This window comes from Gobius niger (assembly GCF_951799975.1).
Source record: "Gobius niger genome assembly, chromosome: 14".
NCBI classification, from domain to species: Eukaryota; Metazoa; Chordata; class Actinopteri; order Gobiiformes; family Gobiidae; genus Gobius; species Gobius niger.
This window is the reverse complement of record NC_136865.1, coordinates 7196234-7326317: the sequence shown is the minus strand read 5'-3', so window position 1 is coordinate 7326317 and position 130084 is coordinate 7196234. Positions and strand designations below refer to the sequence as shown.

Sequence of the window (130084 nt, the reverse complement as noted above, 5' to 3'; positions counted from 1 at the left end):
GATTTTGTTTACCCTATCCAGGTCCCGTGTTCAATCTACGGTGGCCCGGGAGGGGAAGTCACAACAGCAACGGGCGTAAAGCAAGTGGTGAAACAGAACAAAGGATGAAAATAATAATAATAATGATGATGAAGAAATAGGGATAAACAGGAGGCAATTGTGCAGAAACTTACTTTTTTTTTCTCGTCAAAACCCATTTTCAGCAGTATTTCACGTTGGTCGTTTTTGAAAGAAACCTCCAAAAATAAAATTGACACCTTGATCATTATTTGGTGGGGATTGGATTCTCAAAGCTGCCATTATTATCTTTCTACTGACCAACATCACACTGTTTTTGAATATTGTCACTAACTTTGGATAAAATTATGATAAAATAATATGACCTTAGTTTTTTACGTGCTGACAGGGGAGGCACTGAACATTTTGACATTTTTTGTTTCACGTGGATTGTCCCAGATAATCCCATAATCCATAATCCATCACTGGACCCGTTCATCACGACGCTGTGGATTCGCTAGCATGCTGTTGGCTGAAAGTGAAAGCTTGTTTTCAATTTTACAACACGCCATTCTCATCACTGCCTGCAGAGGGCGCTCCATGTCAATTCGAAATCCTGACCAGCTCTCAAGCCTTACTATCTTTTCTTTAGAAACATTACATTATTTCAATTCAATCATTTTTGAGCATAAACATCAACGCTACGGATGTTTTTAAGTCTCAATTATGCACCGTGTGTCCACTTTAAATATATATCTCATTTTAAAACAATATCTTAAGTGGATAATTTTCACAAATTATAATGAGAAATTTTGTTCCACTACTTGCTTTTTGTTCAGTTTTCGTTTATTTAATCTATTTTCATTTAATTTACTTGTTTTTTTCTCATTTTTGTTGTTGGGACTTCCTCCTCACGGCCACTTTTCAAACCCTGTCTTGAGAAATGTAACCACATTCGGGACGAAAACCTTAAGAAAAGTAAAAAAAAAATCCCCGACATGGCGGCGCGTGGTCGCCCAGTGTCCGCGCCAAGGCCGTGCTTCAGGTATTTCAATCACGAGTCAAATCTACTCAGGTAATTCAGGAGAGTCCATGAGCAGATGTTTAAAGCGGTAAACCAGTTCCTTTGTCCATCTCCATTCCAGGCCAAACGTTGTTCTACTGAGGCGGAGAGTCGGGCTTTGAGGCCTGCGCAGAGGAGTTTGTATAGAAAGAAATGTATGGACCAACTTTCACTGTGATGAGGAGGAGGGTAAAGAGTCTGTGTGGGGCTGCACAATATGACTAACAAGATCTAGATTATTTTACTCAATGTGAGCTCGTACTGCAGTGACTCGGCCAGGAGTAGGGCTGGGTACGTACAATATTTTCCGATACAAGTACTTTAATGATACTTGGTTTTCGATACCGATACCAAACGATACTCAAATCAAATGTTTGTCATCAAGAACCAGATTTACAATATCGGGTTCATCTCCAAAGTCAAAAATGGGGGAAAAATGGGTGGTAAATTGGAAGAAAATGGGGAATAAATTTGGAAAAAAAATTGGGAAAACTGGAAAAAATGCGGGGTAATAGGCTGGATAATGGTAATAAAAAATTGGGGAAAAATGAGAGAAAAAATTAGAAAAAAATGGGGCAAAAATAAGAAAATCATGAAAAGAAATGGAGCAAACATTGAGTAAAAAAAATTATTGGGAACATTTGAAAAAGTGGGGAAACATGTAAAATTATAGTAATAAAAATAAGGGGAAAACATTGGCGCAAAAATAAGCAAAAACTGTTGGGGCACATTTAAAAAAAAAGAAGAAATTGGGGAGGGGGGAATTGGGCAAAAATGTGTGAAAAAAAAAAAAAAACCAAGTCACTTCCTTTAATGCTGTCAACCATTTTGATACATATCTGTATATCAAAACTTGGATATACAGATGTATATTTTTGCGGTTCCTGCTTTCGACCAGTTACAAACTCGCACTAATGTAAACAATACAGAGACCCAAGGCCACGGAGGAGCTGTCCGAATTTACAAATTTATGTGGGCAGCAGCAGTGAGTGGGTTAGCTGGACTTCTGGGAGTTGAGCGGTGAGTTTGAGCCGGCTCTTTTGTATAAACACAACGTTTACTAGCATTCCTCAATGTTCACCCTTTGAACTTGTGGCCTTGTGAGAGAGAGAGAAAAAAAAAACACACAAAATTTCAGTCAATCAATAAGAAATGTGACAGCTTTCATTTACAAAAACCAAGGCGGGGGGAAAGACGAGGCTCAATGCGTCATATTGTGCAGCCCTTTTTAAAAACTGTACGGCGAGTATACACATAAACGGTAAAGTCTGATTGTTCTGTGGGTAAGAGTTGTTAACCGAGGACCAGAGGTGGACGAGTCTGCACTACTTTCGAAAAACAATCAACCAAACCCTGGAGTCAAACCTGCTGCAGAGTGGACGTGTTACGGACGAAGAATTTGACTTTGTTTGTTAATTTTTTATCGCTTCTTGTATCAGCAGTCTGATTTCGAAACACAAATCTGTTTTTTTCAGTGTGCTTTCAACTTTACTTCGTGACTTTTCTTGGTGTATTTTCATCTAAAGTCTGGCATAGGCTTCCAATCTCCTGCAACCACATAAAAAAAGGGCCAGTTTTTGTTGACTGCTGTCAACACTATTGCAAATAATACAGATTGTTTTAAGCTTTCACTATTTTGCCCAACGTGTGTGTGGTGAAACTGTCTGTCGAATCGCACGTCCACTCTGCATCCAGAGAGAGATGACTTTCGGACTGTTGGAAAAACCCCCAGTATAATTCCACTGAAAGCATTCCACTAGATTCCTCCACCGCTTACTTAAGATTCTTAACTCATTCCCGAGATATCCGTGAGTTCTTGTCCTTGTTTTAGGCTTGTACAAAGTTGGCAACACCATAGCACTGATGCGTTCTGTACTTTCCGGCCCGCTTCTCTCACTATCACTGTAAAAGGCTCGACCACTTAAACTATAAAAAAAAAAACTATTATTTGATATTTGCGACGCATTACCCAGGCTTTGTTGAACATCCCCTCGCCCCGATGTAAATGAAACCCATATTTTGTAAGAACATAATCGGCATTTCCTTCGCGCTTTTTGTCGGACCCCGCCCGCCCCCTCCTTCCACTCCTGTTTTGTACATAACGTGGCTTTCTGAACGCGATGTCGTGGTTTTCTTAATTCAAAAGAAGTATTTTCAGCACCTTACCGAAAGCTATAGCTTTTACCCAATGTTCACCGACTATTACTCAGCATTGGTAAACCTAGATGTGTGCAATAATAATAAGAGTTAAAAAAACAAGTTAAAGGTGTTGTTCTACCCCGGATGTAGTTGTCTCTTCTTCTTGCATTCCGTACGGTTTTTCTATGAGCATGGCGGTCGGAGCAAACGTTAAGCAACGGTTCTGGGCCTGTTGTTGCTAAAGCCATCACTCAAAAACCAAACCAGCAGTGTCTAAGAGTGACCGGAGCACACCACTGGCGGGTCCGAGTTGTTCATCTATGCTCACCACGTTTTTGGAAAAAAAAAAAACTCCCTGTGTAACCTGCAGTGTCAAACCTTCATGCACAATGGCAATAAAAAAAAAAGACTATGGGTCGATTGGGGTGTCCTGTCTCGCATGCTTTTTTTTTTTTTTTACCAGCACAGATGGTATCGCACTAAATAAACACTATAAACACGATATGAAAAGACACATGAAACCAGAATTAATTGTTCCCTTCTTTAGGTCAATTCTAATTTTCTAAATTATTTCTATTTGCTAAATGCCAGAAGAATGAGAGTTTAAATGAGAATGAGAATTTTATTCAAATTTTGTGTCTTATGTTTACATACACTAAGATTACTATATATTTGGGAAAGCCCTGATGACGATGTCTTGGAAGCACAAGTCTGGTTCATCCTTGAGTGCAATTTCAAGACACTTGAAGGTTCATTAGTTCAAACAATGATGGAAATGACCTGTCATCAAACAGATCAGACAGAAGGCGGGTTCTGTCCCAGAGATGAATGTGCAGTGTCTGAAATGTGAATCTCAACCCAAGAACAAATGCAAAATACCTGGTGAAGATGCTGAACCTGGTGAGAGTTTGTCATTATCCAGAGTGAAACAAGTCCTGTACCGACATGGGCTGAGAGGGAACTCTGCAGGAAGAAGCTCTTACTCCAAAAGAAACATCAAAAAGACAGATTGGAGTTTGCAAATAAAAAAAGGATAAAGACTTTAATTGTAGGGGGCACATCCTGTGATCTGACAAAAAATGTTTTGAATTGTTTGACCTTAATGACCATTGTCATGTTTGGAGGAAAAAAGGGTGAATCTTGCAAGCCTGAAAACATCTTTGCAACTTCGGGGGCGGCAGCATCATGCTGTGGGGTGGTTTTGCTGTGGGAGGGACTGGTGCACTTTACAAAATAGATGACATCATGAAGAAAGAACACTATGTGGAAATATTGGAGCAACAACAGTTAAAGCTTGGGCGCAGATGGGTCGTCCAAATGAACATTGACCCCTAGCAAACTGCCAATGCTTGTTACAAAGTGATTTAAGGATAACAAAGTCAATGTATTTAAGTGGTTATCACTAAGTCCTGGTCTCAGTCCAGTTGAAAATGTATGGGCAGAGCTGAAAAGGCCTGTGCACCTTGCGTGCTTCCTAAATCATCAACTCTCTATGGTGTACTTGCTAGTCTCTGTCTCACCATGACATCGTCCATCTGGCCGGCAGTGCGATTGACTCCACATCCTGTGACGCTGTAGCTTGTATCCACATGAGGGCCATCGGGAGTGTAAAAGCCATGTGGTTGGACAGTGAGCGCACGCACAAGTAGGCAGCTGCTTCTTTGTAGGGCGGCGCTGAACAGCCCCGCTACATCCGAGAGGCATCCAGGGACACGATACAAGCGCCAACAGTGACGGGGCCCGTGTGAATGGACAAGGAGGCTGACACACTGCCCATGCCAGGAAGGAAGAAGCGAGGATGCTAACATGAAAGGGGGCACAGTTCTCACATTTAACTGCCTTTTCTCTCTCACAAGTCACATTCTATTTTAGTGCTCAAATTGTCTCCACTAGGAATCACAGCTGGCAGATGTTTTTCATTTTGCTGTTAAACGCTTCACTCTCTTCAGTCAGTGCTAGTACTAGATGTACTAGGTGCCAGTACACGGAAATTAGGGAAAAACAGTCTTGAAACGTTGAGTCGTTATATAAATAAGTGGTCAAAATTCATGACAAGAAATAATTAAATGAAACTCGAGTCACATGCTCTTCCCCCAGAGAACTGTGCAGTATTCCCAAATGTTGGAGCACACCGTTTATTATGATAGATCCATGGAGCACACTCACCAAATCGGCCTTTTCCTCTGTGGCCATAAGTCATTGAAATACCTCCACAGAGCTTCCTGTATTTGCACGTCTGACAAAGAAATGACAAGACTGTACACTTTTAGGATGAAAGTGGCATTGAATGACATGGATTAAAGTTGTTGATTTTAAAGTGTTTGCTCTATATCCATGACTGGGAGGGAGAGAGAGAGAGGATAAAGGAGGGAATAGAATGTAAAGTGAAAGAATGAGTGAGAAAGGTATGCAGTGTAGTGAGTGATTTTAGAGTGAATCTTGATCGCTGTGATACATACAGTATATAACATGCAAACTAAGTGGTCAGTTAATTCACATCTTGTTCTTTCTGTAATTTACACGCTTTCTTTTCTATATATCAACCAGCACAAGGACTATGTAATGTGCTCAAATGTGAATAGAGAGGTGGATTTCCCAAATGCAATAGGATGTGCTCTTCAAATAGTACTTTTAGTGGCGGGCAAAAAAAAAAAAAGTGTTCTGAAAATTACATGAACAAACATGTAGAAAAAAAAATCTAATAATGTAATGTCCTGAAATAATTTGGAGTAGAGCTTCACATCTGATCGCTACAATAAAAAATAAATAAAAAGCTTATAAGTGAAACTAGAGCTCTCGGGGTAAATTCCACAATAAAACAATATTTTTTTGAATTAGTTATATAAGAACATTTCTATAAAGGAGAAAATAACAAAGTACCTTGTGGCCCCTCTTCTTATCACTTATAGGCCTATATAATGTCTCTTATGGATATTTTTTTATGTTATTGTAGCAAATATGCAGCTAATTTGTCATATATATATACCTGCAATAGCATAGTTTTCCAGTAGATGGCAGTATAGGACCACAGACACTGCCTTTATCTCGGTATGGAGTTGACTCGGCTTCACTCTGAAAGATGAACATTTTGAATTATGAGATGATAAACTACTACTGTGACACTTTTTATTCATTTTTATTATGTCGTTCGATATATTTTATTACAAATCCAGATCTAACGCACAAAACGTAAACTTTTTTTTACCTCACAGAGAAAGATTGCCAGAAGGAAAGCAACATTTTTGGGCCTTGCTCCAAACACTAATCGGCTTTATTTGCGAACTCCTTTCTGCGCTAATCTCCACCTCCCAGTGCTTTGCTAACTGGTCCCATAGAACAAAGGTAGGAGTCTTTTAAAATCAAATTACGCTACGCACAAAGCCTCTTGTAATCCTCTGTTTCCTAGCCACCACGTTTTAGCCGCGCAATGTTAGCTTTTTTTCCCCCTCCCCTACACCCTCCGCGCGGCCAAGCTAAATGCTAATCTAACGCTAATCCTCATTTATCACAACACAAAGCCAGCCCGTGCCCGCGGAGTACACGCGTGTGGCATGTATGAAGATGTCCTCCGCGCTTTGTCCTTCACTCTTCATTTGCGCCAATCACGGGGCGTATTAGCGACTATAGTTAGCTAGCGCGGTCCCCAATCAGAGCGGCTAAGTGAAGACAATCAGGCGCGCGGATGTGACGGGGTCAGGGGCCACTCCGGCAGAGACAAGTATGACAAGTGATTACAGGTTTTACACGGCAGACATCGAACAAGCCGTGTGTCAAACTATTATTATTTATTTTTCAAAATGATAGGAAATAAATAATTCAGCCGCTGATCATTTTGAAGCTTTTAGGTGACTTTAGGCCTATAAACCTGGATAAACATTTATTTCACGTTTTATAATTGAAATATATGTGTGCACATGGATAGATAAAGATTTTAGTGATCCTGCCCTCCACTGGCAGAAGAGGGAATTACGCATGATTAAAAAAAAAACAAGATAAAAGCTACCATTTTAAAGCTACAAGTATGTTAACAAATCAATGGTGCCATGATACAGTAGTTTGACAAAAGAGGCATGCAGAATGCTTCCGGGAATGGATTTATGCGCTGATAATTCATTTTTTTACTTTTTAAAGCAGTACTAAGTAACTCTTGCCCCTAGAAGCCATAAGCGCAACTGCAGGCGTTGTAGTAAGTTGCGATTTTTTTGTACTTATTAATTGTCCGTGAGAGTAAATCTGTGCGCTGACAGAAAAGGCGAAGGGAGAGAGGGATATTGTACATCCAATTACACAATGGACATTTTTTTCACTTAAACTTGGCTGTCAAAACTGTTTAAAGTGGCGCTAACCCGCAGTTAGCTTTGCCCGTTAGCCTGTTAGCTTCTTCTTCGTGATTCTATTACTGTGTATTGGTGCTCAGGTCCGGGTGCAGCGAAATTGCAAGTGTGGAGGGACTACGGAAAGGATTTATTAAGGTAAACAAGTTACTGCTTTAAGGCTTAGTGTCTAAATATGTATGTCTAACTCCAGGAAATACATAGTGGAGAGAAGAAGAAATTCTTAAATTCAACAGAAATGTGTGAATTATGCAAAAATATGACTCCTGGTATGTCTTAAGGAGGAAACTATGTTATAACATGGGAGCTCAAAAAGCTTGCACTTTTATTAAGAATTAGATGATGCGTAAACTTAAAAAAAAAAAAACATGTTCTGAAAGAAAAACGGGCTACGGTTTAATTTTATACAACAAGCTGTTGGCTACATTTGAATTGGTTCACTGTAGCAAATGCTTCAAAATAGTTTGTCCCTTCAGGGCCACCATAAATGTTCATAGTTACTTCACAGGAGAGGCACAAAATAAACACGTGCGGCAAAAATCCAGCATAAATGGGCTGTATATTTGCTGACCATGAGAACTTGAATGACAGGACCACTTTGCCATGTGATAGCTGTAACTCAAGAAGAATTAAAACATTACTCGAAGCTGCAGCCCTGACCTGTGTGACAAGAGGCCACAGACTGAACGTGTCAATTCCACACTGTCACTGGAACAGGTAAGAAGATCTCACTGATAAACAACATCAAAGTTATGAGTCAGGTCTGAGGAGAGGATGCACCTTTTATGCATGTTTTCCACAGCTCATTCACATTGACCTCACATCTGCAAAGGTGGCCCAGAGAGACATTATCTCTCCTGGTACATGGATCCCATTCAAATTGAGGTACAAAGGTATAGGTGTCGACAAATGGAAAAGCTGGATCTAGGCCTGTTACATCAGTGAAGTCTTAGTTGGTATATGGATGCAGGAGTGCACTATGATTATCCACTAAAACTAACTAAATCACAGCCATCTCATGTTTGATTAAGTGCGTACGAACAAATCTTCAGAAACACGATTTGCAGTGTGCAAGAGGCAGTAAAGGTGATTGTGATTCAGTGATTCAGTGATCGTGAGCCCTAGGATGTATTGTTGTCCATCATTAATCCATGTGTTGACTGTGACAGGCCTAGTGGGTTGTTTTGCTGATGGACCACACAAAGATGTATTACTTGAATTTACTTTAAAGTGGACATGTCCTGCATATGAAGCCTTAAAATGACTTCTTTTGGGAGCCTCAGCTTTGATATTTTAAGTTTTATCATTTGAAAATATATCTCTGTAAGAATACGAGCGGTCACGATGTCGTCACATCTGTTGGCCGTGGTAGGCATTTTACGTTTTCATACTTGATAAACATTTTATTAAAGGTCCTGTATCATGCAAAATCGACTTTTTAGAGCTTTTAGCCATGTTGTTTTGCTATTTCCTTATCAAAAACACCCCCAGAGTGGTTTGTGGCTTCATTCACGCAGCTCTCAGTAATCCTCCTGAATCCTGCTCTCTGAGGCTCCTCCCTCTCCTGGTGAACGACTGACCTGCTCCGTCACAGCGGAACGGAAGTGCTCGAAGTCTGTTGCTTACGGCCGGATTTTAATTTGTAAAACAGCTTTTTCATTATTTCTGTCGTAAGAGAGATGCAAAGAGGAAAAAAAAAAAGGATGTGCCCGAGGTGCTTCCAGGTCAGCTGAGGCCAAAACAAACATCCCCTGAGCGTCTGAACAGATCAGTCATGTTTGCGCTGCAGCTGTGAAGATGGAGCTCGTTATAACTGGACACACCTGTTCTTCATCCTACCTAACGTTAATGTCACGGACGGAGAAAAAGAAGCGCGTTTGGCTACGAGGACGGGAGTTTATTCAACCTTTTTCAAGAAGAGGCCACTTGAAGTTGTTTTTTTCTCCGGGATTCGGCGACTATCACCAAAATATTGTTTTTCTGTGACTGTCTCTGATGGATGTTTGGGGAACCTTCGCCAGAACCAAAGTGGATTAACTTTTATAACCAACGCAAGTCCCATAATGTAAACAGCGATGGAGCAGAGCGGTGAGTCAATCCAAACGCGGGTTAGCTTGTGTGTTAGCATATTAGCATGTGTGTTAGCCATTTATGAAGCTGTGTTGCAGATGTCAACTCCGTATAACTGCATTGTGAAGTATCTTCACTTATTGCTGTTTATTTATATTACAGTAAAGTATGTGCGGAGAGAGGGGGCGGAGTTAACTGAATCGAAGCGTTGTGTCTTCCGGGTTCGAAAAATACCTCCAGAAAACACTTATATTTATCACAAAAATGAGTGCTCCATAATGGTAGAGGTACAATCATTCATATAAATGCCTATACTTAACTTTGGAATGGCTAAAATAGCATGATACAGATCCTTTAAAATCCTATGATTGTCAAAAACAATGTCCATAAACAGGTCATTGCTTCTCTTGCGCTGTAACAGATCTATCATCGAGTTAGAGACCGAGATGCATCAGCTGTTGCCTATTCACCAAAACATCCGGCGAAAATTGCGGAAGTAAACAATAACGTATTGGTAACAATGAAAATCTTGACTGGGGCTCCTCCTGCTGGCAGATATAGGTATAATTTTCTTTAAAAAAAAATTACTTCCAGGTTAGATACGGCATGTGAGCAGCTCCTGTAGTGCATGACAAACACACAGTCGGTAATGTTGGATTATGGGTTTTTGGGTTTTAACAACGACACAGATGTAATCAGGAAGTACAGAATGAGGCGCTGACACCGTAGAAGAAGAAACTGCTTTTTTCAACGGCTTTGTCCGAGGCTTACTCATTACTCTATGCCATGAAATAGTACTCCAGGTATGTCTTCGACGAGGGAATGACGTCAAAACATGGTTTACATATCAAGAAAGTCAGATGGGCTCCTATTCATAAACCTCGACCTACCTACATACAGCAGACATAGCTACTGATTGGGGCCCTTTTAGTTGGGCAAAACCGCTACATTCTTCACACGATATTTCCACATTATTACTAGCTTCCCTCACTAATATCACCATTGCTTCTTGCTAATGCCTCGTGTACTCTGCTGTCATTACCGCACTGCGTCATTGTCTCCGCATGCCACCTATGGCACCGCTATTAGAGAACCACCATGCCGTAAATGGACTATTTCTGCAAAAAGAATAAAATGATAAATCACCCAAAAGCACATAAAGAAGACAAATGGATTAAGCATTTAGTAGTAACTGGTTTGACAGCTTTTCAACACTTAACTAAGTCAGTTTAAACCCTGCTAACACTGTAGGTTAGTCTTAGACTTACTGCACACATGCTGTTAAATGCATAGTTTAGCAGTTTACACTAAAGTCTTCTCTTAAATATGCTTCATTTTCGCTTCTTGCAGCCCGTGTAACGTGTCCAAAGTGTCGGGAAGCGCTTCCGAAGACGAGGCCTTTTTGTTGTCGCCCGGCGCTCGGGGGACACCGCTGGACACACGTCACATTCACTCCCATTGTGTGCCCGTCTCCTCCGCAGGGGCCCATTGTGGAGGCAGGACAGGCCCCCGCCTTCCTCGTAGAGCTGCCGTCCTGGGACTCCATTGTCACTCTCCTCCTCCCGCCTCGCGCGAAATCCTCCAATGCTACACCGATCAAGGAGAAAATAATCAAGTGGCCTTTTGTTTTTTAGACGCGACGTCGACGGGAGGAAAATAAACTTATGGAAATGAAGCTTATCGGGCAGGATTCAGACGCTTTGTGTGTATTGGGGGGGAGGAGGAGGAGGGAGTGGGGGGCAGTGAGGGTACAGCCAGCTGACCGCGGGCCAACACCGGCACGCACCAAGTCCACGGCCTCCTTCAAAGGCTGCTGCCCAAATCTGTCCTCGCGCAATAAGTCCTTTTTTGTCTCGTCTTTTGAAGCTCCAGTGACGACACGTCTCTATCGGAAACGGTTTTACGTGGTGATCTTGAGGTTCATGAGAGAAAACGACACCTTAGAAGTCTCTTACTGCGACAAGGTAAACCATTACCCAAATCTGGTGAAAATGCAACAAAAGAGCGACAAAGAAGTGACCAATGAAGGGACAAAAAAATGATGAAAAAACGAAAAAATAAATAAATAAATACATTTCAAAACGTGTACTCTCATATGTTTACTACAGTTTTAGTAGCGACTCACGATAAATAAGTAACAAGTAAGAAAAAGTTTACTGTGAGCAGCTAATTGTGGCTCGTAGTTTTGTTTCAGCCCGTTATTCCACATAGTTTACATCTACAAAGTTAATCAAAAGTAGATTTACATGCAAACAAGTGGTGATTCCAGGTCATATTGGAAATCGCACCCGTAATTCACGTAAGAGATCATGAGGTGTAGGAATAAAAATGACGGTAGTGCAATTTGATAAGATTGAAAAAACACTACCATAAAACCACCATCTGTGTCTGAAAGAAATCAGGAATCAAACCCATGACCTTTGGATTACAGACGGCATGGTGTAAATGTCAATTTAATGCAGTATGTCATTGTGCTGTTGGTCTGTCTGTGAGAGAGTTCTGTTGGCAACAGTATTGCAATTTAGTAATTATGAAAAGCTCTGCTTTAAAACTGGATTCTGAGCCGTCTCTGTGACAGAGTGGGAATTGAATTCAAAACCTCTGAATGACAGATGACACACATTTACCCAAACACTTTACTCGCTGAGCGACAGCCATCGACAAACAGCATCTTCTAAATGTCATTGATCTGAGCAAAATAAACTATCCATCCACAGAGTTAAAGAGGGGGTATTATGCTTTTTTCAGCCACATAGCACCAGTCTATAGGACACTACAATGATGACGAAACCTTCTGTTGGTCTGTCAATGCAGTAAATTAGAATAACTGCCTTGTATAAAATTGCTCTTTCAAAATGGCGTTAGCAAATGACTTGAAATAGGCCTCTGTCTCTTTAAGAACCTCTGACCCTTTCCGACACGCCCCCTCCACACGCTGTCTGTGGCATCACAACAACACTCCGCTCGTTGTCTCAAGTATTGAAACTACGATCGGTGCATTTTAATTTTTATTGTTGGAAAGGACCTACTGTTTATCACTTTGTGAACAATGGCCACACAGGATATTATTTGGAAACAAACCTTCCACACCGGACGCTTGGAAGGGGCTCTTGCCTGAAAAATAACTGCTGTTTGGAGGCTATCTCTTTGCATCTGCCATGCCCTATGGATCTCTAACTATACCCCCATGGACGACACCAGGATCTGCAGGAGCCCATACGATTCAAAGACGGACATTATCTGTGCAAGTGGACAATGGTTTTTCGAGGTTACCCGTTAGCTTGTTATAATCGACTACAGCTCATTGTTGATGAAAAGTCTGTAATAAACCACAAATGTGTAAAGCCAGGCTCATTGTGTGATCATCGTAAAGGCTGCTTCGAGTAGTTGCCGGCTTTATTGACGTTATTTGTGCATAATATGCTGCCTGTTTTCAATGAATGTTGTGAAGGTGAAGGTTGTTAGCTTGTCGCGGCTAATAGTGCCTTAGCTCCGGGAGAAACCACTCGGCTACGACTCACTGTAGATGAAATGAGAGCAATAAACTACACAATCAACAAGCCAGGCTCCGTGTGTGATCATCATAAAGGCTGCTTCAAGCAGTTGCCTGTTTTAGTGACGTTTTCAATGTGCTTGTATTCAGTGAATTTTCCCGTTAGCTTGTCGCGGCTAGCTTGTTAGCTCCGGGAGAAAACCACTCGGCTATGACCCATTGTAGATGAAATGTGAGCAATAAACTTCCAAATCAACAAGCCTGGCTCCGTGTGTGATCATTGTTAAACGGTTCTTTATGTGTGTGGTGGTTTTATTGACTTTATTTGTGCATATTTCTCGTTTTCACGTGATGACTCGAGGTTTAGCTTAGCATTAGCTTTCTCCGGAGGCTCTGTGCATCATCAAGGCCCAGCGCAGAACCAGACACTGAAATAAGTGTTCTTGTCACCGGTTTTAATCCTGGGTGTTTCGGTAACAGAAACACTGATGTGTGTCTTTGTAAAAGTCTGCTGTGGCTCCGGTTCACAACACATGAAGCTAATCCTCCATGATGACTCTGTTTACATCTTAGGGCTAGACACTGCGGGGAGGGGGTTCTGCTGAGGAGCAGTGGTTGGTTACTCGGCTGGTGACGAAAGGTCGGAGGCGTATCCTGGAGGTCGAGGGCGTTTCCTGAAGGAATCAGGCGTTTTATCCCTAAAATGGCTGCCATCAGAGTTTCTACAGATTACTCGAAAATACGTGAATGTGCCAAGGCAACACTTCAGGCATGGTTTTAATGAGGGAATGACTTAATAACATGATGTAAAGCTTGAAAAAGTCGATTTTGCATAATAGGCCCCCTTTAAGTAAAAATAGATAGATAGTAACAGTCAGTGTGCTGATGTGGTTGAGAGGTTAAGAAACAGGATGATAAAATGTAGTTTCAGTTTGTAGAGCGTGGGTTCAAGTCCTGTCTGAGTTGTCCTGTCAGTTCCTCTTCAGCCTGAGTGACTGTTCTGTGGCCAACAGGAGCTTTTGCTCTTAAGTAATAATGACAAAACACTTTGCAATAACAACATAATGACAACACAGCGTTGGACCTGGATGTGAAGCACACAGGTCCATGAGTTTCTGTCTGCTCGCACTTCTCTGGCCTTCGCCAGCGCACTGGAGTCCGACTGAGATTTGAACTCAGAAACCTCAGATTATGTGTGATTTACCGACTCCTCTACTCCCTGAGCTAATCCCACCTTCAACCAGAACCTTCAAGGACGAATTTAACCCCGAAAGCAACCTCACGCACAGTATTGAAAAAATAGGACTTTAAACTACTTTCTGTTGAGTGTCTGTAAGAGAGTGGGAAGTGAACCCAGTACTTTGAAACAAAGATGACAAGCTTTAACCAAACGCTCTACTCACTGAGATGCTGATACTTAAGACTACAGACTTTTAGTCTGTCGTGCAATGTTGTAGTTGGTGGCAGTGTTCTGTATTCCAGCAAGGTTAAGGATATGCTGTTACATTGCAACAGAAAAATCCACTGGGCCCAGTGAGAAAAGGGCAGTACTGGTTGATTTGAATATTAGATATAGCAGATATAATTCCACATACTCCTTGCAAAGTGCTTACCCCTAATTGAGAAATGTTCTCCTCAGACTTTGAATAGAGATAGATGAGGACACGGCAGAGTAGTAGACTGATAGTGTCCAGGGGTACGCATGGATCAGAGGTGTTCATAAATCTCCAGAGGCGTCTCCAATTTAAATATTATCACTCCATGTTCATCATTTATAAGACAGGAGCTCAGTCTCTGTCAGATCTTATCTCAGCCAAAATGACTTCAGGCTTTTCTGCATACGCTCCATCAGGGAGAGACGAGGGAAGGAGGAAAGGAACCATAGAACTCTGATACAAACTTCTTTTAATAAATATCCACAGCTCTTGAGAAGAGCCTGCTCAAGTTATAGTTGATATTGAAGCATTTGGACACTGCAGTGTGAAGTTTGTGATCTGGGAGCAAACACAGCAGATCTGTGATGCACTCTTATTGTTCTCTTATTTTCTTCATTACTGTTGTTTTAGACTCCAAATAAGCTTCAATGACAAAGCCAGACAATAGACAATAGAAAAAAGAAACACTGCGAAAGAATATTCTAAATGGAGGATGTGAAATGCAGAGGTGTAGCTTCGAGCTGAGATACTACATCCTGACCTGCAACGAATTTATTCACAATTATCAACCAAACTAATATAATCGGAGAAACCGCACAAATGTGAGAATGATCTGTTGAATAAACAACTCTTTATAAACTGCACTTTTTCATTAACACTGACTCTGAAAGTTTCAAACATGAACCACTGAGATATGAAAGTACACAGACTGATGAAAATAATGTTTGCCAGTTCCCAACAAAATGGTGGATTTTTATGGATTTCAAACGTTCTAACATGTGATACAAACTCTTGACTAATTTAGGATCTTATTGAATATAATCTGCCAGTAGTGGGTCATCTAGGCCAATTCCGTGACCTTGTCTTACACCTTACAGTGTTACTGGGGGGAGCGGGTATGGCTTACTACACACTGCCCAAAAGTTTAGAGGCCAATTTCTCTGCTTAGAAATATTCAGAGAGGTTAGCTTCAAATGTTCACAGGTTTTCCAACTATTACCAGATTTCCATGTGTTACACATCCTTGTATCCCACAGAGGAGCACGCTGTATAGATCGTCATTAAAAGTTTTTAGAGCCACGATGAGAACAAATGTGGACAAATGCTGCCTTCAGATGGGAGTTCTGAAATCATACAGAGGTGCCAAGCTCTATTAAAACAGAAAAGAAACCGCTGAATACAACTATGAAGGTAAGCTACATGCAAATGTTATGCTAACATCAGCTAAAGCTATGCTAACAGTGGCTAAATGCTAATATCAGCAAAATCCCCTTTTAGTACAGCCGTTTGATGTTGTAAAATATTAATCCGTATGACCTGCGTGGCAATTGTGAGGGCTGCTTATTTCCCTCCTGGCAGTAATATAAGGTGTGTTTAAGATGAGCCAGGCGGGCGTCCTTACTTGCTCTGACCCAACCTGTGCGATGGTTGAGAAAGGCGGCTGTGGTGCCTGCGTCAGGCAGGCCAAGCCTGGTGCAGTCAACATGTGCGCTGACAGCTGCCTCACAGATGATTGTGTCTGAATTCTGTCTTCATTCTCTGTGTGCAGAGAGACTCCTGTCAGCCCTGGGTCTATCTGCCTGTCCGTCCATGGGAGTGGATCTCTCCACTGTGGTTCTCCCCGAGGTCTTTCCTACTGGGGTTTTGAGTTTTTCTGCATAGGAGGGTCAAAGGATGGGTGACGTTTCCATCTGCTGCTGACAGCTTATTTAGACATTACATTTGCCTGGACACTACTTTGCTTTTATTTTTTTTTCCTGTGAGACAACTCCTGTTGTTATATTGGGCTGGACAAAACAACTTGATTTTTGAAGAGGAGGCAGCCGACACTTATCTTTTCTCATCACAGCAATCTACTATAGATTGGCAGAAAGGCTTCATATTTGACAAAGCGTGTGCTCTAACACTGAGCCACGGGAAGATATTTGGGTTAGGAGGTGCTGAGGGGCAAGATTTACCCCCCAAAAAACACTTTTTTTTTAAATACACTTCTGTGCATATTTCTATCTATTATAAAAAACGCTATCTCAATGGCCGCCGCCTGGGCGCCGCCATGTTTATTTCCCATACCGACTTTGAAGCTAAGCAGGGACGGGCCTGGTTAGGACTGGGATGGGAGACCGTTTGGAAACAACAGGAAGCCTGGCGACAGTACTGAGTGTGTGCGTGGTTGGTGCTGCCGTGCGTGTGCGCGCATCCAAACAGGGCGGTGTGTGCGTATGTGTGTGTGTGCGCGCGCGTGTGTGTGTGCGTGCGCGCGTGTATGTGTGCGCGCGCATCCAACCAGGGCGATGTGTGTCATTGTCACTCACCGCTAACCTGCAGACGCTCCGCACAGGTACAGTTACATCCTCCACAACACATCTGCGTGTCTTTGTTTAAGTCTCTCCTGCACTGACCGAGGCTGTGGTTCATTTTACATCCAGGGCTGCGTAATGTTAGAGACACAGACAAATGCCTAACATCCAATCCTGCCCATATACGTCTCCAAAGCTTCGTCTCCGAAAAACCAGTACACGCTAAACATTGCCCAAACCCTGCTCAAACACGAGCCTCTAATCAAACGCGCTGCTCCGACTGATTTATCCTCCGTGTGAGTAAAAGCGAAAATGAAACTACTACTTAACGAGCGCATGGCCTGCACTGCGTAGTTTTTTTTCTTTTTTTTTAGTTTGCTGCTGTACCATTTGTTTTCTATTTTGCTTTCACGTATTGTGAGCCCAGAGGTACATTTGATTCTAAAGCAGCTTTGAACGCATTGCCACTTTTATTGTAAGGTTATAAATACTGTCTAACAACGATCATTAGGCTATTTCAGTTCAAAACCTACTCATTATTTTTTTGATTGTACACTACCGTCATGCACCAAACCACGGGTCCTGCACCGTGAACCAAACCGTTAGAGCTGAACCCCTAATATTTATCCATAATTCTTCCACTGTCTCTTGAATTCTATTCCCTGAGTTTAGCGACAATATTGTCGATGTAGTTTATAAGAAAGGAGCACGGGTGCATCAAACACTCCAATTGCAGTTTGTTTGACATTACTTTTAGCATTCATTATTTTACACATTTGTAGTGGCCACAGTTTTTGGAATGGGTTGGGAACCACTGGTCTACAGCTGAACTGTGTGACCGGTTGGACATTTCTTTGTAATCACTCATAATCTCAGAATATCAAATGTGGAGACTAGCGAGGCCTAGCTAGTATTAATATAACATACTGTATTCTATATTTATATTGCCAGCAGTGTGAAATCTATCCACCAGGGGATGCTGCTGCAGCACCCTCAGCACCCTGGGTTCTCCCTGCCTTGGTCTAAAATATACAGTTAAATAAGTCATTTGAGCAGAGTTTTTTTTTTTTAATTCATTTTAATCCTAAACTGTAAACTGGAAAAGGAGCAGTCAGTATTCTTTGCTCTGATGATGGGGCGTATGTCTGTGGTGTGTAGGAGAAACAGAGATGCATTCACAAACACGAGGCTCAGACTTTTAGTGAGACGCTGCGTGATCTGAGGCAGCCTCTCTCCGTTCTCGGGGCTTTGATGTGGACTTGATTCACAGGCAGCTTTCCTCACCCTCCCACACGCCTGCTCTCGCCGATAATCCAGGCGAGGCGCTCTTCATCTGAAACACACATAAAGTATTTTTTTGGTGACTGCGAACTCGGAACAGGCATCGTAATGTCAGGAACGTGTTTGGTAAGTAAGGCAACTCTTCTTTTTACGTTTAAAAATACATTGATTCAATAAAAAACATTTTGATGAGGGAACACCACTGTTGTGTAGTTAAAAGCTAAAAAAAAAGAAAAAAAAAGGAGAACCATTAAAAACTTTGCTTGGAAGTTAAGATGTCGGTGCAATACAGCTGGAAATGACAATGTTTATCCTTGAAATAACCTTATTGTTTTGTTCATGTCCTGGGTCAGTGAGGACAGAGGAATCCATCAGTGCCTCCTCAGAGGGGAACAAGGACACCAGGTTAGGGCTGTGAGTGTCCTTAAGGAGACGGAGCTTGGGAACATCACCAGCACCTTCACTCACTGAAAGACACACGGTTCAAAGAGCTTTCAGGCCTCAGACTAACTGCATTTTCTACAAAGACTGAATTTGCAGTTGAGCGCTGTAGTCAAATTCCTCCAACCTCCATTCGAGATTATTAAGTAAAGCAAGTGTATTGGACAGAAGGGGGCAACTTCTCTGAATAAAAGAATAATAAAGGAAGAAACGACAAATTTAAGAGATTCATTCTAAAGTTTGAGTAGTTTGAGCGTAGTCTTAATGGTGTGTTTACTGGTAACTGGCATCTTTGAAGAGCGTCACAGGTGAATAAAGTTGTCCATCCATCTTGTCCGTTGCCGGGTCGTGGGGGCAGCTGTTGGAGTTGTCCAAATCACATTGCACCAGCCCATTATGGCTCCTCCTGCATGTGGTGGGTCCACAGAAGGACGGCCTCATGGTTCTGACCGGGCCTGTTGGTCTCTCATAAGGAGCTTCTGAACCGTTCTTTGTCTGACCCGTCACCGAGGACCTGTTTGCCCTGGGAGACCCTACCAGGGGCACGAAACCCCCGACAACAGAGCTCCTAGGATCATTCAGGTGCTCAAACCCCTCCACCACGTTAAGGTGGCTGTTCCATCAGTGTGAATAAAGTCGTATGTAAACAAAACGGCTAATGCTACAACAGTTAGCTCATACGATGCTAACGTTATATGAACGTTTCTTCAAAGTGAATTTCTCCTTTGTGAGATCAATAAAGGTTTATCTCATCTTATCTTATATTTTGTATAACCACCTGGGTGTGCAACTTTGTCATGAGTAATATGAAATAAACACATTTTCCCCACCCTTTGCCGATTTCAGCAACCAATCAGAATCCCCGGGCTATCAGTTTGACCAATGAGATGCTTTTCCTGTGAGCCGGCCTGTCAGGTCCGATCAGGAGTGAAGCTGGAGGGACCTCGATCGTTTGCTTTTGAAGGTTTGTTCTTGCTCTCCTCAGTTTGCAAATTTCACTCTCACTCTCTACTCACTTTGCGATCTTACAGGCTATCACTTTAAGCACAAAAAGTCATAGTTAAGAGACACATAATCAATAAAACAAAGAAAAGAATGACGTTTCTACAAGCAGAGCAGCTTCATTCATCTAAAACATCCAATGGACTCATCATTCAGTAATTGAAAACAAAAATGTCAACACTCACAGTATCTCACTGCGTGTTGAAGGAGATGATGTTTCTGCTGCTGCGGTGAAGGGTTGTGCGTTTATATGAATAGAAAGAGGTGACGAGATGAGAGCTAAAGGCTGTAGGTTTGCTATTGGCAGACCAAGTTTACACAAAAGCCTTTTTCTTCTTTTTTTTTTATCAGAATGGATAAAATGTAGAAAATAATTCAACTAAAATCTCTGTAATCAGTTTAAACAATAAGGGAAGCTACGCACACTGATTTCTTTTCCTTTTCACACTTTTATGATGCCAATAACTTTTGTAATGTTTCTCCCAACACTAAAACCTGACGTCTGTATTGTAAACTCTGCATTCCTTTTACTTCCAAATAACACTGTGTACCAGGCAGAACGCCGCCTTTCTCCGCTCTCCCCTCTCCGCTCTCCCCTCTCTGATAAGGCGCTCCTTACTCTGCTTTATGGCCCCATCTCCGCCCGGCACAGCGCCGCCAGAGCCCTCTGCACCGGGGCCGGCCGCCGCTCCTGTCCCCGTGAGTTACTCCTTCCATAAAGCCGTAATAGAAGGACAATCAGCAGCTTGTATCTGTGCAGCCGGCTCACGATTTACCTTTTTATGCGCGTGTAAATTTGACGGCCCCCAAGGACAGTCGCTGGGGTCCTGCGATATCTCTCCCTCCTCTAACCCCCCACCCCCCCTCTGCTCTCTGAGGCGGAGCAGCCGAGTGCGGCGTCGCCACCGCAGCGCAGCCTTTAAAAGACATTAAACACAGCGGTTAGATAAGAGCGAGGGAGAGGGGTTCCCGGCCTTTCCTTCATGGCAGCGGCGCGGCAGGTGCTGTAGATTTACAGTGTTGGGTGAGCTGAAACACAAAGGGAAATGCTCAGTGTGACTTTCAAGGCTTCTTCTAACCATGGCATTATGTTTTCAAGTCCCGAAGAGAACTGGAGGGGCGTTGTACTCCACTGATGCACGGCAGCGGGTGGATAGTAGGGCTGGATGGTATCGGGGGGAAAAGTTTAGGTATTATCGGTATCGAAAAAATGAAAGTATCAAAAGAAGGCAAAAAAAAAAATTGTACTGTATAACTTAGATCTAGAGTTTTGGTGCTGTTTTTAAATTCTGTTTAACGTTACAAGGAGTAGTAGTCAGTGCTGGATTTGTAAATGAGGAGTTTCAGGAACACGTTTGGACAGATGCGATGGATTTGGGGGAACAGGACAAAAGGACTTTAAACGCCATTATATCATCTCAAATCTTGTCAGATCCTCCAAATTAGTTCCTGGATCCTTAAGTGTCAGTCAGTGGGGTCAAATTAAGCACGGATTGAAGTGCAGTAGAATAGAAAGATGGACCAGTCAAAGCCACTGTGGCTGGTTTGAGAGACGACATTATGTTCATGTCAAGCCCTGAAAACAAAGTCAATTTACTTCTATGCAGTAGATATGGTGCACTTTTCACCATAGGCCATCATAGGCCTTGTTGACAGCAAAAATGTGCACAATACCTACTGTGAAATATGGAGGTGGTTCACTGATGCCGCTGGCATCAGCAGAATAAAGTGAAGGTCCCGTTAGTGCCATCTCAGTCTCCTGACCTCAATATCACTGAACCACCGTGGGGAGAGCTCAAACAGGCAGTTCATGCAAGACAGCCCTGGAACTTACAGGAACTGGAGGCTTTTTACCAAGAAGAACGGGCCGCTTTACCATCTGAAAAAATAAAGAACCTCATCCACAACTGCCAGTATTAAAACTGGGGTATGTAAACTTTTGATCAGGGTCATTTTGGTACTTTCTTTTTCATTATGATTTCAAAATATCAATCTCAGTTGTTAAAAAAAAAAAAAATTCTGCCAGGGTATGTAAGCTTTTGATATAAAAGACAACTGTACCAGTGCTTCCACAGAGCTGACTGGTCACGTACGGCACTGACAGGAGGATTCAACAGCGAAAGTTTCCAGACTCATTTTAACGGTGTATAAATCCGTACATTAGATTTCACAATAGTGCAAACACGAGCCTGAAAACAACGCAGACTGGCATTTTTATTTACCTTGGCTTTTTCAATAAGACTCTGAAAGTATCATTACAAACCGCTTTGAGCTTTTGCAAAGAAGCCTTTTGTGTCCCCTCTGGTCCGGCAGATTAAAACATTATTTTTTGCATTATACAATATATCATATTTGATTCCATAATCCGGACATATATTCTACTCTGCTATATTTCCGTAAAGACTTAAAAGTAAAAAGGATAAAATTGGCTGCATGTTTTGTCCAAATTAACCTCTTAACTCCCGCCTGAACCGAGAGGATCTTTTTCCTCACGTCATCAGATTTTTTTTTCTATCATTTTTTTGTTGGGTATTCAACTAATTTTTGTAACTTTTTTGTCATTTTTTTGTCATTTTTGGTCACATTTTTGTCATTTTTTTGTCAAATCTTTATCACATTTTTGTCATTTTTTCGTCAATTTCTTCTGACATTTTTGTAACATTTTTGCCACTTTTTCATCAATTTTTAGTCACTTTTTTGTCACATTTCCATAACTTTTTTCGTCTCAGCTTTTTTCCAGAAGCTTTTGGACTGGGGTAAAGCCAAACTGGAGAAAATGTGCTCGGTTCAGGTGGTGAGGTAAGGGGTTAAAAGCCTTACAATGAACACTCCAGAACAGCAGGTGGCGCTATACTAGTACAGTACACTAGGTATATACTGTCAAATGCCACTGACTCACAACAAGAAAGTTTGTACCGATCGAATTCATGCATAAACGTTATTTAGAAGCCGCACTTTTCGAAACAACAACAATCTAGCACCAATGCAAGAAAGTTTTACTTGTGTTGGAGTAACATTTGGCCAGAAGTATTATGTACTTTTACTCAAGCGATGACATCAAGTAGTTTGGCCAGCACCGAGTTCGATGTGATCAAAAGTAGCTTACACGAGAACAAAATAATTATACATACAACTGATGGAGACAAGATTATTTTAGAGTTTTAAAGAATATGACTAATTGTAAAGAAGAACAGACTGAATAAATAATTAGTCCCATATAAAACTGTCCTTTAATAACAGTGATGTGATTAAAACGCAGCCGTGGTAATCAGCGGAGGGCGGCGCTGCCTGTACAGCCGCGTGAGCTGTGGGTTCAGTCTGTCACAACTCTGCTGCGTTCGAGGACTGCACGAATTCTGGGTTCCGCTGAGAGACAGGAAGACGCGGTGAGTGGGTGTTCCATGATAGATGAGGACGATGGAGTTTGGGAAATAATTATGTACGATACGAATGTTAATCTTAAGTTTATCTAATCAATGTACAGAATATCTCAAGATGATGCGCCATAGCTAACAGCACATTAGCTAACAGAGAGCTAGCAACTAAAAATGGCGTCCGTGATGTTTTCTAATTACCGAAAATACTTATTTCTACAACTACGAAAGAAGTTAACGGGAGAAATGGCATTTGTTCCTAACGTACCGTACGTGGACGGTTCGCACTCTGGGTATGTTTTCAGTCTGTTTGTCTGCCCAGGGTATTTTTCCTATAGCCGTTAGCATCTAGCTATCAAACATAGCAAATTATGAAAGATCTAGATGTTTTCAAACATTTAGGTGAGGTCAAAGCCTATAGTTTGTAAAATCTCTCTCTGTACAGCCATGAATGATTTCTAAAAAAAAAATAGCTACCTTTAAGCTAAATGCTAAATCATATTCTATTACATTTCTGCTTTTTGTGGAGTTAGATCAGAGGTGGGCAATTCATTTTCATAATTAATTGCAAAAATGCCCAGTAAAAAATATGTTTTGATTGGGAAAATACTATTATTATTATTCCTTTTTTTTTCAATAAATGAATAATAATGAGTCTGACTGGACTGTAGCCTCAAAAACGGCTTACACTTATTGCACTTTACAAGCCTGTGTCACAAGTCTCTGCTACACTGTAGTCAATATTCATTCACTCCACACTCCGTGGTAGTAAGCTACTATTGTAGCCACAGCTGCCCTGGGGCATACTTTAGAATAGAATATAAAAACTTTATTGTCCACCATGCACAATGATGGCAGAAATTTGTCTTTGGCTTGCTCATACATTCCACTCATACATTCCAATACATTTGCCCAGCAATGTAGTAAAATCAGTTAATTATAAAATCGGTTCACTGCAGACACAGCAGCAGCAGGTATACTACATTACGAAAAGGAACAGACTGACTCAACGACATTAGTACTTACAACTTATTTAGCTCCTTGATGGCAAAGGGAACAAAGGAATTCCTGTACACATTTTTCTTGGCACAAGGAAGTCTGTATCTCTGCCCTGATGGAAGGAGCTCAAAGTGATGGGACAATGGGTGGCTATCGTCATCTGTGATCTTAATACAGACACGACGCACTGCTTTACTATAATGCTGAGGTAAACTGGTTTGTTCTTGGCCTGTTTCATTTGTCAGTGCCCTCTGCTAGACACCTGTGGAATTCTTTCCTTTTATTTTTATTTAAGCTGCCCCCTAGTGGCTGGAGTGAACATTCTGGTAATTCTCAAAAAAAAATAATTGTAACTTCGCACAGGAATGGGCGAGAGACTGAATCTTCTCGGGCTGTATTTTGCCCAGGTCTGAGTTAGTATGTTTTTAAAGTGATATTCTGTAAGATTGCAAAGTGAGGAGAGGCAGAGTGAAATATCCTCCCCTCTTGATTGGACCTTCACAGAAAAGCTTGTTGATTCTGATTAGTTAGTTATTATTTACTATTACTGATGTTGGGTGGAATTGTAGGCCCAGGCGGTCAGTGATGAGCAATCTGACACAATTGTAAAACATTCAAACCTACAGACTATCACTTTAAAGGGACTATACGGACTTTATATTATTATAATTTTTTTATAATGTATTTTCCTCCCCCTACATGTTCTAGCAATGTCCTAATGTGTAGAATGAGCTCAGACCTGTTCACCACGACTGCCTCTAAAATCCTGCACTGTCACTCACAAAGGTGTTACTTCGGGTTCGAAGTGCCGTCATGCACGAGCTTAATATAGAAGCTGCAGTTACACGTATGACCTGAGGAGGCAGCAGTGAGTATAAAACAGCCAACTTGCATCTCGTCCCTTTAATGACAGAACAACCATATTAATTATGTTGTATATATAATATAATGCCATGAAATGGACACATCAAACCAAGTCATACTTTAATATCGGGACTGGCTTCCCCGATAGTTCTGGGAAGTCACTGGCAAACAGAAGACGCCTTTGTACAGTCGGAACCGGCTCAGACAGCTTCAGTTTCTGTGATTTCTCCGTTCACTGCCACACGATGATGACACAAACCCACCACAGTGTTATAAAACAGCTTGTCCACTCAGCTTTCACACCGCCCTTCCCTATTCTTCGCATATTTTAGGACCTCAAATGTCTTCTCCGCTGGATACTTCTGGTGCGGTCGTTTACAAGAAGAAAAAAAAATCCTCTTGATTATTACAATCTGCGACCGAATATTTTCTTTTGTTTGGGAGAGATCATCAGCTTCTGTTTAGTATGCGGCGCGTGTCTATGCGCTTAGATTGGCAACACTGCTATCAAACGCCTAATGACACCGCGCCTCTGCCCCACGCTGGGAGGCTTGTCCGCGGGGGGTCCGGTTTTTCGAAAGAGGGGGATAAGACGCCCGCGGCATCATCAATTCGCACCAAAAAAAAACGACCAAAAAGAAAAAAAAAGCTGGTGGTACATAACGTCTTTCACGGTTCACGGTTCCCCCTCCTGCCTGGGCCTGCAAATGGCTAAATTAATAAGTTCTCATGAAACAAATTGGAATTACACCCCTCAATGGCGCATAATGTGATAACGGGTGCGGGTTGGGAGGCGAACACATGCGAGATTTTGGGGGATAGCGTGAATGGTAACAGTATGGGGCCGGTACAGTACGCTGCCAGTGTTGAGGCATCAGTGAAGGGGGAACATGCCGCTGTGGGAACAAGGGGGCGGCTCTTAAAGGGCCAATATTATGCTTTATTCAGGGTTATGTGAAAAAGCCAATGGCCGCTGGCTGCTCTGCTTTACGCCCACGACACTGGAGGCCGCCATTGTTGTAGTACCTCCATATCGCCGCTAGGCCCCCATTGAAAAGCATTGGAGTTTAGACGCCTTAAAAACAACTTTTACGCCTGGTTTCAATTTTTTCAACACTAGACTAGGCTAGATATTCCTCCTGAGATAACGCTGGGTTAGTCACAATTTAAAGGAGCTATATCATGCTATTTTAGCCATTCCAAAGTTAAGTATAGGCATTTATATGATATATTGTACCTCTACCACTATTGAGCACTCATTTTTGTGATAAATATAAGTGTTTTCTGGAGGTATTTTTCAAACCCGGAAGACACAAGGCTTCGATTCAGTTAACTCCGCCCCCTCTCTCCGCACATACAACTTTACCGTTATATAAATAAACAGCAATAAGTGAAGATACTTCACAATGCAGTTATACGGAGTTGACATCTGCTACACAGCTTCATAAATGGCTAACACACATGCTAATATGCTAACACACAAGCTAACCCGCGTTTGGATTGACTCACAGCTCTGGTCCATCGCTGTTTACATTATGGGACTTGCGTTGGTTATAAAAGTTAATCCACTTTGGTTCAGGTGAAGGTTCACCAAACATCCATCAGTGACAGTCACAGAAAAACACTATTTTGGTGATAGTTGTAGAAAAACAACTTCTGACGGGAGTGGCCTCTTCTTTAGGAAGGTTGAATCATAGACTGTATATAGAGTCCTGTCCTCGTAGCCAAACGCGCTTCTTTTTCTCCGTGACATTATCGTTAGGTAGGATGAAGAACAGGTGTGTCCAGTTATAACGAGCTCCATCTTCACAGCTGCAGCGCAAACATGACTGATCTGTTCAGACGCTCAGGGGATGTGTTTGTTTTGGCCTCAGCTGACCTGGAAGCACCTCGGGCACATCCTTTCTTTTTCTTTTTTTTTTCCTTTATTTATTTATTTCTTACAACAGAAATAATGAAAAGGGTGTTTTACAAATTAAAATCAGGCCGTACGCATAGAATTAAGACATTGCATTACAGACGTCGAGCACTTCCGTTCCGCTGTTACGACACAACTGAACACTCAGTCGTTCACCAGGAGAGGGAGGAGCAGCTGCTCAGAGAGCAGGATTCAGGAGGATTACTGAGAGCTGCGTGAATGAAGCCACAAACCACTCTGGGGGTGTTTTTGATAAGGAAATAGCATAACAACATGGCTAAAAGCTCAAAAAAGTCGATTTTGCATGATATAGGACCTTTAAGAAACCAGGCTGGTTTTTGTAAGAAGAATTTTAGAAATCTCATACTTAATAAGGGCCGGACTGTTGGCATTGGAGCTGCGCGAGCTACACGTCACGCAAGGGCCGAGTCCACATTGAAGGTCCCGCCCTTATGCCCTTTTTAGGAACATGCTTTGTCAGAGCTGGGGAGGAGGAGTCTGTAAATGCGCCATGAATTCCCCCACGAGCGTGGTCATTGTAGTAAACGGGGAGGAGTGAGGAGAAGCTGTCCATTTATATATACAGTCTATGGAAAAAGCATTAGCATTAGCATTAGCATTAGCATTAGCATTAGCATTAGCGGGCACGCAACAACAAGGCCGTCTTTGCAGTGGGATGGTCAACATGAAGCAAAAGGCTACCTCGAGTCAAAACATGGACCACGAACCATGGAAATGAGCCGGTGATGTCCTGCTGCCAGAAAACCTCTCACCAGTCAGGACTGAGGAGATCCACTCACGTTAAAGGTGCATTATGTAACATTTTATGCGGGAAAAAGGTGATATTTGTGTGCGCTTGACATGTCCGTGGCCCCGTGCCTGTGTTAGCATAGCGCATTGTTGATGTTTTTTTTGGGTTTCTGGTAGGTTTTCTGTGTGGAATGTGAGTGTGACCATGGCAATAGTTACATTAGCAGTGAAAAGCAACCAAAAACCTGAAAAGAAAGAAAAAGAAGCTTGATCTGGAGTGTCAAAGAGGCCACCATGATGGAAAATAAAGGCGTTATGCTAACCATCAAATACACACTATCTTTTTTTTCCGGGTAAAAAGTTACATAATGCACCTTTAACAACAAAAACACATTGGATTGGAATAAACACTATTTATTATATAGACTGGTTGAAATGTTGTAACTTTAACATAATATTCCTCGTATAGGGAAAACACCTGCTACTAGCTCGTCCTCTGCTAGCAGTGAAGCAGTTTAAAGCTGTAGTAACATTTCAGTCAACAAGTAGAGTAAAGTACTAGCAGTAATTTATGTTGACACTCTATTAGTTGTTTCACTTAATTTTCTTTTAGCAATATCTGTCCAAACAGCAGAACTAACCGTCCTGGGTTCATTTTGTCAGTATTTGTTCAGTTAAAGTTTACAGTTGAATTACACATACAGATCCTTTCCAAAAAGGTAGAATATCATGGAAACGTTTATTTATTTTCATAATTTCATTCAAAATGCTAAACTTTCATAGATTATAGATTCAGGGCCCACAACTTCAACCATTTCAAGTACTTAGTTTTTATTTGTGCATAATTTGGGCTTCCAACTCACAAAACCCATGAAAACATTTCCAAAAATATTAATACTGTGAAGAAATCAGCCCAAATTTTACAGGGCATGAATGTTTTAAACTGAGTGTCACACACGACTCATTTAAACTCAAAGCACCTGCACAGGTTTTCCCTGGAGTCATTAAATTGCTTCATGTTGGTTTAATTGGATCAATATGGAGAAGACTGCAGACTTGACAACTGGCCAGAAGACCCTCACTGATACCCTCCATAGGATGAGCCACAAAGGTTCACAGCTAAGAAGGCTGGCAGTTCACAGAGTGCTGTGTCCAAGCATATCAATGGAAAGTCTAGTGGAAGAGCAAAATGTGGCAGGAGAAGATGCACCAGCAGATGAGCTGACCGTGGTCCAGAAAGAGTGGAATGAGGCGGGAGTCACAGCTTCAAAAACCACCACATTCAGACACATCCGGGAGATGAGCTACAACTGTCGGGTTCCTCGGGTCAAACCACTTCTGAGCCTGAGCCAACGTAGGAAGAGTCTCAACTGGGCCGAGGAGAAGACTAGACTGTTGGCCAAGGTCCAAGGGTTTGGAGGAAGACGGGTGAGGAACAGAACCCAAGCTGCTTGAGGTCCAGTGTTAAACATCCACAGTCAGTCATGATTTGGGGCAATGTCCAGTGCAGGTGTTGGTAAACTCTGCTTTCTTAAATCCACAGTCACCGTATCAGTCTACCAGAATGTTCTAGAGGACTTTATGATTCCTTCTGCTGAGGATCTGTATGGAGATGCAGATTTCATCTTCCAGCAGGACCTGGCCCCTGCCCACACCGCCAGAAGCACCAAAACCTGGTTTGATGCCCATGCCATCACAGTGCTTGACTGTTCTGCTAACTCGCCGGACCTAAACCCCATTGAGAATCTAGGTTGTATCAAGAGGAAAATGAGGGACACCAGACCCAAAAACAAAGAGCTGACAGCGAGCATCAAAGAAATCTGGGCTCCATAACTCCCTGGCAGTGCCACAGGCTGATGCCTCAATGCCATTTTGAAAGTCAGATTTTTTTTTTTTTTGTGCAAATCTGAGAAGTGAATGGTGATTTCTTCAGTTTTCAAATTTTTGGAAATCCTGTTTTCGTGGGTTTTGTGAGCTGGAAGCCCAAATTATGCACAAATAAACAACTAAATACTTGAACTCGTTAAAGTTCTGGGCCCTGAATCTATAATCTATGGAAGATTAACGTTTTGAATGGAATTATGGAAATAAATGAACTTTTCCATGATATTCAAATTTTTTGGAAAGAGTCTGTACACATTTCTTTCATCACAAGAAGCGTTGATGTTGTTAGTTTATTACCTTCTATGTTTCGACAGAGTGGCAAACGTCCGTCTTCGCCATCCAGCTGTTTGTTCCCGGGCGTGGCCGTTGGGACAGGTTTATTACTTCTGTCCTCGCTCTTCACTGGACAGCATACACAACCTCGCTCAACAGGTGTTTGGGAGGAGTGGGATCGACAGTATATCGATTTTGATGTATATTGCAATTTATTCGGCGTGTTCATTTCGTCTGAGCAGTGGAAGAATATTTTAGGTAAAGAAAAAAAACTGCTACATGTGGCGTCTTTGCCTGGGAAACATGACCACATGCCGGTTTGTTTACATGAAGAAAGCCTTTTTACAGTTATCTACTTGAGCAATTACTACGATAGATACAGACGGCGTCGCGTCAGTTTAGCTCGGCTCAGTCCCTCCCCTCTTTAATGGCTACTCTCACCTGTAGGTAAACATCTTTGTCTTAATTACAAGTCAATAACTATAAGTTCTTTGAAATGTCTCTTTTTTAAATTATGCTGTTTAGCCGTATTACAATAACTATTGGTCATGTACTGTCAAAAAGCACAAAAATACTGTTTTAAAGTAGGAAACAAATGTTAGAACTGAATTATTTGAACAGAGGCCAATCCATGAACAAATATAACTTAAGTCTATGCCTCCTATGAAGCTGGAATAACATAACAAACAAAACAAAAATGGCAAAATCTAGAGCTTTATTAAAGATCCATCTACAGTAAGGGCAATTCCAAAGATGCCACTGTCAATCAGTTGTTCTTCATATTTGTACTGAGTAGTGGTTCCCACGGCTTATTTAGGAGCGTTGTGTTATGGAAATCTGAACCATTAATTGTTTATTCCTCTCATCATGTCACATATGCTTTATGGACATTTGACCATTACATACAGTGACCTATATTCAGTGAGCATTACCTCATTTACTAGAGTTCAGGTGCATGTTTGTGTATGAGTCGGTGCGATAAGGCGGAGGATTTCTGTCCTCATTCACTCGTGCTCTCACATCCAGCTTATCTCCCACTCATGGTCATTGGCAGTTGTTTACTTGTCCATGGCGCCTTATGTATCTCAACACTGTACGACTCCTTTGACCATTACATAATTGGCACCTGCTTGGCCGGGGTCAGGACATCTTATCTAGAATTGGAGACAGGGTGTTTGTGTCCTTGCTTTGGCGACGTTTGTCTTATACATGTCGTCAGGGTCTCTGAATGTCTTAGGTCAATCTGACCCATTACACCATTGGGGCATTCCATAATCATATGATCATTGTGCTGTCTTTGTGTATAAATACTGTGAGCTGTGAACTGTTCTTCAGAGCATCTTGTATCCAGGTACTTGGTGTGTTTCCATATGCATATGTTAAATAAACCTGCACGCTTGATTCATGACAACTTCTCTCCGGTTTTCATTTAATATGGTCTCGATGTTTACTATAACAGTTGTCTTCAGGATAAACCAGCCAAACCAGTAAAAAGTTGTGCTATAATGGACTGTGGCACATTTACAGCGAACATACTCACGTTACTTAGATAGAGACGCTGCCCGACACAAACAGCGCTCCTTCTCACTAACCGATATTTCCCCCATTATGACGAGAGTAAGACTCCTCATCTGCAATCAAACACACCACAGTCCATTATGGCAGTCACGACGCCCGGCCGTTTGCAACACTCAAAAATTAAGCCTTGTTTGTTGTTACTTCGAAGGAACCGCCAGCGCTGTGAGCCTAATGCCCTGGCACGTTTAATGCCGCCGTTAAAGCAATTAAGCCCGAGCGATTCTCACTTAAGATGTGCTTTGGCTGCGTGCTGGAGATAGAGACGCCAAGAACTTGATTTTTATTTATTTTTGCATTTACAATTTATTGGCACTTCAAGGGGCTAGTTCCAGATTAACTCAGAGCCAAAGGGTGCCTGGGCCTGGCAGTGGTGCGCGCTCACGGGTCAAGCAAGCGCTCACAGAAAATAATATCCTGTTTTTTTTTCTTTTTTTTTTTTGCTTCAATGTTGTTTGCTGATTAGAAATAAACGACAGCTACTGCAGGCCACTGGCAGGTCGAAACACCATATGGTTAAAAAAATAAAAAATAGGCTAAATCCAAAACAAGGAGCGCTTTATTACAAATATACTGGCAATTAAAAAGAGAAAGCGCAGGTTTCATAGTAGCAAATAAATGTGAATATATATTTATATATATATACACGTACGATATAAAAATAAATTGTAGAAGGATTTCAGGGTGGAATGTGGGAGATGGCAGAAAAGCGGCAAGAGGCAGTGCTTTGGACGTCATGTAAACAGTGTTTCGATAGTTAGCGTAGGAAAATAGAGGGACGTCGTACACAAAGTGCCCTTCGTCGTATTTGGCACCCTTGAGAAATGTGAGGCGAGAAAGTCGAGACAAAAAAAAAAGGAACACAAATCTGTTCGGAGCATCGTTTTCATAATAAACAATGATCTCCGCTCTCTAACAATCCATCAAAGCACAGAAATCTCAAGATATGTTTTTAAACCAGTACATTTTTGCAGTTGTTACATAAATTTGCTCCATAAGTAATTCATGAATGAATCCTGATCCACCAAAATTATTAGTCAGTCCCTCCAGGATTTCGCAAACTCCACAAAATCGGTGCTGGATTGCAACTATCCCATAACTCTGCGACTTAAGAAACAGTTTCTGATCAGTTGTCCTCTTAAAGCAGTACTAAGTAACTCATGCCCCTAGAGGCCATAAGCACCACTGCAGGTGTCGTAGCAAGTTGCGATTTTTTAACTTATTAATTGTCCGCGAGAGTAAATACTACGCTGACAGAAAAGACAAAGGGACAGAGGGATATTGTACATCCAATTACACAATGGAAATAATATTTTTTCACTCAAACTTGGCTGTAAATACTGTTTAAAGTGGCGCTAGCCCGCAGTTAGCTTTGCACGTTAGCTTCTTCTATGTGATTCCATTAGTGTGTATGGGTGCTACGACCCGGTACAGTCAAGTTGCAAGTGTGGTTTTCTGGCCAGAGACACCAGAGGGAGATGAAAGGTAAAAGCTGTAAAATATAAGGAAAAGTTTGATTTTAGAAGTATATTGTTTTAAGCAGAAATAAAATGCAACTTTCCACTGTAACTTTTGAAAAAGTGTCACAACAATCACAAAAATTGCCCGCGGAATCCTGTTGGGACTGATTAAATTAATGCCTTTAATACCAAACAATTTTAAATTCATCTTCTCAAACTAATATCATTGTCTCACAACACTTAGCCGCTCTTATAACACTTCATTTATTATTAAAAATGTCTGTCAAAGAAAATGTAGTTACTAATTCACATGTCTGCTTATAAAAGACCCTGAACCCTGGTTTTAAGACCTTTCTCTCAAAAACAACCCCAAAACGACGCCATAAAGTCAGCTTTATCCGCAAAGATTTCATCAAGGGTGCCGGTAAAGATGGAGGGTCAAGCACATGTAACACTAATCTGTGGCAGAAACACAACCGGCGTCACTCCATGATTCCACAATCCCAGCCCTCACGGTACAAAGTGTTTTTTTTTTACTTCGTATATAAATGCCTAGTGTTTTCTAAAATACTTCGATCTGCTGGCGAGTAGAAAAGTCGAGTGTGCTATCTTTAAAACAGGCGAGTCAAAGTCGGTTGGTCCAGGTTTGAGTTCTAGATCTCCTGCTCGGTCGATTCCTCTTTCACGTCGTCGTCGTCGTCGCCATCATCGCCATCGCCATCGCCCTGCTCCTTCAGATCCTCCTCTTCCTCCTGAACGAAGACAAAGGAGAGACTTCATTGTCACAAACGAAAGCTTTTGAGTAAATAATTTCAACAATAAAGAAAAAAAAAAGAAAGAAAGAAAACCACAAAGCCAGCGTTTCTTCGAGGTTCTCTCTGGCTCCTGGACCCGGCCCCGGCTCCAGAGTTGAGTAAAAGCTGACTTTCGCAGCAGCAGAAGTGTTGAAGCGGCTGAATTAGCGGAGCGGGCTAAGTGGATGTGACAGCGGAGGGATCGGCGGCGGTGATTAAAGCGGTCTGACAGATACAATTACCCTCTGTCTCAGCTTCATACACACGTCCACTCAGGGTCAGCCACGCCTCACCTCCACGCCGCGCTCTAAGGGTGTTACCGATGGCGCCTTAGGGTGGCATCTCGTTTTGTTCGCGCACTTTTGAGAAACCGGGTATATTTAGTCCTCCTCTGCCCTCTCACTTTCTGATGTCAAACACTAAATAGTTTTGCATTGAGATCGAGAGCGGTGCTTTCTGATTGCACTTTGTCACTTCAAAACAATACATTTTAATTCATTCAAAAGGCTTGATTAAAGTAGCATTTACTTGTGTCCTTATATGGAAAATGGGGGCCGGCTCCGAAAGTTCCTTGCTGTAATGGACTTATCCATTCAAACTTTATTGAACACAGGCTTGTCATCGTTACCTCCACGTGTTCATCTTAGCCATCTTAGCCTCCATCTCTCTATCTTTTTTTATTGGCTCCAAAAACCAACCAAACTGCTAGCATGAACGAGCTTCAGTCAGCCTGCACTTAGTCGATTGCTATTTTACAGTCGATGAGTTGCAAAATTGAATAAAACGGCCTAAATCTTTGAGATATTTGCTTGAAATAAAATCATTCATAAATCTACTATACATAAGTGATGGAGAATGCCACACTGACTCAAAATAAAAAAAGGCGATTAAAAAATTGCAAAATACATTTGTGCCCCGTCACTAGAACCAGGGACACAAGTTGGCAGCCCAAGATTTTTTAATTGGTGATTTTCGCTCTTTTGCAGAATCGTTCAGTTGAAGTTTATTGTTTATTGTTAAGGAACCCCATTAGCTACAACCATAGTGGTTGCTAGTCTTCCTGGGGTCCAGGATTAAAAAGCATTTACAATAAAATAACATGCATTAAAAGAAAACAAGGCACAACAGTAATACATGACAAGATATAATTACTGAAACCATGCCAAAGATTTTAGTGTATTTTTGAAAACATGTAAAGTGGATGAATCACTCAAATTCACAGGCAGCTTTTTCCACAATTGCGACGATCTAAATTCAACAGTTTTTAGTAGCAGACTTGTTCTAGGTCGATTTATCGCCACGTTGTCACTGCAAGCACGGCGCGTAGGACAAGAGTGTGTCTGCTTCACATATTTAATGTTTTCAAATAGTGCGATCGGTTTAATAATAAATTATAATGGAATTTATTTTGGAGTATGGACACCTGATCACCAGGCGGGCGGCTCTGTTCTGAACCACCTGAAGCCTTGCTATGTCAGTTTTATTTGCAGCGGACCATATGACGGAGCAATATTCCAGATGTGAGAACACAAAAGCCTGAACTACTGTTTTTTTAATAGCTAGAGTTATGTAACATGAGCACCTTCTGACCACAGCTATAGCTTTATTTACCCGTTTTACTGATCACATGAAGCGACCATGAAAGATGGTTTAAAGAGGGGGTATTATGCTTTTTTCAGTCACATAGCACCAGTCTATATCACACTACAATGATGACCAAACCTTCTGTTGGTCTGTAAATGCATTAAATTAGAATAACTGCCTTGTATAAAATGTCTCTCTCAAAATGGCTGTAGTGAATGTCTTGAAATAGGCCTCTGTCTCTTTAAGAACCTCTGAGCCTTTCCGACACGCCCCCTCCACACGCTGTCTGTGGCATCAGTGGGGAGGGGGCTCTGCTGAGGAGCAGTGGTTGGTTACTCGGCTGGTGACGAAAGCTCGGAGGCGTCTCCGGGAGGTGGGGGCGTTCCTAGGAGGACTCAGGCAAACCTATCCCTAAAATGGCCGCCATCAGAGTGTTTACAGATTACTCAAAAATACGTGAATGTGCCAAGGCAACACTTCAGGCATGTTTTTAATGAGGGAGTGACATAATAACATGATGTAAAGCTTGAAAAAGTCCATTTTGCATAATACCCCCCTTTAACCTGGCAGTATTGGTATATTTATTGGTGATAAAGATGCTCTTTATTTTGATCAAATAATGACATTGACTGGAAAGCAGGTTGGACTGCGCTCTTCTCATTGGACCTTATAGATGGCTTGACAACACTGATCTGGACAGGTCCCATTTCCTTTCCTGCAGCAGAGAGGAGATACCAGACTGCAGTTTCAAAGACAGCTTTATTCACCTGACTGTCGGCATGCTGAACTCTCTCCCCTTCCCTCTCTCTCTGCTGCCCCTGAAGCAAAATCCACTCTCTGTATGTGCTTTACATGTGGCAGAATCGACAACAAGATGCTACAACAAGGAAACGTCAAATTTGCCACTAAAAAGTTAAAAACGCCTAAATACTCACGCACAATCCCTCGCACCATGATCCTGATTTGATTTGAGATGGCAGACCCGACTCCAAAACTTCCAGCCGAACAATTCACCGCGCGCTCATCCAACGAGAAACGCCATTAGGGCTGCGGCATTTCCTTACGGTTCACTCTTTAATTAGAAAAACTCTCCTGAAAAGACGAGCTCGGAGCACATTTGAAACAATAAACTGAGACGGGACAGGTCTTTAGAATTCTTATTACACTCCTGGGCTGGAATGGCACAGCGCTGCATACAATTTCAGCTTGGCAAAAACAAAAGTCTGTCTCATCTTTAAATAACAATGCAGCCCACCAGTCCCTAAACAACAGGCCCGCGATTCAGCAGCCTAATGCGGAAATTACTTCTGGCACTTTTACAAACAGCCGCTGAGAATACCGGGCTTTACAATTTAGAACGGAAATTTTCTTTATATACGATTATGGGAAGAATAAGGACGATTGCACACAAGGCAAGAGAGTAATGTGCATATGCTTGTTAGAGATGTTCAAATAGGGGACTGGTTTTGTTTCTTTTTTATCACTTGATTTGATGTTGTTCAAACCAAAAACCGTCCTCCATGTTTTTTTAAGCTCATAATCTAACATTTTTTCGGTTCTTAGATGTTCTGCGCTCAAAGTGAGTAAATCATAATGCACTTTCTTCTAAACCACGTTGTAAATCGAAACTGAAAGCTACAACAAGTCATTCCCACAGCTGCCAGCAGGGGGAGTCGGTCACAGTGTTCTCCAGCTCTAGCACCCCGCTGCTGCGATTTCATTCTTGTAATGTATTTTAAAGCCCTATATGCATCATATGTTTTCTTTATTCACAGGTTCATACGAATAAATATTTAAAAAAATACAAAATAAAACAAAATTTAAGACCTTAAAAAGGGTTAAAAAAGAAAAAACTATATTCGGCTGAACTATCTAAAATACACTGCCGCTCAAAAGGGCGGCATGGTGGCACAGCGGTTAGCCCTCGTGCTTCACAGCTAGAAGGTCCCTGGTTCGATTCCCACATTGGACATGCAAACTTGCAAACTTGCACATACAAACTCCTTTCTGTGTGGTGTTTGCGTGTTCTCCCCGTGTCTGCGTAGGTTTCCTCCGGGTACTCCGGTTTCCCCTAACACTAAGAACATGTACAATAGGTTTCCCTCTGGGGCCAGGACTCTCTTGAAAAAGAGATTCTTTATCTCAGTGGGACTTTCCAGGTAAAAAATAAAGGTAAAAAAAATAAAATAAAAAAAAGTTTAGGGTCACCAAGGTCAGCCTCTCTAATCGGCACAACAGTTTTCAGCAGTGCTAGCATAATTGCATGAGGGTTTTCTAATCCTCTAACACAATGTACCATTAGAACAATGGAGCCTCTGCACACCTATTCCATTAAAAATCACCCGTTTCACGCCAGAATAGGCATTCACAACATTAACAATGTCTATACTGTATTTATGATAAATCTTGAAAAAAGAAGTGCTTTTCTTTCAAAAATAAGGACATTGTAAATGAGCCCATACAATTTTGAACGGTAGTGGTCTTGTTTTGACCAGGAAACATAGCGTTGAATCACAAATTACAAAAGCAGGAATAAATGATCCCCATTTAAATTGAATAAAGTCTAAAACTGCCAGCTGGTCCCGAGTACCACAGTTTTAGAGCGAAAGCATTAAAGACGTAAAAAGAGATTCCATATATCATATTTCATTCATTCATTTATTTAAATGGGACAGTGCACATTAATGAACAGACAAGTAGTGCTGTAAATACGCTGGATTTAGCTCAAGGCTAAGTCCCATATCCTGTTCCGTGTTCTTTTAAGTGATAGTCTGTAAGTTTAAATGTATTACAGCTTCATCAGAACGCACATAATTAACCACCTGGGCCTGTAATTTGACAAAACATAAGTAATATTAAACAATTTGTATATTTTTCTAAAGTCCCGCCCTTTGCTGATCTCAACAACTAATCAGAATCCCCGGTGCCGTCACTTTGACCAATGAGACGAGCTTTCCTGTGAACCGGCCTGTCAGGTCCAATCAGGGGTGTGGGGACTTGACTGTAAGATTGCAAAGTGAGGAGAGGATGAAAGTAAGTAGTAAGTAAACAAACTATCACTTTAAGGAAATGAAATAAGAATGTCAGACTGGGGAATAATCGGCAACAGCTGGAGAAAAAGCCGGATACTTGTGTCAACACCGGTCACTTGCACTTTACATGACTTGAATACTTGACCCATTTGAACGCACAAAGTTTCCTTCTTTGACAACTCGCTATATTTAAACGTGTCCTTTGCAAGTTAGTTCCAAGTGGAGAGCTATTTATCCAGGTGCACACTGAAGTCGGACGCTGGTGGAGATAGAGATGAGACGTTGCAGTCTGAAAGTCCATCGATCACCGTGTGGAGGACACGCGGGGCTATTTGCCGCTCTCCCGAAAGCCTCGCGCCGCCGCCGTAAATTAGGGTTAGGGTTAATGCGCGGGACATGCCCATAGATCATAACCAAACTAACTGGAACCTTGTCGCCGTCTCCGGAGAGCCTTTTGATATGCGGCCGTCCGTAGAGAATGAATGGGACACTTCGTTTTTTTCTTTTTTTTTTTTTCTTCCACGGCGCCGGCTACTTTCGGGCGTAAACGGTGTAAATCTATAGCGGCGGGTGACATCTCATGAACCCGAGTGTCGTTCGGCCCCCGTGTCATCCACCAAATCTCCCCGACAAGCCTGCCAATTTTCCAATTACCTGTGGCGCCATCCGTTACGGGCCGGTCCAGTCAGCGCTTTAAATGGGACGGGGAGCGCGCGCGGGGGGGGGGGGGGGGGGGGGGGGGGAGGAAGGCGCGCTAACAATGTCATAAAACAGACGCGCTGTTGATTTAGAGCCGCGGTGTCCTGGTCCGTCTTTACTGGCTGATATTGACAAAAAGAACACTTTCAAAAGGGAATCTAATAATGCAGCGCTGCATCATCGCATTATCAACTATTGTGATATTATCGCGTGGATGAGATATTGTCCAACTCTCTTCTATCTGGGAAAATTTGACTAATCCCCCAAGCCTGCGTAAATAGGGGGATCAAGAGTAATGTGTCTTTGAAGAGCACAGTGGTCAGTTCATGTGGGAGCTGAGAGTGGAGCTCTAGTTTAAATGGGGGGGGGGGTATTATGCAAAATGGACTTTTTCAAGCTTTACATCATGTTATTATGTCATTCCCTCATTAAAAACATGCCTGAAGTGTTGCCTTGGCACATTCGTGTGTTTTTGAGTAATCTGTAAAAACTGATGGCGGCCATTTTAGGGATAGGTTTGCCTGAGTCCTCCTAGGAACGCCCCCACCTCCCGGAGACGCCTCCGAGCTTTCGTCACCAGCCGAGTAACCAACCACTGCTCCTCAGCAGAACCCCCTCCCCACTGATGCCACAGACAGCGTGTGGAGGGGGCGTGTCGGAAAGGGTCAGAGGTCAATTTTATACAAGGCAGTTTTTCTAATTTACTGCATTTACAGACCAACAGAAGGTTTGGTCATCATTGTAGTGTGCTTTAGACTGGTGCTATGTGATTGAAAAAAGCATAATACCCCCTCTTTAACTGATGCATAAACGACTTCTATTGGTTAGGGATGCACCGATCCAGCCTTTTAGGTTCCGATACCGATACTGGAGGTTTGAGTATCTGCCGATCGAGTATCTGTATTAACCGATGCCAAGAGACTTTCTTAAAAGTGGCTGCTGTGAGTGCAAAAGTGAATGGTCCTCTTTTCTCCAGTGTGAGATCAATAAAGTCTCGTCTTTTCTTGCAAACGAAATGTTACAGATCAATTATTAATTATACCCATTAATAAACGGTAATAGAAAAACATTGAACACGAATTACTGGACTTTTCCACACTATGTATCCTTGGCTATGACAGGCTATTACCATTAGGCTACATTAATACAAACAACTCACAAACTGATGTGACCGTTACTAATATGTCAGATGAGTTATTCTTTAACAGCATTTCTTAAACTAAACAAACATTTGGCCGCAGTGGCAGATTTCATAAGGCTACTTTAGGTGATCCAGTCATAGTTTCTGTTCCAGCCTTGATGAGATGCCGCTAGCATTAGCATGCTGCTGCTTGTGGTGTCATTTTGCACTGCATTCAACAATACGCGATTGAATTCTTCAGGTCTCATTGGTAAAAGTTGTGTTTCTAAAGTGGTGAGAGCAAAAACAGGTATTGGTTCAAGTATGAGATTTTTCCAGTTCCGGTTCTGATGTCCGATACCAGTATAGGACTGATGTAGGGCTGGGGAATTAAATGAATTTGAATCCAGTGTTAATTTTGACAACATATTTTATTTTAGTTTTAGTCTTTTGACTAAAATGTAATTTAATTTTAGTCAAGATTTAGTCAAAAAAAGCTTTTCAATTTTAGTCTAGTTTTCGTCGACTAAAATTGCATGTCAATTTAGTCGACTAAATTTAAGACTAATTTAGTCGACTTATATATTCATTATAATCATATTTAATCTTGTTCCTCTGCTTCATGGAGCTGCTCCACATGAACAAAGCTCAGAGCTGATCCTTTAGGAGTGAATTTACATGATCTGAGGCTCTTCAGACGGTCAATAGAAGTTTGGATGATTTCAGTCTCTCCTTTTCATTTTTATTTAGTCTTATTTTAGTCGACTAAAATATCTGGACATTTTAGTCATAGTTTTAGTCTCATGAAAAACTTTTAATTTAGTTTTAGTCCAATTTTAGTCGTCAAAAATATCACTTTGACTAAAATTAAGACTAAATATTTTAGTCGACAACATTAACACTGTTTGAATCTAATCCTGATTTTAATAAAGGTCGATCACAATTATCGTGTGGTGCGTTTTAATCGAGGAGAATTGGCCAGTCCTGTCGCATTCTGCAAAAGAATATGGACGGCGCAATGCTGCAGCGCCTGTCAGGTCAATCCCAGGGAAACGCTCGGAAGGATATATTTTCGCTAAACATGCAGGAACAGTAAAATTAGGGTGACCAGACGTCCTCAGTTTCCAGGATGTGTCTGCGCAAAAAAACATCCGTAAATTAACATATTTCCCTGCACAGAAATACAGGAAAATGTGTCTCCCGGGTGCAAACATTTCCTGCCTGCTATAATAATCACATCATTTCAAGCAGCTACTAAACTCATCACTTACAGACAACATATTTTCACTCTTTCCACCCACAAATCTGATGTCCTCATTTTTTGATCTTCCCAATCTGTTCACCCTGAGTAAAACGCGGTCCCGTTCGTGCCTCGGCTCTGTTGCTTGCGACTTCGGTGGTGCTGGCGTTGGATTTTGTGGATGGCACGTCTGACGGAGATCATAACTGTGGCGAGAGGACGGCTCACTCTGAATCCCCGAAATATCAGACACTCCCTGACATCTGCCGCAGCTCATCTTTAGTCGATGGCCCTGTGTTTCTGTGTTCATCAATATATGAGCGGTTGATTTCCACAAACATCTTTGCTCTTTGCCCAAGCAACTCTTTACAGCTACCACTTCAAAGCAGAGTAAAACATGCTCAAACAGGACAAGACAAGTCCAATGATAATTATCAAAGTTTCATTTTTCTCTGCTCAGGACCAGCGCCAGTGGGACTATCCCTCTCACCTCCCATGAATTCCAACGAAGTGTGAGCTAAATATGAGAATGTTTTTTTACAGTCTGGTGGCTAGAAGGGCCTCCTCGCCAGATCCGGGTGAGGAGGGCACAGTGTCTCCATCTGTCTGGACAGGCTCGCCGCAGCAAAGGGAAACACTGCAGCTGCTTTATGAAAGAAAACACCCGCTCTCCAAAATAGCCTCTGGAATCCGAACCATCAAGGTAAAACATGCCACAGGAAATGACTCTACAGCTTTACTACTAATAAAGCTGAAGCAAATCCACCTGCACCTCCCCGGTTCACCCATTCAATAACCCTTTCCGGAGTCGAGGCCGGCGCTCGCTGTTGCTAACCGACTTATTGAAACAAGGCCATAAAATCCAATTGTTTACTTGTATTTCGACTGTGATTGGATCAACATGCAGCCGTAATGTGTGTCTGGAGCCGTCTAACTGCTCATTCCGTGTTGCTCTCGTGGGTTTGATGCGCTGTTGGAATGGGCCATAATCCCGGGGAAATTTGTGGCTTGTGAAATGGAATCCGCGAAGTTAAAAGGCTCGGTTAAACATCGGCTGCGGAGATGGCAATATTTGTCGGAGCAAAACGCGCCCCAGCTTTTTTATTTTTCACTTAAGAGGATTTCCTCGCACCGTTTTATGGGTGACTTGCAAGGGTATGTATGAGTATGTGTCATGTATGTGGTATGTATTTAGGGTTAGTTGAGATGAGAGTGTGTGCTTTGCTTATTCGCGGATATAGTACACCGAATGGGTGACGTACAATTTAGGTCAGACGTCACGTTCCCAGATAAGTGACAGTCACCAAATCTATAGTCAAGTTAGCCCGTCGTGTCGTTAGGAATACTATTTATCCACTTTCTGTGTCTCTACTCTTCTTATTTCTTTTATTCCAGTAAGCCGCCATGTTTGCCGTGATGTGTACAGAAAGCTGGTTGTCTCGGAACTGTACCAGGATATCAAACACAACCAACAACACAACTGCTACGACAGCTATGTCCATTTCCAATGTTAAGATGAAAGCCATACAGCTAATTCGACACAGGTTTGTAAAGTGCAATACAAGTGTAAGCCGTTGCTATTAATGAAGCTACAGTCAAGGTGGGACTTTGACCAAATCACAGCGTATTATTATTCATTGATTTGAACATTTTCCTCTATTTTAGGCGCCCCGTGACCCGCTGTGGGAGCTGAATTTCGGCCCGTGACCCAAAATGAGTTTGACACCCCTGGTTTAGTTGGTCCCTTTGTCATAATATTGGTAAGATGCTCGAGGTAGGGGGTACTCAGAGTATACATGAAGGACTCACGGGGCACGCGAGACAAAAAGTTTGGGAACCACTGCCTCCAAGGTGAACTAATCTTGCCTACCTCAAAACTGATCAGGGCACAGACTTCAGTCATTTACATACCCTACACTGAAATAATACTAATTTAATAATAACCACAACTGTCCAGGATTCTGAACTATAAAACAGCCCTAACAATTAATAAACCCGATAGTTCACCATTTTTCCATGCTGAGATATGTTCTTACCTGAGCTTAGACGAATTGATGCGTAACTGTCTGGTCTTTGTGCCCTCATTCACATAAAAAGACCAAAGATGTTAGCATTTGGCCTCTCCCAGTGTATTCCTATAGGTCCAAAAGGGGTGAAGCTAGAAGCGACCAAGCTCTTCCACGGGCACAAAGACCCGACAGGTACGTATCAACTCGTCTAAGCTCAGGTAAGAACATATAGTAGAGGGAAGTCAAACAGAGATCGTTTTTGCTTGTTCGTTTGCTGGTAATGTGTGTTTTGTCACTTTATCAAAAGTGACTGGATCAGAGGTTGGCTGTCGTGCATGAGCAGAGATGTGACGGGCACTGGCATTATGGGATGTCTGTGAGCCGGTTCCCCTTGGAGACGAACCCTCGCCCCCCCTCCCCCCCGGCTCTCTTATATGCATACGTTATAATGAAATGCCACGCTCTCCAGTGTCACAAAGCTGGCGGAGGAGGACTGTTGTCGTTTAAGATTTTAAGACGGTAAGTCAGACCCTATAGACACTTTCTGTACTTCAGGACCACGGACAGTTCCACAAACGTTATGTGCAGCAGGGAGGGGAGAATATTCCTCCTTATGGGGACAAAAAAAAGTGTAGACTGGTCCTTTTTTGATCAGATTTGTATTTTTGGATTTGTATTCATTCTTTTTCATTTCTTTTCTGCTTAAGCCGCCATGTTTGTTTTGATATCTGACTGGTTAATTTGGCTGTCAACCAGTTGGCCAGTTGCCGGGAATTCCTTTTTTAAAATGCCGCTCTTTATTCTGGGCATTTTCTCAATGAGCTTGACAAGGTCGTCTACCTGAAATAGTTTTTCTGTGAAGTGAAAACCATTTCTGGAGGTGACTGCATCGTGAAGCAAAAGGGAACGATGATTTGGAACAATTTATTTAGCCTTCAGTTAGAATCCACAATGTAAATGGTCTTCACAATACATAAATAAAGCGCTTCCAAACTGCCGTGTACGGTATACTGTATATTTGGACATAATAAAAAGGTAAATTGGTTGTTTTTTCTATTAACAATTGCTCAAATCTTGCAAAAGGCCAGTCACTAAGGGAACCAAACCAAACTTCAGATGACAACACGTAAAGACGGGCGCTACATTACACTTTGACATAATGTAATTGTGCTGAATGTATGGAAGTGTCTGGCTGAAATAAGCTCCTTTTATCACAGGCCCCGCAGTCCTCGGTAGAATTAGCAGTTAATTAACCTCCCTCGTTTTCTTATCGCGCCTGGCCGCTTTGGCAGTGTTTATTTGTGAGTTATTACATGCGTGGCCTTTGACCTTTCCACGCGCAACCCCTAAACGGTACGCAGTCAGCTGTACTGGAGCGGCACAGATGCTTTACAATGTCAGGCGTGAAGAGCTTAAGACGGATTATGTATTGTTTGTTTAGCAACAGCAGCAGAAGACGGTATTGTTTATTAAGCGCGACTGAATTGTGCGGCCGTGGAAATTTTTTAATTACGAGAGACATGTTGCTTTTATTTGAAACCTCGAGGAGTCTTTTTCTGAATATAAATGCTCAGTTTCAGCTCTCCACATGAGCAACTTCTTTTGATGGATAGTTCTAATGCTGCCGCTAATTAGCCATGCTGCTAATTTTTCCGTGTATCGCTGTTGAGTCTCGATTTTATTTATAGTTTTTTCTGAATAGTGTCCACATAAATGTATTTGTTCAATAAAGTTACAAGGATCTATTGCGGTTGCAAGAGCTACATCCAGTAGCCACTGACGTTTCTTTTCCCATCCATCCATCCATCCATCCATCCATCCATCCATCCATCCATCCATCCATCCATCCATCCATCCATCCATCCATCCATCCATCCATCCATCCATCCATCCATCCATCCATCCATCCATCCATCCATCCATCCTAGTAACATTTCAAGGCTTTTCCTGGCAAAATGTCTTTAAAGTAATAGGCCACCGTTTTTACATACTGAGATATGTTCTTACCTTAGCTTTGACGAGTTCTTTAGGACCTGTCTGGTCTTCCCCCGTGCCTTCAGTCACGTAAACACAGCGCCGACGGCATTAGCATTTAGCCTCTCCCTCTCTCCTCTATAGCTCCAAAACAGGTCAAGATAGAAGCTACCAAGCTCTTCCACGTTTTCCCTATTTCAATATGGTTACGTGAAGTGTTCCACTACAAAGTATACGTGGAAGAGCTTGGTAGCTTCTATCTTGACCTGTTTTGGAGCTATAGTGGAGAGGGGGAGAGGCTAAATTCTAACGCCGTCTGCGCTGTGAAGACCAGACAGGTCCTAAAGAACTCGTCAAAGCTAAGGTAAGAACATATCTCAGTATGTAAAAACGGTGACCTATTCCTTTAAGGGTTCGGAGCTTCGGAGCAGTTTCATTCTGTTTGAACACTGATCTCTTGTGGACAAACATTATTTGCAACTTCACATAAACATGACCGAAGACCAACACAATCTAATCGATGTGGTTTCGAACAGGTCCAACGCCTGGCGCGACTTACCCTCGCTGCTCACAGCTGTCCAAAGAACCCTCGTCTAAGCTGATTTCAAATTGATTTTTAAATATTTTATTTGATGAAACAAAGGGTTCAGAACTAGTAGATCACTGGAGAGCGGGTTGGGTCACTTCTTTGACGTTGCGAGTATAGGGCTGTTCCAAACCAATATTGGATTGTTCTTTTTTTCTTTTTGCAGACACCACAGATTTTTCAGGTATATGTTTCAGTGAGAACATGAGCCTACAGTAAAGAACAGATTGTTTGGAAAAAATGGAATCGGAACAACACCGACCGCGGGATATGGCCAACATAATCGCCGTGCACCCGTTGTCTTCCTAAAGTTGTTTATCAAGTTTAAACCCAACAGCCAATTTCCGACTTTTCTTCAAACATGACGAACTGTAAAGCGGTGTACAAAGTTTGATAACAAGCTCTACTGGGTCCAATGACTGCGACAGTTCGAATACATAATTTATCCTGTTGCTTTTGGTCTATTTCACACAAGCAAATGTTAGTCCTTGTAATGTGTCCATTGTCTGGACAGAGCTTTAACAATAGAACACACAGTTCATGAGTGTGAACCTGCCGCTGTAAGCCCCACCGCTGCGCCCATTACGGTGATTTATAACACCGAGCCACAGTGCGCGCATTTACTGCAGCACCACTCTGCCGCGTTGCTAGCCCCCCAGTGCTTTTAGATTGAACGGACATAGGAACTGAAATATTTCTTCAAACAACCCTAGCAATTATTTTCCTTCTTTGGAGAACGGTTGGTGTAACTTTCCACAAACACGGCAACTTAAGGCTGATCATTTAGGTTTTGGGAAATGTGTCCCCTACTTTAAAACTGTGGTGACAACGCGGTTTCTTGTAGTGGGGTCCATTTCAGCCGGTCCTGCTGTGGCGCGGGTCGGCGCTCGCTCGGCCGTGATTGTGTTAATGCGACCCAAACAAAAGCACATGTTCACTGTTGTTCTACATAACATCGCCATGAGAGTCTGTCCTGCCCACTTTATACGCTAGGTCTAGGAGCTGCTAGATCTAAAAGTGCATGCCTGCTAAAAAGTTTATAGTCTGCAGTTAGAAAAAACAGATCGGGCCCACAGGCTGCTACGTGTGATCATCTGAATACAACAACAACAAGAGTCTGAACCGGCGCAATTCGTTTTTGTAATGCGTAGCTTCTTCAGTCCGCCCTGCTTCGAAATGAACATCATTCATGTGAGCAATCAGGAAGTGTGAGAGATTATGAGAGCTAATAAAGAGTTGTTGCTGCAGAAGGCATATGTGGACATGGAGGAAAGAGTGTGTGCTGTCTGACGAAGACGTTCACGTGCCCAATGCGAATTATTTCATGTGAACTATCGGAATGTGTGGGAAAGAGCTAGAAACGAGTTGTTGAGTTCCACGACCTTCTCCTTACATGGACTGACCAAGAGCAAGTTCTGCAGACGGGTGCTCGGTCGCTGGACTGTGGTGAAGGGTCATTTGTGGGGAACAAGTTTCTCAATGGGGGGAAAAAAAAAGTCAACAAATGCAAACTCACAGGGCAAGAAGGTCTTGAGTTCGATTCCCAGAATGTGCGGGGGCCTCCAGTGTGACGCATGTTCTCCATGTGTGTGTGCGTTACTTTTGGGAACTGAAGCGTTCTTGTGAACTTATTTCAAGCAATCAGCAAATATTTTAGGCTTCAAGTGGGAGAAAAGTAGCAACATACTTTCACGTAATAATTCTCTTTTTTTTACATAACTCTCATAGAGAGAAACTCCTACAGGCTACAGAGACCAATAACCACAGATAATCTCTTTCACATGCCTCTTTAGTTACTTTGTTTTGCCTTGCATGGGAAGATACAAAGACACTCCACACAAACTTTAGTCCCTGCGGAGCGTGTTAGGCCAGAGTCGCCCTGTCCGCACTGAAGCCTCCATTTGTCTCCATGCGAGCTCATTAGAATATCGCAAGTGCCCACGCAGCAGGGGGGGGTTTGGGACCGTCCCGTTAACGAACGGCCCTCACCGCGCTGCTGTCTCTGCCTCGCTGTGCATGTGACCCCGCGCTAAGAGGGTTATTAGAGCCGCCCAGGTTCAGAGGAATGGAGCGAGGGCCCGCTGGGGACCCCCGCTGCAATCACACACTGCTGTTTACGGCGCAAATTGGCCCCTGAGAGGACGGGGGTGTCTGCGGCGCCTAGTTAAAGTGATTGAGGTGACTCGCGGACATCGATTTCCCCTTCGTCTTTGAGCGTCCCGCCTGGCCACCCTTGACCATGTCCTGTGCTCCCTGCAGGCAGCCGGCGCGGCACCCACTCCCTCTAAATCACATTAAACTGTGCTTAAACTCCACCACGCACCAAATACAGGCATCAGTGGAGGTGTTATCGCCGATTAGGCACCTCTCAGCCTATTGATTGGACGCTTAAAGAGACAGGGTGCACATTTTAGCATTTTAGAACTGCTGCTTATGCATTTACTATGGCACAGTTTAGGAACAGACCGCGGACACTATTTTAAAGATTTGGGCTTCATTATAAAAGGCAATTTCAGCATGTGCTCTGGCTTTGTCCAATTACTAAGTTGAAAAACAGTGTTTTAGGAGTTTTACATAAAGCTCTTAATGGGCTCTTGGACTCTCAGGTATGTCGTCTTGACTGTCCAAAGAGTCCAAACTAAAAGTCATTGTGAGGCCTCATTATGCTGTGAGCTTTTGACCATGTTATGCTGTTCTCTTAGCAAAAACATCCCTGTAGTTGTACTTCAACCGTCTCGCGCATCTCTGAGTAATCGTTCATTCTTCCAGTGGCTACTTTTAGCACCGCCTCGATCTCTTGTTAAACTTAAAAGGGACTATAGGGAGTTTAAAAATGTTAAAATTATGTATTTTCCTCCCCCTACATGTTCCAGCAATGTCCTCATGTGTAGAATGAGCTCAGACCTGTTCACCACAACTGCCTCTAAAATCCTGCACTGTCACTTAAAAAAGGTGTCACTTCGGGTCCGAATTGCCGTGTGCAGTTACACAGATGGCCTGAGGTGGCAGTAGTGAGTATAAAATGGCCAACTTGCATCCAGCCCCTTTAAGTTTAAGTAACACTTGTATTAATCCCTGATGGGAAATTCGTCTACATTTGACCCATCCTCAATGGTGCTGGGGTGACTTGTAGGAGCAGTGAGCAACCAGCCGGGTACTCCGGGAAACCTACGCAGGCACGGGGAGAACATGCAAACTCCACAGAAAGGCCCGTCCAGGTGGGCGTCGAACCCCAAACCTTCTAGCTTTCAGTGGGAAGTACAAACATTCACCATAGCTTCACTACAGCCACACTTTTTTTCCCTTCTCATTATCGAAAGAGCTGCACAGCATAGGGGAGGAGGAAGGTGGGAGGAGCTTAGAGTTAGTTCGCTTGAATAACTGGGAAGTGACACTGTGGATTTTTAGTTGTTTTTTTTTTAGATCAATATTGCATTTTGTAACCAAGATAGTGATGTGTTTGAGATTATTACTCAATGCTTGTTCTTTAAAATTTGACTTTTTAGTATAGCTTTTCAGCTAAAACATTCAGAAAGTTTTATATATTTTAACCTGTATTCTTTTAATTAATGTAATGTAGGCTTTAAAGTCTGACTTTCTAATTAAGTTTTCGTGGATAGGTTTGCAATTTCCCAGCCTTATGCATTTCTATGTGCGAAAAGTGCTATACAAAAATTAAAACAAACTTATGGCAGACTTACAACTTTAAATAAAAATTTAAAAATGTGTTAAGAAAGCACAATGTTGTTCAGTAAGTAGTTTAGCCATGTGCCTCATATGATATGGAAGGAAAATTTAGAGACAGGAAAGTAGCAATACTCACTGTATCACCAAAATATTTCTATCACAAAATTAGCTGACATCCATGGTAACAAAACAAACAAACCAAAAAAAACAGAGTAAAAGTCAGGCAGCCCTACATAGAGATAAAGTAATGTGTTCTAATAGCAGTTGTCAACATTAGCATGGCGGCAACTTATATGATTCTTCAATTTAAGCACTAAAATGGTCAGAACAAGCCTTAAGGGGAATATGTACAAAAAACTGTTCTGAAAATCCTCATGCTACAGAATGACCAAAACAGGCTTTAAGTATGTTGCAGCCTATTGATCCCACGCTTTACGACTGAACGGACGCCGGCGTGTGAAGAGCACCCACCTCCGACCGCGCTCGCCATTCTGTACATGCGCCGCTGCTGCTGATTAAAACCATCACGGCCTAATGAAAAACGGCTCATTGAAGAGAATCGAACAGGCTAAAGGTGAGACTTCTCAGCTCGGGCGCTCTTTGGGAGACACGGGCGCGGCATCTGATGAGTAATGGCGGCTATTTTTCTTCCAATTTGCTTCATATAGTAAAGGCAGCCGAGTGTGGCGCTTCATTAAGCTAATTAGGCTAACTTAATTACGGTTCCTCACAGGTCAAGGCGTGAAGATCCTGATTGATGGCTGCGGCTCGCTAGGGTATTCGCTCCTGGAGGAGAAGTGACATGCAAACATACACAAGCGTCTGTATGTTCAAAGACTCCTTCATCGGAAACATCCAGGCCCTGCTCAGACCGAAACCCTCGCATCTGTTGCACTGTTGGTTTTTTGTGGCCGAGAAACGATGCTTTGTCTCGCCGCCTCTCCAAAAAGGTCAGGCTGAATGGGAGCGTCCTGTGAGGCCCTGAATCAGTCACAGTATATTTCTGATGATACACTCAGGCGCTTTGCCGGTATTGTCGGGTGTATTTGTCGAACAGCGGTGACCACAAAGGTCGCTGTTGGTTCGGTGTAAGCAGTTGCGCCGGCGGTGAAGGCTTTATTAGACGGGCCGGAGCGCGATGGGAGGCCCCGTTTCTGCTGGCAGCTGCTGGACTTTGATAAACCTCCCTGTGAGGAGGGGCCCGGACACAGTGGTTCCTCTGATACAGTGACAGTGGGAAGGGATGAAAGTGCTGGGGTGAAGTGCTGGGGTTTCACGGGGGTGGGTGTAGAACAGGGCTTAATGTTAACGTATGCTCGTCCTTTTCCAACAGCTCAAACAACACATTGATCTCCTACTCTTTATGGTGACACACTGTAAACATAGGGTGGCCAGATGTCCCAGTTTAACTTTACCCGGGACGGTCCTGGTTTAGAGCTAAGCGTACCGCGTCCCATCTGTTTTCACCAGGCAGTGCCATTGTCTTATCGCACTTTTAGGCCACTGTTTTTCCATACTGATGTTCTCACCTGAGCTTAAGTAAGAAAAAAGACCAAAGATGTTGTTAGTTTTTAGCCTCTCCTCCTCTCCTCTATGCGGCCAAACGGGGGTGAAGTTAAAAACGACCAAGCTCTTCCATGCGTTCCCTATTTTAATACGTGAGTAATTACACGATCCAAGTATATAGGCGTAATAACACCTTAGGAGCACTTCGGTAAAGTGAATATATTACTATAAACTCAACCCCGTTCTAATTTTCAGGCTGTGAAATCTGGTCACCCCATGTAAACATAATAGCTACACATAATTGCTAGTAGATATGGTCATGAGTTTTAAGGCTCTGTGGCTGCACCATTCAAGGCGGCAGCATGATTACTTTATGTCCAGAGTTAGCTTTTTTTTTTTTTACAGCCTAGTGCTAAAGCATCGAGCTAGGCTAAAAGCTACACTGCAAAAAGAAATTGACTTAAGAAATTTGAGTTGTTTTGACCAGTTAAAGGGACGAGATGGACGTTTACATTTTTAAACCCACTACTGCCACCTCAGGTCTTATGCGTAACTGCAGGTTCTATTTTAAGCTCGTGCATGACGGCACTTCGGACCCGAATTAACACCTTTGTGAGTGACAGTGCAGGATTTTAGAGCTAGTTGTGGTGAACAGGTCTGAGCTCCTTCTACACATTAGGACATGGCTGGAACATGTAGGGGGAGGAAAATACAACATTTTTACATTTAAACTAAACTAGTCCCTTTAAGATTTAGTTGGGAATTTGACCTAGATTAGTTCACTTGTTCTGAGATGTCTCTGACTCGTTTAATCCAATCCAAGATTACCTTAGAACTCGTTTGAAATGTCATCAAACTAGCATCTTGGTCACATCAGGAAAAAAACTGAGGTTTACAAGATTTTTTACCCAGAGAGCTACTTTATGCAACAATAATGTCAGAGAACTACTCACGCTTCAAATGCAACTTAGGCAGAGTTCATCCTGCAGAACTAGCAGCCAAGATGGCATTGCATCTAAAAAGTGTGTCAACAAGCGTGTGTAGAAATGTAGGGAGTGTTTGGCGAGCTGCCTAGAAAGATCCCTGAGTTAGCATGTTCACAAGTTTTTTAAAATACTGACACACACTTTTAATTGTACCGCTGATAGACTAGGGAGTTGTGAAGGAGAGATTACTTTTTCAAATGACAGTACACATTACAAGTACATTCATGTGTGGGTGATTGGATTCATGCTACGACATCGATGGTGCAGCCACGGACTCATGACAACTGAGTCATCCACTGACTTTGTGAGAACTCTCTCCCATACAGGGCTCTGTGTCCATTTCCTTTGTCTCCTTTCTTCAACACCACACTCAAGTACGTATAACCGAGTACAGATTACTCACTACCCACCTCTGGTCTCTGACGGGGGCAGCGCGGTGCCAAGGGCCAGCAGTTTAGCGGCTGGCATTCCTATCGCAACGCCACATATGCGTTAAAAGCTTGGAAATGCCAAAAGCTCTTAAAGTTGCCTGGGAAGTGCTTCGAGTGCTCAGCTGTGAACTTGTGTGGGCAGCAACACTTAGAGACTGAACCCGCTTCATCAAACGGGCCGTAACTGTACAAAGGAGCGGCCGTACGCGGGCCATTCTCCCCGCCTCCTGCACTGCCACAGGCCCACGCCCACAAACGCCTCTGTTCGGACCTCACATCCGGAGCCAGCCTTTCGCCTCGGCAGTTGGCTTCTTGGAGATAGGGCCTTTCGTTTGTCACACGCGGGAGCTGTACGCCCTCAGAGCAAATTTCTTGTTCAAGCTGCGTTATCAAACTCTTGTATGTACTGTACGCAAAGGTCAGTAAGATGGCCCTTTACAGAGCCACACGCGCAAGTATGTCGTCTATGGATCAGTTCATGAAGCACTTTTCTGTTTCTGTTTGAAAATATGATTTATTGAGATGGATAACATCTGTTATAAATCAGAATTATTTTATTTCAGGGAAGAAGCAATTGTAATGTAGAAGTTTTGGAGAGAAAAGTTATTTTTATTTCAATGTTTAAGCTACTGACAGGAAGTGACAGAGAGGTAAAGTTCTATAGCAGTTTAAAACTGTTTGCCTCCGTCTTTGTCACTTCCTGTCAGTGTCCAATAAGGAAGTGAAACTGTAAACATGACAGAAATGGTAAAACTAAAGAAAGCTGGGTATTTTTTTAGGGATGAAATCTTGAATATAATTGTTTTAACAAAAATTGTGTCTAATGTGTCAAATGCACTTTAAAGGGACTATACAGATTTTAAAAATGTCAAAACTATGTATTTTCCTCCCTCTACATGTTCCAACAATGTCCTAATGTGTAGAATGAGCTCAGACCTGTTCACCACAACTGCCTCTAAAATCCTGCACTGTCACTCAAAAAGTTGTTACTTCGGGTCCGAAGTGCAGTCATGCATGAGCTTAATATACAGTAGAAGGTGCAGTTACATTTATGACCTGAGGTGGCAGTAGTGAGTATAAAATGGCTAACTTGCATCTAGCCCCTTTAAAGCCGCATTGCAGAATATATATATGCCAGTTATAAAAGACATTGGAAAGAGGACTTGCGTTTCCACTTCCACCTCCAATCTTAATTTTTACCCAAATCTAAAAGCTTCTTCACTGGAGCTTACAGCCTAGGCCAGAGTAGATGCCTCATTTGAAAGCTTAGACCTACAAAACTGACCGCGACTTTTTTGTTGCAATGTCGCCATGTTTTTCTTTTATCGTGCTTTGTCTGGTTTTCTTGTTTTTTTTCTTGTTGTGCTTTTGTCATTTTTTTGTCACTTTCTAATTATGTTATTGTTGCTTTTCTGGCACGTTTTTGTCACTTTTTTTGTGGCTCTTTAGAGATTTTTTCATCACTTTTTAACAATGTTTCTGTTGCTTGTTTATTTTGTTTTTTTTGTCTTTTTTTGTTGCGTTTTCATCCTCGTTTTCGTTGCTATTTTGACGCCTTGATCAAGAAGCTTTTAGACAGAGAGATTAGAAAATGTGCTCAGTTCCGGTGGGGGTTAAGAGGTTAAAGCTGTTTATCTTTTTAAAAGAAAAATAAGATTGGACAATGCATACTAATTTGAATTGAGTATTTCAAAGTCCACACGAAGAGGTCAATTGCACATCCAGATATCTCCGTTTTCAATTTGATCTTATTCTCTCTATTTCCAGATGGTACCTCGTCTGATCAAGAGGAAACTGACAGCCTAGACACCGCCCAACCCCCCAAAAAATACACCTGCCACTTGGATTTAACTTATCGTTCAGACCTGGGGTTTGCTGCAGGTGGTCAGGTCTAGCTTCAGCGACACTATGTGTGAGAGAATGAGATCAGCTCACATCCTAAACGGCCATCAATGGTGAGTCCAGGTCTAAAGCCCATTGAAAATCTTTGGGATTTGTTATGGTAAATATTGAGACCATATTTAATAAAAACCGGAGAGAAGTTGTCATGAATCAAGCGTGCCGATTTATTGGACATGTGCACATGGAGACACATCAAGTACCTGGATACAAGATGCCCTGAAGAACAGTTCACAGCTCACAGTATTTATACACACAGACAGCACAATGATCATACGATTATGGAATGCCCCCAATGGTGTAATGGGTCAGATTGACCTAAGACATTCAGAGACACTGACGACATGTATAAGACAAACGTCGCCACAACAAGGACACAAACACCCTGTTTCCAATTCTAGATAAGATGTCCTGACCCCGACCGAGCAGGTGTCCGAGCAGGTGTCCTTTAGCTGTAAACAGGGTACAGTGCATACTTGTCAGTCGCCCATAAAACATAAGTAATGTGATTACAATAAAACATATAATAATATACAGTTGGATTTCCATTACACCATTGGGGCATTCCATAATCGTATGATCATTGTGCTGTCTTTGTGTATAAATACTGTGAGCTGTGAACTGTTCTTCAGGGCATCTTGTATCCAGGTACTTGATGTGTCTCCATGTGCACATGTCCAATAAATCGGCACGCTTGATTCATGACAACTTCTCTCCGGTTTTTATTTAATATGGTCTCAATATTTACCATAACAGATGTGCTGGAGAAGGCTGGATCTTCTGACATTGCAGGAGCTTATTGAAAAAATGCCATGGCGAATGTGTGCAGTAATCAAAGCTAAAGGCGTCCCACCAAATATTAAAGAGCTAGGTCAGGCAGTGTAAATCTGGCCATTAAAAACGTTGCAGAAAGAAAACAAGTCACTTTTCGCTTTCCAAAACACTCCAAAACCAACTTGTCCCGACTTCCACTGCTCCTTGAAACCTCTTGTGTATTTTTTTTTTTTCTCCTTCGTGTGAAGACATGGTCGCTAAGCGTAGGACAGCGCCTTCTTATGATTCACACATCTGCGTAAAGATAAGAGGCCCGCCGCGGGGAGCCGTCCACTAATCACTTCCTTTACCTGGGCACTCTATCAGGCAGAGACGAGGCCTGACCGCCCGCTATCTCCGCCTGCAGCAACACCCCCCGCACACACACACACACACCCCCGGTATCAGGTGAGACGCTGCACTTAAGCCTGGCATTTCGAAACATCCTCTCGCAACCCCCCACCACCGCCCTTCCCTCTCCTCGCGGGCCCCAAACGCTGGCATTTAAAACGCCGATGATAAAACTCTCCTTAAATACAGCTCTCATCTCAGGAGTGCTTTTTAGATGCCCTTAGTGGAGTCAATTATCTCCCCACACTTGCTATTACCGACGCACTCCGAACACCTCGCGCCTTAAAAGGTCCGCGCGCAAAAATGTCACTTTCTTTAACGGCGTCTTGAAAGGAACACGCGGTAATATTAGACGCGGGAAGAAGGGGGGGGGGGGGGGGGGGGAATGCGGCGTGTTTTCTTTGCAAAGGGGAGCGATTCAAATCAATTACGAAGTGTCTTAACAATCCAAATAAGCCTGACAATCTGAAAGAGGCTTACAGCAACGGAGCGCCATTGAAGTCCTTATAGTGTCAATTTGTCATGTCAAAACGGCAAGTGTCGTTCAGCGCTGTGGGGGGGGGGAGAGAGAGCTGGGCCTGAGGGTGCCCGCTGGATGTAAACAAGTGGGAGGCAGAGAGGAGGGTCTGGGGGAGAGATAGGGGAGTAGGGGTGCCCAGGGGGAAGAGGGGGTGGTCTCTGGGAATGAACTTTTAAAAAGTGTGGAAGGTTGTGGAATTGGAACCGGGCAAGAGCGGACGTCCAGTGAGGATAGTGTCAGTTTATAAAGGACGGAAGTGTTTTTTTTTTATGTTTACACTGTATTCTAGAAGCACAATATTTCCAAATACATGCTTCATGCATTAATAAAGTGTTTGTGCTGAGGTAATTAGTGTCAAACCTTTAAGAGGGAAATAGGAAGCAGCTGAGAGGACTATTTCATGTACAAGGAGGGATGGGTACATAAGGGCAGGGCGATATATATACAGTCAATTTATATCACAATATATAAAAGAGGAATATACTGATAATATATGTGGCGATATGCACAAAATATGGGGTACGTTTATTTAAAGCTTTTCCATTCTTTTTAAAAATGGCTCAAAGAAGAAGCCATCCCTCATTTCTCCTCCAAACAGAGAGGGGTAGATCATGAGCTAGTCTGAGACTTACGTGAGATCGGGATGAAGGCACCACAGCTCATTAGCTTTTAACCACTTTTATATGGTGGTTTTCTTTGCTGTGTTGTTGGTACTGCCATGGTAACGTAGGGCTGGGCGATATATCAAATTAATGTGATTAATTCATGCTTTTAAAAACAGACAATGTGGAAAATCGGCTAAATCGTTAAATCACTCCATGTCCACTCCACGTGCGCCCAATTTAGTCGTGTTTTTTACCGCTCCACGGAGACTGTGTTCAGGAATAACACCACACATCTCTGCTGCTTTACAAAGTGTTGTGTTTTCTGAGTGTGTGATAGCCCTTTCCCCATGAGTCTCCATAGAGACGGCCGTCAGTCACAGCAGAGCTCAAGGCATGAGGACGATAAAACTAGAACGCTTTTGACAACTCCATGAAGGCCTGTCACAATAGCAAATTTGAAGTTCGATATATTGTGGGAGGAAAATATCGCGATAAATTATATTATTGACTATTAATATACAAGATGCGTTCAACTGTAAAACGACCGTAAACCTTTGTTCTAAAAGTGCATAATAACAATATCCTAAAATACCACACAAGCTGCATTAAGCATGAAATTTAATGCAACCCAATTTGTTTCAGTCAAAAATGAAAGTTTTATAAAGAATGAATAGGGGAATTGCCAATAAATATAGTGACGATAAACATCAAGTCCAAAAATGTATCATTAATCTGTTTTTTATTGAACTATAAGTCGATATTGTAATTACCGTGACAGCCCTAACTCAATGGCTTATTATGAAGTTTGTCAGAGCAGACAATTTAAAACAGAAATAACAATTTTAAATAATAGTTGGCTATATTATGAAACTAAATAACTAAACTTATTGGACTTCATTGGACTTCTTCATATGAAAGAGCAGCAGACCCTTTTAAGTTTATTTCCAATAAAATCGATTAAAAGTGGAATCGTCAACACTGACTAAAAAAATCTAGATTTTAGGTTTTGGCCAAATCGCCCAGCCCTATGCTAAGGCTATGCTACAACTTGTTGAGAGTTCATCATAAATAGTCTTTAAATCTTAAAAAATCATCTTAAAAAGTCTTAAATGCTTCCAATTGGAATATCCCCCAGAAGAACAAAACCCTCACCTAAATCTGTTTCCAAGGATGGTTTAAACACCTGACTTCACTGCAAAGTCACACTGATTGAGATAGATGACATTCCCTGTTCAGTCAGGGGCCCTGGGTGTTAAAAAGTTTGAGAACCCCTGCCGTAGAGAACTGTGATTGTGTACATGTCACATCCTAAACAGCCCTGCTGCTGCCAAAGGAGAGACTGATCCCACAACCCGAGGCACGAGTACCACTGTGCATCCAGTCAACTGCTAAATGCAAATACAAATCCACACAGAGCGCAAAAACATATTAATTAGAAAATAATTAGAAGTCCCATTAACAAATGTGTCGTTTCTGTGATACATTTTCCGGACAGGAAAAGGCAGATTCCGTCAGAGGGGCTTTTGAGGAAGAGCTAAATGTGGAGCAGTTTATGCAGCAGCAGGAGTTAACCACAGGCTGGACGCACTGCTGTGAGCGGATAACAGTCATTTAGCCGAGGGAGGGAGAGGACCTCAACTCTCTCCTGCTCTGACAGCTCCACTCATACACCATTCTGCACAGACATTCAAGTTCGCTTTAAAAAGATGCTACAAGTGTAAGGAAGCAGGGCTGCGCTTGGGAAAAATATCTAAATCTCTGCTTCATCCAGTGATCCCACATTCTGCACTCTCAGAGCGGGGACAGACGGGGCAGACTCCGTTAAGAGCGCAGCTGCTGTGGGAGACAGCGGGCGGACCTCGGCCACGGCAGTGACGACCTGAACAACGGCGACATATCAAAACGCAACAAGCAAACGTTACGTGTAGCTCCATGTGGCAAAGTCTGGACACTCCAAAGTCCTATAACTTTATTAATTACGCAGCTTATTGTCATGTTTTGCCAAACTCCGAAAAACCTCAGTTTGAAGGGGTATGTAGTTGGGGTGGGAACCTCTGGGCGCCTCTCGATTCGATACGATACGTGATACATGGCTTACAAAAACGATTATCTCATGATACTCTGATACTGCTATAATCGATATATTGCACAAAAATAACGATACATCACAATTAAATAAAAAACATGCTACATTTAACCTTTATTTTAACATACTACATATTATTCACCATTTACATTTCTTTTCATGTGCTTTGTGCTTCTTTTATACATGATCCCTGACCTACACACTGAAAATGGGTCTATAGATCTGTCAGTGACTTCATTTACATTTAAATAAACAAGAAACCACAGTCCTGTTTATAAAGGAATAAATCAACCCCAAATTAATCATGCATAAAAATAAAAACTATCATTAAAAGTAATTTATTTGTGTGACAGTGTTTGGTCCAAGTGCTTAAAAACTGTTAGTGCTGCCCCCTGCTGTCCTGACTGAATTCTTGATCATTGTTGGCCTCTAATGACTGTGAAAACAATGGCGCACTGCTGCCTCAATAACATGCATGACGTTGCTCATTAATATGCATGACGTCATCAAAAGCATCGGAATAAAAAGTATCGTATCGTCCCGCAAAACATCGCGATATATCCCAAAATCGATATATTGTGACACTCCTAGTATATGGCCCTTTCTGGCCCCTCTGTAGAGTAACATTGTGGGTTCTTACCTTGACATTAGAGTACCCAAAAAATATGTTGATTGTGACCATAAAAATCGTACAATTTTAACCGAATCCTACACGAAACACCGCTACAAAATGTCAGAAGTCAGTTTTGTGTGATGCTCAATACAAGCAAGACCCGCACTCCACCCCCAGAGGGCTGGAGGAGTCCCGTGGTCCCAGTGGACTCGCTCACCTTAGACGAGGACGTGTCGCACTCCTGGCAAATCCAGCCGTACCCGGTCTGCTTGGGCGACTTCTTCAAGGGGGGGTCCAGGCAGCCGAAGTGGTAGCAGAGGCGGCACTCGTCACACCTGAGCATATGTCCAAAGGGGAGGGGAGGAGAAGAGCAGAGTGTTACCCTGGTATCTGCCATTCATTACTTTTTTTTTTTTTTTAAACGGCCGGTGGAACAAGATACTACTGGAGACAGGGGGCCAAGTAAGCAGTATTTGTGTGTTTAGAGACACTTTTCTTGCATAAAAACAATATCCCTGAATGCCAACAGAAGGTATGGCTCGGACTGGTGACAGACAGTATGGTCGCTACGGTTTTGTTTGTTTGCAGATTTGTATGCAGGTACATTTTGGTGGTATTTTTACAGAAAGAGAAAACCTTGAAATCCTGGAGCATCACAGAGGCCACTGATGGAAAGCTAAGGCGCCATGTTAACCACCCATACAGCTATTAGGTCACTGAAAGATTACTCAAAGATGCGTTTTTTAGGTAATAACAACTTTGTACAACTCGAAACAAGGGCAAATACACTTATTTCAAGAAAATGTTACTTTATTTCTAGATGACCTCTTGCAGCGTTAGAGGCCCTGTCACTTTGCTGCATTGGTGCTTTGAGATTGTTCACTTCCATAGACCTCCCTCATCAATGTGTCACATTTTATGACATTTCTTCCGGAGACTTTGCACTGGATGATGATGATGACGTCTTGGATGGATGAGAATTTTTCCTTACTAACAGACAGTATTATGTTGTTATTCAGTTATGAGGTGGCCTGTCCTTCAGAACGCTCACACTCCACAATTAGAGCCAATTACAGCCCAATCAATGGAGAGGATTCACATTCTGCACTCGCATCTGATAAGAGGAGGTCAGGCAGAATCGCTTTCCATCTCACCAGCACAAGGGAGGAGCAGGAAAGAGCTGTCCGGCCGTTTCGTACTAATGTTAGAAGATTCAAGTCTAAGGAAATGGAATAGAAAATAAAAGCAAAAACTAAATATATATGTGTTCTGGGAAAACAGCAGTTAATCCTATCTTCTAGGTTTTAAAAACAATTGAACTGAACATTTGGATCACACCTTACGACATGCTAAAATCTTTACTCAGGACTTTTGTGTTTATAATTGGAAGAGTTTTTGCGTTGAAGCTAACATTAATTTGACGCTAACAAATGGTAAAGTAGCACCGCCTTCTAAACTAATTATTATGAAACACACTTGGCTTGATGTTTAATCTAAGTTTACTTCTTAATTTATGCTAAAATGTAGACAGGAAGTAGTCTTTACCCAGTACTTGCTAACAGGAAGTTAGCCTATACGTAACCAACAATGTGTTACCTTAGCATACCGTACGCCTCTTCAGCCTGTTGTTTTTTCTTCATTAGGCAATGTTTGAGCGACTTATAGTCCGGAAAATACGGTAGCTGCCTCCGAGTCTAAACTGCTGAGAGTTCCATAGATAAACACAGCAAAAAACGCAACTTCATCTGAATCTCCTGCTGAAATAACAACTGATAAAAAGCCAAAAACTGTTTAACACCTCATTCGAACTATACAGCTCACCATTTCCATCCATCCATTTTCTTCCACTTGTCCGTTGCCGGGTCATGGGGCTCACCATTTCTCCAGGTAAAATGAAGATATTTGAAAAAAGCCTTCACTGTGTATGTAAAAAAAACAATTTGATAATAAGTAAATGTAATATTTCAGTCTGATCAGATGTTTAAAAAAGATCCTTGTAGTCGGCTCTACAACAGGTTAAAATCAGCTAAATCCCATCAGAGTGAATAGGGCTAAAGCTCCGTTGGACCAGGAAGTAGAGCGATGACATCATTACTTAACAAACGTATAGACTTAGAGTAAGTCTACCACTGTTAGTCATTGATTTGTCACTCAATTTAAAATGTTGAAGGTTTTATTTAAATTTAAAATGTGCTTACCCTTTACTCTGTGTGAATTTTGGTAATCAATCAATCAATCAACCTTTATTTGTATAGCGCTTTACAACAGCACCCGCTGAACCAAAGTGCTTTCCATAAGTGCAATGGTAACAAAAAAAACCACTGAGTTTGATGCACATATTTGCACAAAAGCCATTATGTTGCAGGTATAAAAGAAACACTGCACTTGGGACAAAGCTTATGCAAAACTGGAACAAATAGATGGTTTTGGATACATTTCCGGGCAAACTGGGATGTCTGGCCACCCTAGTATCACATGCTCTTACTCCCATTAAAATCAAACTAAATAGAAACAGCATACATCTTCTGTTGCTGTTTCAGTCCCACCAACGTTGCTCTGGACTATGCTGTGGCCCAAAACTTACACTCCAAACCTTTGATGTCAAACGTTACAAACACTTAGCCCAAGACCAGGAGAATGTTCAAAGAGATCTCGTCTAGAATGCAGAAGAGAAGGCAATTTAGAAACAATGACTTGTGCTTGGGCATCGAGGATACGATTTGACTTGCAACCTTCCAATAACTACAGATAATACAGATAAGTAAGTATTGGCATTTGCTCACATTATTACATCTAAATCCCGTCTCGGTATACTCAGGAGCACAATAACAACAGCAACACCGCCGTCATTTGAAAAGTGCGGCTCTGCTAACCCCACATCCTCCTGACAGTCGGATCCAGCCTTTTCTATTCTTCTGCGGGCGATCAGCGCGGCTCTACGCTGAATCTATCTCATTTAACCAGGATACGCAGTCTTTTCACACCGCTGTCCGGGCTATGAATATGCTGAAATCCCATTAAAGGCTCCTTCCAAGAACCTGTCCGGACATGATTTATGAGCCCAAGAGCTCAGGTATCAATTATGAGGGCTCCGCGGCCGCAGCCCGGAGAGCTGGAAGTGCGTGCGGAAACAGATTAGGCGGAGAGATGGCGTCAGATCGGACGGCCGCGCAGACAAACACAATATGGTGGCAGTTTTGACGGTGGCCAAGAGGATGAGGTATAGATGACGAGAGACAGGCAGGACACAGGACAAAGCATTTGAAAAGGGGCACGGGAGATTTATTCACGTCTGGGGGGGACTCAAAGCCAGAAAGAAGGGACTTTGGAAATGCCAAGGAATCGAACCCAGGTCCTTCTTGGTGTCAACCACTGCGGCATTGTCTAGGGCCCTATTTGTATGGGGTTAAAATAGCCCAGGACCTCAATCTAAAACATACTAAAACAGCTGAGTGACGATCTCAGAGGTTCTACGCCCATGCAAATCTGCCAGTGATTAAGTTTGTTGCAAAGTTTAGACGGAGGAGGCATCAGAGCGAAGGGATTGAAGGAGAAACTACCTTCGTTTGTAATAGCATGCGGTAAGAATATGGCTTTTGTTGCTAAAGCAAAGCCCACACAAACAAACATACTAACACCAATGAATAAAAGGAGTGCTGTCATCATTCACCGTTATCTGTCCTTCATTTCCGGAAAAAGTATTTGAATCGCCGCCGTATGAAACGGTCGTTTGACGTTCGCAGGTAAATTCAGTTTTACGAAGCCCCTTGGTAATTCTAATCCCGTGTGAATAGGTCTTAAGGTCCAGACACATGACTGCCCTGACCAATGGGCTTTTATCTAGTAACTCTCAACTACTAATTGTAAAAATTCCGAGACAGCCAGGCAAGCCTGTATTCTATACAGAGCAAGACCGTCTGGTATGCTCCAAAGAGATTGGACTTCCCTCTGGAACATTCTGGCTGGACCAATGACAGCCTGAAATGTTTAAGCCAAAACATTCAAAATGGAAGCTACAACAGATTTTTCTTTGTCATCTCCTTCTGCTTCTGAAATGGAAGAGCTGAAAAATGACTGCTTTAAAAGCTTCTTCAAAATAAAATACTTTTCAGTTTAGTTTATTTGAGCAACACAGAAAGATGCATACAGGTATAGTATATATAAATAATTTACAGAAATATTCAAAACATCAGATTCTTTAGTGCAGTGCTGCTCAAAGGGAGTAGGAGGAAGTTAATAGTATCTCATAAGGCCTTCCCCTCGATTAGTCATTTTGTTTCAATTCATCTGCAGCGGGTTCCTCTCCACTTGCACTAAAAGTAATAAACAGGTACACACTCACATTTCTCTAAGTGGTTCTGCGCCTGTTAGTCCCACCTCGAAGGCACTTTTAAAGAATGCAGTACCAGAGTATCTTACGCTGCATACAACACATGGAGACAGGCAGGCGTCTCACCAGGCTCCCGAAATACACCAGGATTCAAACTCGGAACCTACTTGAAGTGGGATAGAAGTTCTAACCGTTTTGCCATAATACAGCCCACATCAACTGCATTAAACTAAAAACAGCAGTCTGTGTAAAGCATGCTTGACTGCAGTACCACATAGACGATTCAAAGCTGAAGTATGGAGTGGCTGAGTGAACTGGTTGCAACTTGTCGAAAATCCCTCCTGTGGAAGTGTCTCCCAGTTTAATATAGTGTTTTGCAGGCGGACTCTTCGCAGGAACTGCTGAAGTGGGTTTTGGAGAGCGGCGCAGTAGATTTGTGGCCCCGAGGCGCTTGGAGCTTTGGAGAATGCTGCTGATGCTGAAGTATGGCATAAACAACTGCTGCTAACAGAAGGTAAGCGCTGGTATTTGGCTTCATATTTACGGTGCGTTCTGTCAATGCAAACTGATGAGGAGAGGCTTCCAGTTCTACTATGGAGAGGTAGACTGGGATATACAGAAGAATAAATCACGTCCGAGCTGCGTGATTGTGAAGTAATACAGACGAGGCTACAAAAGACGGATTAAAATATACAGATAACATAATATCATTTTACGCCTTTGCTTTATATGTCCCAGAAGGAAAAATACTTTTGGCGGGAATTGCGCTTTTTCTTACACAAGATCTATCTTCCATTTTGTTGGTTAAAAATGGAGAAAATGGAGAAGCATTGTACGAGCAGGCGCCATGACACTTCAAATAGTTACTGCAGAAGAATTAAACATGCGTGAATGGCTCAAAACTAGAGGAGGGCATAGATGATTTTTTTTAATCTAGATTAATCTAGATTAATTTTGAAATTAATCTAGATTAAAATGGCTCGCTTGAATTCTGCCAAAGCCATTCAGTATATATGTGCTACCCAAATAATGACTAAAAGTAAGTCTTTGGTGCGTTAGACCAGGGGCTCATCTCCTGTTTCCAAAATGCATCACAAACTGCTTGAGAACGTTCTACTATGATAATTGGTGATGAAAATAATAAATGTTCAAGAAGATGCACTTGTGTTTACTAACTGTTTATTCAGTTAAACATTAATTTTGAACTGCAGGCCGACATTAGAGGTCCTGATGAACTGTTTACAGTCAGTAGCTTTGTGTCAATCAATGTTCTGGTGACAAACTAAATCTCCTCTTCTGCAACTATGACCTGCTACAGAAAAAAGTCTCTCGCATGGGACAGTTGTGGCAGGAGTCCCCAAGTATTTATTTACGGGTAATGTGGGCCATTTTACCAGATCAGAAAATATAGGCCTCTGTATGTGAGCGTGGGAAACATGTGCGCGTCTCCTGATTGGTCAACAGTGTCACGTGATCACTGTCACAACAACGCAGTTCATGCTGCTGCAGCTGCTGCTACTACGAGCTTCAACCTGGCGATAGTTGTGTCAAAATGAGATAAACGTCGACAACACGAAGATGCGGGACGTATTTCTTTGGATTTAATAAGAAAAGGAGACGGACATCAGCCCTGGAGGAGACAGCGGGGAGCGGAGAAAGAGAAGCTAACGGACTCGGAGAAGAGGAGCATGAAAGTTCGTCTCCAAACTCCGTAAGTGCTGCGGTTAAACTCTGCTCGCGGTTGAAATTTACCTGGACAAGGCTCTCGTGAACTTTTGGTGATAAAGTTGCGCTGTTTCGTGTGGGACTGTGGCCATGAAATGAGTTGTTTATGTCGCTGTTTTCGAAAGAGGGAAGCGCCGCAGTGTTTTTCTGTCTTGTTTTCACTCTGTCATTGGCCGCTGCTTCTGTGTGTCGCTTTGGAGACGCTATATTCACTCACGTTTCTCCTGTGCGTCCCAAATTGGGCATAAAAGTCGTGTAATGTGTGCTGACCATAAAATATCACGGTGAAAGTCATCATAGCTTGCAGAGTATAGACCCAGCTCCCAACCCAGCTTTGAGAATAGAGAACGGCAATATTTTTTTTATCGCCCAATAAGAGTCTCAACGCAGCACGTTAACGCCGATAACGGCCCACCACTACTCAAAACACAATTCCAGATAGTTGTTGATGAGGGAACAGCATTGGATCAGGACAAACAGCTCTGAATAGTCCAATTTTGAATAATACCCCCCCTTTGAAAGACATGTGCTCTTAATGCCATATAGATTACACGGTCCACCCCGGTTTGAAACAAGGCCCAGAAGGTACAACCATAAAATTTTAGCAGTGGAATGGCAGAAGTTCAATAATATGGTAGGAGAAATACAGAAGACTATGTGGGATAGTGTGCATGAATAAATCAGTCTTTAGTCGAGATTTGAATGTGGTGATGGGAGTCCATTGTACAAATGTCTTGTGAGAGACATTCATACAACAGATAGACGCTTTGTGATTCTATCCTGGACTTATTTTAGTCACGTGGCTGTCCCCCAGAGGTATTCTGAATGTCGGGGAAACTCCTCCAGAAGAGGGTGCTGTCCACATAAAACCAAATATTTTTGAGAGGAGATTATTGTGAGCATTCGATCAATCTCATCCATTGACCGCTTTAAGCCACTCTTAAAAATGCGCCTTTATGCACTGGCTTTCAACATGAGCTGAGTTGAACCTTCCAAATACTTTTTTCGTACTAATGTACATATATATGTATATATATATATATCTTTGTTTCTTGTTTTGAAACTTGTACAGGATTTCGGGCAGTGTCGACTGTATTTTAAATGTGCTTTACAAATGATCTTCGACCTTGGCCTCGAGTAACACGACTTCTTTGACCCATCATCACAAAAGCGAGAAGGAAACAAGGTTGAAAACGCGATGGAACGATGGAAAAGTGAGAAAAATCCAACAAAAATGTGACAAAATAGCAATGAAAAAGAACATCAACGGGGAGAACATGCAAACTCCACACAGAAACAGACAAACAAACGTGGGAATCGAACACAGACCTTCTAGCAGCGAAGCTCGAGCGCTAACCACTGTGCTACCGTGCCGCCTCAATAAAGAAAACCGTCAGTGTGGATGGAAGCTTGGTTTGCATACCTGCGTGTAGCTGCCCACAAACCTGCTCGCTTCAGTGAACTCTACACGCCATGTTTTCCCCGCATCAGCACTGACCTGCTTAATTCGACTCCGCCGCGCGCACACACGACTGCATTCACGCCATTGCACTTCTCCGCTCTCTGAGATTAATTAGCTTTTCTTCTTTTCTTTTTGTTCCAGGCCAAACACAATTGGCCTTTTAGACGTCCGCTCGGCGCTAAACCCTGATCAAAACTCAATATGGTTATCGCCGGCGTCCCCCTACTCCCAAAACCCAGCGTGTGGCTCACTGCGCAATCCACAGATCTTCACGCTGATAGCCAAACACAACACAATGGGTTCATTAAGGTAAAGTAATTAGGAAAGCCATGATTGTGGAAATAAAGCGGAAAAAGGAAAATCTTCTTGAGAATCCAGCGGCGCTATTGAAAAGTTCCCACCTCAGATTCATGGTTAATCAATTGCTCAGAACAAAAGGAGCGTTTGAGGCGCGCCAACTTTCGGGTCATTTGTCTTCCGTTGACGAGGCAACAGGAGGGCGCGGGAATTTCCTATCTTCCACCTGCCTCTGAACATCACTAATGCGCGGCAGCTGTTACCTTATACCGCTACAACTCATGAGGTGCCAATTATCTGCGCTAATTAGGGAGTTCTTTAGCGATTTTGTTCAATCTAGCGCGGAGAATGTGTAAACAGTAAGTAGGTGTTACGGCCTCTTTTATAGCCGCGGTCGTATCAGCGCCAAAGGGAGGTCTCCATAACTCCGACGCTGATTACACTTCAGCCGGGCTCTTCGCAAATGGACCCGAGGCTCCCGCTGTGAGGGCTTAAGCTGGTAAGAAAAAGAGCTATACCCGGTTGATGGAGGCATAATGAGTGAGAGGGAGAACCACATGAGGTCAGACCAAAGGTAAATACGACCGGGAAGTGTTGTGAAAAGACGGAAGGGCTGTGTGGATCAGAATTGGTGATTCCAGCTTTGGTGCTGAAGGAAAATGGAAAAGGCTTGTATTAATATGCCATGCTTTTAATGAGCCTTTTCACTTTTCAAAGCCAGTCTGTCAGTGTCAGACTTAAAGGAATAGGCCACCGTTTTTTACATACTGAGATATGTTCTTACCTAACCTTAGCAGTAACTCCTAAAGGTTATTGACGGAAGTGAGCGGGGGAAGTCTTTGGGAGTTACTACGTTTTGCTCCTCGTATCATTACGCCTCACAATATAGTACCCCTTTTTATCTGCTTATAAAATCGACATGTTACATTTCTGTGTAAATATACTTCGCATGAAAACACTTCACGTAACTTTATTTAAATAGGGAACACGTGGAATAGCTTGGTAGCTTCTATCGTGAGCTTTTTTGGAGCTATATGACATGTGGGAGAGGCTGCGTATGTGCTCCGTTTGCGTGACAGAGCGCACGGACAAAGACCAGACGGGGATATATTAACTCGTCTAAGGTTAGGTAAGAACATGTCTCAGTATGTAAAAACGGTGGCCTATTCCTTTAACAGACTGGTGATTTGGTTAAGAACTTTCGCTCAGCGCTTGCTTTCCCAATCATTTTAAGCAAAGAGTTCTATTTTCTTATTGACTCTATACAAGTATCGCAATCCGAATCGTATCGGCCCCCGTGTATCGTGAGGCGTATTGTATTGTTCCAAAAACATATGGGGCTGGTGTCACTATTCTTAACCCATTGAGTACCACACTAGAGTGCCAACAATCCAGACCATTTTTCATGATATTTGTAGCACCACAGCATATTCTGTGTTATAGCTATGGACATATGCTGTGGCTCGTTTGAAAGACGAGAATCTAAGCTCTCCGTAGGTGAAAACAGTTTAATTCTACGTGCTACCAAAATAGCACATAAGATGTATTAGAGTGTCTAGTTTTGTAATAAAAACAAAACAAAACGCAATAACGAGTTTTTCCGTTTTTGGTACTCAACGCATGGGAGCGAAAATCACGTTTTTAAGTTATTGGCACTCAATGCGTTTATATTAGCCTGGTTGTCGATTGATATAGTTAAAGTTAATCTCTTAAACCACCCGCCTTGACCGAGCGCACTTCCTCCGGTTGAGCTTTACCAAATCTAAAGGTTACTTGACTGGAGCTTACAGCCTATAGACCAGTGTAACGCCTCATTTGAAAGCTAAGACCTACCAAACTGATTGTAGCTTTTTCGTGGTGTCGTTTTTGTTTTCGTCACATTTTTCTCCCCTTTTTGAAGCTTGATAGTGGCTTTCTAGTTGCTTTTCAGTTTTTGTAGTGTTTCTGTCATTTTTTCCATCTCATTTTTGTCCGTATCATGGCTTCTTTTATGCTTTTCGGACACGTTTTTTGTCGCTCTTTTGCCACTTTTTTGCTTTTAGTTTTTGGGTAATGCCAAACTGAAGAAAATGTGCTCGCTTCATGTGGGGGTCAAGAGGTTAAAGAAAGTCTTGTATTACAACCACAGCCACACTGAATCGGCTTTTGGACGTCACTCAACTTCAGACTGATTAACATTAGTTTTCATTCTGGTTCAACGTATTGAAATTCCTTCTCAAGGTCATATGAATCACATCTGAACATATTGCGATGCATCGTCCCAGTCCTATTGGTTAGCGCGCTCACTTCACTGTAACAAGATCCTTAGAAGTTGGCGTATTCTTCCTGAGTTTCGGCGCCTTTCATCCTGGTGCTCTGGTTTTCCCCCATCATCCTAAAACCTGGGCGCTACAACTCCTGTCTTCAGATCACTCCCTGGGCGCTCCTGACAGGTTGCCACAGCGACAGAGAATGAACTGCTAAACAAACACGAGAACACAAACATTTCATTTTGTAGGAGTCAAAACTACAGGGCAATGGAATGGGATTGGAATGTGGCTTTCAATATTTGAGATTGCTCATTTTTTCCCCCATTAAAAATCGATTTGAAATTTCCTTCACTTATCGTTGAATGGCAGATTTGACGCCCTCCAGCCTGAGCCCAACTCTGCGTGTAGCTATGTTTACCTCTCTGCCCTTACCCACCTCGCCACAGCAAGGTCCTTGATGTTATCTAAGCAATTTGGCCTTGCTTTAATCATTGGGAAAATTGAGCTGGACCAAACGCCGTCTCTCCCCCCCCACCCCCCACCTCCCCATACAGCCCTCGCTCGCACCTTCAGTAGCGGACCGAATCCAATCACTCATAAGAGAGCCTATTGATTGATGTAATCTTATTGGAGGCCCGGCAGATTGATCGCTTTTGTCGGCTACACGTGTTGCCTTCAGTGTCCGCTTTCATCCCCTTTAATCTCTGTGTGAAGTTTTCAGGCGCCCCCCCAAACCCCCCACGCAGCGCCTCCCCTTGACCCAGCGGTGAACAGCGGCCTCGCATCAGCCCTGTTTGATGTCATACTCCGCCTAAAGTACCTGTCACGACGATGTCCGATTCCAAATTCATCTTGAGGCATTTCACTCGTGAATTCTAATCACGACGCGCTGATTAGGGTGTCAATACATTTAGATGTGATCAGCTAAACAGAAAAGAAAAGAAAGATTTTTTTTGTGCTGTTGTGGAATTTGTGGATTGTCTGGTGTGAAGAAACGTTCATATAACGATAGCACCTTATTAGAACTGCTAGCTTGCCGCTTTGTTTAGATACAAGTTTATTCAGCTGGACCGCTCCAATGCTACGTTCCAAGCAACTGCCCAATGGGATTTTCCCCACTTGCTTGAAAATTACAACTTGCGAGCTAAGAGCGTTCCAGCGGAATAAAGTTATACGTCAACAAAACGGCTAATGGTTAGCTACTAAGATGCTAATGTAGTATGAATGTTTCTTCACTCCGGATATAATTCAAAACACGCTAAATAACGGTATATTAAAGGCTGTGACCAAAAGTAACATTCACTTTACATGTTGTAAAGTCTTAAGGTGTAATTTTCACCAGTTGCGCCACGAAGCTTAAGGCTAACATTCATTTGATGCTAACACATGTTACAATAGCGTCACAATCTGAATTAATCTTTATGAAAAAATACTCGGCTTTTTCTCTGCTTAAGTTCTCTTCTGACCTTTAAATCTTAATTCATTCTTAAATTACATTCAAATGTGGACAGGAAGTAGTTTCACCCCACACTGGCCAACAGGAAGTTAGCCACCAAATGCGCACTAAATGCCTGAATGATGAACATAATCTACAAGAATTCAGGTACGTAAGGTAAAGTACTAAACTAAATGATTTTATCCTGGTTGGTGGCTATCTATAGTGCAAAGTCAAACTTCAAAGTCATTGTTACGGTACTCAAGTAGAGGTATAGGCTAGCCTCTGTTTTTGTACATCAGGGCCACATAAAGATTCAGTAGTTTGTTCATTGCGGAGGGCATTTTATCAGCTAAATATTGACAGACGATTGTGTGGTTTGCTTATTATGGCCATTTAATTTGTCATTTTGACTCAATTTAGATTAAGTTTCAACTCCGGAAACTGCATTTAAAGCTTTATTTAGGTCTGTGAAGGTCTTGGCCATAATAGCATTTGATTTCCTGGAAACATTAATTTCGATTAGTTAGCCGCATGTAGCTTCAGGCCAGCTTTGGATTCTTCTGTAATATGTTCAGTGCAAAGTTATTATAAAGACAGTGATGAGAAAATGAGTTTGAGAGCAGTGAGGTGATATTGCCAAGACATTTTCCCCATAGGTATTATTTTGGCAACATACTGAGGTCAATTTATATATAAGCCTGGGTAGATGGACTTTCTCTACTCAAGGGGACACCAAAGTTTCTTTCCTAGCGGGCCAAAACAAAAACATATTTGTGGTTCGATAGTTGAAAGCAATAAAGTTTTGCTAATGGTTCTTGCATCATTTCTTTTGTCTTGCTTTAAATGAACATCTGGATTGTGTCTTTTACATACGTATTTGTCATCCGACTGGTCTGACTGGAAAGTGCTGCCCCCAAAGAAGGAGAACTTTGTCTGGTCAGAGGGTCAGGTCATAAGAGGCATTCATTGAGCAAATTAAAAGGTACAAATTCATCACACAGGACTTAGAAATGACTCTATTTGCAGAAAACTCTCCATATTTGGATAATTTGTTTTCATAAATGCAAGTTGGCAATCCTTTTTTTCCCGTTCTGTTGCATTTTGGGGAAAGTGGTTTTGGACTGGTGAGGCTTGGCATGTCTCCAGCACAAGTACGGGTACGAACCTGACCTGACGAAGCAGCATCAACCCCATGATTCTAGTGGTGACATTTGCAAAACATACAAAAGTCGCGTCTAAAAATGAAAAAATAGCATAAGATTACCAAAAAAATTAATAGCAGTCATTGTGCCCTTTGTAAATGTATTTTCTCACTTTTAACAAGTAAAAAACAAAAAAAAGCAATTGGCATTGTGTAACTTTGGCAACTTAATCCAGATCACCACACCAATAAATAGTGTCTAAAGATAAAAGAAATGAACTACTGAGCCAACTAGCCTTAATAATGAGACGCACTATCGATGCTGCTTTGTGCCCGCGCCACTCGTGCATCCAGGTATCGACAGCGAGTGTGTGGCCGACAAAACTTCTTTTCTTTGCACCGCGGTTGGCGCTGTTGAAACAAGGCTGAGAATTTATCACGAGTGGGCAATGCAATTACCCCGGGGAGTGGTCACGTGACGCCGATCGATACGGAACAAAGCGGTGGCCCATTGACTCCCATCCATGACAGAGTGCGCCGGTGTCCAGCCGCGGAAAAGACTGCATTATTGGACTTTGCAAACCAGCACCTTTTTTTTTTTTTTTGATTTACTGCGGCCCGGCTGCTACATTCAAAAAGGCCCATTGTTTTTATCATTGGGGAAGATATAATGAATGGAGTCGCCGATGGAGGGAAGCTTTGTCCGGGTGAGGCCTTTATTAGCCCATCAGGGTCTGGCTTATTCGCAGTTGGGACACGAAAGAGTCTCACTTCGAAAGCAATGGCCTAAGAAGAGTGGGAGTTCAGGTTCAGGCAGAAACAGAGCGGCCATGTAAAGACGAGGAAAGGGCAGATTAAAGAAAATCTAAAAACATATGTAGCTATATTGTGTGCAAGTTTTTGTTTTAATTTTACACAAATATAGGACGGACGTAAAAAGGCCTGCATAGTTCACTGTTAAATTTAGGTTATTCCAAAGTAGGCACATGTAGACTGCACTTCTGTTTGTTGTATTCCATTGTTGGAACAGGTAAAATTAAACAAAATATTCAAACTACACTGCGTTCCAAATTATTATGCACATTGGATTTTTGTGTCAAAAAGGTAAAAAAACAAACAATAATAATAAAACTCATGGATGGTATCGTGTCTCGGGGCTCTATGAATCACTGACATTAATCTCAGAGACCTGGGATGATTAGTTTTCAGGTTAAGCCCAGTTAAGGGAAAAACTACTGAAAAAGGATGTTCCACTTTATTATGCAGATCATCATTTTCAAGCAATATGGGAAAGAAAAAGGGTATTTCTGCTGATGAAAAGCGTGAAATAGTTGAATGCCTTGGTCTAGGTATGAAAACCTTTGATATTTCATGAAAGATTAAGCATAATCATCATACTGATAAGAGATTTGTGGATGATTCAGAGCACACTCCGGTTTGTGCAGATAAAGGCACAATATGGACGGTTTCTGCCAAGACAAACACATCAGATTAAGAGAACAGATGCTACAAAGCAGCATACAGATATTTGAAGCTGCTGGTGCCTCTGGAGTCTCCCGAACATCAAGGTGTAGGACCCTCCAGAGGCTGCAGTTGTGCATAAACCTTCTATCCGGGCCTCCCCTAAACGGTTAATTGAATGTTCATGAACAGAAACGGCTGCAGTGGCTCAGAAATACATGAGGACTCATTTTCAAACAGTCTTGTTCACTGATGAGGCCGTGTAGCCCTGGATGGTCAGATCGATGGAGTAGTGGATGGTTGGTGAATGGCCACAATGTCCCAACAAGGCTGCGACGTCAACAAGGAGGTGGCGGAGTCATGTTTTGGACCAAAATCATAAGGGAGAGAGCTGGTCGGTCCCTTTAGGCCCTTTTAGGAACCCTGAAGGTGTGAAAATGACCTTTGAAAAATATGTGGAGTTTCTGACTGACCACTGTCTTCTATGCTACAAAAAGAAGAGCTGTGCTTTCCCGAACAAAATCCTCTTCATGCATGACAACGCACCATGTCATACTGCAAAGAATACCTCTGCATCACTGGCTGCATAAAAGGAGAGAAACTCATGATGTGGACCCCCTCCTCCCCTGACCTCAACCCTGTTGAGAACCTTTGGGGCCTCAACAAAAAAAACATCTATGAGGGTGGGAGGCAGTTTTCATCCAAACGGCAGCTCTGGGAGGCTATTCTGACATCCAAGAAATCCAAGCAGAAACTCTACAAAAACTCACAAGTTTAATGGATTTAAGAATTTTGAAGCTGCTATCACAGAAGGGCTCCTATGGCAAAATATAACTTGACCTGTTAATACTTTTTTGATTGAAATAGCTTTTGATTTAATTAAATATGACCTCCTAATGCTACAAATTCCACAAATGACCATTTTCAGTTAATTACAAGCTTTAAAATGTATTGAAACGATGAGTTGCATAATAATTTGGAACAGTAGGTTTTGAGGTTTTTACTATATTTATTTTTGAAAAAAATACTGTTATCACTAGGACATTTTTTCCACCACATTTAAATGATCCTCTACCAGTTAAAGACTTGAAAATTATGCTGACTCTCATTTGAATTGACAATTTAGAAAATCTTAGAAAAATGTCATTTGCATAATAATTTGGAACGCAGTGTAAATGAGCTGTGCTATTTTGCGGCTCCAAACTATATTCCTTTGGTGGAAGAGGGGCCAAAATGACTCTTTTTGGTAATGAACGTCGCAGCCCCCTGACGTGAGCTAATGCAATAATGTGAAATTGGCTTTGTTCACAAACTGTAGCTTGAAAAACAGATTGATAAATACAGTCATTAAAGTTAAAAACTGTGCAGGATCAAAATTAGTAACCCTTTTGTCAGGCAATAAAATGGGATTTGCTTTGTTACCGTTTTCATCCTAAACCATCCAAACGGGGAAGCCTTTTTTTTTTTTTTTCATTTTATTTTAAAAACAGCAAGCCAAGACTAAATCAGATGAGAAAATCCATTTGGAAATCCAACATAACAAAATAAACCTGTCCAGTGTAGCGATTAGTACTGCCTTCATAATGTAATTTCTGACATTTTTATTCATTAAAATGCATTATCTTTTTGATAGAAGAACATTTAATATTATTCAATTATTTTTTTGGTCATTTACATCACTTATCTGAAAGAAAAGTTTCCAATCAACATGCCTAAATGTTTTGTTTCTCCTCCTCACCTGCAGTGATTGGAATAGAACAATCGGTTTGATATTGGACGAGCAGAGAAACCGTATAATAGTAACTAAAACACAATTGACTATTATGAACCTAATGCAATTCCATTCCTGCCAGCACTCATCGTAGGAACTGGTCAATGTGGCTGCACCGTTTTGAAAAGCACTCATCAGAAACGCCTCCATCTTCCAGCAGGGGGCCTCAGTGAACCGGTACAGAAGAGCCGCTGCAGCACAGACTGGCACTGGCACAGTCCAACCTGGCCAAAGCTACAAAACTCTGTCTCCTCAACCGCTTCTTCTTCTTCTTTTTTCTTTTCTTTTTTTTTTTCTAATTCCATACGGTACAAACAGCTTAGAGCGCGGCACAACAGATAGCCAAAAGGTCAGTGACAAAGTAATCAATTAAGAGATAAAGGGAGGGGGGGTGGGGGTAAAAAGAAAAAAAAAAAAAAGAAAAAAAAAAAGTGAAGTGCATTGGACTCGCGGGGTGCTGCGGAGGCAAGTTCTAAGCGGATCAGAGCAGTTTGGAAATCGGGAGCGGGGAAGCAGCCGAGTAGAAAGTCGGGAGGGATAAAGAGGGGAAAAAAGGAACTGGGATGGTAATGGATTTTAGCTGCTTGGTTACACTTCCCACACCAGCCACGGCAACTCCCTCTTGCTCCTTTTACTGTTTTTATGTTACGAAAAAGGGGGGCCAAGGCAAAAAAAAAAAAAAAAAAAAAAAAAGGATGAGCCAGCGAAAACAAAAATGCCGGCGTTTAAATCATGGTGTCAGGGCGGTAATAGGAAAGGCACACGCGTCATGGTGAGGAGAGAACGGGGGGGGGGGGGGGGGGGGGGGGGTATTGTCTTCCCACGTGACTATTGGGCGATAGTTGTTGTCCCGGTGGAAGGATGGGGCCGGCTCGAGTTCTCCACGCCGGGCTGCCTTCATCTCAAGACGTGGCCTCCCCCCCCACCACCCCCCTGAAAGGTCGCGGTCGAGGAGAAAAATGTCTCTCTTTTTTTGTGTCTGGGCGACCGGAGCGGGAGGCAAGAAGTGTTGGACGTCACAGTAGAAGAGGCAGCTTTGTTTTAGTGGTACAAAAGAAACGTTGACTACAGTGAAGACGTACAGTTTTATGGGAGTGTTCGGAAACTGGCCGTGCTTCAACTCGTAGCATTTCTGCGCGGAGATGAAATGTTTGAATTCACACCTTGCGTTTCCCATGCACTTGATTAGGGTTTCTTCCACACAATGCTTCGATAATGTTTTAAAATATTATACATACTGAGATATGTTCTTACCCGAGCTTAGACGAGTTGATGCGTACCTGTCTGGTCTTTGTGCCTGCGCTCAGTCACGCAAAACGACCAATGATTTAGCATTTGGCCTCTCCCAGCATATTCCTATGGCTCCAAACGGCGTGAAGTTAGAAGCGACCAAGCTCTTCCACGGGCACGCACACAGACCAGACAGGTACGTATGAACTCGTCTAAGCTCAGGTAAGAACATATCTCAGTATGGAAAAACGGTGGCCTGTTCCTTTAAGTGTCCAGCTGAGCATTAGGATGTCATAGCCTGTCCCGACATATATGTAATTGGCTCGTTGCACGATGTGGTCACGCTACTTCACCTGTAGTCGTCCTATTCATTTCCGATGAAGATTAGTTTAGGCCCGCTCGAATAATAATATTTTCTAAAGATTACGTGGCGCACAGAGAGTTCCTGGTAGATGATCTTATCGTGCTAAAAACTTGATGTCGGATAAATACTTCTGTGGAGGAGACACCTGCGTTTGAAAGGTCGGCGAGTTTGTCTGAAGTTAAAGGCTAACATGCCATAAATCGTTAGATGAAGATTTGTTCATATTTGCTGCACTATTTTCAATTTTAAAATTCATCAAATGAACTAGAGTCTTCAGCTTCAAGACATACTGGCTAACCTTCATAAACAGGAACGTCTCCTCCATTTAAGTACGTATTTACAACCTACATCACGGGTAAGCAAGTTTGCCGCATCGCGGGATGATTCTGTTGTCACATGACGGGGAGCCGAGCGGTAATTTTGTGACTAAACAAGGGGCTCTGGGAGTCCTCCCCAAGAGAAAATGTATTATTATTTTTTTTTTAATAAGGTTATATTTCTCAAATCAATCTAAGGGGCCAGAGGATACATGACTCTTTCCTACGAGCCTGTTGAGACCAGAATGATTCCCCTCTATATTTTTTTCATACAGAGAGGGATCAGTCTGGAACCCCTGCCCCCGTTGGTGGCATCAGATTTGTTTATTTGCATCACATGCTGTTCATGAGCAGCGTCACTCACGGGATGTGGAAGTCTCCTCAATACCAATCTACGAACAGCGCACGAGAGAGAAAGAGTGCGTCTCCAATCGGAGGTAAATGTCCAAAAACACATGGACAGTACGTAGGTGAGTTTCGTGATTCATAATCCTGCATATTAATCCAAAACCGCTAATAACACCGCATCAATGGTAGACGCCCAATTATTACACACAATTATTATCCAAATAAAAAAAATAAAAAAGTTTGAACATTCAGTATTGATTTCTTCTTATGTGATTTGGATTGTTCATAATTTTGGATTGTTCATAATTTGTGATTCTTGATGGCTAAATGTTAACAGAAACATACTTTGAACGAGCTACAGAACTCTTTAAGGTTTCACGGACTGCTAACTGTCAGCATACTTTAGAATTGAATCCCATTCCCCTTTTTAAATATTTATCAGCATTGCCACAGTTTGGTGGCTCTTGTAAACATAAAACCAGCAATGACCCGCAGTGTGGCTTTACGTTCATTAGAGAAAGCAACAGTTGTGTTTAATTACATAATGCCAATGTTTGTAACACTATTTTCTTTTTATTCCAGCAGTGCCAAAACAAAAAGATCAGACATTTTCCAACTTCACTTATTTTCTAACTTCTTAGACACCAATTTTTATTCACTGTTGGAAATGCAAATAGACTTTTTCCAAAGTAAAAGTCTGCTTATACCGCTGTTAAAATAGCACTTAAGTCTTTACAGGGGCATTACTTGTCATTACTGAGTGTTTCTCAGAGTTTCTCTTAGTGATATTAACTGAAACATTTTTCATAAAGAAAGATACAGGTCTAGTGTATTCCTATATTAAATCTATTACATTGCATTCATACCCAACATCTAAAAAAACACTTACCTAAAAGGCCTCTACTGCAGTACTACACTAGAGGGGGCTTTCTTTCACACAGGAGCAGAAAATGGAGCATTGCTTGAACATCTTTTCAAGTGTTTTATCCGACAGGCTCAGGGAAATGCGCAGACCACTTGCCTAAAGCGGTCTGAATACATCTGGGCGCGGGCACTGAGCTCAGTATGAGGCCAGACAAGTATTTAGTATGGCTGAAAGATATGGGAAGAAATTGCCATTTTTGTGGAAGAGATGACTAGTTAGAACAGTTTTATAGTTTGATTACAATCCAAATTATCCGAGATTACCTGAGAACCACTGCTCTCCATATAAGTCACCTTTGCCTGAAGAAATTGCGAATTCGATTTGCTGGAGATCCGACCTGCGGCTCTATTATTCAGAGCGCATAGGAAACACCCCCAGCCGGCTCCGGCGATCAGGCGCTGTACCCGACAACAGGGCCACTTCCCCGGAGATAAATCATACGTGACAGAGGGCATTACACGCACAAACGGACCGCCGGCGCCGCACCTCCGCAACAATTAATTAGCCCGGTGACACTCATTCATCATCGCCGCAATAAGGTGAAAAAGTCAAGAGTTTATTAAAGCTCTTCTTCGTTTTTTTTTTTTGTTTTGTTCCAGAGAGCTGTAGGCCACAGACGCGAGACACTTCACGACGACATTCAACATTCTGACTTTGTACAGCGGCGACAGTGCACAGCGCAAAAGAACTTCACACACAGGGCACGCGGCGGGATACACCTCCTCACATGGATGGACTATATGTGATATTGTGATAATCCGTTGCAGAAACAGCATTGTCTGTGTCTAGCTGATCATTTGGAGGTTGGTCATGAGTATCTTACGTATTGAGCTTTTCATGACATCACAACAAATAAAACCTGGAATGTGTGGCTTTAAGCGGATGTACATTTTGAGCGCAAGAATGTCCCTTAAAAGGCCTTGTAAATTCTGTTTTCAAAAGGCTGCCTTGTGTTTTAGGCTTTTGCATTTGAATCCTTTGATGAGGTGTATCCGTCGCGTGTGTATGCCCTCAAAACCCAACTGTAAACAAACATCTGCCAAAAAAAAAAAATATATCATGGCAACAGCACCAGCAGAGTTCAACTCTGTAGAGAAACATACATACATAAAAAAAAAACGTAAAACCGTGTCTGTAGGCACCAAAGACAAAAGTTTGGCTTCTTATTAAATACGTCACACGTCAGAACAGCACAGACCTGCATTCACATTCTACATTTCACAAGACTTACTCTAAAATATAGGAAAGATCAGCGTAAATAAACCATACTGGCCATGCATTTTACAGCAGCAACTGTCTACAGTATTGGAAATGTACAAACCTACCCACCAAAACTCACATGGGAGTTGTTATAAATGTATATGCTACTAAGACTCTATAATAACGTATAGTAAGGGGAGATATGAGTGCCCCATAGAATGAACGCATGCTATACTTCTATACTTATTGCCGTTATGTGGAATTATTTGTGCCACTTTTCCAAATCAGAATAAAAGACAGTGTCCGTTTATATCTCAGGATCAGGAATGATTTTACAGTGCTGCCTGTGAGGAGCAGCAGGGACAGACTAAAGCCCCCGGAGGGACTGGCCCATGTGCGGTGTCCATAGAGTAGAGTCTGACACTTGACACGAGCCTGACAGCTCTCGAGCAGCCCCCGTCACAGCTCTGTTTTGACAACCGCCGAACTGAGACCGCCAGGGACCGGAGGACTGGGCTCTTTCAGGACAACTGTCATTTCATCACAGACTGTTTTTTTTGTTGTTGTTTTTCTTATTTACCTACACTCAGACTAATAAACTAAATCTAACCATCATTTCTAATCTACGGGCTTATACTACAGATGTCGGAGATCAAACCACAAACAGTACAGTTTACATAGTGACCCTGTGTTTACTCCGGCACTCGAGACTGAGCGATCGCGCTAGAGCGTGTCCACAGGCGGCTGATAACCCTAATCGATAGAGCTGATTGGTAATGTTCAGAACAAAGATTCAAAGTGCATTGGGTTTAGATCAGTAATGAGACAGAGAGAACAGCCTTTTCACTTTCAGTACAGTGCATGAAATCTTAAACCTCAAAGCGGGGCGAACCAAAACAGCTGCCGTGTGGAATAAACTAAAACAAAATGTGACCCACAAGCCTGAGAATGTACACACAGGAAACAAACCGCCGTATTATTAGCGGTTACTCTTTAGGTGTGCGTTGGTGTAAACACAGCAAAAAAATGTTAAGGATTTACAACAACAACAAAAAAGGATTTTGAGGTAAAGCAAAAAACCGAGCATCCTCTGCGGTTATACAGACGCCGCATTCGCTGCTTTGCTTCCTTTTTGTTGATTGGGAAAGTTCAGAAGAAAAAAATAGAAATAAAAAATGGAACATTCCTCCGTAGACCGTGTCACCTGCTTTGGACATTTCAACTGTAATCCGGGAGTGCGCCGCTATGGCTGCACTGGCATTAGTCAATGACAGTGCTCGGTCCGGTTTGGGTGTCCGGCTTGTTGCAGTGGAAGCCTCTCTCTGTCTCATCTGTCCTCAGTGTTTTATGGGAGGAGAGGTGGCTGCCCCGGCTCTCACAACCTGTGCAAAGATAGAAAGAGTCAGGGCAGCGACCTCTCACACCCGCCACTGCCTCGCCCGACAAACACAACAACACACTGGAGTCACCCTCGGGACATCCAAGGACATGAATGTGGGAGTGAAGATGGCGACTGAACAAAAAAAAAAAGCACAGGTGAAAGGAAACAAAGGCGTGGAGTACAATGATTTTTACTGCACACGTAAAAGAACGAAAACTGAAATGATAAATACACAACAGAATAAAAAAAAAAAAGAATAATTATTGCTATTGTGTTTGCAACAACAACCAAAAGGCAAACACAGAATTGGCTTTTGTTGTTGCTATGAAACACTGCAGGTTTAGTTAATTCTTAAAGGCACACTGCGTAACATTTTGGATCCCAACAATTACAAAACATAACACAGAAAATGCAGTGGGTAATCATAGAATGGATTTGGATGAGGAGCGAACTTATTTGAATCTCATATTTGGCTGCCTTTGGTCAACATCTCCATGGAGACGAGATGGAGACATCCCGCTCCCGGTAAAGTTTACAGTCAGGTGTGGGGAGAGGTGAGTTTGTTTGTTCATATTTTAGGTATTTTTCAACAAATATTAATGAGATTAATGCTTGTACTTCATTCTATTTATTAGGTAAAAAGTTACACAGTGTGGCTTTAAGTTTCAATATCTGTATACATTCTTTAAAGTGATAGTCTGAAGTCTAAATGAGTTGCTGGATTTGCTGGATCTCAGCAACTAATCAGAGTCTGGCATCCTCCCGCGTTGACCAATGAGACGAGCTTTCCTGTGAACCAGCCTGTCAGGTCCAATCAGGAAGGGAGGGGGGAGGAGCTTGATCGCTTAACTTTGAAAATTCTGTTCCTGCTCTCCTCATTTTGCAAACTAAGAAGGGCTTCCTGCTGATTAAAGAGGGGAGGAATTAGATCTACGCTATCACTCCTCACTTTGCAAACTTACAGACTATCACTTTAAGCAATCAAGCTTAGATTCCAAAAAATCGTTCTGTTAATGCTTCGTTTTGAAGGTTACGTAAATCAAAAGTGCACACATTCTTTGCCATGATAGAACCAACAAAAAGTAATGATACAGACAAGGAACAAAAAGAAAGTACTAAAAACACAGCACTCAAAATATAGAAGAAAATGAAAGCTTAAGCGCGATCGCTAAATAGATTTGTAAAACAATAACAAGGCTGTCATGAATAATTATTTCATCTGCCGCTAATGAGACAGAAGTCTTTAGGGAGACTGTCGAGTATAGACCTTTTTTTTTTTTTTTTTTTGTTTTTTGGGTGAGACTCATCATCATTTGGCGTGGATATTTTGTTCCACGGTATTTCAAAGTCAAAGAGAAAGGCTGTTTATTAGACGCCCGGCACCTGAAATCCCATGAAAGCGGCGGAATAAATTGTGCTATTCATCAGGCCTTAATGAAGTGTGCAAATGTATGTGGCAGGTCAATATAGTGGCCCTACGGAGGCGGCCCCCCTCGGCCCTGCCTGAGCCTAATGAAGACTGAACTTTAATCATCTGGAGGATATGGCGGCCCCCGCGACACACACACACACACACACACACACACACACACACACACACGCACACGCACACGCACGCACGCGCCCACCCATGTTTAGTAATATCCCCGCGCGCTCCTCCAACACGCCGCACTCACCTCACTAAATTCTCGTTGTCGCCGGGCCCTTTACACGTGGTGCACTCGGTCCGGGTGTCGTCCGCTTTGGGCTTCTTCTGGATGGCTGATTGACGCTGACGCCGTTCCCGTGGCAGCGGTTCCTATGGAAACGCAACAGATTAGCATCGAGCCTTGTGTGTGTGTGTGTGTGTGTGTGTGTGTGTGTGTGTGGCGGCCGGACGCGTGCCTGGGCGGTCAAAGGAGTGGAGGGAGATGAGGCGGTTGATAGTGAGGGTTAATGCAGTGGAGGAGAGCCTTTTATAAAAATCTGTATAACCTGTCGTCTTGCTTTTAGAGGTTTATATCGAAAAAAGCAGGAGTGCATTAGTGATGTTTTTTAAGTGGTGAAGGTCAAGCTGTATATTGTGTCTCATTATCAAAGTATTTTTTGGGTTTTTCACATCTGTTTCACAAATGACTGACGTTTTGAGATTAGTGGGCAGGGACACTCAACACAGAAATTAAAGATTTCTCACAGTCCGCCTGCAAATACTGCCCAAATTCTGACTGCAGGGATTCATTTATTTTTTATTAAAATTTAGAGATGTCAACTTGGAACTTTTGCTGTAGATTAAGTGACAATTTATGTGTAAAAATCTAAAAAATGGTTCAAGCCAGGTTTGAATTTATGGTTTTATTTTGTTGATGTATTAGATCAAAGATTTTACCTGTTTTTTGGGGGTTCAAAATGTAGTAAGTCAGCCACAAATTTGATATTTATAAATCCATCCGAATAAAACCTTCAAAATATTGTCCAGTATAAGACTGGAAAATGTGGCGTTTGTAGGAGCTGCTAAAGTGGAGACGGTGTTGTAAAACCTCAAGAAAGGAAATAACCATATTTGGATTACAGAGTCACTCTGCTCCACGTGGATACCAAACATGTCAATAATTGTGAAAGCATACGCATGTGATAGACAAGGGACCGCAATGCGCTACTGATTTCCTGAGGAAAAAGTCATAAAATAAGCAATATAAAGGGGGAATTTAGTTTTTGTTTTTTTTTTACATTAAAAGAAGAAAACTAGCTATTAGTCTCAACACTAACCACTGTCACGAGCTTTGTCTTGCTTTGAGAAACGACTGCCGTTTGTCTGGAAACGTCCAGCTGCATTGATTCAAAAGGGTGTTCTAATAAACCTGAAAGTGCTTAGCTCCCCTGCTCTAAACAGATGAATCTATTGTGCTCATGTATCTGATCATTTCAGCTTTATCATTGCTGTCACTAAAAGAAGAAAAAGTCTGTTTATTTTACAAACAGCTGTGTAAATACTCTGCTCTGCATCTTCCGCCAACACCACCAGAGCTCTTCAAGACGACTTTACCTTACAGAATACACTTGGATGCGGCAACAATCCACAAAAACATGACCTCATCTTTCTACATTCTTCTGTGTGAAAGTTAGGGTGTATTCAGACCTGCACTGTTTGGTCCACTTTAAACGGACCAGGGTTCGTTTCAAACGCTGGTCCAGACCTTTTATGCAGGTGTGAATACAACAAACGAATCCTGGTTCGGATCAAAGAACCAGACTGAGACCCACTTTTTCAGGGGGTCTCGGTCCACTTCTAAATGGTCTCAGTTGTTCGCTTCGTCCACCAGCTTCCCCCATGAAGCTGAGGTTGATGGTAAGTGGTTTAGCCTCTCACGTTTCTTTTATTATCATAGTAAGCGTCAAACATTCATTTTTATTTCATTTGTTGTGGTCTTTGTTGTCCAATGGGAGCATCGATCGTCACACACGTGTATTTGTTTACAAAATATAGTTCACTTGCAAAAAGTACAGTCTGAATGCAAACCGCAGCAAATGAAAAGAAAAAAAAGTCAGCTTTTGGGACAGACCAAACAAGCGGACAAAAGGACTTTTCTGGTCTGAATACACCCTTAGAACATGTCGTGTGACATACTAATGATTATATAAAGCACAAGATGTAATGCTCCAAGTGAAATCAGGAGGGATGGAAAGCTAAACATCATAAAAGCAGTGTTAATGTTATTCTGAGAAATAAAAAAGTATGCGTTTGTTGCTTTTCTGATCCGCTATTAGCATTAGTATTTAAACCTCGGGAAGGATCGTCATTGCTATCAAAGAGCAATCATCGTTTGCTGCAGGAAAATGATATTTGGGAAATGTTTTTATAAAGATCTAATAGCTCATGACTGCCGGTCACGCAGACTGCCATAACTAAAACAATACTTAGCTTCAGTGGAGCAAAGAGAATGACTAAATGGTGATAACAGAAATCATATTACAGCCTTCTCATGCAAGATATATATATATTAAAAAAAACTAATTTCAGCAAGAATGGCTTATTTCCTGTCATCAACAAAACTCCACCTGACGGAAGTATGTTTTCATAAAGAATCCTCTCCGAGTTGAAGGGGAATTCATTAAGCGAGGCTGAATTTTAATAAGATTCCTTGAGTGTGGGTAATACCTCGTCAAATAAGCGCAGGAAAGTAAATAAAGGCAGTGAGGAGGCACAGCTGAGTGAAGACACGTGGAGCTGTAAGGGACGTGAGTGGAATGAAAGACAAACCTCCACTTTCTCTTCCCCCTCCTCGGACAGGTTCAGGCGCTTCCTCTTCTGCCCGCGCGTCCGCTGTCCAACACACACAGACATAACGGTCATCAATACATTCACCGGTTAATATTCACATACAAATCAGTTTGGGGCCTCTCACAAATGAACAGTCACAGAGTTAAGACCAAGTAGCCCCCGCTTTGGCAAAGTTTGAGGGCATTCTTCCTTACAAAAGTCTATGGTCTTGCTCTGGATACTGAGAGTGAGAAGGCAAAAGCCTTCTTATTGCCATCCTCTTTTTAACTGCTGGTGTTACAGATGGTGTTAACTTTGCTATCGGAATTTGTTGGAATTTAATTGAATCAGGCCAGAAAAAATATTGCAACAACTTTTTGGTTAATAGGCAGCAGGGATAAAGCAAGGGCACGACTGAGGAGCGATGAGGAGTGACTCTAATGCACAAATGTTGAAATCACGTTTTATTTATTTGTTAAGAGTAGACAACAAAAAGACCTTCTTGAGAATCCTTTCTAGTCTTGAAGGACCCAGATTTTTTTAAAGAAAACAAACAGCTAGCCTTTGAGCCCAAAATGGCAGTGCAGTTGCAGTGGCTTAGGACCGACCCAAAACCTGAATGCAATTCCTTTGTACAATTGTACAACGACAAATAAAGCACTTACTTCTTTTTTTCCTGTGAAGGAGACATGACGGAATGATACAGACACAAAACACAAACTTCATGCTGAGTCTCCAGACATCACTTCATACCTTTACATTTCGTTATCTCACATACAATTTAGCAAACACTTACAACAGATACTTCTTACAAGAAAAAGTTGCAGTTTTTTCCCCCCTGCTATGCAAATTTCTTTCAATGTCTTGCTGTATTTCTCACATTGATTTGGCCTTGGTTGATACTTCAGATTTTGCCCCCTTGCAGATTTTGGAATGAGCACAGAAAGAATTTATTTAGCCCAAGGTCAGAACAACATTGTAAGCACTTGCAGGAGATGACGTCCAGCCGCCAGCCTTTGAATCGGTTGCTGCACCACTAAACCATCTACGCTCCCAAACCAGCACCGACAGAACCTCGTAATCCCCGATTCCTCAGACCGTGCGCTTGCGTCTGTGCGGTAAAAAGCGCAGCGAAGGCGGTGCTCAAACGAAAACCGCACGCGTCAATTAAGAGGCTTTTGTCTTTGGCTGCTAAACGTGATGCCTTCTCCGCTGTTGATCCTCCCGCCTGCGTCACCAGCCTGTCCTTCCCGATGCCCGGGAACGCGGCGGCGAGTGCGCTCTCCTCTGAAACCTTCCCAAGGCCACTCCCCGCCCCTCTTTCCCAGGTGCCCACCCGGTTCTGCGCGTCCTCGCGCCAGCAAACAAACGGCCCCTTCCTTGTTGGTAGCGTAGCGCGCTGCTCCGTGGCGGGGGTTTAAAAGGGGAAGAAAAATCGACAACATATTTAAACAGATTGTGAAAACAATTCCATCTGTCGCCTTTGGCTCGCCAGCGTCTGGCCAGATGGAGCACTTATCATTAAGAACGCTAAGTGTGCGAGCGCTGCCAATTGGCGACCGCCGTCGCTATTCCTTTGACGAATGCAGACGAAGGGAGTGGTTTTAGTTAAGGATTCAAGCCTTAAAGATTTTGGATTTCACCAAGTCAACTTTTTCAGTATTGTCATCAGATTCGCAATTTATGTTTTGAAAGCGGGAATTGGTTCTGTGCAGATTTTAAACAAATTCAGAAGCATTATCAGTTGAGAGAAGATTGATGTATGACCTGCTAAACTAAAAAAAAACATAGGACACATTTCAAAACATCTGAAGAGGTCTAAACTACAGGATTACTTACAGGAGGACTTTGCCATTTGCTAATCAAGAGTTCAGAACATTTGCTTCTCACCTGCTGATGTCATGAGAAGGAGCACTTTATTTTCAAAGCACTTGTCAAAGTCCTTACTCTCTCACATTGCCTTAAGAACAAATGAATTCTCTCGAAAATGTGCTACCGGTTGTTTTTATTACTTAGTACTGCTTCTGGCTTCATTGCTGTATATTAAGTTATAAAAATAAACTTACAGTGACTTAAAGTATTTAATAACCTAAGACATTTAAAGGTGATAGTCAGCAGTTGAGAACCCCATGCGGATAATCTCTACTCGGGTGAGAAAATGGAAGCTGTAGGCTGGTTTAAAAAAAAAAAAAAAAAATCAATCTTTTAATTAAGTCCATCAGCGAGTCTTTAACAAGCATCACGCAGGATTGGAGAAATTAACGGAGCAGAAGAATGGCTGCTAAATAGAGATTTAAAGTTAATTGTTATCATTTGCAGATGAGTTATGGCATGTGTTTATAGTAAGAGGGAGAGGGGTACAGTGACACTTCATCATGGCTCATTCAGGCACAGTCCGAGCACTGACCACTCACAGCTCAGTTTGCAAATAAAGCCTCACTGTGGAACATTCTGCATGTTATGATGCTGTGTGACAACAGTAGCCTAAAGTGATAGGATCTAAGTCTAAAAGTATTCCAGATTTAATACAATGTGTATAATTTTGACGTTTAAGTAACATTAAAGGGGGGGGTATTATGCAAAATCGACTTTTTCAAGCTTTACATCATGTTATTATGTCATTCCCTCATTAAAAACATGCCTGAAGTGTTGCCTTGGCACATTCACGTATTTTTGAGTAATCTGTAAAAACTCTGATGGCGGCCATTTTAGGGATAGGTTTGCCTGAGTCCTCCTAGAAACGCCCCCACCTCCCGGAGACGCCTCCGAGCTTTCGTCACCAGCCGAGTAACCAACCACTGCTCCTCAGCAGAGCCCCCTCCCCACTGATGCCACAGACAGTGTGTGGAGGGGGCGTGTCTGAAAGAGTCAGAGGTTCTTAAAGAGACAGAGGCCTATTTCAAGACATTCACTGCAGCCATTTTGAGAGAGCAATTTTATACAAGGCAGTTATTCTAATTTACTGCATTTACAGACCAACAGAAGGTTTGGTCATCATTGTAGTGTGATATAGACTGGTGCTATGTGACTGAAAAAAGCATAATACCCCCTCTTTAAATAACTGTCCCTCCCTTTGCTGATCTCAATAATAATTCAGTCCAATCATGTGGCGAGGGAAACAGATACTTCACTTTTACATTTTTTTCTCTGTCCTCCTTTTGCGATTTTACGGATTTCTATTTTAAATGTCACAAAAAATAGTGATAAACAAATATGCCCACAATACCAAACGTGCTTCAAACAGGGCAAATAGTAGTAACTTTGCTGGGGCAGGACAAGTCAAGTCTGTGGAGACGTAAAACAAAAACAAAAATTCCTGAGCTAGAAGCTACAAGAGATCCGTGGTCAGACATCCCACCACAATAACCCCCACAGCGAAGGTGTTTTAAGCCTAAGATTAAAATGCAATCACAATATGCAATATGCCTTGTCCCCCGTTGTCTGAGCTGGATATAAAGACAATCAAGTACCGTGGTGTAGCCAGTGTGGAAGACAGAAGAGCTGAGCTTCCCCTGCTCCTAAACAAACAGCGTGTTAATGGACTGTCCTCAGACTTGGACGGGCTCAGCGAACCCCGGCCAAGTGTGCTAAGGAACATTAATTTTAGAGCCGTGACATTAGAAAGCAGCCAAATTAAATACAGTTTAACGCCGTCGTCCGCTGGGCTCTACCTACAAGACATGACTAACAGCCGGAGCCGCGCGAGCAGCAGGACTTTAACGCGGGGCGATGTACAGCCTTTAGCGTCAATGTAAATCCACTTCTCTCTGACAAACACTCACCTCAGCCCCAGAGGCCGCGCGGAGGTCGATTAGCCGCTCTTGATAAATTAAAACATGGCTTTAGAGGAGCGCCAGCGCCCGGGTGCCCTGCTAAAAGCATTAAATATGCAAAGCGGGGGCCCTTTTAGCGGCTGCCATTGCGCCTTGCCTTGCATTTGAAGATAAATGCAGCAGTGAAGTGGCTGTGAGGAATCAGAAAGCCTCTTAATCCCCGAGAGCCGGGGCAGGGTCGGCGCACGTCGGGGCCCCGGGTTTCCAAACCTTTACAAAAACACATTAACCTGCAGTGGCACTGAGCTGCAAGACAGATAGACAAGAGGCTCAGGCATTACTTTTCTCCTTCTTCACTTCTCTATTTGTAACAGAGATGTGGCTCTTTGCAGCGTCAGCATCGGCTCCACTCCAACAACTGGGGCTGAACTTTGGAAAAATGTCTATCTCCATCTTGACAGGCTCAAACTAATATGTCTGCGCACAAATCCACAAGTGGTTCGGACCAATCCCGTGGCAGTATTGCCGTGAGTGGGTGGGTTTTATATTTGCCAAAAACAACAAGCCCTTTTTTGTTATTTGTTGGCATGACGACGATTACAGAAAAACATAAGGTGTGCTGCTGCAGAATTACAAATACATAATTAATCTACATAAAAAGTGTTTTACTATTACACTTGGCTGGGATTGGCTAAAACAAGGAGCAAATTCTTAGCCAAAAGTCCACACTTTCCAATAGCGCTTTACATGAGACAATTGTACATTCACTCCATACCCAGTGTCTGCGTACATTGGTGTATGAATGAGAGTATGAATGGGTGAGTGGATCCTTGCTGTAAAGCGCTTTGAGTGCCTAATGTAGGTGGAAAAGCGCTATATAAGTTGAGACCATTTACCATTTACCATTTACTTGGTGGTGGTTAGCTACGTTTGTAGCTTCAGTTTCCCCTGGGGGAGACTGACAGAAGTGCTGTCGTGACTGCACACATCTGACCACCGTGCATTCACACACACACACCAGTCATCCTGGCGTATTGTACATGTTTTTAGTGGTAGGGGAAACCGGAGTACCAGGGGAAACCTACGCAGACACAGGGAGATCATGCAAAGTCCACACAGAAAGGCCCCATCCAGATGGGAATCGAACCTGGGACCTTCTAGCAGTGAAGCGAGAGCACTAACCACCATGGGAGCTATTCCAGACTGATCATGCGGTGTTAATGTTTTTGACACTGCAATATCAATATGTTGGATCACTACTTCTCCAAACCTTTTCTATGATGGAAAACTGAAAGCTTATTTACAACATAAATAATTGTAGCTTTTGCCGTTCAAGTTGCAAAGACGACTGGATTTTGCACACATATAGACGTTAGGCTCGAGCATTTCTTTCCCTCTGCTCCACGTCTGTATTTGTAACTGAGATGTGCTCTTTGCAGCGTCAGCGCTGGCTCCACTCCTGAGACTAAAGTTGTCCGAGTCCCAGAGCGGTGGCAGCGGGAGACAAAGCAGCCCCTCCGCCGCGCTCCACAGCGCTGTCAGATATCCATCTTCAGAGCGTCTTGAGCGAGTGAGGAGCAGTCCGGTATCTTCGGGATCAGAGCGTGGAGGCCGCAGATAAGTCGCCTCCAGCGAGAGGAGAGGAGGAGAGAAGCGGCTACAGCTCACACATGACACTTTAGTCCACACACCGCATACTTCACCAGAAAAAAGGAATAAACTAAAGTAAAACATACCCAGTGGGTGGTACAACTAAAATGAGCTCAGTTATGTTTCTATTCTCTATTATGCATACATTTCTGCTCAGTCATTCAGCACAAACATATCCACTAAATTCATGTTTATCCTTTCAAATAAGTGACATGAATGTGTGAGGCAAATGAGCAATTACTTTTAGCACCACTTAAAAGAAGATTGTGACTATGCTGAAACTGCAAAGCTCGTGTGTCTCAAACTAGAGCTACATTCAATTATGTCCCCATGTGTCTATTTGTATTATTACCAGATGGTTTTGTCTAGACTCGTTGTCAAACTAGCAGCCGGCGCTTTCCTCCGAAAAACGTCCGCGCTGCCGTAATTTCAAACCTCTGAAATCACGGCTGATGCAAATGAGAGCAGCCAGTTTTGGGCCTGTCTGATTGAAGTGCTGTTCCTCACATGTTATTTTTACTCCCGGGAAAAGCGGCAGCACCTTGGGCAACTTTCTGATAACCTTTAACAGAGTCGAGAGTGAGCTCCAGCTAATTATTTGTAATCAATATGAGATCAATCAATTTACCCTGCCCTGCCCTGACGCTAATTAGAGAGGACAAGAGAGGAATTTTAACCGCTGTCGGGAGATCGTTGGAGCTACAACAAAAGCTTAAAAGTGGACAATCAAGGCTTAACATTTTCAGTAAGTCTCGCTCTCTCGCTGTGCCATGTCATGTCGTCTCTCTTCTTTGCCAGTCTCAACATCTTAATGCTGGCCATTCCAGTCCAGGTAGCGATATTCAGGAGGAAAGTTGTTCTCTGCCGCCCTCTGTCTCGCTTCCCATTGATTTAACCTGTGAGAAAAAACAATTCCAACCCTTCCTTCCTTATACAGTGTCCCAGAAAGCATCAGGAGTTTTCTCGGGTTGGCTGCTTCTCTGCAATACTGTATCATTGGTTGTGTGGCTTGTCCAGTGGATTTTGAGGAAAATTGTGTTCAGATGTTAGTCCTGAGCCGCTGCGACTGAGCATACCAACACTGTGGGCCGACCTGACCAGCGTGTTTTTGGAGATAGGGGAAACCGTAGCACCCGGAGGTAAAACCTGGCTGGCTGCCTTCAGTGCTCCTCTGATCCTCTGAAACGGTGCAGCGCCTCCTGGGTTTGTCCCGGTTTCAGAGCGTGGTGTCCTGCACTGGTCAGCTCCTCCTCCTTCCTCTTCCTCCTGCAGCTCCCTCCGCCCCACAACAGTCTTTCCCCATCTACTGGGAAGAGCTTAGCAGTTCATCTGTTTTATTCTCCAGTGAGCGTCAATTAGCCAGAACAATAGTAGGCATGTGTGGTTTAGCTGTGAGTCTTGCCCGGATACCTTCTTCTTCGTCCCTTTTTTGTTTCCTGTCGCGCCTCTTATGACGCCTCCACTGTGCTGCAGGTGCGGGGGGCTCTTGGTGCCTCTTCAGTGTTTCAGAAGAAGAAATTTGTCGGTCTCAAATGTCTTTAGCTCTTGAGCTAGCTGTTTGTTTACCTTAAAAAGCTGCTTTCTTCAGGACCACTATGGACTCAAAGAATCCACCAAACCCCACAAAAACATGGCAAAGTTGTACAAAAGAATCCAGTAAAACAATGTGAAACACAGAAACTACAAATGCATTTAGCAGAAAAAGACAAAAAGCACAGCTGTACCAAGAGAGAGGGAGGTTGCTTTTGAACTAAAGGAAAGATGGTATGGATTGAAAGACTGGGCTGGACAGCATTGTGAATTGGCCTGGAGGCAGCAGTGTAAAAGAAACGTTCAAAATCAGGGAAAACAAGCTTTCACTTTCATCTAACTGTGTGCTAGCAAAGTCCATGGTGCTGTGAGGAACACACTTTGACGGCAGAACGGGTCAGCACGTGGATTCAGAGCATTTGTATCTGCTTTGCAAAATAAATAACGTTGAAGTGACCGGCAATCTCAGCCTGAAGAATCAGAATAAAATGCAGAGGATTGTGGACTTGAGCTCAAAGATCATTGCGCAGACAGAGGGGTCTTTAAGCACGAGGACCGCCTGGAAAAAAAGGCTGTGTGCAATGCATCATATATGACCTTTCCCAAGCGCAATGTGGTAAAGTCACGTCAGCGGAGAAAAATATCTTCAAGAAATCCTTTGTACCCAGAGCAGTGGAAGCTGCTCTTTGACTGGGAAAGAGAATTTGTGTCTTTTGGCCCGATTAGGCTTTAGCCTGATCTTTAGACCAATGTGACCAGTATATCTTAACAACATGTAAGTGAAATGTCTATATTACGTATCCTCTTCTGTAAGTTGTCTCATTGAATGTCTATTGTTCATACCTTCCAATCATCTGCATGGAATTTTACTGCAATTTTACAGCAATCTTAGCTCTACACCAAGTGATTGCAGATTGACTAAGATTAATTGTTACCACAGACATAATCCCGTGATCAAACAAAGATGGTGAAAAGCGGTCACTTTTAAAGGGAGGGACAGACTTGTGTGGCTGGTACGTACCGAGCTTCGGACTTGGCTCTTCTTGGGCTCTGGCGACATCTCCTGAGGGATGAATTTGATTGGACCTTTGATCTGCCTCCTGGACCTCTTGGTGCCGTCCGGAAGTGTCTCCATGGCGATGTCGGCTTCGTCACTGCTGGCCTGGTCACACTCCGAACATTGCCTGAACAGGAACAATGGAGAGTTTAGAAAAAACAAACCGGGGTCATGGCCGTTTAAATCCCGCCCTCTGTCACTATTTGAGAACAGGAGAAATATGGTACAGCAGCTTTAATTTTCAAAACAAGCTTCTTCTGTTTTTTCTCCACACAGCAGCTCTGTAATTAGCTGATTATGCATCTACAAATGCCGTCATCTGCACTTGTTTAACCGTCAGTCACTTCCGAGCTTAGATCTGATTTCGGTTTGAATTGAAATAAATGAGTGTTGCGGGAGACAGACTGCGCTGTCCAAACAAAGCCGCGTTTTGTTGTCGAGACCAGCTGTGCCTTTTATTTCCTCTCATTTCGACAGAGTGGCTCCTTCATAGCAGCACGGAGGAGTGAGCGTGATGCTAAGTGACACTGGGCACCGCTCCGTACTGTGGCGTGTGGGGAAACAGATGCTCTAATCTCCGGCAGATAAGGAACGGGCCTGAGACCGTGTGACATTTCCAGCGTCGCGGCACCTTTCGCCGGATAACCCCGCGGACTCTCACTGGACGCAAATGTCACACCCGTATCATAATGGGCCTCTTCTATTTGCAATGCTATACTGTAGGATATGCATTAAGCTCGCAGGATTAATTGCAATCAAATCTAGACCTTGGTTTTTTTCTCAAATAGGACCTGTTTGAAATGTGCCCAGTCAACTTGAATGATTTTGTATTCCAGACTGTTGTCTCTGTTCTGGCAAGAAGGCTGAGCTAATGTCATTTTTAATTAAAAAAAACAAAAAACACTTCTGTTGCATATTGGTGTAGACAATAAGCGCTTTTGGACAAGGGAACTCTTGGCAATGGCAGCAGGTCTGAACAACTAATAACTTGGATCACAGTTAGCATTAATAATAAAATGAAAAGAGATCTTTTTTATGACTAAGTATATCTGCAGATTTATCTTTATACTTTGTTTTGCTAGTGTTGGAGAGGTTTTGAAATGAGAAGTATATAATGAAAACGTTTTGCCACAAGACATGTAACTACTTCAAAGACTGTCCCACATGGTCAAATAATAATAATAATAATCCATGGTCTCGCTCCGTTATATCTAACTGAGTTGTTGACCGTACATCGCCCCAGCAGAGCTCTCCGGTCTGCCGATCAGATGGTTCTGGACGTGCCCAGGTCCCGGTACAAACAGTGGGGCGATCGTTCCTTTGTTGTTGCCGCGCCTAAACTGTGGAACAGCCTGCCCCTCAGTCTGCGTGTTCTCACGGACCTGTCCCTTTTTAAATCAAGATTAAAGACTCATCTCTTCAAACTTGCTTTTAATACTTAGAGCACACTGAATTGTGTCTAGGTTGTAATTATTTGGTGTTTTTAAAATGTGTTTCATCTTTCTGTGAAGCACTTTGGTCCTCCCGGTGTTGCTGTAAAGTGCTATATAAATAAACTTTGATTGATTGATTGATTGATTGAAATAAAGAGTGGACATCTCAGGGCCTCACCAGTAGCTGTTCTTGGTCTTCTTGGGCATGCGAGTGAGGGGCGGCTCCAGACAGCCCAGGTGGTAGTACAGTTTACACGTGTCACACAGCACCAGCAGGTGTTGGTCCTGGTTCTTCTTACAGATGCCACAGCTGCACAAAGACAAGACACAGTGTTGTACTTTACTTTTAACTACATATATTTTTAGGATTTTCTACACTCAACTTCATAGTAGCTGGTATGGTCCCTCAGCAGTTTCATAATGAACTCATCGCAGACAAAAGTTTAGAATGTGTCGTCTGCACTGGGTTGTTTTCGTGTTGAGGACATTTCGCCTCTCATCTCAAGAGGCTTTGTCAGCAACTCATGATTTCTTTAGTGTAATACTGTATACCAATCGAGTAGTAGGGGGTTTACCGGTACCTTTATGGTAATTCCAATCTTTATTAAAGCTATTTTCAACTCAAGAAACAAATTAACTAATGGCCTAATGGTCAACATCGATACATTTTCAATCTTTCTTTTGGTGCAAATCTGTTTCATCAGTAGCTTAAACAAATAACATAACAGAATTACACACAAATTTTCAAGACTCGTGTTTAAAGGGACTAGATGCAAGGTGGTCATTTGTGGTGAATAGGTCGGGGCTCATTCTAAACATTCTAAACATTAGGAACATGTAGGGGGAGGAAAATACTTAATTGTAATATTTTCAAACTCTGTATAGTCCCTTTAAATTTGATGTTTTATTGTAGTTTTTAACTACTCTGGACGCCTTAACCCGGTGTGTTGTTTGCATCACGCATTACTCTTTACTTGTCTTCATGTTCAGACAAAACATGCCTCAATTCTGAACTGTTTGATGAGGAGACATTATTGTCCAGTATTATGGGTTACCAGTATATGCTTGTGTGCTCACCTGTACAGAATTGCGGGGAGGCTGGAAGACTTCCCCGGACTTCCTCCTTCCTTCTTACTGGGCTTCCTCTCCTTTGGAGCTTTCAGGACCGCTGGAGTGTTTAGTTTCTGACAAAAGACACACAAAAGACATTTCTGCTGGGCGCTGGAACAAGCCGAGTTACCGGAGCGAAACGGCGCAATGTGAATGTTTTGGCCACTATTGGAAACTGTTAAGTCTCTGCTGTGTCATAACAGGAAGTGGCGAGACAAACTGTCCCGCAGAAAAGACATGATTGTAGAGTGACAAGCCTTATTTTCCCGGGGATAGTCCAAGTCGTGGTAGGAAACATAGTTACATAGCGGAGGTGAGCGAGTGGCAGCAGATAGCGCGTCTATTCCTGCGGCGCCATTGCTGCCACGTAGGTTAATTAGAAAACTTATCTGCTTTGGACTGGGGCTTTCACTAAACAGACAAGGCCTTTTTCTTGTCCCCGCGGAGGCTCTAATCTGGGTGTGCTCGCTGCGCGCCCCCGGGGGGTGCTCACGGGGGAAGGTGTCCACGGGGAGGTGATAGAAAAAAAGGAGGGCAGCGGGGTGACCGGACGTACGGGGCCGGGGCTATCTGCGACACGCGCTGGACAAACGGCGAAAACCGAGGCGACCAGGAAGTGTCTGCTGATACGGAGGTGCCTTAGCGCGCGCGTTATCGGGCAGACGGAGAAGTTTAAAGGCGAGATTAAAAGAAAACAGTCGGGAGCCCGATTGGAGCCAGTGGCAGTTTGCTTTGGGCCGCCGGTTGTCCTCCTGAGAAACTGCGAGGGTGTTAGAAAAGTTCAAAATCCGGCAGCGTTTAAATGGCTCTTCTAAATAAATAAAAAAAACATCACAAATGAAACTTTTATCCCTGTCTTACACTTCGTTGGGTAGACAATGCTACAGCCGGAACAAAATATCGAGGATTTTCACATCCCGACGTTCAAGCAAGCTCACCATAAGCCCCTCCCACCATCCCCATCCGTTTGCTCCCCTTTGCTGAGCAGTATTGGCTTTTTGGGCCGCTGTGGTGCTACGAACAACATTGAGGGGAGATTCAAAGACTACTCAAAGATGTGGAGTGGCTCAAAACACTGAAAGAACGATATTGTAGCTCTAAAAAGCCGATATCGCGTGGCACCCCCCTTTAAATGTTATACAACAAAGCTAGGACAAGATGTGTACTTCTGTTTTTTCTTCCTCTCATCCACCCCTTGTAAAAAAAAAGATCTACAAAGCTACTTTTTTTTTTTGTTTCCAAGAAGTGCCTGAGTGGTGTTCCAGTCTGGGTTCCGTGTAAAGCCGGCGGAGTCTGGGAGCTGGGGCTCCACGAATAGCCTCCAGGATGTGACTAACTACTTAAGCTCAAGGACAGAACAGCCTAAATGTTTGTTCCCCTTGTAAACTGTTTTGAAGAACATTGTTGGGATACCGCGGCATTATGGGTGATGCCATTTTTGCCCACTTTCGATTTCTTTGTACAAACAATGCACGAAAGCTTACACAGCAAAATGACCATATTTACTAGAGACATGATTTAGTGTTGGTACTAATAAACACATTAATACATAAATATGCTATACAACACAACTTTAATGTGTGACAATATTGCAGACGTTTGCTCCTGGGCATTTATTTGTTGATAAAAAAAATGATAAAAGCATGGAGCTGCAGACGATAAGCCTTTGTTTTGTTCCAGTGCAGCCAGTAATTAAACATTTTGAAGTCCTAATCATTTGCATTATAGCGATAATATCGTGCTAAAGCCTTGCCATTTTCACAAAAACAACCAAACACAATAAAAAAGCAGCATTTCGACAATTTAAAGCTGACTTCAGAGAGATTTTTTTCTTTTTCTCGGCAATTCTCTGAGCTCAAACTTTCTCCACTGCACAACAGTTCTTCTTTTTTTCTGGGAGTGGTCGAGGGAGTGTTTTTGTGCTGAGGTGGCCAGGTGCGTGTTGTTTCGGAGAGGGACATGAATCATTTGTGCAGATGCCGGCGGCGGGATGATGAATGTGTGAGCTGAGAAGTGTCGCAGAGATGACACGGCGACACGCGGCTGAGTGACTGATGTTGCTACTTAAAGCGAGCACGTTCATAATGAGCTGATTTATGGCGCTCGTTGTGGACTGGGAGACGCGGTGTCCGTCCTGCCGCTGCCTTCCCCGCGCCATTATCATTACGGCCATTTATCTGCGCTGCGGCGGGACTTTTTAATGAGCCTTTTACATTCACTTCTACAGTAGGCACTAAAGCGGCTCGTAAAGAGAGGGACCGTCCGCTGCGTCACGCCGCGATGGATGGAGCTGAAGCCGAGGAGAGGAAGACGCACTCAAACTTATTTTAACTACCGCCACAGAGCCAGTACTGAGAAAGTCGAAGAAACTAACCATAGAGCTACTACAGGGCTTACAGGTGGCAACGGCAAGTCAAATGTTTTGCTTTTGATAGGCCATTTTAATGCACAAACATGACATCTTTAATGCCACAAACGCAAATATCTGGCGCAGTTTTTCATTTTTTAAGATTTTGTAGTAGTGTCAAACTTTGAAACACATTACACATAGGTTTTGGTCTAAAGTTGCCCAATGTATATGCCCTTTGTATAATTTGACAGTAGAAAATGTAAAGCAATGTCATAATATTCAAAGAAATGTAGGTTTAATGCTTTTAAAAGACATTTAGGGCCTTCATTTTGACACAATTCATTTTTTGACTTTTTAATAATGCCTTGTAGTTGAAAAAGGCAGCACCGACTTTGGTAAAATCAACAGGCGAAGCTCTAAGCACTGTTATTCAGAAGTTAAAGGGGGGGTATTATGCAAAATCGACTTTTGTTATTATGTCATTCCCTCATTTAAAACAGGCCTGAAGTGTTGCCTCACGTATTTTTGAGTAATCTGTAAAAACTCAGCCATTTGGCAGCCATTTTAGGGATAGGTTTGCCTGAGTCCTCCTAGGAACGCCCCCACCTCCTGGAGACGCCTCCGAGCTTTCGTCACCAGCCGAGTAACCAACCACTGCTCCTCAGCAGAGCCCCCTCCCCAAATTTGGCCAATCTGGAAATCAAACCCGTAACTTTCGGGCTGTGACGCTGTGAGTGCAAACGACTCGGCCGCCCTGTGATTATGAAAGTGAGGCTCAAGCTAAATAATACAGGAATATATGAATGGACAACTCTCCGGTGTTTGAGAGACGTGCAGCAGAACTACTTAACCTCTTACTCCCCGCCTTTAACCGACTGCATTTTCTCCTATATTTAGGCTTTACCCAAATCTTAAAGCTTCTTGCCTGTAGATCTAACAACCAACAGACCAGTGAGATCCCACATTTGAAAGCTAGGACTTACAAAACTGACCGTAACTTTTTTGTCGTGTTGTTGCATTTTTTTTAAGCGTTTCTGTCATGCTTTCATATTTTTCTTTGTCGTGTTTATGTCATATTTTTAAAGTGACAGTCTGTAAGTTAAAATGTTTTACAAATCTCATAGATTGTGTATAACTGAGCGCCTGGGTCTGAAATTTGACATAACATAAGTAATACGAAATAATAAAATATTCTCTAAACCCTTTGCTAATTTCAGCAACTAATCAGAATCCCCGGGATCCCACTTTGACCAATGAGATGAGGTTTTCCTATGAACCGGCCTGTCAGGTCCAGTCAGGAGGGAGGGGGAGGAGCTTCATCGTTTACTTTTGAAAATTGTGTTGAAAATTGTGTTCCTGCTCTCCTTATTTTCCAAATAAGAGTGGCTTTCTGATGTAAGGAGGAATTTGATTGTTTGCTTTCAAAAGTCACTCTATGCCTGTTCACTTAACAAACTTACAGACTATCACTTTAATGCGTTATTGTTGCTTTTCCAGCACGTTTTTGTCGCTCTTTGTTTTGCTTTTAGATTTGGGTAATGCCAAAACGTGCTCAGTTAAAGCGGGGGTTAAACACATATTACCACTGAGCCTTTCACTGTTAACACTATTACTACTACAACTATCTCTTGTGCAAAAAAACACTGCTACTACTACAGAATTGGTGTGAACATAGACACAGTGTCTCGGCTCGTCGCTGCTATAGATAGAGGCATATGAAAAAAACACAAACCTAATATGAATACATTTCAATGTCGGATCCTGGTCCATTTCTCCTTTGCCTTTCGAATTCATTTAATAACCCCGCACTTATTGTGGCACACGGATGCTTATTGGTTGCTATAGGAACAAAGCCCGGAGACAGCGTTTACCCCGGCAGTGGCTCGGACTTCATGGGGAATGACAGGTCAATCAGTTAGCGCAGAATGAGCGGGTTCTTATGAACAGACGCGCTCCGGCTCCGAGCCTCTGCTGGCCGTGTGCCGTGCTACTAGCGATTTGGATAACTCTCCATCACGATTTGTTGTTTGTCTAAAAAAAGAGCAATCATTAAACACAAGACTTCCACCCAACTTTAGTATCCTAAGACTCGCAAAGCCGTCTGTCTGCAAAATATGATTTACTACCGAGGAGAAGCAAAAGCTCTGATACAAATGTGACGTACAGGGTTTATGGCACTTTTATGAGGACGGCTTCCACTCGTTGTTGGTTCATGGATTGTGTCAAGTGCTGATGCAGAGAATGAAAGTCTTAAAGAGGGGGTATTATGCTTTTTTCAATCACATAGCACCAGTCTATAGCACACTACAATGATGACGAAACCTTCTGTTGGTCTGTAAATGCAGTTAATTAAAATAACTGCCATGTATAAATTGCTCTCTCAAAATGGCTGTAGCGAATGTCTTGAAATAGGCCTCTGTCTCTTTAAGATGCTCCCGACCCTTTCCGACACGCCCCCTCCACACGCTGTCTGTGGCATCAATGGGGAGGGGGTTCCGCTGAGGAGCAGTGGTTGGTTACTCGGCTGGTGACGAAAGCTCGGAGGCGTCTCCGGGAGGTGGGGGCGTTCCTAGGAGGACTCAGGCAAACCTATCCCTAAAATGGCCGCCATCAGAGTTTTTACAGATTACTCAAAAATATGTGAATGTGCCAAGGCAACACTTCAGGCATGTTTTTAATGAGGGAATGACATAATAACATGATGTAAAGCTTGAAAAGGTCGCTTTTGCATAATACCCCCCCTTTAAAGGCCCTATCCTTAATTTTCTTTACAGGAATGAGTTCTAAGCACGTTTCACAGCTTTCAGAGAGCAATAGACTGGAGTCGTGTAAAGACTCGTGTATTGAATGGTGAGGCGCCCAGAGATTAATACTGTAGATTGCCACCAAGAGAGACTTTAGATCAGAGGTCTTCAACAAAAAGGGCAAGGAGCAAATTAAGCTTCAATGATAATGATTAGAGATCCCTGGTTTAGATGGTCTGAATGGGTTTGTATTAATATGCTTAAGACCCTCAAACAAAAACCTGGATCAGAAAGTGTGCAGGCTCGGGTCAGGTTGGGACTGAACATTTGTTTGGCCTGATCGTAAGACTCTCCACTGGGGTGTCCTGAAGCACGTGTGGCGGTGGGTGTATGTATGATGCGCCGTGGTGCGGTACCTGTCCCAGGATGCCTCCCATCAGCGTCCACATGGCCTGGCCTTCACCGCGCAGCTCCCCGTTCACATTCAGCAAGTCCTCCAGAGACTCGCAAAGCTGTGAGGACACAACAGCCAGGGGTCAGCTTTACAGAACATTAAGGAAAATACAACTCATACATCCTCTTTGACACGCCACATCTCAGACACTTTTCTTTCCAGCTGTTTAACATTCTGCGACATGAGCTCGGTCATGACAAAAGCCCCCCCCCAGTATCACATCGGAGCCGCGGTGGTAATGGCATTCCTTCCACTGGTGTTTTTCTCCGAGGCCAAAGTCGCAGGAAAGCAAGTCAAGCAGAGCAATTAGCAACGCACACCCCATTAATAACGCTTAACACGCGCGGCACAAGACGCAACGCAACATTAGCTCGGTGACTCTTCCCGCGCTGCTGTGTTCCTTCTTCATGTTGACAGATGGAGCAGCGGCCTCTTCGCTCAGGTCACTTGGTTAAGGGCCGTGCAGAGCGCCGCCGTCGCTACAGTTTTATCACAAGACGGAGGAAAAGGCTGTGGAGCCTCAGGAAGGAGAAGTGAGGCGGCTGGGGGATTAGGAAAGGTCATCGTTTAAGGCGCGAAAAGTCTGGGTAACAGGCACACTCTACTGAGCAATGGGAACACATTCATAAAGCACTATTCTTGTGCTCAATTAGGAAATGATGATAATTGCGGGAAGTTATTATAAACTTTCAAACAAACAAACAAATAAAAAGTTAATTCCATTCCCTGACAAGATTTCTAGTAGGTAATTTTTTTTAAGCAAGAATGTTCCCAGTGTTGCACAGTGAAAAGACCACTGGGTATTTACGGTAAATGCAAAGAAACTAAATGATGAATTACAAATGTAAACTCTGCATTTAAGTTCAATAACTCCAGCCTATGTTTCTACATAGTGCAAACAGATTGACCCCCACTTATTTTAGATATTAGGAAACAAAGGTTATAAAGCAATGGGAGTCATGGTGTGTACTACAAGTGGAAGTAAATGATAAAATAACTGGCTTACGCGGCAATGTAGGAAAATCAGTTTCAGATTGGTCTATAGTCATAATTTTGAATGTATCATGTTTCAACAATGACACACACATTGCCATTTATCATTTATAAGGTAAGGTATGGTATACTATTAAAATTAATTCTCAGCATTTCACCCATCCTCAATGCCGCTGGCGACCTGTAGGAGCAGTGAGCTGCCAGCGTGGGCCGGCACTCGGGGACCCATCTCCATGATGTGGAGCCAGGCTGATGGTCAGAAACACCTGGCTGGAGGATTCATCTTTTGAACATTTTTTTAGTGAGTGAGGAGGAAACCTACCCAGACACTGGGAGAACATGCAAACTCCACACAGAAAGGCCCCGTCCCTAGTGGGAATCGAACCCGGGACCTTGTAGCTATGAAGCATGAGCACTAACCACTGCGCTACCATGTTGCAATTCATACCCAATAAGTGACATAGACATATTAATATCATATACATTTCCTGATATGGAAGATGAAATGAAACCCCTGCAAAATAACTCTACGGTTTTGCCCCCAAAGCAAAATTTCAGCTTTATGGTGAAACAATCCAAGTGGTTTTGGTTACTTTAAGGCCAAATATAGATTAACCTCTTAACTCCCACGTTAACCAAGCACATTTTCTCTTGTTTGGCTTTACCCAAATCTAAAAGCTTTAAAAATGTGATTAAAAACACTAAAAACAATCACTTTTGTAGGTTCAAATTGCTCTCCAGTCGAGAAGCTGCACTCGGTTCAGGCAGGGGTAAGAGGTTAAGGGCATGTTCACATTTATTGGGCATAATCCACTTTGTTTAACCTCGATCGCGTTCACAGGGCACAGTAACAGCGCTAGCCAGTAGGGGGCAGTGTGTTAATGTTTCATGTAGGCACAAAAGTGGATTTTATTATTACAGGCAGAGCTCAGCCAACTTTCACATTTCACAAGTGGATAAGTATAAAGTTTAGTGACAGATGCCTCTCTGGAGATTTATTTGTTGATGTAATGTTATTGAATATATTTTTTCTGCTCCACTTGTTTGTAACTTTTACGAACACACACCTATGCTTTTATGTCTCCAACACAATCTTAAAACTCCCATTGGTTCTTGGTATTGCTGAAGCGTACCAGGGTCAGTTTGCGTTCACCGGCTGCACAAACGGAGCAGGGCTGCCTCGGAGTGGCCAACAATATCATCATATGCTGATGCTGACCTTGTTGTACTCCACGTGCAGTTTCTCCTGCTCGCTCTCCAGCTTGTCTTTGAGGTTCTTCTGCTCCGAGATGTTGTCCTGGATCTGGATCATTCGCATGTTCCGCTCTGCATATCAATGGGAACAAAATCAATAGCACCGTCACAATCCGTGTACAGGAAAAGTAGACGAGAGAGAGACTGATGTCAGATAGGGCTGAGCCGGGGCTGATGGGAGTCTGCGCTCAAGGTTACACCCACACATCTGCACCCCCAATCTCTGCTCTGCGTTCATCCCTTTATTTTACAACAATATCACAGCAAAGGTTTTATAAACTCGTCATCTGGACTGGATTGTTGAGAAGTGAGGGTGTTTCAGGACAACATAAGTGTTGACTTGTGTTGTATACTGTAATGTGCAAAATGTTTGACAAACTATTGAAAATTATATGTCTTCATATAAAAAAAAATACTTTTTTGGGTTCAAAGCTAATAAAATGAGGCTGGGAATTGGATATTAAAAGTCTGGAAAGTGTGGAGTCCGTAAGAGCTACCATAGCTACTTTATACTCTGACATGAAAACTAAGATGTAAAGGGAGAAAACGATAAAAAAAAAAACACAGCATAAATAATCGATACTTTCACATAGGGGTGCACGATAATTACTATATTGACTTATCGTTCAATAAATGCCACATAAACGATACATTTTGGGGCTCGATATTCATCGTCTGTACAATTATTAGCATTTCCCCCTATTTTTTCTTTGTCTAACTGATCCAAATTGAGTTTCATTATACTTCATGTTTATTGCAGCTTGTGTGGAATTTTAATTTATGACGATACACTTTTAGAACAGTCATTTTTATGCCTGAGAGTTGACAGTATCTAGTATCGTTAGAGTCAATCATATCGTTAATCGCGATACTTCCCTGCCTCAATATATCGAACTTCAAATTTGTTATCGGGACAGGCCTACTTTCACCTGCCGTGCCTCGCCTTAAATAAGCTAGAATTTTTGACAATAACATTGAAACCTGGACATAACCGCCCCTCCTGCTCTTCGAATGCGTAGCTCACCCAGGTAGTAGTTGACAAAGTCGGCGGTGAGCGCGGGCTGCTTGTGCTTGCGGCGCCCGTCCATGCTGGCGTTGGCGTCCGACGTGTCCACGGGGAAGATGTCCGTGCTGATGCCCATGAGCTCGGCCTTCCTCATCAGTTTGCGGATGGCGGAGGCGCTGGAGGTCAGGGGTCGCGGGAGCTTCTCGCGGGGCACCCAGGCCTGTGGCCGCGTGTTGCGGGACAGCTCGGCTTTGGCCCGGTACTGCTGGAGACGCGTGGTGATCCGCGCCTGTATAATGGATGAAGGCTGCGTTTGACATGAGTTAAATGAGAAGGTTTGAACAACTTTAGAAAACATGTCTGAGAGCATTTTTTCTGACAAACATTGAAATTAGATTTAATTTTAGCAACTACACGTGACAGCAACGGATACTATGAACTTCTAAACTAAGGAAAGAATCCCATGCATCTCTGAACATATCTGTAAAAGTCTAAACTATGGGCTTAGCTGTAGGGCAATATATACAAAATATATTGTTAGTCATTATTGGTAATATTAACTGACGCAAGAAGCCACAATAAACAAAAGCCCAGTTTTGGTCACAACTGTCGAAATCTAATTCCATCTTGTCCTTGTATTGACACCTTTTGTATTTTGTATTTTTAATCATTAAATAAGTGCTTACTATCTTTGTTTAAAATGAACAGAATGTACTGCTTTTGAAAAATATTGCAATACTCAAAACAGTTCTCCAGTAACGCTTTTTTTCCCCTCATATCGTGCGGCCCTAGTAGGCTGGGTTCATACATAATGACCAATGAGAAGGGTTTTACAGAGACAATGTAAGTCTTGCCGTTGTCCTGATATAATGAAATTCTAGAATTAATGGTAACAGTAATATTAGTAGTAATACTGGTCAGCAGACTCACCTGTGATTCAGGAGTGAGCTGTTTCTCTCGTTCCTGTAGAGAGGCCTTACAATAGGACTGTAAGGCCAGATAATTCTTCCTTTTCCATTTCCTGTCAAAGCGGTCTGCGTGCTGCTTACAGTACGCAAAAAACGGGTCTGCGATATCCTGCGAGAACGAGAGCACACAAACGCAACTTCAGTGAAAAAGCCAGATTGAAGAAGTGAAAACATAATTTATCCGCCGCTGAACATCAGGTTGGTACAAAGAAGATTACGTCAGGACATAAACATGCTCCGTACCTCCTCGGCCGCAGCCTCGGACAGCAGCCCCTCCCTCTGAGCGCAGGTCACGTGGAAGTAGGAGCGGCACATCCCTGCGTCGCAGCTGATGCACACCCCGGTCCGGGCGAAGCGGGCGTCCTCACAGAAACTGCACTCCTGCGACACACACACACGGCGGCGGGCTCACGTCACGACTCCGCACTTTCACACGAGGCGTCCGAGCTCAGAGAGGGGGAGTGACTCACCTTCGCGCCGTATTTCGAGTAGTTCATCTCGGTGAGCGTCACCGGCCGGAGTTTGTCGATGTCTCCGAAAGCGACGCCGGGGACGTAAAGCGCGCAGACCACGTGCACCCACCTGGCAACAAGGAGAGGATCGGATTACAGGTGTTTACTGGAAAAGTGCTTCGACAGCTCTTCCTTTTCCCAAAAAAGCTCCTCCAGCGATGCTACGTATCCAGGAAGTGCTTTCCTCATCTCTCAATCTCATGCTCAGCTTAATCCTCTCATCGCAAAGTTAAAACATAACTTCAATACAGCTGCACTACCTTTTTTTATTTGTTTTTATTGAAAGAGCGGCGCAGCAAAGGGGAGCAAGAGAAGGGGGGAGTGGGAGGGGCTTATGAGGAGATTGCGTGAAACCAGGAAGTGAGACTACTAGATATTTTATTTGAGCAGTTTTAGTTCAAGATTGCATTTTCTAACCAACAATGTGACACAAGATAATGATAAAAAATGTGTTTGAGGTTATTACCAAATACCGGCAACAAGCATAAAGCCTGCCCTTTAAAGTGATGCTCTGTAAGTTTGCAAAGTAGGAGATAGAGTGAAATCTGAAAGTTAACAAATTCCTCCGCTCTTTAACCAGAAAGCCCTTCTCGATTTGAAAAATGAGGAGAGCAGGAAGAGAATTTTCAAAAGTAAATGATCAAGCTCCTCCCCCTCCCTCCTGATTGGACCCGACAGTCTGGTTCACAGGAAAAGCTCGTCTCATTGGTTGATGCGAAAAGATACAGGACTCTGATTAGTTGCTGAGATCAGGGAAGGAGGGACTTTACAAACAATAATATATATTATTTTTATATATTATTACTTACTTTACATCAAAATGCAACACCAGCCGGTCGATTTTGCACAATTTATAACATTTTTAAAACATTTAGACTTCCAGACTACCACTTTAATAATACATTTACGTTTCAATGTTTCTTCTGGTTTACTCAGGGTTTCTCAAAATTTAGTAAGATTAGTATATTTTAAATCTATTTTAGACCAAGTTTAGTCTTTAGTCCTGAAAATGTGAGAACTACCGTTTCACTATATAAATATCAACTTTTCTTAATACAATTGCCACTTCATTGGTGTAAAACAATGCATTACACTTACGGAATTAGAAAAAAAATAAAACCTGCAACATGCCCTTTGAATGTGGGGAATAATGCCCAACAAAAAGTAAGTTAATGTGATCAAATTTACCGCAACGACTTGCGCAGACGGCATAAAGAAACGGATTCATAGATTTCTGTAGCCCCGGCCCAGCTACAGTTCAGTGTGACACAATTTCAAATGTGGACTTTAGGGAAGAGAATCCGAAGTCCAATATAAAGATATCCATCTCTAGCAAGCAAGCGCTTCACAGTTTAATTTGCTGTGTTTTTCATGCTCTAGTGAAGTAGTAAATTTGGGTGCAGCTTGGCTGAGAAGCACTATCAGCGATAACGTGGCTGAAGTCTCCACGCTCCACATAACACACTCTTTTCTCTCACTCTTTTTCTTCCTCTATCTCTGCGCTTCTCTCCATCCCACTGCCGCTCCCTCTCTCGCCTCCTTAATCCCACTTCCTTTTCTCTCCACCGCTGAATAAATGTACTGTTTAGATAGCCTTTGGCTGTCTGCAGCATTTCTACCAGCTAAGGTCATTAGGTCTTATTTGTTTCGGAGCGTGTTCCATTCTATGGCTCGTGTGAATGGCAGTTGTCCTGCTGGTTTTGTGCAATTACATCTGTGTGATAAAATGTATATTATTGCATTGGCCACATTATACCCAAAGTTTCTCAACTGCACTAGAACTTCCTGCCATAGAGAGAATCAGACACTCTTTACTGGGCAGAAGAGGGTTCAGAAAGTTTTCAGATCAGCTCTAATTTTTTCCATTTTATTATATAAGAATTTTTTTTACACTGAATGTACAAAAAAGGAAAAACTAGCATTTCATTGTGACATAAGCATCCAGACACAATGCAACAACTGCAGACCCTCTGTTGCAGGTTGGTGTTTTAAGAACATTTATAAAAGGTTAGTTCTGTGCCCGTGATACTTCCTGAACCTACTGCACTTTCTCTCATTGTCAGACTAAAGCATGTCCACCAGGTTAAGGCACAGATCATGTGTTGTTGAATTGTGGGGTTTATTTGGACTGATGTGAGCATTTGGTAATAATCTCAAGCACATCTTTATTGCCATCTTACACTTCACTGGTTAGAAAATGCAATATTGATAATATCCAGTCGTCCAAGTATTTTCACCATAAGCCCCTCCCCCTGCTCCGCAGCTGTTTAAATAAAGTGAAAGGGCACAGGACAAAAATAGACCGGTGACCTCGTGCTGCTATTGTGAGGCTAAGGCAAGTGTTTTTTACGACATGATGAAAGGATTAAGTTTAGCAAGAGACGAAGAGGTGAGGAAAGACTGTATAGGACCTCAGGAAGAGCTTTCTCTGGGCTGTTGAAAATCACCTCAGGGGAAGCTCCAAAGACTACTCAAATATGCGTTAGCAGCTCAAATCACAACTCCAGGTCTGTTATAAAAGACACTGTGCAGACTGGTGCTGCGGTAGAGTGCCTTGCCCACCTGCCGGCGTCCGTCTCCTTGAAGATGCCGTCCTGGTTGGGGCACAGCTCGCAGCTCGGGGTGACGCCGTTCTTACAGGCGTCGCAGAACCACGGCTCGGTGGAGTTCTCGGAGGCGGAGCTCATGATGGAGTCGCTCTCCCCGTCCACGCCGTAGCAGCCTGGGGAACACGGGGGGAGGAAAAGCAACGGCAATTACACTGTTCATTACAGATAACATCAGTCGTCCCATTTTCTGTGTCAGCGCCTTTCATGAAGGGCAGTAATGTGGAGAACATGAGGGTTTGTCAGCGTGTATCCACGGGGCAGGAGGAGATATAGGCCAGTGAGCCGACTGTTCACACTGTAACCACAGCCCTGTGACAGGAACACGGCTCGTCTGCCACCTCTCACATTTAGACATTTACAAACGCAATGAGCTGCACTGTTTGTTCTGCCTCCAGCACATTTCATACCCAATCAGTCAATCTCATAGTATTACATACTTAGAGCGGGAGAAGGGTCGCCACGTTATGGGCAACATCTGTGCTTTGTGTGAATTACTTTGTGTGAATTACATTTTATTGAGATTACTAAAATCTCAATAAAATGCACCTTTAGAAATACTGTGGCTACCCTGAAAATAAAGTATTGCAATGTATTTAAATACTGACAAAAGTGATTATAACAAATTCTTTAGGAGCCCTCCAGTATTCAAACTAGTGCAATGCTTAGATGTATTTTTGGACCATTCTTCCACACAAACCAAGAATTGTTTCTTTGCCGTTGTTTCTTTGTGCCCCCAATACTTTATTTTTATTTTTATGGGCATCATTGTTTTGATGTGTGAAAGTGTGAATTACTTGCCAATTGAAAATGCACCTTAGAAAAATATTTGAGCAGAAGGCTGACGTTAGGACTGCATGATATGGAGGATGGTGAACTAAACAAGGCAAACAAATGTGTAAATCTCAGTGATCTCATTGTGTCAGCTGACATTACGCACTGACACAGCAAGTTCAAATGATCAGACTTTGAGAAACGGTTTGGACTCTCATAACTGGGTTTGGAGCAAATACAAAAGTTCAACTCAATGCCGTATATTCTCAAATGGTGAGTCACTTGTGTCTGATGTTGGATCCGAGTTACCACAAACTGTATGGTGTCATAAGCGCGCTACAAATTGAACATCGGCTGGAGGAATATACAAATATACCCCCAGAGAAGCATTTTAATGGCGTCCTCTTAATTTTCCGAGGTGGCCTAAACAATTACTTGGCTGATGTGGTTTCTATGGCAGCTATTACACCAGGCAGACGTGCTCTTCACTACCAATGAGGGCAGCAATCAGCTCTGAGCCTCGGCTGGGGAGATAACGCTCCAGCTCCTAATTCAGTCCGCCAGCCTCCGGGCGAACCGAGGCGCTGGGGAAGACTCACAAATCAAACGCCGGCCGCTCTGCATGCCTGTCACCGCGGCGACCGTCGAGAGCAAACACTGGGGCAGACGGAGTTGTTTATTCTGCTCTACACTTTATTTGGTGGAGGCATGTCCTCTCTGATTGAGAAAGCGTTCGCCGCGTGTCACGGGGACTTTCGAATTCTGAACTGTGCTCTGGAATGCAACTGCAGTTTTTGTGCTCAGTGATTGGCTCAAGGCAGAAGATTTACCTCAGAGGAGGAAAAAGACAAGGACGCTGTGCAGACTCATATTTTGAGGGGCAGCGGGACGAACACAGTGTTTAGACACTGGGTCCTTCCTCTTAAAAGAAAACAGGTGAAAACTAGCAAAAATAATCATAAAAAGATTGTTGATCATCTTTAAAAACATGACAGTGGTCAAGCTCAGGGCAATTGCTGGGTTGCAGGTGACATCACAGCATTCTAAAGGCCCATACTATTATATAAAGGAAAAATTATTTTGTTTTTGAGGACATTTTTGGTCTTGTACAGAGAGATCATGGACCCAGTGACTGTTATACTTTTTTATATTCATATATTTTCTTTTTAGCTACGACTTGTGAAAGTGTAGTGTTGTTAATAGGAAAAACTGGCTCCTGCCCCCCGTTGGGTCCGATGACATCATCATATTCTAGAACCTGCAACCCAGCAATACTAGACATACTAGTATACAATATTAGATAATAGAGTGTAGATACACTTGTGGATGCTAAACAACTTTCTCCAGCTAAACACAGACAAAACTGAGATCATCGTTTTTGCCCACAGACACAAAGACAAAGTGTTATCAGTCACCTCGAGTATCGCTCTCTAAAACCAAAAAATTAGGCTAGAAATCTAGGAGTAATCATGGACTTAGACCTGAACTTAAACAGCCACATCAAAGCTATAACATCATCAGCTTTTCACCATCTGAAAAACATGGCTAAGATCAGAGGAATAGTGTCAAAACCAGACCTAGAGAGACTTATCCATGCATTTGTCTCCAGCAGGTTAGACGACTGTAACGGCCGCTCACTGTCAGACAGCTGCAGTACATCCAGAACGCTGCTTCTCGAGTCCTGACAAGAACCAGGAAATACGACCATATTAGTCCAGTGCTCCGGTCTCTGCACTGGCTTCCTGTCACTCAGAGAATAGAATTTAAAACAGCGGGAATCAACTCGGGCCCTGAGAACTTCAGGGAGGGGTCTCCTGGTGGTTCCCAGAGTCAACACTAAACACGGTGAGGCTGCGTTTCAGTTTCATGCAGCTAAAATCTGGAACAGTCTTCACGAGGATGTGAGACAGGCCTCAACTCTGACAATGTTCAAATCCAGGCTGAAAACAGTTCTTTTTGCCCATGCATATGACTGAAAGTATTGTATCTGCACTCTTGTATTTATGCAACTGTGAAGCACTTTGAATTGCCTTGTGGATGAATTGTGCTCTACAAATAAACTTGCCTTGCCTACTACTTTTTTTTTGTCTTGTTTTTCAAATAAATGTACTGAGAGGTAGCAAAAAGCACAGTAACAGGGATATTTCATGCCAAATGTGATCCAGATTATTGCTGTAATAAAGTATGTATCATCATATGTACTTTGAGTGGCTAAAGGAGGTGAAAAAGCGCTAGGTTTGTATCAATGTTATTCATTCATGCAAACCTTGACCCACAAGTGTCTATCACAAACAATTTACAGCAACGAAGTCACAACTAAAGCCCTTCTGACCTTCACACCAGAAAAACCTATTTCTGCCACCATTTCCCTTCGCAGTCGCTGCAAAGGTCAGGGGGGCCAAATCCCAGCGTTCCCCAATCCCGATGGAGCCCTTTTTTAAAACAGGTTTTAGTGAAAAGCACCTAAGCAGCGCCAACGGCAGCTCCTTCTTGAGGTGGGTCGGGACGTTTTTTTTTTTTTTTTTACCTCCAACCTCCGCTGTTCCCTTTTTTTGAACTCCGTTACAAAGCCGGAGCGGTCAAGCCATGGGTCGCTGGCTAATATGAGCTAAGCTGACAAAAAAATGATGACTACAGGATAGCTTCGTAATCCGTGAAGGCAGAGATTATCCGTGTCGGAATTGACGAGACCGGCGAAAGAAAAAGGAGGGGGGGGCCAAGGTAGAGCGTGTTAACTACATGGAGATTTGGACAAGAGGAACCATTTTTGCAGGCTCTCGACAATACAGCGGATCGAGAAAAGTTTGAGATCTCTATAAAGGATTTACAGTATGTTATTATGCAGATGTGTGTTACTAAAACAATAATAACAACAAATACACAGATGTCAGCATAACATAATAAACAAAAAAACACTTCCTGGTCTAAAATCCTGTTTTGATAGCGGCGATGGTGTGGCTTGGCTGCTTTGATGAAAAGACAAGTGATGAGCACCTCAAAAGCGCATCAGCGGCCATCTGTTTTCCTGACAGCGGTGATGGCTCACATTTTGAGCTTGGCTTCAGTCGCACTAATCATCTATCTATAGCTGTCTGCCGCGGACCGACTCAGAATCCATAAGGGGGGGAAGCCACAATGACGACAGATGCTTCCATTTAGGGCTCGATGAATGGGGAGAAATTTGATGGGAGATTTGATCCAACATTAAAACTGCACAGTAATGTAACAGATTGTGCGGCATTCGGTAATCATCACCAACAAGTGCCTGATGTCATGTAAAATAATGACAGAAATCTGGCTTTCATCAGGCGACAGTGTGCTGTTCGTCTGACACACGGCAAAATAGGGCTGAGCAATGGCAACGATAACATTAGTCGTCATGGCGCCGCTATGATGCTGTGGTATAACACTTCAAGTGCCTCTTTAATGCTGGCGGATTTGTGTTTGCAAAGTCAAAACGTGTTACATCGTGCTACTTTAAACTTCACTGGTTTCTGTTGTTGTAGCTGGAATTGGGAGATTCAAGCACACGCAAATTGAAACAGTTTGACAGACCTACTGTATTTTTATAAAATGGAAATCACTGGAGGGAAAAAAAGGAGCACATAATAATCTTCGAAAATTGAGTCAATATTTATTCACATGGTTCAGGAGAAGGACTACGCCTCGACCAACCCATTCTCCTGCCGTCCCCTAACCACGCTTCTCAACACCCAGATACCCTATCTACAGCAGCCAGGCTATAAAGGTTAATTTGTGTTTTTACTATCAAGGTGTTTTTTATACACTGAATTTATGTATCTGAATTTTTTACAGCAGGACTGTCTAACATGTCTATGAGCGAGACCCGCAGTCGGGGAACACCGGGCCCACCTCCGGCGTTTGGAAGGTCCGATGTTGACCCCGTTATAACATTGTGTGTTCAGAGTGAATGAATGAATGCACTGTTCTCACACTACATATATAGTTGAGCTTGGGATCATTTAATTTTGTTGAATGTTTTAGGAGAAACAGCAGCTCAATGTCCAATGCTAACTGGTTCATGTAAACCAATGGACGCCTCTAGGCTAGGCTAACCCATTGAAATGAGTGAGCGCTAAGCTAATACGCATATTCATAAGTTTCTATAAAAACGCCTGCTCCTTTCAACCTGGTCCAGCACCAGTGATCAGATCCCACGCTTCGACAATGAATGCATTTAGTTTTACAATTTTATTCTGGGTTTAAGTGAGTACTTTTAACTCTAGTTTGACGTTTGGATGCAGCCAGTTTCCTCCTTGGCTGCGCTCTGGGAACTCACGATCTGATTGGCTGCTCATCAGCTGTTTTTCGCAGCTTTTTTACAGCAGCGGATAAAAATACGCCGAAATATTTTTTTCAACAGCGAAAAAAAATACGCTGAATTTTTTAAAATATGGTGGTGAAATACGGATGCACAAAATTCAGATACATAAATTCAGTGTATAAAAAACACCTTGATAATAAAAACACAAATTAACCTTCATACCAGGCCCCTTCAACACTGTTTGTCTGAAACTGTCGACCCTACCCGCCCTCCCTAAATGTCTGTTTTTATCTTTCAGCGCAGATTGTTCTGCTCTGGCAGGGGTCCTGAAGAGCTGGGTGCACACCTGGGACAGGGCCCCCACCCAGAGTCTCAACCCAGTTATCATCTCACACATTGTTAATAAATAACTATGCGTTGCCATTTTAACTGTTAAGAACATCCACAACTATCAACATTCCACATCCTCCTCTCCGCTAAGAGGGGTCTCCATCTGTCCCGGACAAAAATACAGACAAACTCTATTTTTCAGCTTTGTCAGCACCAGCCAGATCAAGCTCCACAGTTCAGATTGCACCAGACAGGAAGAAGCATCAACAACATCCGGATTTTCAAAGTAAATACCCTCTTTATTTGAACAAAAATGTTACTATTTCACACAACCTCGATATTTCCCTCTGTATGAGTTTGTTAAAAACAACCGCATGGCCCGATTAAGGTTCTATTGCTCTCATTCACGTAACTTTTCTTCTGCCTCTCTCTCCCTCGTGCACAAGTGGAAAAAACATGTTTATAGCTTGCCTGCCCCTAAATAGTTATTTATTATTTTACTAATGGTTTTATTTCTCAAACTCGTCGCTGTGCACGTGCTCACTTCGATCGCGCCGGAGAGGACCGGGGCGGACTGAAGGAAAGAGAAGGTAGTGGCCGTTGATGTCGCCGTCCTTCGGAGGCGGAGTGGAGCTGAACAAACAGGCAGAAGATGTGGAATCTGGGGGTCAATCTTTGCTTTGTATGTCTGTCTGTGCTTGCCATACCAAGCAACTTGAGAACCCGGATTGTGGAAAAACATCAACAGCATCAAGTCCAAACTTCCAGGGATCATAATGTTCCTTTGTCCACACTGCGCAGCATAATTACGAAGCTTTACAACCCATGGCACCACAGCTAACCTCCCTGGACGTGGACAGAGGAGGAAAAATTGATAAAAGGCTGCAACGCAGGAGAGTCCGGACGGATAAAAGCAGCCTCAAAATCAACTTAAAGAAATTCAAGCTGTCCTGCAGGCTCACAGTACATCAGTTTCGGCGTGGACTATCTGCTGACGTCTGAATGAGATTTAATGGGAAAAACTTCAAGACTGCCAACACTTTCATCCATGTCTGTAGTTTAGCAAAAATGAAGCACAATCAAATCAAAATGAGGAACAGTCTTTTGCAAAGGGCGAAACATCACGTCTCCATTGGGGGAAATGAATGAAAGCCTGACCTTGGATGATTAAAAAAAGAGCAGAAAACATCAAATATTTTTCACAAATGCAGTGCCTTGAAACTGCTACAAGCCCTGGATGAGAATTAAAAACATAATAGCAAATGTAAGTAACCACACTTGTGCCTAACGTTTATGTGTTGTAATAGTAAAGTGTAGTAAAGTACAGTATATTGGAAGTAGATTCATTTGTGTCGTCATATCATGATGTCATTTTGATTTTCATTCCTACTAGTGATCCAGTGACCACCAGATAAATCCTGGTTGTTGGATATTTTAATGATGTGCTTTTATCCATGGGAGTGGGCTGTAACTGTGACGACTCTATGCAGATCTCATTACCGCTGCTACAGTGGAACGACGGCGATAACCCCACCGTCAGGAGAGCAGGTCTGCGGCGCTGCCTTGGCTCGCTTCTTTTGATCACTCGTTAGGTGCGAGCGTGGCTTTCATGTGGGCCGGGCGTCTGCTGAGGGGAGCGGGCGCCGGCGTCTGGGCAGCGGGGCAAGCACCAGAACAAAGGCTGGGGAGTAGTGTGAGGTGTGCCTCCTGACAGCTCTGCGCGGCACTCCCCGACCCGGCTTTTAACATTCAGCATTACACGGCTGCGCTCTCTGTGATCCGGCCACTCGTGCTGCGTTTCCACAGCTCTCCTGAACCCAGACGTGAAACTTTACAAGTCCAATATTACGCTTCAGTCAGGCTTAAGATATGTCTGGACACTGGAGCTTTTGGATTCCGCGACTTATAACATCGTTTCCTTGTTAAAAAAAAAAACACCTTTTTGCTTCATTCACACATGTTTGAGTAATTTTTGTTCACTTTGGCTGTTTCTTCTTTTACTGCAGGAGCGCTTTCATTTGTATGTCCTGGATTCTGTAAAAGATAAGATCCAGAAGTGTCCTCTATATTTACAACTCCCATAAACGATCATCGGACCCATTCTGCGCTCAAACTGTATTTATTAAGACGTTAATTTGCTAGGATGCCGTTGGCTAAAAATGGTGGCTTGTGTCCTGTGTTTACTATTGTTAATTCCCCCACTCCAAGCAACACACAAGATACTTGAAAGGTGAAATATCGATGCTGCGCTGCCCAAAAGTCGGTTTATCGGCCATGGCCCATGATTATGCACTTCTGAGCAAACAGCTTAACAAAACTTCAAACTGCTTTTTCGTCAGTTTCAGAACTTTGAGTTTGGATTGTTCTAAGTGGGAAACAACAATTGATAGCGGTTAAAGCTAGGGTAACTGATAATATTGTAGAGTAAATGCCAGGATGGATGAGTGTGTGAGTGGTTGGTAGTGGTCGGTGAGGCCGATGGTGGAGATTGGCAGCCTCGCTTCCTTCAGTATACCCCAAAGACGGCTGTGGTTACAATAGTAGCTTACCATCATCAAATATAGATAGAGACGGCATCTCTGGAATCGCCCATATATGGTCATTTTTCTCTAATTACTACTTCAACAAACACTGAATTATGAATATAGTTTTCTACTAAATAAAAATACAAAGACATGGAGAGGAGCAAATTGGTTCAACAGCCCATGAATACATTAAAAAAAACTGAGAATGCTAATATGATGCTACTTGTTAGCATTGTGCTAATGCTAACGCCAGCTAGCGCTTGCTATGACTGACGTTTTTTCACTTCTACAGAACAATCTGCTGTGAGAAAATATCCATATGAACCCGATTTACACTGGACTTTATTTGTATGTGATAAATAAGTTCATATTCCACCAGAAAATGGCTAAAATTAGTGAAAAATTGTGTTTCCCAAAAGATTCTATTTTCCCCCTCGGCGAGGCCAAGCCCCCTTCTATGACGAGATGCCGTCTGTATCTATGGAGTGAATGAATAAGGACTACAGTGTGGCGCTTTGAGAAACTTGGTAACGCAGGCTTGAAAAGCGCAATACAAGTGTAAGCCACTATTATTATCACTAAGCTTTATTTGTTAAACAGTTTGATTTAAAAGTCACACTGTGTAACATTTTGGACAATACGGTTGCCATCGATACAAAACATGCTCCATGACCAGCTCGACACAGAAAATGCTCTTACTGCAGTGGGTAATCAAAGGATGGATTTGGACGAGGGCCTATAACCTATACAAATCTCAAATTCTGCTTTAGTCACATCTCCATGGAGACGAGCTTGAGATATAACCACTCCTGGTAAAGTTACAGTCATGTCTTAGGAGAGGTGAGCCGCTCACAGCAAAAGCACATGTTTGTTTGTATAAATGATGAATAAAAAATTGTATCAAAATTGTATTTATTGGGTAAAATTCTATGCAGTGTGGCTTTAAAGGCAAGTATGCCAAGCGTATCAACAAGCTAACCTAAAATCATGCAAAAATAAGCTGAACATCCTGCAGTTTGGCCGTCGCCAGCGGCAGTGGTCATGGGTGAAATCCAGCAAATTTACCACACTGGTCAATAAAGTAAACCTGATCTTACTACGCCTAAGGCTCTGTCTGAAATCAGTAACAGATGTCAATAATCTTTAACATTCCAGCTAAAACCTAAAAAAAAAGAAAACTCAGGGAGAACTTTGTCCAGAAAAACACCTTTTAACAAGTCCCTAACTTTTTGACAGTTTTCTGAAATTGCCCCAACAGCAGCGACAGATTCTTGCATTAACCAACAGAGTTCATGTCGGGGCACTTTTGGGACTATTTTGTTTTTGTTTATCGCAGCACTTTTGCATCAGTTTAAAACACATTTCTCCCAAATTATACAGTGAAATGTATTTGTGATAAACCGGGAGCTCATCAACAATTGTGCTTACTGCGAGGGGTCAGAGCGGGCCGCCTCAGCGCTGCGCTGCTCATAATCAGGCACATCTCGCTGTGGCAACTCAGCTCAACTCCAAATAAATGCACGGGAGAGGGCCTGAATGCATAAATACGGAGAGCACCTGAAGGAGAGCACTGGATTAAAGTGCAGAATTTATAGAGAGGAGAGAGCGGGGACCAGCAGAGGGGAAGGGGAAGAAATACGATATTCAAATGCTTTGGCGACGCATTCGGAGTTAAAAGTAGGGCCACATCAAGCAAAATCGCAAATACTATGATTAAGTCACAGAATTAAATCTCAAGTTTAATTCTCTACCGGAGCACAAAGCCAACATTATCTCAGAAATTTGCAAATAAACCAGACTTTTTGACCTTTCATATTCAGCTCTGTATCCGCAGTAAAACCATTTCTGAACTTTTTCCACACAGCGGGGAAATTGAAAGCAGTAAAATCCTCAAATTTATGTCTTAAAACTAGAATTTCTGGAAGCTCGTGCGCGCAGTCACTGTGTTTTATTCCTTGGCGTGACGCTGCACTGTAAATCTGAGGGAAGATACTGTAGTCCATCAGCACAAAAAGAGCTGAGCTTCAGAATTAGACCTAATAGCGTCGTAAATCTATCCATTTGGAGCAAAGTACACAAAACACACGACTTATGGCCAGAATTAACTTCCATATTTTACTGCCCTGAATAAAAAGGCCTGTCTTTGCCTTGCTCCGCGTCTTTTACCTGGGAAAGGAGATAAAAACTCTCTCTCTCTCTCTCTCGCCTCCTCCAGCCCCCCGTGTGTCTCCTCAGGCAGATTAGACAGCTCTCTGGGGAACTAAATATCAACCGAAGAAAACAGGGTAAATATATGAGCTCCTGTAATATCAGCCGTGTGTCCACAGGGAGCGGTGATTAGGAGCATTTCCACTCAATCTATTCAGAATGACATGTGAGAGTGACCTGGAGCGCATCAGATAACCACGGTTCAATGAATACGAGTTCCAGTCTGTCATTTAGGGCTCTTACTTCTCCAAACACCTAGCAAAATACCACAGCGAAGTATTATGAGAAGGAGTTATCGTGTAATAATTAGGGCTGCGTACTGTTAAACGATACCAGTTTAGGCACTACTGGTATCGACAAAATAAAAGTATCGGAAAAAAATCTTACATTTTTAGAGCAAAGTATTGATACTGTTGGTCCAGGGACAGCATTAAAGGCAGTGACTTGCTTGTTTCCAGTGTTAATTTTGACAACATATTTTAATTTAGTTTTAGTCTTAGTCTTTTGACGAAAATGTAATTCGATTTTAGTCTAGTTTTAGTCAAAAAAATATCTTCAATTTTGGTCTAGCTTTAGTCGACTAAAATTGCAAGTAAATTTAGTCGACTAAATTTAAGATGAATTTAGTCGTTTACTTACTTAGTAGTTTACTTTGCATTGATAATATTCATTATAATCATATTTAATCTTGTTCCTCTGCTTCATGGAGCTGCTCCACATGAACAAAGCTCAGAGCTGATCCTTTGGTAGAGAATTTACATATGAGGCTCTTTCAGACGGTCAATAGAAGTTTGGATGATTTTAGTCTCTCCCTTTCATTTTTATTTAGTCTTATTTTAGTCGACTAAAATTTCTGGACATTTTAGTCACAGTTTTAGTCTCATGAATAACTTTTAATTTAGTTTTAGTCCAATTTTAGTCATCAAGAATGTCACTTTGACTCAAATTAAGACTAAATATTTTAGTCGACGAAATTAACACTGCTTGTTTCAGCTCAAATACAAAAAAAATTTCCCCAATTTTTGGCAAATTTTTATTATTTTTTTCCCTATTTTTTTCAAAAGAAAATTGTCCAATGTTTTCCCCATTTTTTCCTTATTTTTGCCCCAATTTCTCTTGTTTTCCCAAATTTCCTCCCTAATTTTTGCTCATTTTTTATTAATATTTGCCTTTCCCCCCATTTTTTCTACCATTTACCATTCTTCACTCCCCCCATTGATTTCCCAATTTTTGCCCCATTTTCTCCCAATTCCCTTTCCACACGTTCTCCCAATTTACCCCCATTATTTTCCAAATTATTCGCCATTTTTCACACATTTCTTGACATTGGAGATGAACCCGATATTTTAGTATCGTTCAGGTAGCGGTATCAAATAACAAGTATCATTATAGCACTGGTATAAAAAAAAAAAATGATGGTCCCTAACCCGAATAATAATCTGCTGGTTATTACCATGTAACAATGTTGTTCCCTCATTAAAAACAAATCTGAATTGGTGTTTGGGGCCATTCATGCATGAGCAATCTTTGAATATTCTGCGGCAACTATTCCCCCGAAACTCTCCTCTCATCCGCCAAGCACCAGGGAAAACATCCACTTTGTTCAGCAGCCTTTTTCTGATGCTAGCGCTGATGTCCCATAGTAGCTACATCCATGGAGCCGGTGAGGTATCGGGGGTTTGCTTTGATGGGGAGTGAGGGGACGAGCTGTGACCGGCATCAGGCACTGTCCGAAATTTAGGAAAGCTAGTTGCAGAGTAAGCGTCCTCTCGCTGCAGGATCTCTGCCAAGTGAGACAGTAACAGAGTAGAGCACCAGCGCATCGCCAGAGTCATACGGAACAGAGCCCAGGTACGAATGGGACTGTTTTTTCAGAAACATAAGCACCCCTAGCAAGCCGCTCTCGCCTCAGCTAAACACACACCGCCTGAAGCCTGTAACTTGCTATGGCAAACTTGGTCGAAGCTACTATTGTCTTCCTGTAAGCACTCTTTGAACCGTCGCACAGCGGAGACGAGTGCAGACTCAGGCTTTTACATTCTCCACGTCTTGCTGTGCGTCATCGAAGAACAATATGAGATGGAAAAAATTGTGCTGTGTACACCGGGCTTTGAAGAAATGAAGGAGATTTACAGCTCAAGCCAAACTGGAAACGAAGAATGGAAAACTTTGAACAAGCCGTTTTAGATCAATATAGCATTTTCTTAACAACAAAAAAAGGCATTCCTTAATAACCTTAAAAAAGCAACAGGGCAGAACCTTGCTCCTCCTGCATTTGTGTGCGTCCCTCTTTGTAACTCCACATCAGCCGGTGTTGCAAGTGTCTTCCTGTAAGCAGCGCTCACACAGAATATTAAGAGGCTGTGGACGAGTGTTGCCACATTGATCCAGTGTGCATGGTCAGCTGGAACAGCCCGGGCTGCCTGAGAGAGCTGCCTTCCAGAGACAGACTTCCAGAGGCATTGATTGTGTTCGCCGCCTGACAGCGCTTGGCTGGAAAAGCTGAAACATGGACTTTTCTCTCTCCTTAACCCCTCGCACTTTCTGAGGAATAATGCGACACGCCGCGTTCTACAAGAAATCAATGCCACTGTTTACTGTAGCCGACACACGGGGCTTCGGTCCTTGTGATGTGTGGCTATGCACTTTCAATTGATGTCCGATGAAAGCGAACACGAGCTATTCATTTTCTGAGACACCCGTGATAAAAAAAATGTTGTGTTTAAAAGGACAGAGGTAATGAATACACTGTCATTACCACTATTTTGTCGGCGTTTCACTCACTGTAAAATGGCAGATAGCTGACCCTTGAATGTGTAAAGCAAAAGCATGATTTCAGAAGAACAGATCAGGTTGTTTTGCAACAAAGGAAGATAAATAGATAAGCTGAACAGTCTCTGATCTCCTTTGGTTGCAGAGTATTGTGTATTATGGTGTGCTCTGGTGAATGATGGCACAGTGTGGTACCTTCGTGCACTGTGACCCCGCAGTTGTCACACTGGATGATCTCGTCGGCGTCCTCGCTGTTGTCTCCCAAACACACGCAGCAGATGAGGATGTGCTGTGTGCTCCAGCTCTGGGAGCGCTCCAGCAGGCCGTCCTGAGAACAACACACAATCATCAGTGTCCAGTGTCCACGCCTGGCACGCTCTAATCCAGCACACAATGCTACAAAGACACAGGCATTAACCTAGACTGGCCCTGATACCATCTAAAGCTCTTTGTGTCTTCCTCTGTAAAGTAGCCAGCCTGCTGGACAATACCACATTCATCTACTCTGCTTTCAGTGAATAGATATCCCATAATCACTTTGACAATACATAAGGAGTGTGCCAAAGGTTCGACTTAGCTCTAGAACTAATTAGTCTGGCGTGCCTGTCCGAACTACTTTCTTTTCAAATGCAGGAGAGTCTGGGGACTTCCTCACAGCAGATCAATTCTCTCACGAGTTTGGTTTAGAAACAAATACATTTGACACAAATACATTCACAAAATTGCAAGCAAAAGATACCATTTAGTAACTGAAGTGAATGTCAGTCAACCACAAACTGTGCGTGCCTTTTGACACTTCCAAAAAAATAACTCATGCAAGTTTTTCTAGTAGCCAAAACAAATATTGACCTAAAGACATTCAAGGGCGTTTTCACACAGGCTCTAGTTAGGTCGACCTAAAGTGGCTCTCAACCCGAGAGCTGCACTTTTCGGTCAGTGTGAATCCAACCGCAACACTTTAAGCCGGTCTTAACAGCCGATCCGAGACCGGCTGAACCAGGTGGTCTCAGAGCGGCTCTACTGGAACTCTGGGATGGAGCGGGTGTGGTGTGAATGCAGCCGACAACTGTCACTTTCACGCCTCTTTTTTGCACGCAATGAATATACACACTGCATGAGGAGATTTAGACTACTGCTCTGACAAAGCAAAATGCATCACTTTATATGAACAAGATAAGTCTCTCTTTCCCGTATTTCCCTTCCTGCTAAGTAGTAAAGCTATCCTCTCCATGAGGCTCGCATATCAGCCTCAGTGTATTTAAATTAAATGGTGATTAGCAAATCTCAAAGATGGAATAGAACCCTCAAAACAAAAAACTATTCTTCATCAAAACTCTAAAAAGTCAAAACTCTCCTCCGCTCTGCCGACTTAAACCTCCTCAAACCCATCACCAAATCAAAGCACCGAACCCTGGGGGACCGAGCCTTCGCCATCGCCGCCCCCACCCTCTGGAACTCACTCCCCATCCACATCAGAAACTCAGACTCACTGGCCACCTACAAAAAACTGCTCAAAACACACCTGTTTCAACTCACTTACAACCAACAATAGCTCTGCCATCTTTGTTTGTCTGTCTCACTTGTAAAGCGTCTTTGTGTTTCCTGAAAAGCGCTATATAAGACCTATGTATTATTATTATTATTATTATTTAAAAAGCATGCCGTTCTTGTATGAAGTAGCTCTTCATATTGAAGTCTTCTCTCATGTGGCCATGTTAACATGTGCATTGTGAACTGAATGATGATTTGGTGTGGTGTACCTCGTTGCCTTTGCCCTGGGACATGCTGTCGTTGGTGAGCTCCTCGTCCAGCGCGGTGGCGCTCTTGCTTTTGTTCTTGCTCTTGTTCTTCTTGTGGGTCTTGTCGCTGTCACTGCTGCTGTTGTTCTCGTCTCCGTCCTCCTTATCCTCATCATCTTCGTCCTCATCATCTTCATCATCATCCTCTTCATCATTATCATCGTCATGATCGTCGTCATCGTCGTCTTCGTCACTGGCCCCGCCCCCCTCCTCCTCAGCCCCACCCCCTTTCTGAGAACCAGCCTTGCCCTTCTTCTTCCCTGCCGCGGGCCTCCAGTCGTTGTCATCCTCGCTGTCGTAGTCGTCCATCTCGTTCAGCTCCTCCATCGTGGTGAAGTCCAGCAGCGGCCGGTTCCGCCGGAAGTTCCACTTCTTTGGTTCAGTCTGAAGAAAAGACAATGACAGTTTCAACAAATTAGTTTGCATTACCTCAGAAAAGATTATTTTTTATGCTTTCATTTACATGTACTTTTGAGTTTATGTTTTGGGTTATTTAAAGGAATAGGCCACCGTTTTTACATACTGAGATCTGCTCTTACCTCACTTTAGTCGAGTTAATATATCCCCGTCTGGTCTTTGTCCGTGCGCTCTGTCACGCAAACGGAGCACATACGCAGCCTCTCCCACATGTCACATAGCTCCAAAAAAGCTCACGATAGAAGCTACCAAGCTCTTCCACGTGTTCCCTATTTAAATAAAGTTACGTGAAGTGTTTTAATGCGAAGTATATTTACACAGAAATGTAGCATGTCGATTTTATAAGCAAATAAAAAGGGGGACTATATTTTGAGGCGTAATGATACGAGGAGCAAAACGTCCGCGCAGTAACTCCTAAAGACTTCCCCCGCTCACTTCCGTCAATAACCTTTAGGAGTTACTGCGCGGACGTTTTACTCCTCGTATCATTACGCCTCACAATATAGTCCCCCTTTTTATTTGCTTATAAAATCGACACGTTACATTTCTGTGTAAATATACTTTGCATGAAAACACTTCACGTAACTTTATTTAAATAGGGAACACGTGGAAGAGCTTGGTAGCTTCTATCGTGAGCTTTTTTGGAGCTATGTGACATGTGGGAGAGGCTGCGTATGTGCTCCGTTTGCGTGACAGAGCGCACGGACAAAGACCAGACGGGGATATATTAACTCGACTAAAGTGAGGTAAGAGCAGATCTCAGTATATAAAAAGGGTGGCCTATTCCTTTAAAGGGACTAAACAGAGTTTACAAATGCTAAAATTATGCTTTGCTCCAGCAATGTCCTAATGTGTAGAATGAGCCCAGACCGATTCACCACAACTACCACTAAAATCCTGCACTGCCACTCAAAAATGTGTTACTTCGGTCCGAATAGCCATCATGCACGAGCTTAATATAGAAACTGCAGTTATACGTAAGAACTGAGGAGGCAGTAGTGAGTATAAAAATGACAACTTCCAACTAGTCCCTTTAACATATGTGCAAATTTCCCCAAAAACATTTTTGGGAAAAACTTTTTATGGACTCACCCTTTGCTCTTTTTATTTCAGATTTTGAAATGAAAAACAAGTTGCTTTTACTAATGTTTTGAAAAATATATGAATAATGTTTCGAAAAAAACCTTGGCTTAGACAAAAAATGAATGCTCTTCTTTTCACAGGAGGCTGTAGACCTGTCCTTCAAATCGCAGCACGTTGATAATAGAAATTGATCCTAGTGATGATGATCAACAATAATCCAACTGAAATTTGACTAATTGCACAGGCCGACCTACAAGAAACAAGCACAGAATAAAAACGGCAGGGCTGCGTTTACTTTACCTGTGACTCATCTGTTGCTGCCCCAGACCCAGACCCGGAACCAGAGGCAGACACAGAGGCAGAAGCTGGCTCAGAGCTGGGTGCAGCTTCAGGTGCAGCTTCAGGTGCAGCTTCAGGAGCAGCTTCAGGTTCAGCTTCAGGTTCAGCTTCAGGTTCAGCTTCAGGTTCAGCTTCAGGTTCAGGCTCAGGCTCAGGTTCAGGCTTGGATGTCTTCTTCCTTCTCCGGCGGCTCTTGGGAGGAGCGGCTGCAGCGCTCTCTTTGCTGGGGCTGTCTGTGGACGCCTTGGACGCCCCTGAGGACGGCTTTGCCTTGTCTTCGTCCTCTGTTAAGGCATCTTCCGCTGCCAGGGCTTTGGCCTCCTCCTCATCGATGCCATCATCTGCGGAGCCCCCATTTTCCGAGTCACTCTCCGACCCCGCCGCACTGCCTTTGGAGCCCTCCTCGTCGCTGCCGTTACCTGTTCCATCGGACCCTAGTAAACAGAAGAGAGATGTGACTGCATATTAATATTATTAGGCCGACGGCCTCCCACCACCAATCACTCATTCAAGTACATCGCTGCAACAAACTAATACTTTGCCAATTCATTAATGCAACAATTACACTCTCAATTAATCCATCAATAATTAGAGAGTAAATAACTCATCAATCCAACTTTTTTAATGAAATTTGAACTACATGAAGATGAAGACATTGCTGCTTGAGGACTTCTTGATGGAGTTTAAAATAAAAAGCTTCTCTTTCCAGGCTCTCAAAAACCTGCCAAAACCCATGGATGTACTGCACGAACATATTTCCAATGTATTTTGAAATACACACAAAAAAAAGAGACTGACAAGATGATACATTTACACAACAGACTAAATGATTATGAATAAATACAAATTGAAAAGGTTAATTACCCGAGTGTATCAATCCAAACAGTTAGTGACTATACATGTATGTGAACTCACCTGAAGCGTCTCCAACTTCGAAATCACTGTCGTCTGAACTGTCATAATCCAAGGCATCCAAGAGAGAGGCAGCAAGTGGCTTCACCTGCCGCCGCTTCAAACTGCGGTCCACTGACAGAACAACAGTGATCAGGTCAGGCTTATTGGTTGTTTACATTTATATATTAGTTTTTAGTGTGTGACCTTGCAGAGATGCCTATAATTAACATATTATTAACAGGAAAAGCCGTCTGGACAGTTTATTATAGTGAAAGTGACTTATTTTAGAATCAGAAAAATGCAGCAGCTGATATCACTTCATGATAATTGCCCACTTACGTCAAATTCCACCTAACATGTACATTAATGCGGTGTAGACGGACATAAACGTTCATGGTGCACTTTAGATGCTGCTCTATCCTGCTGCTGTGTGTTAACGTGGGCACGTTACGCCTTACGATCATTGTTTACACTTAACCGCTTGTTAGCAGCTGTGAAATGTGCCAAATGTCTGGCCACAGTGCACTGTGGGTTTACACTTGTTTTTCCAATAGACAGGAGTATATAGATTGTAACTATAGGGATTTTAACCAATTAGTTTGCTTCGTTAAAAAAAGGCTGAATGGTTAAACTTCCCCTGAGCTAGCTGTGAAGCTAGCGCTAACACGGTTCATTCATACTCGTTCACCTCGGAATTACTAATAAATAACCCACACAAAGCACATGGTCTGCAGTCAGCGACAAAATAATGTCCAGGGTAAAGTACAGCGTAGTTTGGGATTCACAGAAACAATTACACTATGATAACGTTAGTGGTTTGTGCTGTCAGTAACCTAGCCGATACAGTTAGCCTAGCCTGTTAGCAGCTAAAGCAGCAACTCAAGACTTTTACAATCAACATTACACGGTTTCTACGAACTGGAACTTAAATTACAGTTCCTGTGATGGGCGAATGAGAAAGCATGTTTGAAACACTCACTTCAGAGGTCCTATTTACAACAACGAGCAAAGAAGGTCCCGTGCTATTAGCAGCATGTTCTGTGGACAATGGGCAACACAACACAGCAGTGACGTTTTCACGTCTGGATGTTGTTGCCATGGGGACGCAAGAGACCAAGATGGATACATCGGGGCATAATTATTCAATTTTACACAGCCTAATGCGTAATAACTGTACATAATAGCAATTATTCTAACAAAAGCAATTCAATTCAATTGTTCTTATGCACACTAAATGCTACATTTAATTACTGTGACAAACAATTAGCATAGAAATGTGTTCTTTTCATCTTTCTACCACAGCATTTATGCTTTAGATAGATTTTGATGCAAAGGCTGTAAACCCTGTTATATGAAACCGGATTTATGTTGTGTGAATGACAGATATCAGTCTTTAAAGTAGGCTCGTTCTCGGGGAGCAAAAATGATCACTAGGAGCTGTGTGCGTATTTTGAACCTGTGCAGAGAAAAGAAACTGAATAAAAAAGGGCATTACTAGCTCATTCCGGCAGGTTCCGACTGAAAGAAGACAGAAGAGGCTGTAATATTAAATGATCTTATTTACCAGTATAAAATAATAAATAGCCAAGCAGTCATTGGAATGTGTAGGAGCCAATCTTTATAACTATGCCTCCTATCAATTAATGAATCACTCTTCATTGAGGCTTGAAAACGTCTACAGTATTTTCACAGACAAGTTTATTTTAAAGTGAGGATTTCTTGTTTTCAGTTTGATTGTGTCTATTATTAGCCAAATAAATGAAAATGCGAAGATAACCAATAATTGACATGCTTCTTTTGTCTTTCTTCTTCCGCTAATGACCCACCAGAACCAGAGCGAGGCTGTGCAATTGCGTAACTATATCAACTCCACTTTATTTGACAAACTTTCTCGAACCAACAAGCCACTATTTGTATTTATGGCATTATTTCAGTCTCGCCAAGATTTTTCAAGTGCTTGAGAAACCTTTGCTATTGTTGTAATTTAACTTGTATGCATCTAGAAAATACCTCCAGCTTTAAATATTCTGTAAAATGCAGTTATACAACATACCAGCAGAGGGGGCACTTCTCCCCTTGATTTGCTCCAGAGCATGCTTCACCACTTTCAGATAAAGTGATTTCATTCTCATCATTTTTTTTGTTTCGCGTTGGAGTCTGTATCTTTCCACAAAAGTCTGTGAGCATAACATACTGCCAAGCGGCCACATGGATTTCATTCTACAGTTTATAACAAGGTAAACTGAAATTGTGCATTGTGGTCCAAGCACATTGCTGGTTCTTTCAGGGCGCTGATCGGCACAGTAATGTTTACAACTACTGGCTGTTCTTAGCATGTGTCAGTTTAGCATCGGTGCTACTTCCAGGTTTGAGATTGCCTGTAATACCCTGTCAATGGTGCACAATATTGTCTTTTTTCGAACACAATATGCTGCAAGGGGGCAAAATTACACTACCCAACTACAAGCTTAAAATCGAGTTCAGCCTCTTGAAAAGTACATACTAAAATATACATGGATTTTGTGAATAATGGTGAAAGCAGAAGGAGTTCCAAAGGGTAGAGTATTGCCAACAACTTCACAATACAATACTTATCACGATACAGAGTTTACGATATGTATCACAAGACTATTATTCCAAGTTTTAAATTCTTACCACCCGCCTTAACTGAGCGCCTTTTCTCCAGTTTGGCATTACCCAAATCTAAAAGCTTCTTGCAGCGACCAAAACACCGATGAAAATACAACAAAAAAACTGCCAAAAAGAAGCCAACAGAACAACATCATCTGCAAACAGCAGAGAAGAGATCCTGAGGTTCCCAAACCGGACGCCCTCCGGCCCCTGGCTGCGCCTAGAAATTCTGTCCATAAAAGTAATGAACAGAACCGGTGACAAAGGGCAGCCCTGGCGGAGACCAACACGCACCGGGAACAGGTCTGACTTACTGCCGGCAATGCGAACCAAGCTCCTGCTGCGGTCATACAGGGAACGGACAGCCCTTAGAAGAGGGTTGGGCGAACCCCCACGAACCCTCGAGTACCCGATGGAGGGTACAGAGCTGGTCCAGTGTGCCACGACCAGGACGAAAACGGCATTGTTCCTCCTGAATCCAAGGTTTGACTATCGGCCATATCCTCCTCTCCAGCACCCTGGAGTAGACCTTACCGGGGAGGCTGAGGAGTGTGATCCCTCTGTAATTGGAGCGCACCCTCCGATCCCCCTTCTTAAAGAGAGGGACCACCACCCCGGTGTGCCAATCCAGAGGCACTGTCCCCGTCCACCACGCGATGTTGCAGAGATCATCCTGAGAATAAAGGTCTTAAGGTGAGTTTGGGTGTCCAAAAATGTGCTATACAAGTTTGATGTATTAAAGGTACTCAGGACGAATCTCATCCATCCCCGGAGCCCTGCCACTGAGGAGCTTTCTAACCACCTCGGTGACTTCAGCTTGGGTGATGGGCGAGCCTCCCTCCGAGTCTCAAGCCTCTGCTTCCCCATCAGAAGACGTGATTCCCTCTGTGGGTGATGGGTCCACAGAAGTGCGTGCCCACCTCGTCCCTTCGAGCTGAGCCCGGCCAGGCCTCGTGGGCAAAGGCCCGACCACACTATTCATAGGAGTCTTCTGAACTGTCAGTCTGACCCGTCACCAAGGAGTGGTTTGCCTTGGGGTATAATGCCCCAGACAACATAGCTCTGAGGATCATTCGGGCACTCAAACAAATGTGGAGAATTGGAGAAAATGTGCTCGGTTAAGGCGGGGGCTAAGATGTAAAGAAAAAAAGGATCTTGAGGTTTTTATCATGCTATCATGGAGTATTTAGAGTGCATGTTGTGATACATTCTGATCAAAGACTATACAAACATATTTGCGTATTACGATACAGGTGCCTTGATGCGATATATTTTCAGGTACTCCGTTACCACATATCGCCGATACG

General features: G+C 42.7%; 1 protein-coding gene across 3 annotated transcripts; it reads right to left on the bottom strand.

The window, feature by feature from the left end:
- Positions 1 to 33275: 33275 nt before the first annotated feature.
- phf14 (PHD finger protein 14) lies at positions 33276 to 127241 on the bottom strand. 3 transcript variants are annotated; one of them, XM_079571222.1, is made up of 19 exons: positions 127126 to 127241; positions 126168 to 126278; positions 125214 to 125686; positions 123375 to 123797; positions 121810 to 121942; positions 108677 to 108836; positions 106073 to 106184; positions 105846 to 105983; positions 105565 to 105711; positions 104653 to 104941; positions 103594 to 103700; positions 101344 to 101439; positions 95801 to 95907; positions 94902 to 95033; positions 93255 to 93417; positions 85281 to 85343; positions 82720 to 82841; positions 59622 to 59739; positions 33276 to 33621 (listed from the first exon to the last, which is right to left on the bottom strand). In XM_079571222.1, coding segments are annotated over exons 1-19 (2994 nt in total). In that variant the 5' UTR covers positions 127127 to 127241; the 3' UTR covers positions 33276 to 33522. The 3 variants fall into 3 exon arrangements, with proteins under 3 accessions (XP_079427348.1, XP_079427349.1, XP_079427350.1); XM_079571223.1 differs by having other exon boundaries at positions 104653 to 104923; XM_079571224.1 differs by lacking the exons at positions 33276 to 33621; positions 59622 to 59739 and adding an exon at positions 80713 to 81044.
- Between the last annotated feature and the right edge of the window lie 2843 nt (positions 127242 to 130084).

Excerpts from the sequence above, each read along its gene's own strand:
- phf14 (XM_079571222.1), bottom strand. Across the intron at positions 104,942-105,564 it reads AGCTCACTCCTGAATCACAG|CCTTCATCCATTATACAGGC; the intron begins GTGAGTCTGCTG and ends TGTCAAACGCAG. Across the intron at positions 82,842-85,280 it reads AGGGGGAAGAGAAAGTGGAG|GAACCGCTGCCACGGGAACG; the intron begins GTTTGTCTTTCA and ends GCGTTTCCATAG.